Source organism: Cheilinus undulatus, linkage group 14, assembly GCF_018320785.1.
Source record: "Cheilinus undulatus linkage group 14, ASM1832078v1, whole genome shotgun sequence".
NCBI classification, from domain to species: domain Eukaryota; kingdom Metazoa; phylum Chordata; class Actinopteri; order Labriformes; family Labridae; genus Cheilinus; species Cheilinus undulatus.
The window spans coordinates 20,508,790-20,652,968 of record NC_054878.1 but is presented as its reverse complement, the minus strand read 5'-3'; the positions used below and the strand labels follow the sequence as shown (position 1 = coordinate 20,652,968).

At 39.0% G+C, this 144,179-nt stretch overlaps 1 protein-coding gene and 1 long non-coding RNA gene across 2 annotated transcripts; one reads left to right on the top strand and one right to left on the bottom strand.

Moving 5' to 3' along the window:
- Positions 1-66,093: 66,093 nt before the first annotated feature.
- On the top strand, positions 66,094-135,617 carry syndig1l (synapse differentiation inducing 1-like). Its single transcript, XM_041805729.1, has 3 exons — positions 66,094-66,600; positions 115,597-115,734; positions 135,459-135,617. Exons 1-3 carry the CDS (start codon positions 66,094-66,096, stop codon positions 135,615-135,617), a joined length of 804 nt encoding a protein of 267 aa, XP_041661663.1.
- Positions 83,058-84,647, bottom strand: LOC121521615. The gene is made up of 3 exons (XR_005992865.1): positions 84,590-84,647; positions 83,743-83,812; positions 83,058-83,176 (listed from the first exon to the last, which is right to left on the bottom strand). It is a non-coding gene; the product is annotated as an uncharacterized LOC121521615 (long non-coding RNA).
- Positions 135,618-144,179: the final 8,562 nt, after the last annotated feature.

Here is a 144,179-nt window from a genome sequence, read left to right as displayed (position 1 = left end):
AATTTTATATATATAGTTTTACAGTTTTCTTTGGTTTGAAACGTTAGTATTTCTTTTTTACTGGATTCTTTTCAAACTGTTCACTTCTTTAGTTTCTCTTTTCATTTTACAGGTAAACGAGTGGGGCTTATTAGCCTAAAACAGTCAAGGTCATAAAATGTCAATAACTTGATCAAAAACACTCAAATCTACCTTAGAAAAATATTTGAAATGTAACAGGAAATCTACCAAAATATTCAAGGGTGAATATGGAAAAATTCAGTTATTTCCTGAGAAGTTTGACATGAATAAAGATGCTCAGACAAATGCTTCCATTCAGACAGCTTCAGTGAGAATGAGGCATTATGGATGAGCGCTAGTCCTTCCAATGCAGGCGTGGCTAAGCAATCACAGGCATAATTTCTTAGAAAGGCTTGACAGGTTGATCACAGATAAATGAGCCTCTCTTGATGCTCCATGGAGTCTTGTGCCCTAAACTTTGCCTGGAAGTCAGCAGCTGCCTGCAAGGCACATCCTGCTCTCCAGCCGCCAAACAGGTGACACAATGAGCTTAACCTCTCATCCAATCAACAGTTACTATCATATCAAGGGAGAAGCATGCCATTTCCTCGGCCAACTAAACGGAAATTATATCTGCTAGCTTGTATATTAGTTGGAGTCTAACGATTTTTTTGATTCGTCCCAAATCAAAGTATGTTGATACAAATGACATTTGATTTCTTTCAGCTGTCTCACATACCAATCACCATCTACCTGGAATATGAGCTTATATCTGAGAGAATTCTGACTGGTGTTGGTCTAATTTATGGCTCACAATAATAATAGTATGGGTGTATGATGCATTTCCTGAATCCTTGGATCCATGTGAGTATTTCAGTCCCTAACCTTTGTGTCCCTGATGTTCCTAGTTGTCACAGACCTAAAAGTTACAAAAACATTTAGACAAAAATTGTGAAAAATGTATGTCAATGACTGTTTGAAAAGCAGCAGGTACCGCATTATACATCAAAAAGGATTGAAATTGCTCTTAAATGAAAGCTTAGATGATCCCCTTTAAATTATACCAAACCACCATATCAAAAAACATGGAAAAATGTCCTTGCAATGAGCCTAAAGCAGGATATACACCAATGTCTAAATGGCAGTTTTCAAATGGGGGTGGTCCACTTCATCAGCTGATAACTATGACTCAGCTATCACTTACGAAAATTTATTGGGGCTTTTTCACTTTGGCTTTTGGCCGTGCTGAGCCAAACCAAGCCGTGCTGATTTGCTTTTCCATCCCCAGTTTAGCTTAGCTGCGTTCAAAAGCAGGGCCAAAGCGAGCCAGCCCTACCTCCAAGTGCGCCGCGCTGATGTCGAAACGGTTCACACTACGTCATCAGCTCTAGACGCGCCCTCAAACGGGTACCTCTGTTGTGGTGGAAAAGCAAATCCCCTGCCACGCTGGGCTGCCGTGCCAAGTCAACCCATGAGCCTAGCCGCGCCATGTAATGGAAAAGCCCCATATCAGGCCAATATATTAAAGGTACAATGTGTAGAATTTGGCATTTTAGCGACATCTAGCATTCAGCTTTTAGAATGAGCCAATCTGTTACCAAAACGCCACATCACTAAGCGACGAGAGCCTGTGAAGACCAAAAAAGATCGTGAGCTGGACATCATTTACAGCAGTGTTGTAGTCATTAATTTTTGTAACTATTATTTTTATAGATTATAGATCAGTCTTCTTCTCCCCCTGCCTTCCAGGTAGCTTTCAGGACCGGCGGGCAGGTTTGGATTTAAAAATCGCGTTTTGCTCTTTCTGTCCCCAAAACGTTGCCGTAGACAACATGGCGGTTCGTTATGTCAGCCTCCGTGAGGGCGACCCGCAGTAATGTAAATTTAAAAAGCTTTTTTCTAATTTTGTAAAAAGAAAACGAAAGTTTAAAGGGGATGATTGTGCACTTATTTTAACATACTTTACATGGATATATAAACATTATATCCCATGTACACTGTTTCTGTTCAGCAAAATGCAGCCAAATTCTACACATTGTACCTTTAACTATAGACATGGACCTTTTCAAAATGATTGAAAACCTTTGCCACTTTGAGTGGTCCTGATATCTGAAATTTTGGGGTCTGTCCCATGTACTGTAAGTCTGCAGCAACAACAGTGTAAAAACTCAATATTACCTCCCAGGATTTTTTTAAGGCTAGCCTCATAAATGTGAAAAAAAACTTCCCATTTCCCTTCCTGCTCATCATGCAGACACAGAAGTCACCACACAGAAAAGGAAGTCTATCACTAACAAAATGCATCAATAATCTGTGAGGGTTTTCCATTAGATTTTGAAAAACAAAAACAAAAAAAGACCATACTATAAAGTAACACTGACTTTGCTTTGCTTATACCCATACCCTCCATGATATTGATTCAGAGATTTTAAAAAGAATACAGAATGGTAAAAAAAAAAAAAAAGTACATTAAACAAGAGTAAATTTGATATTTTTGTCAGAGATGAACCCTTATAAAGGTCACTAGAAGAGAGAAGTTCTGGGTGAATGATTGAGTAGATAAAGTGCTTCTTTAAGTGAGTCTAAAAACCAAGCCTACTTACATAAAGTAACCCCTTTAACACACGTCTGATAGATTTTTCTCTCTAAAATATCAAACATGAAAAATAGCCTACCATAGAGCCCTGAAGCTGCTGATAATGTACTGGTACTTAACAGTTTTATACTGGGGAGCATGTCTATCCAAACCTATTAGTGGCACATTCAGTTGAGAGAGAGTTCACATCCCTCACCTGAGAGGCTTAGGAGTGGCTGGCCAGTCTGTGTGCAACTATAAAAAGATTTCAGTGAAGCTACGCTTGTTTGGCTGAGATAGTAAGAAGAGGGGGGGAGTCTCACCCAAGAGCCCTGACTCTGCATGCTCTACCACAGGGGTCAGCGGGCCGAAGCAGCCGCAGAGTCCATTAGCACATTACACGGCCCTCTCAGCCAGGAAACGAGAAAAAGCCATTGAACATCCCTTTCCACCCTGCAAACACAGATTAGAGTGGTCCTAATGCAGCTGCAGGAAGGTAGAGGAGGAAGGAACAAGAGGGGTGAGAGGGAACGGAAAGAGAGCGAGCGAGAGGGCGGCAAAGAGAATATAAGGAAGAGAAATGAGGAAGTAAATGAAGTGTGCACCCCTGATGATCATTCTCTTTGATGGTGAATCGGTGCAGCTTCCAATAGAGCCAACGCTCATTAGGGGATGAGAACAGTGTGCCACATCTCTGCAAACGTCTGGTGTAAGCAGACCAACAGTACAGATAGCAAAAACCATCGCACAACACAGTTCATCCTGTTTTATCAGTATCAATAGTGCAATTCCAAAAGTGTCGATCTTGTCTTTTTTATGTATTGTCCTTCCAATACCAAGTTTGTTAAACAAAAACAAAGTGCTAACTTTCCTTTTTGGAGAAACAGTATTTAGAAACCTTCACTGAGTGTAAGATTTAAACTGACCAATGAACTATAAACACAAAAATGAAATAATATATACAGATACATTTAGCTACCACAGCCTTGAATTTCTCAGGTATTAATGAATATAGTGCATCGTGGAGAGCGAACATGCACAGTAGGGGACAGGAGTGTTTGTCAAACTGAAGTTTCAACAGGAAAAGTTTATTTTAAAAAGATAGAGGTAAGCATTTCCTAAATTATTATAATGTCCTCTGACAAAATATTCATTTGTTAGAGGTTCATAGCAGGGGTCAAACTGTGGGTCATAATGTGCTCCACGGTTTATTTTTGATTGGCCTGTAGCAAATTTTTAAGATAAAATATGGCCTACCTAAGAACATGAAGCTTGTACTTGACTGTATTGTACTTCTCAGTTTCAGCACAAGGCCATGCTACCATGCAAATTCTGTAAACAAACATTTTGACTGGGAGAATTCTATGATTTAATCTATTTATAGGTTAAAAAAATTTGGGCAACACTCGAATGGTAAAATATTGGCAACTAAGATACTTCAAAAAATCCTGATTTATCACACCCTAATGCAGTACAACAACAAATAGTCATATCTTGGGCTGACCAGCCCCCCCTGAAATCTGATTGGCCTCACAAAAATGTAAAATTACTGGCTATTTGCCTGGTCAGTCATTAGCTAGCAATTTAAGCATACTGAATCACTAAGCATATCTTAACCTACATTAGATTGGTTTTACTAACTTTAATATCGTCCACGTGAGTTACAGTTGAAACCACAAGTTTACATACTGTCTAAAGACCCTGGAAGTGAAACCCAAAATGTTTGTCTTAATACACTAGATATGTTGGATTATGGTTGCTGTAAACATGTGAAAACACTAAGATCTACATGTGACTGAATTTTGGATTTAGACCATTAAAAGTTTTTTACCTCTCCACTCAGATTGTAGCATTTTTTTAATCTGAGAGGATCATATAGAGAAGTAAGGAATGAGTTCTACAATGCTAAAGTGAGTTAGCAATTCACACTTTCGGTTCCCTTGTCTGAAAGTTTATTGGATTTTCGACTGAGTTTTTGGTGAAAAGCCTGAAATAAGGTCTGTCTTAAAGAAAGTGCAAGTCAAGTCTCCAGTCTCTGAGGGTAGGCCCAAGTCAGGTCTCAAGTCTTAAAAAGAAGCTGCAAATCCAAGTCATATCTCTTATATATCGTATACTGAATGTGTCATATATCCACGATTTGAGGTAGCGCTCCTCTAGAGTATACCACCCCACATAATTGCTTGTATTGTGTGTGCCTGCAGGTGACATCCTTGTCATGGTGTCATCTGTGAAGTGAAGCAGCTGCACTTCAGACAGGGAGAGTTAAGGGAATAAAATTCAACTCCAAATGAGAATGCACCAGTAATAAAAAAAATAAAGGGGTTGGGCATGAGAGTCAGACCTCGAGTCTGAGCCAAATCTCAGTCATTGAGAGGCAAGTCCAAGTCTGCAATTTGAGTCCAAGTCTCAATTTCAAATCTCTACCTCTGCTCCATGTCAGTGGACACCACCAACCAGACAGTTATAGGCGGAGGTGTACATTTTTGTAGAGTGGTGCAGGCAGAACTGCCTTGACCTTAACATTTCCAAGACTATAAGGAACTGGTTATTGACTTCTGAAAAGAACTTCTCAGCTCACTTTCTCAGACAACAACGAGCCTATGGAGAGGGTTGACTCATACAGATACCTTAGGGCAATAATTGATTACAAGCTCACCTTCCAACCTAACAGTGAATCCATCTTCTCCATCTGCCAAGACCTCAGAAAACTTTTAACCTGACAGCATTATACAAATGTTTTATTGAATCAGTTTTAGCTCTCAATGGACACCTAATTTGGGTCTCTGCCTAATATTCATGTCAACCCATTAAACTAAACCTTAACAATGAGCAGAAAAATAAGAGCAAAGTAATGTAAATTAAACAAAAAAAAAATGTAATTCAGAATTATGTGACTGCAAGAATATTCACCTCCTTCAAGTCAGTTTTCAGTAGATGCACCTTTGGCTGAAATCACAGCACTGAGTCTGAGTAGATGGGTTTCAATCAGGCTTTCACATTTGACACTGCAATCAAGTTCAGCCACAAATTCTCTATTAGACTGAGGTCTGGGCTTTGACTCAGCCACTCAAGAACATTCACCTTGTTGTCTTTAAACCATTCCTGTGTAGCTTTCACCATATGCTTCAGGTCATTGTCTTGCTGAAAAATAAATCTTCCCCTAAGCCGTAGTTTTGCATGACATTGTCCTCCAGGATTTTCCTATATTTTGCCACAGTCATTTTACCCTTTAGCTTTACAAGGGTCCCATGGCCAGCCACTGAGAAGCATCCCCATCATGATACTGCCATCACTGTGCTTCACAGTGGGGATGGTGTGTTTGTGGTGATGGGCAGTGTTTAGTGTCTGCCAAACATAGCGTCTTGTCTGATGGCAAAAAAGCACCATTTTGATCTCATCAAACCAAATACCTCTATATGGAGTAAACTCCATATAGAACTACATAATGCAAACCATGGCGAATGTAGAAATGTCAGTACACGACTTTTGTCGTTTTTGAAAAGAAAACAACTCACTGCTGTTCTTTGTTCTTCTTTTAATGAAGAAATGTTGTCAAGTTCTGATAAAACTGGCGCCTTCGCAGCATCCGCGCTAATGTCTTCTGCCATAACAGCACCGGCCTATTGTTGCTGATGGCTTATGTCATGACTCCCCTGTGCCCAAAAGTACTGCCTCTCATCGCTGATTGGTCCTGTCACTTTCTAACCGGGCCAAAACAGTTCAGACGAGAGCTTTGAAAGATGGCTTCACCAGTGAGAAACAAGGAAACAGGCATATCCATTTGCTTTGCAAAGTTACTAAAAGTTACATTCAGAGCTAACATTATGTTACCTTAGACATAAATAAGAGCTTTTATTAGTTAGGCATAGTCAGAGCTAACATTATGTTACCTTAGACATAAATAAGAGCTTTTATTAGTTAGGCATAGTCAGAGCTAACATTATGTTACCTTAGACATAAATAAGAGCTTTTATTAGTTAGGCATAGTCAGAGCTAACATTATGTAACCTTAGACTTAAATTCAGTTGGTCAGTTATTCTTATTAGTTTGGCTAAGAGTTAAATTTAGAACTTATATTACTTTACTTTACTTTACTGTACATTGTTAGCATTGGGTAAAAATTTCCTCAACAACAGCTATGACCACAGAAGTCTAATATTTTGAAAGCATTTGAGCTCCGACCAGCCTGAGCAAGACACCAGAGGGAGATGGACATTTATGAATGCTGTAATGATAAATTGTCCTTGCACTACTTGGGTTTGTGTAAGGACTAGGATCTAAAAAAGCCCACCAAATGACTTTACAGACTTGAACCACATAGGAGTATCACTACTGCAATCTCTCAGTTACACCCCTTTTGGTCTTTCATTGCCTCTTTTTAGTTTGTTCTTTGATTTGTTTTCCTCTGTAATGAACTTTTGTAAGATGGATTAAAGAGCAGTTGCCAACTCTCTTGCAAGGGAGTCTTATATCAGGCTGAGGCCTGGTGTTATCATAACAACAATGCAGCCTGCCTCAGAGGCAAATGAAAGCAATCCATTTAATACTTTTTTTTCTCGAGTTTCAGAGATTTCACTGTGTGCTGCCTTTATAACTAAAGAAATCATTTAAGAAAAATACACTTGTTCTTCCTGCTTGACTTTAGCCTTTAACATCAAAAGGCATTAAAGGAGGGGTGGATTTAAGTACCTGAGTAACGGAAGGTTATAGACAACTGAGATCAGTTGCATTCATTGCTATAAATCACGGTAGGAGGCGGGTATGAAAAAATGAAAGCTGTAGATGACAGAATTGCATAGCTATTCATGAAGATGATTTGTAAGCTTGGTCGAATTTCTTGCTATCTGCCCCTGCAGACATTAAACGCCTCTGGGTATATTAAAGACACAGTGGGAGGATGTCCTGTCCAATTGATCCAGCGATGGACAAACAGATAGGAGGGAAGAGCCAATAATCTCTTATCACTTTAAATAAACCCCTGCCTGTCTGTGATATGGAACCGTGGAGAACATGCAAAGAGGAATTCAGGAAAATGTCAAGTCTTTCGATTTTTTTATTCATATAGCCAACAAATCCCATTACTTTTTACTCTACACCTCATAAAAAATGTCATTTCTTAACTTTTTTCTTTTTTAATAATACATGTGTTTAAAATGTAGGAAACTTCACTATTAAGTTATTGAATGAAAATATATTTTGCCAGTCATGGCAGTACTTTTTTCAGGGATATCTCTAATTTGAAAAAGATCTTAGAAGATCTATTTTACTAGATATTGCAATTTTTAAATCAAAACCTTCTAGATAAACTACCACACTCTGTCCAGTTTGCAAGACAATTTCACTACTACTTTGATGAATGTCTTGTGCAGAAAATATTGCCAATTTATGTTTTGTTTCCAAAGTAAGAGGGAGTTTATCTTGACGTTTTTATTCCGAGGACGATTCTATCACAAGCGTTTAGGTGCATTTAGAGAAAATAACTCCTGTCATAACTTCTTGCTTTGACGCTGGATCAGACTACATGAATTTAGCTGGATGTTTTGCCTCATCACTACCTATCCTCATACGTCTGGCCCTCTGGCGTCACTTCCTGCATGCAACACACTCCCTAAATGTGATGGCATGGCAAGGAGAAAAAAAGACACAGCTGTCTTTGATCTGGGAATGTGCAAATATCTGTTTGTATGAAGGATATTTGGACTTGACAGAAATACATACTGTTTACTAAAGACACTGTGGACTGTGGGCCTTGATATGTCGTCAGATAGAACTCTTCCTGACATTTATATGGACTTGATGGCAGGTGGCCCACACAAAGCAGAGCCTGAAGGCTAACATCAGCCTGGGTCAACCAGAGACTGACATAAAACAGAATAAACTTTGAAGTTTTGGGTCACTATGACGTTTTCGGAGAGGCACAGAAGCCACGTTGCTTGAAGTCCAGTGTGAAGTTTCCACAGTCAGTGATGATTTAGACTGCCATGGCATCTACTGGTGTTGGTCCACTGTGTTTTCTGAAGTCCGCAGGCAACGCAGCCATCTACCAGGACATTTTAGAGCACTTCATGATTCCTTCTGCTGACAAGTTTTATGGAGATGCTGATTTCATTTTCCAGCAGGACTTGGCACCTGCCCACACTGCCAAAGGTACCAAAAGCTGGTTCAATGACCATGATGTTAGTGTGATTGATTGGCCAGCAAACTGGCCTGACCTGGACCCCATAGAGAATCTATGGGGTATTGTCAAGAGGAAGATGAGAGACACCAGACCCAACAATGCAGATGACCTGAAGGCCACTATCAAAGCAACCTGGGCTTCCATTACACCTGAGCAGTGCCACAGGCTGATCGCCTCCATGCCATGCCACATCGATGCAGTAATTCATGCAAAAGGAGGCCCAACCAAGTATTGAAGGCAAGAAATCAACATACTTTTCAGAAGCTGACATTTCCTGATTAAAATACCCTGTTTTCATTGATCTTATGTAATATTCTAATTTTCTGAGACATTGAATTTTGGGTTTTCTTATCTGTAAGCCATAATCATCAACATTTCAAGAAATAAAGGCTTGAAATATTTCACTCTATGTGTAACAAGTCTACATAATATATGGTTTTCACTTTCAGAAAAGAGTGACAAAAAATATTGGACTTTTTCCATGATATTCTAATTTTTTGAGATGCACCTATATATGAATAATGACAATGATAAACTCTAGAACAATTATGCCTCTTAGACACCCCACACACTAATTCAACAAGAATGACATGTCAGCATCCTGATGCCAATGTGTTGTCATGCAAATCTTTAAAATAACTAACTAAATTACTGATCTGGGAGAATGCTTTTGTACCTTAAGTTTTGTTTTTATTGCCTGTCCATACTGATTGCTTCTTCATATATAAGGTATGAGTCTATAATTGTTCCTTCTATTTTTTTCTTCATTTCAGGGCACAAGACTTCACCTTCACCTCATTAGATCCTGCATATATACGAGGACAATAAATTTTGACTTTCTACAACATAGTAATAATTTATGCTGCAAGAATTTTCTAGATAGTTGTCCAGTATGGCCATTAAAGATGGAGTATTTTACTTGAAATGTTGGGAGAATTTTCTGTGAAATGTTTCACTAATCTGAATTAAAATTTAATGAATATATTTGGATATTTTTTGGTATTTGCTTGGAAATTTTCAAGTATTTTCATGGAAATTTTGGCGATATGTTTTTTATATTCTAGAGTTTGTTGGAAGACTTGGGGGAAATTTGCTTTAAATTCTTTTCATGGGAATTTGGGAAATTTATTTGGGTGTTTGAGGGAATATATTTGAATATTTGGGGAAATTTATTAGGATATCATCTGGCTCTCTCATGAAAATTAGGAAGTGTATTCTTTGAAAATTTTCTTTGAAACTATCAGGTATTTTAATGGAAATTTAGGAAATTAATTTGTAATTTTTGGAGAAATTGACCACATTTGTACCTCAAGTTCTGTTTAAAAGAAATTGGGGCCATGTGTAAAATGCCAATACAAACAATGCAATGACTGTCAAAACTCATAAACCAATATTTTTTTCTCAGTGGGACACATGAAATATATCAGATGTTGAAGCTGAGACATTTTACCATTTCATGAAAAATATTAGCTCAATTTGAACTTAATGGCAGCAATACATCTCAAAAAAGTAGGGACAGAGCCATGTTTATCAGTGTGTAGCATCACCTCTTCTGTTAACAACAGTCTGTTAACATCTGGGAAGTGAAGAGACCAGATGGTCGAGTTTTGGGAAAGGAATGTTGTCCCATTCTTCCCTGGTGTAGAATTCTAGCTCCTCAACAGTCCTGGGTCTTCTGTGCCAGATGTTTTGTTTTATGATGTGGATTGTTTTCTGATGGTTAAATGTCTGGACTGCTGGCAGCTCAGTTCAGCACCTGGATTCTTCCACTGTGAAGCCATGCCGTTGTGATAGATGTATGCGGTTTATCATTAACTTGAGGAAATGCTGAAGGCCTTCCCTGAAAGACACTTTGTCTGGATGATCCCTCTCTTCTTTAGTATGCAAGAGACAGCATCTGTGGTTTCTGGAAATAATTTCAATTTTTCATTTGTCTGACCCCAGAACGGTTTTCGTTGTTGCCTCAGTCCACGGGGAAGATGGCGGCGCTTCTGGATTGTGTACACATTGAACTTTGAAAGGCACAGCCAACTGTGTTGACAGACAATGATTTTTGTAAGTGTTCCTGAGCCCATGCAGTGATTTCCAGTACGGAATCAGGCCTGCTTTAAATGCAGTGCTGCCTCAGAGCCCCAAGACAACCAGCATCAAATACTGACTTTCAGCCCTGTTCCTTGCATACAAAGATTAAAACAATAAATGAAGCCTGTTTCTACATCATGCTGTAAATTGTTTTATCTGATACCTACCCATGGCAGTGTTTACAGACATCACATTAAAATCCAATAAAGAGAAAGTTGATATTAATGCTAACAGTCTGTTGTGTTTGTGGCTCAAACAAAGTCATGAATTGATTTCATTCTGTTTATAACCAGTGAGAAACCCATTTCAGAAGTTTTAAATGTAATTTCTTTTCCTTCTGTGCCTTAACACTGAATCTCATACTTAGCTACTCTCATACTTAACTATCTCATATTTAGCAAATAAATGGCCAGCTAAACTTTGTTTTTCATCTTTGAATGTGATTTAAAGTCCAAATGCACAATTGAAGGCAGATGTCTTTAACTGCACCTCATCAAAACTGCAATTTAAGCAATTAGCTGTAAAAATGTGCTCATCATTTTATAATTCCCTTTAAACGATTATAACAACGGTTCATTTAAAAGCTTAAGTTTTTCTTGCCAAACACTTAAGAGAAATGTGTTGGTATTTGGAAAGTCTCTGTGTTTGTGTGAGAGATGTAGAGGTGGGAGGGGTGCGTATGCTTATGATCCAGCCTCACCTTCATATCTCTGGTGCATTTCAAATCTAGCACACAACAGAAGTTGACATTTCTCTCTAATTTTATCTCTCTGCTCAGAGACTTGTGCCTCTTGTTCCAGACACAAAACACTGGAGGCTCATTCTTTCTGCAGAAGTCTGTCAGTTCACATAAAACGCCCCCTATGGTTTAGTTAAAATGCCAAGCACTTACAAAGGAACTGCAGACACACCACCCTTGTTTAAACATAGATGTGTCAAATGGAAATTAAAATATAACCACAAGGATGTCTTAGTTATCTCACATCTAGCTGCCGAATAATTACGCCTCCACGCCATAGACAGCCGAGGTCAGAGGTGTTATGATTTCAGGTTAATTATCTGTCTGTTCTTACAAACATACAATATATTATTACAGCTGCATGTTGTCCATCCATCCAGGCCACTCGTGTGAACTCAACATTTTCTCCAAAATGGACGCAAATAATCCAAGACAGTCTGGCTGCAGACCATTCATCTCTGATGGCCACTGCACAGACCCATCATTTTTCAGAATGGAAATACCATAACATCACTCTATCTACGTTATCCAGATAGCTAAGTTAGCTTTAGTTAAGTTTGCTAAAGCTCACATAGCTTAGCAATAGTTAACAAGGCTACATAATGAGCAAAGCTACGTAGCTAACACAATTAAAGCTAATCTCACAACACAGCCATATAAACTACATAGATACAACATCTACATAGCTACATTAGCTTTAGGTATGTTTGCTAAAATTCACATTGCAAAAGCTAATTTAGCAACATTGGCTTATGCAGTAAACTATACTACTATACATAATTTAATCGCAGATTAGACCTCTGATCTTTTCTGTTTTATTCATGAAATGTTCCTTAGTCTGTAATGTTTGCAATGTAGTCATTTCATGAATGTAACTGCCAGACTTTGCTTATGATTTAAGTTAAAATTAAAAAAAAAAAAAAATCTAAGCTGTAAATATGTTGTACCGACAAATTACAGCACTTCATTTCTGACAAACACAGTGTCTTAGATAAACTGAGTGGTTGTCAGAGATAGTCTGCAGCCAAAACCCTCTCAGATATTCTTCACAAATGTCCCCTCTGACTCAGGGATGAACTGATTGGATGTTGGTGGTCAAAGGTCAATGTCACTGGGGCTCATGTTCCTCCCTTGATTTTGAATTGAATATCTCAAGGACAAAGTGAGGGATTTTCTTGAAACTTGACACAAAGGTCTACTCTGTTTCAATAACAAATTCAGTTTGGAGGTCAGTGGTCAAAAGTCTAGGTTACATTTTCATTCCTTCCTTCAAAATATAAACATCTCCATAACTTTTTAAGGGAAGTTCTTAAAACTTTGCAGAATGGTCAACTCTAATGCAAGGCTGAAATAGTACGATTTTGGAGTTTAAAGTATAGGCCATCACGGTTCAAGGTCATCAAGGTCAAAAGTCAAACTGACTGAGTCTACTCATCCCTTACTTATGAATGTTATATCTGAAGAAAAACTTGAAGCCATTTTCTCCAAGGCTGATACAAATGTCCACTCTGACCCAAGAAGGAACTGATTAGTTTCTGGACTCATTAAAAGTCAAGGTTATTGATCATCATATTCTTCCCTTTCTTGTGATGACATTATACAGTACTGTGCAGAAGTTTTAGGCATGTAGAGCACTAACGGTTCTTCACAGAACCTGATGTTCCACAATCCCGGGCTGAAGAGAGGAGGGAGGGCGGCCAGAGTCAGTGTCAACACATTTGACATGTACGTGTGTCACTCAGCAGCCAGGGTCTAGCTAAACAGTATTTCTTTTGTCCGGGTCTTTGCACCCCTGGTAATACGCCCAGCAACCACCAACAGTTTTCAGGAGCTTAGAACATACACACAACAACCAGGGGGTTGTGGCAACCCTCCTACCCACCCTAACAGTACCCCAGGCTATGTTCAAGCACCACTTCTACTCATAACTCCGCCTTAAAGATGTGGTTTTTGTATTGTTTTCATCAGATTATTTTCCCATGCCCTTAGTAATGTACAAAGACATCCAGAGCATGACCTGGGTTGTGTCAATCCCAATGGGGCCCTCAGGTGGGCGTACTCACCATTACACGCCTTACTTCAGCCTCAAATTTTGGCCCAAACATGCCTAAAACTTCTGCACAGTACTGTATCTGAGAGCTTTAGGGGTCTTGATACTTTTTACAATGTCAGACCCTACACAAATTACGCCACCCTTTCTTGATTCACCACTGTACTTTCTCTGCATATGTTTGCTTTGAAGGGGCTTATAATCCCAATGCAAAAGTTCTGGTTTATTTTTAAGAGAGAGAGAAAAAAACTAAAGGTTATTATGAACTCTATAAATAAGCCTAAAATGTTTACCTGTGAAACACAGATTTCCTGAATAATCCTGACTAGTTTGTATTCAGCTGAACACTCACTCCTTGTCAACAAGTCTGTAATACTCAATTATTTAATGTGCTCCATTATTGTTGAACTAAGCTTAATTGGGTAGGAACAAAAAGAGTGGAAAAGGTTCAACAATTAACCCAATAAAAGTCATTGACTTCATTTTTCATTTTTCATCTACAAGCGCTGCATTATGAAAATGTCACCCAGAATATTTTGCTGGGAGACAAAGAAGACATGTGACATCACTGTCAGGTGAATGACTGCTCAAATAGCATGCATCTGTAGCAATTCCTTGGAGAAATGTCTGTTTTTAAAGAGAAGGCGTCTCTTACAGAATGGCAGCCTCTGCAAGACACAAAGACCCAGACAGGAGGGAAAACAAAACACATCAAACCCTGATGCCAAAAATGTTGCCTCTCAACATCCTGTTCTAAGCAGATCCTAACAGACGCTGTCAATCTCTATCTGTCACTGGAAAGGCAGGAATTTATGGGATTTTTACTGCCTATTGTGATTATTTGGGCCACAGAGGGTAAAAACACAGCACACAGAAGCTCATGCACATTTATAGCCTATATAAATACTGGTGAAAAACAGAGTGAGGAAACAAAAAGCTCGTTTAAAAAGCCAATTTGGTTCACAGTGTTGTGCGGTTTCAAAAATAGCCCCACATGTGAAGCCCTTTAAATGGCTTGGCTGGTTCTGAGCTTGTTCATTTAGCCTGTTCAGCTTTTCACTGAATAATGGAGAAAAAATTGCCTCTGCTTGCTCAGGGAAGAGAATGTTGGAGGCAGGAGCAGAGGAGGACGTTGTTGTGTACTGAAACAAACAACACCGTGCTATTTTGGGCTGGATTGCTCATATCAATTTGTGCTGATTTGAGAAAATGCTATATATAGAGCTGTGGTGTGTGAAAACAACAACAAACTCACTATAACCCATCTAATCCTTCACAGGCATGTGGCATTTACACTGCACAGTGTGGTATCTGGGCTGTTCAGGATATGCAGCTCTATATTTACACTGAAAGGTTTGCTTCGTATAGTTAAACGCACTGGAATATTACATACTGTGGATAAAGAGAGTGTCTGATGAGCATATAGAAACTGCCATTTTCAGTCCTTGATGGTAAAAGCAAGCCAAAACATAATATTTGTAGCCAAAAAAAGTTTTCTCCTATGGTTTGATAAATGTCAGTGAAATATTGCAGCTTCACACTGGTCCTGTGCTTCAAAATATGTTGATTTAGGCACATGCCTTTGTTCTAAGTTGGGAAGAATACAATGCAGTCATTCAAAACAGAGATTGTGTAACCAGAAACATCTGTCTATTGGTTGTCAGCACTGCTTATCCTGGTAGGGTCCCTAGGGAAATGAAGAGGCGTGGTACAACACGCCTCTTACCAAACACAACTGGTCATCAGTCAATCACAAGGCTGACTTAAAGAGACAAACAAGCAGTTTTAAACCACGGTCCAAAACCTTGAATTTTCGTTTGGGGTCAGGAAGTAGGGGAGAGCCATTAGGAATGAATGGAAATGGAGCAGAGTCAGTACTTCAAAGCTGTACTACAGCAGTACCTCAAAATTTTCTGCACACTATCATAAATTCTCAGTCTTGTAGACCTCCTATTGTCTGGTGTCATCCAGTGTTAATTTCATCAACTAAAACTATGATTTAAAATGTTCGTCAGCAGCCTTTTTTTCCATGACAAAACTATGACTAATAAAAATAGATCTGTGATGACTAATACTGACAAAAAGTATGTTTAATTTTCGTCAAGATGACTAAAATTAGACTAAAATGTAATGTAGTTTTTGTTGGACAAATCTGTGATATTTCTCCACTGTGGGTAAATCTCTCAAAAACAATGCAGCTGTAGCTATTCTGCCTCTCAGCTTTAGAAAGCAGAAACCCCAGGTTCAGCAGGGTGCATAGAGCACACTATCATGATTTGGTACCAGATGTTGTCAAGAAAATAAATTCTTGGACTAAAAGTAAAGATTAAAATGTAAGGACCTTTAATGGACTAAAACTAGACTAAATGTTTTAAGTTTTCGTCAACTAAACTAGACTAAAACTAAAAAGGGTAGAAATGACTAAAATGTGACTACAACATAAAGATATTCATCTAAAGACTAAGAACAAAGTTTAAAAAATGCCAAAAATTAACACTAGTGTCATCTAGTCTGATAAAGGGAGACAAGTCTAGAAAGGCTAGCTCAGTCCCTTTAACATTAAAAAAACCAAATTTTGCTACAAACATTGTGGCAATCGGCACCTTTATTTGCGTGCCTGAAGAAGTGGGGCAGTGTTGTAGGATCTGAGCATTTGATGTGTACAGCTGATGATTACATGAAAAAAGAGTGAGTATGCATGGAGAAACACCTGATACACAGAGTAAGAATTAACATTAGATAAGAATTAAGTTCTCCAGTCTTAACGTTTGTTAGAGCTTCATTTACGAAATGAACATACATATATTATACCCTGCAAATTAACTACCTCATTAAAGGGGACATAATTTTACCCTTTTAAGACAAGTTTATATTGTTCTCAGAGGTCCCCAAAACATGTCCATGAAGTTTGTTGCTGAAAAAACAATCCAGTATAGGAGTTTTGCATGTCTAAGCCCTTCTGTGTCTGTGGCTTTAAATGTTAATAAGCTCTCTGACTCCGCCCCTGACCACACCCCTCTCAGGAAATGGATGTAGCACTCCTGACGTTATAATGTTACAGACACTTTAATCCAAAGTTTAAGAAATGAGTGGTATTCGAACCATTGATCTCCCAACAAAAGTCAGCAGGGTAACCCACTGAGCTATCCAGCATCTCAGCTGGCAGTTGAGAGGAAGATCAGGAGCGGATGGTGGAACTTTCTTCCAAGTGGGAAGGGCCAACCAAACCTGGGGGCGGGTGCTTACTCCCCATGTGACATCATGAGGGTAAAATCTGAGAACGGCTTGTTTTAGCACACATTTTCTGAAAGGTGGAGAGGAAGGGGGTGGAAGGGAATGGATTTTTCCTGGTATTTAAGGGGATTGTGGACAGGCCAGGGGCACATATTTTTGTTAGAAAAGCCTGAAAGAGTTGTTTTTGCAGAATAGGTCCTCTGTAAAAGAGGTCAGCTTCTCAAAGAACTCTAATTATCTGGATCCCAAACCTATCCAGTGTCCAAAACAGTTTGGTCTGCCCAAGCAAACTTTTTGGCTTTTCATACACCTCCACCTGACCACAGAAAACAGGTTGATTACATCTTCATTCAGATATGCTACTAGAGAAATACCTTAGGCATCATATTTGGATGTTTCCTGTCACAGTAAAACTATTAATATTTGATAAGCTGAGAACTTCTATCTATGGTCAGCTTTGAACTGCAAATACAGTAGCTCCTTTTTTGCAACCAATCCACTAATGCATTTGCAATTATAGTTTGCAGGTGCAAACCCACCCACCTCCAAGTGCATTTAGCACCTGTTCTGCCACAAGCCTAGTGGCACATCACTGGCTTTGCACTTAGATCACCAACATTGTGATGATAAAGTGGACCAGAGATTTAAAAAAAAAAAAAAGAAAAATACAATTTTCAGAGTGCTAACCCATTTGTGTGGTGACGTGCGGCGAAACGCGCTCATGTGGGCTCTTTAGAGTGTGACTCAGATATTTGACTCAAAGGAAAAATGCACTGACTATACACTGGTACCACTGCTGATTTCATAATATCACATTAAAGACATTATCACCAGACATCAGCCATTGTTGAGTTATATCTGACAAAGGGATGAGTACTGAAATCCAGTACCAACGTGGCACGTCTGATACCCAACCAAATCAAAACAAAGATCTTGATGCTGCACCACTTCAAAGCCCCCCACCAGTCCAAGTGAAAGGCACAAAATGACCTTGATTTAATGTAATTCACATGGGACTACCCTTAGTTCAGCAGTGCATGAATGTCTTATATTCATTTTGCTGTAGAGTTATGTCTCTGCTCTGTTCTGCTCGTGTGCATCCTTATTTGCTGAATTATCTCTGATGCAGTGTGAGTGGATGAATATTGGGAGAGTCTTTGATTCAAGAAGCTGTTCATCTTAATTATTTAAGTCAATGGAACTGAGTTGGCTTTTAATCATGCACCTTCTTCTGTGTTTTATTTAATTTATGTGAGTGTGCTACAGCATATCGGAACTTTAGTGCAAAAATTGTATTTATGATGCAGAATTTTGAATCTGTTTCAGAGAAATCTGTCTTCTTGATTATTATTATTTGTTTATATTCACATGGGGGAAGGGAGAGGTCATCTATGAGCGATGGCCATAAATGGAGAGTGAGCTTGTCTTGTTAAGAACACATACATTTACACATATAAATGGGACAGGGGGCAGTTTTCTCAGCTGAGCAGTTTGTTCCATTTTGCATGCAGTTTGCAATGATTTCCCCTTTGCATGTGCTTTGTGGATAAGATTAAATCTTTTTGCCATTTTCACAGCAAATACAAGTGCAAATACCCACACTACTCTGTAGTGGATCTGCCCCACAGTGTCTTTGTACTGTCATTTACCAGAATTATATTTTAAAACTCCCTAAACCCAATCTACTTTTCCTCCAGAGGACCTTCTTTTTACATACAGCGATGCCAGCATTTCTAGCTCACTAGGTTAAATTTCTTGACATGTGAACACATTCACACCTTGAGTTCTAACTGAAGCACAGCCAGTCTGTATTGCTCTCTTCCTGATACACAGGAATGACCTCAAGATCACTAGCACCACAGAGGACTTCAGTTGAAGCCATGATTGACACTCCTTGACCTGCCTACCCATTGACCTGTGAACACACTCACAGCCACAAAGACAGCCATGACAGCATACCATGATTGGTCAGGATCCTACTTGTAATGTTGCCAATCTGTTGGCCAAGTCAACATTTTGGCCCTTTTCTAATGGTGCCATTTTACCTAACAAAGAAAAAAATAGTCTGATCAACTTTGTCAACCAAATTTTGCACTGTGCACATGTAGCTTATTCACGCTGATGATGGGGATTATAAGCTATTTCAAAGGTTAAGCTTCATATTCTGGGAAAGCACTTTTATCAGACTTGCCAACACCTAATTTGCCATACAAAACACCTTTATACAGAGGTTTAAAAAAGCACACAGAGGCTCCTCTGGAGCTCCAACTCGGACTTGTTTGTATGTATATCCTGCTCTCTGAGTCATAATATGCATGTGTTGTCAGGAATAATGTTGGATTATTACAGTGATTATCTATGACACACCTGGAGTCGAGTGCATCTGGAATACTTACAACATCTGACTGTTATCAGACTGGGAAAAAAAAACAACACAGATGAATAAATCTCCAGCATGACAGGTCTAATGGTTTGGCAGCTGTATTAATCAATGCACGTCTGTACGATCTGGCAGACTTATAATATTCACAGAGAGATGTGCTTTGTCTCTGTCTGTCTACTGAACTGAAGATGAAATGTGAGACAATGAAATTGATTTTGTTTGCAAGAACAAGAATATTTCTTAATTATTGATGAGTTTTCTTGTATTCACTTTCTTGATGTTTTCTATTTAATTATGATACTGACCTTCAAAGAGGCAATGTGGGATGAATAAGGCAGTTCATGATGTAGCCTGTCTCAAGTGAGTAATAACGGTCTATTAGTCTGCTTTTATTTTTCATAAGTCTTTTAAATTGGTGTTAAAGGTTAGAAAAGAAATCCACCCCTCCATAATCTACACCGCTTGTCCTTTTCGGGGTCATGGAGGGCTGATCCGAGCTGTTACTGGCAGAGAGGCAGGATACACCCTGCAAGGCTGAAATACAGAAACAAACCAGTAGACACACTCACACCTATTGGCAATTACAAGTAATCAATCAGAGCATGTCTTTGGACTGTGGGAAGCTGGAGTACCAGGAGTGAACCCATGCATGAAGAGAACATGCAAACTCCACACAGAAAGGCACAGGGATCTGAACCAGGAACCTTCTTGCTGTACTGCACTGAAACACCGTGCAGTCCTGGGATGTGTTCAGTTAGACGGAGCTACAGCTAGCTTCCACAAGTTATACAATGTAAAACAGTAAATGTACAGTGGTGGGGAAGGAAGATAGGCAGGGGTGGCGAACAAAAGTTGACCATTGGCCTACAAAATCAGATTACTTCATCCATTCATCCATTGAGTGAGAGCGGATATTGTAGAGCTTAACAAAAATCCCTTAAAGTTTTTTTTAAGCATAAAACTCACAGGCAACAGATGAACATTAGGCCTTATGACACTGGCCATTTAGCAGATGCTTTAATCCAAAAATACGTACATCCAAGAGTAAGTAGAACACAAGCAAAGAACCAAACAGACAACAAAATCAGGAAGTGCCACTAAGTGCTTCTAAGGCTAATCAGATACAGCACCAACACCAACAAATCAGACTGACCCTTGAGGCACCCCTGTTGTGGTTTCTCCAAAATGACCTTTATCTTTAAACTTCAAAATCTAATCAGTTCATCCTTGAGTCAGACTGGACATTTGTGTAAAGTTTGAATATCCCTCAAAATTCCTTGAGAAATTGCATCCACAAGCAAGAGACTAACTGGAGGCATAATGAGCCTGACCTTTGACCACCATGATCAGCTCATCCTTGAGTCAGCAGCTCTTCAAAGTTTCACGTAAGTTCCTCAAAGTGATCTTGAGACAAGAATGGCCTGGATAGATGGATGGTTGGACATCCTGAAAACATTATGCCTCCAGCTTTGGCTTTCCTCAGTGCTAAAGCCTAGTAGCTTTAGTGAGACAAATGCACTCGAAAATACCTTACATACTGATGAATAGATCCTCATGCTGAATACTTTTTTAATCCTTTGAACAGTTTAGTGTTTTAGAACATGTAAATTAAAATCAATGCAGGCCTCCTTCAGAAAATGCTGTAGTTTCAAAAAAACTTTACTGTAAGTTCAACACAATGCAAGAAGTCAACCAAACTTCCATTAAACTCGCTGGCTTCTGTTCCTTATTTCTGAGGACTTTGTTGCAAGCTGCTTTGTGGGAAAAGTAATTTACTTACAGGGCAACCACTCGAAACTCAATCCTTCTCCTACTGCTCGCCTCACCCCTCTGACTGAGAGAATATAAAATACAGCCTGGTGTTATGCATGGGCCAACACAGAGTCTGACATTTTAATTGAATTTACAGAAAAGGCCCTGACAGCCAGATTCCATCGCACACAAAACTAACTCCAAGTTAAGTTTTATAACTAATACCCACCTACGGCTGAGTCACTCAGTCATAATCTTAGGAGCTGGAGGGTGTCATCACTTTCTGGGATGTGAGAGAAGAAAGTCATTACTCCACATATAGCCTCCTTTTAGCCGTCTGTATCTCTCACTAAGAGATTAGACAATATGAGGCATGATAAATGAAGCTTTAATTGAATTGGGGCTTTAACAGGAAGCACATGTCCGCAATCACATTCACTCCTATCAACCCTATATTTGATATCATTCACTCGTGAGGACGTGCTGTTTTAACGCTGCTGGCTTTGTGGACCACAAAATCCCAGTGCAGTGAAGAGATAAATGCACTGTTTTATGACTGAATGGGTCGTGAAATTTGAATAGAAATGAGGGTGATAACTCTGTAATATTTAACAAATTGGTTTTCAGCTGAGTAATAAATTATTAACAAATCATTTTATATAAAGACAAACTCTGTAAAATGATGAAAATAGGGACTTTAAAGTGCTTTCACTTGCTTTTTGTCAGCTTAGCTTATGTAGTCAAAAAAGTGATTATTGGGGACATGACTTTAAAGCCTCAGTTATGACTTTTTGAATGGTTCTGAAACAGACTGAAATTAATTGTCATGTCTCTGTTGAAGCTAAAAATGCTAACAAGATCAGCTTAGAGGCTGGGTATTTCTAAAGCCTGAAACTGCTGCTGTGGGGTAGGAGTCAGACTAAATTTACAGCAGGCTAAAGAAGGATCCATTTTGGAAGTTTTCAGAGGAAGAAGAGAGAATATGTGCTCTATTATTCTCTCAAATGGAAAGTCAATTTTTACACGTTGTTGTTGAACATGCTACACAGACACATGCTAAAATTCATGCACATGCTCAAACAGGATCCTAATGAGGACATGTTAAGGTGAGGGCTTTTATTCCTATCATTATTATTATTATTACTATTATAATTATTATTATTATATTCTCATATATGTACTTTAATATAGATTGTCCTCCCTTTTGTTGCCTCAACTCTTCTTGGAAGGCTTTACACTAGATTTTTTGAGTGTTTTTCATTCTGTAGGGCACTTATGAGGTCAGGCACTAATGTTGGACGCAATCTTTGTTCCCGTTCATCCCCAAGGTGCTTGATGGGGTTGAGGTCAGGGCTCTGTGCCCTCCACTAAACTTCACAGCTGGCAAGATTCAGTCAGGCAGGTAATGTTCTTTGAGCAGAGAAGCATGATCTGTCAAAGTTTTTGTGTTTACATTAATGCCAGTGGAAATTCAGAACTCATCTTTAACTTGACAATGTTAATGCACCATGCGCCCCAGCAGTCATTGGACCTGCTCTATGATTTTCTGTGGTTTTCCATTTCTCAGCTGAGTTGATGTTGTTCCTAAATGCTTCCACTTTCTAATAATATCACTTCAGTTGACTGTTGAATATCCAGCAAGGATTAAATTTCAGGAACCATCTCATGCCAAAGTGACATCCATCAGAGTTCTGCACTTGAAGTCAGTGAGCTCTCCAGAACGAACCATTTTTTATCACAAATGTTTATGAATGGAGACTGCATGGCTAGGTGTTTGATTTTATACACCTGTTGCAACGGGTGTGATTGAAACACCTGAATTCAATCATTAACAGGTGTGGCCAAATACTTTTGTCCATATTGTGTATATTATCAATAACTTTTTCAAACATGTAGATTAAGATGCAGCAGATTATGGTATCATTAGGTTGTGAGAGCTGAGGTCTAACATCCTTAAATTTTGCTTAATTAAGTGAATTTTCAAGGTTCAAGAAATCTCCAGAAGCTGAAGACCAAATAAAATTCTGTGCTCTGTTTTGCAGTGATTTTTTTCCTCTTCAGGATTGTGTTTGTGAGTACAGTATGTGTGTTTCAGAACTCTACCTTGGCCTGTGATTAAACTCTCAAGCACTCATCTTTGAATTTCCTCCTCCTACAGTGCTTCATTTCACATTCTGACTCATCTGGATATTTTATCTCATGTCTGCCCACAATGAAGGCAAGTTCAATTAAGGACCTCTGGCAGGGGTGACCTAGTAAGGCATTCACTTTGCCTATTGGTGAGCTACTTTTATTTGTTATGAGAATATTTTGATCCTTTAAAATCCCACTGTTTAGTTAACCTTTCTAAAGTATCAAGTCTATGTGCATCAAGATTAACCTTGCAAAGCAGATGGATACGCCCGTTTCCTTGTTTCTCACTGATGAAAAACCATTTTGCAAAGCTCCCGTCTGAACTGTTTGGGCCCGTTTAGAAAGCGACAGGACCATGTGACAGGGTCATGACGTACGCAAGCAGCAACAAGAGGCCAGTGAGTGAGTTGTTTTCTTTTCAAAAACAAATAAGTGTTGTACTGACATGTCTACAGTTGCCATTGTTCACGTTAAGCAGTTCTCTATGGAGCTTACTCCTCGATAGGGGCACACCTCGCTAGCAGCTACATCACATGTTTTGTTGCTCTGATTGGCCTATAAAGATGTGAAAGACAGAACATTCATCCAATCACACTCAGAGTTTTTTTTCAAAGGCTCTGCCCTTTCCCAAACGCTGTGTATTAGAGGTTTCCCAGATGGATGTGTGAAACACATCCATCTGGCCTGTCAGGAGTACATCAAGATCCTTTTAGATATATAAAACACACGATGAATCATCACTTAGGATTAAGAAATAAAGCAACAAATGGAATATGAAGATATTGTAATTTCTTTATGAATGATGACTTAAGTATTTATTAATGCTTCATAGTTTGTCAGGTCAGCTCATGTAAGGGAGCATATGCCAGTTCACTGTGTCAACCTTGGTCCTGAACTGCTCTGGTCTCCTGATGGCCATCCTCCAGGACTGCACTAGGCACTCCACACTGATCCCTCCACGACACGTACCCAATGTCTGGTCTATCCAACCAGGTCTGTAAAAGCGCAGATGCCACTCTTGTATCCAGCAGCTGACCCTTCCCATCTCTGCTTTGCTTAACACGTCAGTATTAGACACACCTGGTACAAAAGTGTGCAAAAAAGAAGATGTCACAATGGATCCAGTTGGTGCCTCTGGCCACCACCCAGCGTCCAGGTCTTAGAAGAGTATAGTAAGACCAGGAGGACCAAGGACCAAAACTCCAATTGTTGTCCACATGCTCCGCTCTAGAGAGTGCCACTCCACCAACCCTGGTATGCCTGTTACTTTACCAGCCTTCAGCTTGTTCACTGCCTGTCAAGTCCCCTCTACTGTTGGTGGATCACAGTTTACAGGTGGGTCCAGACCTTGCATCTGCAGCAGTATTGTGTAGTTATTATAACATGTTTCCAATCTATCAATGAACAGACTCAACCTGTGAGTGAAGTCTGCTTGCCCAAATGATATAACTTTTTTTGTAAAACTGGTGAGTAATGAAAGATCGCTCAGAGTGTTTGTTCCTACAGACATTGACCATTGATTCCAATTTTGTTTTTCTGCCAGGCTGTTAACACATTTATTTCTGCTGTAAAATGGGCATTCTAATATGGGTGTTAACGGAACTTCAAGGGTGTTGTTGCACCAGGCCGTACACCAGAGGACTTTGCTAAAACTCTTAAAAGACACTAAAAAGATTAACCACTGAGACCCTCTCACATCTAAAGACAATTTGTCAGCAAGCCATTGAAGTTTTAGTCTTAGACTGAGATTTTGCAAAGAATGATGGTCACTAACTACAAGACTAGAATACGATTCAAATTTTTTGAGCAGAGAACAAGATGTAGGTAGAGATGGAGTTCACATCTAAGTTTATATCTCTTATAAACAGATGTTTTAAAATAATTTACATTGAGTAGAAATGAAAAGAAAGTTAAACACTGAAGCAACATTGCATGTTACTGCAACAATCGAAGAACTATCCCGTAGTTCAGAATAAGAGTACCGTAGGAAAATGTGAGTCATCTAACCATGAAAACAAACTGATCAAGCTTTTACTTTTAAAATCCCAGTTGTGGTTTATTGTACCTGTCATGTCAGCCTGGAATGAATTGACAGACAAGGCACACAAACACACAGGTGCAGAGATCTGACTGCAGCTCTGAGCAGAAAAGTTTTTCAATCTCTTGAGTTCTGAGTGGACATTCAGCGGCTCTAGACCGATCTACGCCCATGTTCATATTTTGAAGCATGAAGTGAATGAATGTGCTCATGCTTAACACTGGCTGCGTCCTTGACGGTTGGGTCCCTGAGAAACACAGTTTGCATACAACCACACTTAAGACTTACGACAATATTAAACACGTTTGATATTATTGTAAGGCCAAGACTGAAGAAAGACTGCCTTAAAAGTGCTAAAATTGAGTCTTATGACCGCCTTACACCTAACAACTGAGACAACGGGAGCGAGCTGCAACTTTAGCAAGAGCCCCATGATTCTGCTCCGATTTTGGAATTTTGTCTGCGACTTTGAAAATTGGAGGAAAAGTCGGTAGGTGTCAGGCTGCCTTAAGCCATAGTTCTCTCGCAGACTGAATAAGACTGTCCCCCAGGATTTTCTTATATTTGCAGCGTTCATTTTACCTTCTATCTTTACAAGCCTTCCAAGGCCGGCTGCCGAGAAGCATCCCCACAGCATGATGCTGCCACCTGTGCTTCGCAGTGGGGATGGTATGTTTGTGGTGGGGTGTTCTTTTGTCTGTATGGTGCAATGGCAGCCAGGATTACTGATTGACCAGTGACTGGACTGTCCAGATACAGTTTTCATTATACTACAATCACTTGCTGCTCTCAGGTGATCTCCATTTCACTTATTGTGAGATTACTAGTACAGTTGGCAGGACTTCTGTTAAATTAGGTCAGTCACTTTAAAAGTGCTGAATAGTTATGCAGTCTTATTTTATATTAAATTTGAATACATTGACATTACTTTGTATAAATCTCTTTTCACTTAGACATTAATGAGTGTTTTTGTAACTTTTTTGTCAGAAACGCCAAATAATATTGACCATGATTGATTTATAAAATCAATAAAAAGATCAAACATCCAAGGGGTTGAATACTTTTTATAGACGCTGTATGTGGACTGTTGAGGGAAACTGTTGTCTAATAACATTGTAGACATGAAAGCACTCTCAAAATTACTCCATCCATAAGGCCAACCTGTCCAGACTTCTAAGACCACAGCCACTCAGACAACTAACTCTTCATTTGGAAAATCTGCCAGAACTGCAGCCCTTCTGTTTTCTCCAGTGCATGCTAAAAATAAAAGCCTGTATGTCACTGCTGATCAAAGATAAGGAAAGAAAAGACAAGACAGGTACAGAAAAAGAAAAAAGAAGAGACACAGTCAGCAAGGTTGTCGAAGTGATTCATGGGTTGCGGGCATCAATAAAAGCGATAACACCATCACAGCATATGTTCCAGCTATTAAAACAGAGCAGATGGCATCATACTGGAAAAAATAATAGCTCAAAGTTTGGACTGATGATGGGAATTTTCCGCAGGGAGCTGCATGAAATGTCTACGGTGCCCTTTGACTGGCATTTGGACATGCTGCTGTACTGATTATCCGCGGTAGCCAGGACTGTATTCTCTGCTAATAGGGCAAAACTGACATGCTGTTCATTAGTGGGAACTATAATCAAAGGTACACAGGTCCTCATTAAATAACTGCCAATCACATTTCTAGGATCAAGTCAGAGACAGCCACAAGAGGCTTGGCTGATTACTAAAGGATGGTGGAATTAGGCCTGGTTTTCACAAGGATACTCTTTAATGATACCATGTTAGATGAGAGAGACAGAAGAATGAGTTTGATTCTGAATCACAGAAGAAGAAGCTTTTTCTTCCTTCAAAAGAAACTGAAAGTTATCTCAACTGGATGAAAGAGACTGTGCCAAATTAAAAAATGGATGACTCTAAAATATAATAATAAGAGTGGCACAGTCTACCCAGCTGTGCCACTGTCTATGCAATATATTTTCATTATGATAATGAAATTTACAGTTTAATTAATTGCTAAGGGGACTGAGCCGCTACAGTTGAGCATATGTTGGAGAGATTCATTTTCAAACACCAATGGCTCTGTTTGTTGTTGGGGCTGGGCGTGTGTGATTGTGGAGCAGTCTTTAGGGGTTATCCATGGACCCACAAAGAGGGAGGCTGGTTGGTGGGTGGCTGGAACAGTCGTGGTCGAGCGCAGCACAACGAGTGCAGGCAGGTGGTGGAACCAAAGAACCAGGGAGGGATGCTTAATAGGACACCCAAAGGCTGGCAGTGATGCAATAGAGATGGAGAGGGTGCTGATCAAAGGGGTAGGATGAGCTGAGAGCAGTCATCAGTGGGATTTAGTCCCAAAGAACTGCCACAGTGTTTTTCACTGTAAATACTGGGGCATGTTATTACTGAAATACAAGCCAGATAGCATTCAGACTAATACTCAGAGCACACTGGCATTTTAACTCTCATATGCAGGCCAGCTTTGCCTTATGTTTTCTCTCTTTTCCAAGCAAATGAAGCTAATGGACTGAAGTGTAGCAAAAAAGTGCAGTTCCTTTAGAGTCCACTTGTTGCTAGAAGCAAAATCCCCAAAAGTCACATTAACTTCAATTTCAAAATGGCTACTTTACAGCAGAAATCGACATATTTAAAGTCACTTCAGGAATTGTTTTCTTTTATAACTCAAGTTCTGCAGAATACTGTCCCTTCACCACCTCTTTGCCTGTTTGCAACTAAAGATATGAATCACTACAGGGAAAAAGCTGATCTAAAGCTTTGTATTAAGAGAATGTCAACATTAATTCAGTTTCACATCCATCACTGATGAAACTGGCTGATGTTTGCCTTCAGGCTCTGCTTTGAGTACAGAAAGTCAGGTCCACATAAATGTCAGGGGACCTGATCTGTGGCCACACATCAATGTCCATGGTCCAGGAAACAGTATGGATATCTGTCGAGTCTACATCTCCCTAATCTAAGTGGATGGCAGTCGTTTTTTCTTCTGTTTTCATTCATTACCCATTCAACTGTGTTTCAGAGAGTTTTGCCACCCAACTGGTTGAGCAGTCATATCATTCGCTTAAAGTGACATCAGTGCATACCATCTAAACTTCCCCATGTGCATGTTACTGGAAGACACCACTAGAGGGCACATGAGAGAGCTCAGGTTGTATACAACTAATTGATGTGTGGGATGTAAACTATAAACATGGAGACACTCAGGAGGTTATAAGGGGGTAACTACTAATTTAGTATTAACATCAATAATCTCAACATCGTTTCAATAACCTTTCCCTCCGAGCATAGACAGTCCCAGTAATCAGTTTAATTAGTGATTAGTGATAACTGGTTCCATTCATGTTCAGAGATGTGGTCAATTCAGCAGCTGATTAAAACAAAGATTCCTTGTCAATGACTTGTTTAGCTCTTTGTTATCATGTCATCAAATATGTATTCAATGAAAAATTTGGGCACATTCAACTAAAAGTCACCCCATTCCATGATCACATTTTAAACCGAAGTGGCGATTCATACAACTGGCTTTTTCTGTCCCAGCTAGTTAGACCCAGTGCTTGGTGAATTCTGCTTCACAGTTATAGCAAGAGCTGACACTGAAGGACCAGAAAGTGACTTGCTATTAATGCTTAGAAGTCACAGCCAGTTATTCCAACTTTTCGGACACCTCCTCCTTAAAATCCCAAAAGTCAGAGTCTCTCTTTAAAGAGAATCAGGGGAGCAAGTGGCAACATTTAACATGCTTTATTGTCTTCTTTATCCAGATCAATAACCAATTCCAGTAAACCATCACCACAAGAAAAATCTAAGGCTAACTTTTTCAGGCAGTCTGGTTTGGTTCAGTACTGTACATTTACTTGCATTTATGGGAAAGTCTTAATTAGGTTAAAACCCCTTGAGTTTCAGAGGAGATCCTTTGGACAGAAATGTACATTACAAACATTGATGGACAAACCACTAAACGGAGCACAAGCTAATCCAAAGTAAAAATGGACATCACAATACCAGACAATACAGAATAAAGCAAAACAGAACAATAACTATCAAGTAGTAACAGGTCTATAAAATCAGAAGATCCTGCTTGTGGCAGATTTGGGTTAGAGTGGCTAATCCACTTATTGCAAATAATCAGTCTGTAATAGACATTCTGGACATTGTTAACAGCATACTAAACATGATTAAACTTGAAATGTTTTAATATCAGATTGAAGGACTGATTCAATCTGTTGTAAGTCTGTTTTAGATGTATAAATTACAGTATCATCTGCATAAAGCTGAAAACAACACTTGGAGCAAATTGAAGGGAAGATAGAAATGAGAAGAGGATCAATTATGAATCTTGGGGCACGTCTTGCTGTTGAATTGAAGTCTCTGATTTGTGTCCTTAGAAAACACATGTCTTCTACTGTGTAGGTAGGAGTTGAACCAGAGTGTTGCGTAATGTGATAGGGAAACAGAATACAGTTTGTCTAAAAGCAGGTAGTGGTCAACCTGATCAAGAGTTTTTGTCAAGTCAATGAATATTAATAAGATATTGTTGGGATCAAGAACATCTCCCGCTCTTATGCACAACGATGGGTGATTCGTGAACATTTCCAGATAGCCGGTATTTGGCATTCTGAACCTCCACAGGTATCAAAGTCTTATGGAAAAAATGATTTTTGTTGGTTCATTGCTTGTAAAATTACCTGTTGTTGAACTGTAGTAGAGCAATAAATGATTCATACTGTCCTAGTTTTTCTGCTACTGTTGTGTTTGGGTACCAAGAGTACTTTTCTGACCCAAAAGAGCTGAGCTAGACTCACTTCAATCTGTTGATTGGTTAAAAGACATGTCACTTCCCTTGCAACTACAGGAATAATACACAATCACATTTTAGCAAATAATCCTTGATTAGATTGAAATGACAATCTAAGATGACAAGTTACAAACCAAAGTGATGTGTCATTTCTAAACCAGCTGGCCCTTTTATGGCAACAGGTGTTGGCTTAATTTTCCATTTTTGTTGTTGTTTAACAAACATAATAAAGCCAAAATTGTTCCATATTAAGAGATGTGTGGAAGCTAAACAAGTGGCTGAGCTAAGCCAAATATCCTGATTAAAAGACTTCCCATCTCTGTAAGTGAAGCAGCAAAAATATTGGCTGTAAAATCACAACAGGAGTCAGGGTTTGCTGTGCAGAACTGTACTGAACCAAACCAAACTGCCAGGTGAAATCAAGTAATTCTGAAAGAATCATGACGGTAGATTGTCTTAGCTATTAATTTAACCATAGACATAGACTATTTTGCTCTGATGACTTCCTCTTTCTCATCTTCTCTTTCTCCAAATAGGGCTCTTTTACTCCAAAAAATTGAGTCTTAAACTCAAAGTGGAGAAACCAGTGGGTCATGGTGGCTTTATCCATTATTTGTCCTGTCCAAGGCTCTTTTTCTTCCTGAGCAGCATAATTTTTGCCTCACAGCTTATCGCCTTATCACCATGAACTCCTCTTTCAGGTTACGCTGGAACGGTTTATCTATTTTTTTTCTTCAGCTAAGAATAAACTACCCCTGATTTGATAATTCTCTCATTCTGATTGGTATTCATTAAAACAACCGACAGTGAGGAATTACTATGCACAGTAGAACTGACTGAAACCATGTTCACTCTGCTCTGACAAGCGGCTCTGTGCTGGAGGATTAATCTCAGTCTGAGTAGGTCTACATGGCTGATTTAACTGTGCTCCTTATTTTTCTCACTATATCTACTTCCACTTTAGCAATACACCAGAAATATTTCATCAGAGCAGATTTAGAAAAAAAAAAAAAAGAAAAAAAGGCTTCAGCTCCAAAAAAAAAACAAAAACAAAACAATCCTATACTTTATGTGGGTATCAGAGAATGATAATTCCATCATGCTAAGCCAAAGATTTCAAAGTGAAAAAAATTACATCACAATGACAGTGGTAAACCTTAGCGCTAAATGCACAGTTGCCCTATTTCAATGGCCCACTGCCTGAGTTCACTTGGACAGTCATCAAGCTGTCCAGGTTAATGGTTTGCATTTAGGAGAGCTGAAACATTTTTTCAAGTGCTGTGATTGGTAGATCTGGGGAAAAAAGATAAAATGTGATACTAGGCACATTTTAATGTTAAAATTGTTAACTTGTTAAAAGAGAAGCTCTGGTGTAATGAACTTTTAATGAAATCATTTTGTCCAAACCAAAAAGAAGGACATACACCATATCGACAGAAGTATTTGTCTGCCTGATCCTTACACCAACAGGAATTGTAATGACATTGTATTCAAATACGTGCACTTTAACATGGAGTTGCCCCTCCTTTTGCAACTATAATAGCTTCTTCTCTTATTGGAAAGCGTTCAACAGGAGTTTGGAGTGTTATTGTGGGGAATTTATTTCCATTCATTCCATGGAGCACATATGAGGTCAGGCAATGATGTTGGACAGGAAGGTCCTGGCTCTCAATATCTGTTCCAGTTCAAAGGTGCTCAGTGGGGTTGAGGTCAGGGTTCTGTGTGGGCCAGTCAAGTTCTTCTATACCAGACTCATGAACCATAGGGGCAGATTCACAAAGATTCTTTGCTCCGTGCTCGTTGCCCAGACTTTAGCGCAAGAATTGCACACATAAATAACTCCTCTTTTGCAACTAATCCACCAAAGAATAAGCACTGATTGCATGCAGATGCACATTTAGCCAGCCCAGCACAACTAGAGTGTGTTTTTCCACAGGCTAAGTGGCACATCAGTGGTTGTCACCAACAAGACAAAGACAGAGTGAGACAGAAAAAAAACAGAAAAAAAAACAGACCTTGTTCCTTTAATGACAATGCACACCTGTTGGCATATTGGATGATTATAAGATATGTGTGATTCAGAGCCAGGAAAAAAAAAGAAAAATACAGCACACACACATCTATATTTCTGGTCAGTTAGGGCTGAGATAAGTCGTTCTGTATGGCATTCAACTCTACAGAACATGTTTCCACTGCTTCACAGTCCAGTATCAGTGTGTTTTACACCACTCCATCCAACGCTTGGTATTGGACTTGGTGATGAGGGGCTTGCACGCATCTGTTTGATCATGGAAAGACATTCTGTGAAGCTCCTGCTGCAGTTTTTGTGCTTACCTTAATGCCAGTGGAAGTTGCTTTGGAATCAGCAATGTTGGTGACTTTAACACACCTGGCACCTTAGCAGTCATTGACCCCATTCTGTGATTTTAAGTGGTTTGCTGCGTCATGGCTGAGTTGCTGTTGTTCCTAAATGCTTCCACTTTCTAATATCACTTACAGTTTACTGTAGAATTTCCAGCAGGGATGAAATTTAAAGAACCGTCTTATTGCAAAGGTGGCATCCATCACAGTACCAAGCCTGAAGTTGCTGAGCTCAGAATGGCCTACTGTGTATCACAAATGTCTCCAATGTCTTTTGCACTGTACAAATCGACCGATGAAAGTTATTGTTTCATGAAATTTCTTATCCAAACCAACTACTTCAGTGGCCTGATGAGCAAAAACTGTAATGGCTGACACATTCACTTATCATACCTTATTCTATATAGGATGGGTTTACAAACTTTAACACAATCAATATGAGGTGCATCTAAGTGACCCAGTCATCCTTATATTTTTCTTGAGGTGGCCCTCAGTGAAGGAGGATTGGACTGCTGTAATACATGAGGAAAACATGGATTTCTTGGAGGAAACTTTTTACTGTATGATTTCTAGAGTCAGTGAGTGGGTCAAATGCCAATCTCAACAAAAAGCCAAGGAAATATTCAAATGAGAGGCCTGATTGATTCCCAAAGAGGCTAATTAGTAAAATACTAGTACATGTGAGCAGAGTGCTTAGGAGTGTATATGAGCAGTCGATGCTTGACAAGGGGGTGGGCAAAAAAGAGGCATAATTGAGGCCACTACATCAAACCGTGGCCATGTTTTTACAGCCACAACAAAGCTCTAGAGGAAAGATATGACTCGGTTTTGACAGTCTCTTTGCTTTTGTCCACTAGTCCGCTCTTCTCTTTATGTTCAAACAAGAAAACACATCACAAAAAACCTTCAATGTGCTTTTAAAGCAGTCTGTGTTCAGAACAAAGAACGGTCCCACTACCAGCTTGATTATTTTCTGCCTTTTTTTATATTCCATTTTATTTGATGAGACACTAAACAGCGTTTGAAAAGCGCCTGTGATCGACTCTCATTCTGAGTGTAAAAACCAATGAATGTGTGAGAGGGGTTACAGAAACCTCCAAAACTGAATGGTGTTTCATTATTATCACTGAGGATGTGTTTTTCTTTTATTCAGATTCAAGCCAGAGGATGAAAAAACAATTAAGAAATGTGTTTCTTTGTGTGTGACTTCAGAAGGATGTGTGTAGGCAGCAAGGGGCTGTTACTGTTTCACGTCTTCATATTCTCTAAGAAGCAGCAGCAGCGTTGTGTAGGCTCCATGCTTTCCAGTACTGATGTTCTCACCGACTGATCTTACCTTCAGCTGAAGGCTTAAAGGTATGGCCAGCCCATGAAAACATTATGTCTTTGTTTACCATGTGCTGTTTGTGTTTAGTATGCTGCATGCAAACCATCAGCTCCTCTATGATAGCCACATTAAACACACGTAGCAAAGGTTTGGCTCTGCACACCTTCCAGCTGATATCATGAGACACCGCTTTAGCCTGAGGGTCAGGAATAAATTCTAGTGGAATTCAACATGGCTGCAGCAGACCCAGGGTAACACCGGGCATGTACACAGATTATTATTCACATAATTTATTTAATATAGCACAAAGTTACTTTTCCCAATTTACTGCTGTGGTGTTCCTGCTGTTATTTTCTGTGTTGTGTGTGTGGTTTCTTGATGGGATAAAGAAAGGAAAAGTCATTTTAATCCTACACCTTTTGCCTGTGTAGTTTTGACAGGCCAAGGAATGTGGATTAAAATGGACAGCAGCTCTCAGTCCACTTAAGCTGTACTGAAGTGAAGCCAAATATAAAAATAAAACTTGTTCAGTGTTTATGATCAGGACTCATGTTGTGTGGGGGGACACCAAAGACAGCTGAGCAGGCACAAGTGAGATTGTTACATCGACTATAAGCATTGTAAGTTATGCAGGCTCACATAAATTAAGATAACTTTACTTGATAATCAAGGAAATGTACACGTTACAAGGTTTTTATCTTGTGATGTTTAATTACAAGGTGAAGAAGACCATTTAACACTTTTATCAAGTTAAGTTGACTTAACCCCAAATACAAACTGTTTAAGCTCCTAACTTACAGGGCACTGCATACAGAAAAAGCAGACTGACCAAAACTCAACTGTCACAAAGTCCCTCTTAATGACCACTCAACAGTCACAGATTCACTCTGATGACCATTTAACAATCACAGAGTCACTCTGAAGATCACTCAACAGTCACAGAGCCACTCTGAAGACCACTCAACACCCACAGAGTCACTCTGATGCCCACTCAACAGTCACAGAGTCACTCTGATGCCCATTCAACTGTTACAGATTCACTCTGACACCCACTCAACAGTCACAGAGTCACTCTGATGCCCACTCAACTGTCACTGAGTCACTCTGATGCCCACTCAACTGTTACAGATTCACTCTGACACCCACTCAACAGTCACAGAGTCACTCTGATGCCCACTCAACAGTCACAGAGTCACTCTGATGACCACTCAACAGTCACAGAGTCACTCTGATGACCACTCAACACCCACAGAGTCACTCTGATGACCACTCAACAGTCACACAGAGTCAGAAAATAGAAGTTTCATTGAACAAGCCTCTTAGCTCTGCTTAATGTAAAATATTTCTCTCTGCTTTTCTATAATTTAGATACTGTAAGAAAGCTCACTGTGGTAAAATGCTTCACCTCAAATGTATATTTGCACTAATTAATCTTCTTTATATACAAATGAGTGATTTAGACTATGTACCATAAAAAATTCCTCACCTTATATGTACATCGCACTAATCAGTTATCTTAAATTATCTTACCAACCTTATGAAAATTTGGCCACATCCTTGCATGTTTTACAACCTTTGCACATCTTGCTACCATACCACCAATGCATACGGTTTTATATATACTAGAAAATTACCTAAAAAGAGCTTGAGCATATTTAAATCTTGTACTGTTTTCAGGTTTATTTATTTTGGTTTTTAATGTTTAATGCCTCTATAATGAGAGTAAAGCTAAATTCCTTGCTGTCATACTTGGCCAATAAAGCTGATTCTGTTTCTGTAATGAAATATGTATCACAATGTCAGACTTGCCTTGCTTTTACTGTGTTGTAAAATAACTTGAATCTTCCTTCCCACGTCATTTGTTAATCATCATTGTAAGCACTACATACTGCATGTGGGACCACCTGGGACCATCCAGGACCTGCAGTGATTTCTTTGACCTGACTGCTCCCTCCCGCAGCAACAGTAAACCACACACTCCTGTGAGATTTGCATTCCCACAAGATTCCCAATGCAGCCCTCTAGTAGATTCATCAAATATTTAAGTCACAGTCAAGAAGTAGTCCAGTACAAACCCCTACCTAAAATATTCAAACTAACCAGGTAGGTATATCATATTAATGGAGTAAAGAGATCCTGGCAGACAAACAGCACATCTCTTGTGACCAAGTTTGCATGCAGTCCTTATCTCAGGTTATGACAACAAGCATCTGGAACATGAAAATAAGGTCACGTGAGATGTAGAACACCAACGCCTGTGATGTTGTGCACACATGGATTGATTAATTTGATATGTCATGTTGCAACCGTTATACTATAAACTCTTCTTGAATTGTCTGGAGATGTCAGTGATATCCTTGCATCTGTCAAGTGACGTAGTTCCTACATTGCATCTCATCTTAATAAGTGTCATGTTTTCTTCTGTAGCCCCAATTTATGGCAATGTCTCTTTAAAGTTTGGATACTTATGATATTGTAAAAATTCTCGACTAAAATAGCATTTCCTTATTGCTCAGAGGCTGTCCTGTTCCTGCTGCTCAGACCAGTCACGTCATCAGTGGCCTGTCACAGAAAACCTCTGTTAGTTCAACACATTTCACAAATTTCTTTTGTCAAATTTTGTTTTCTTTTTTAATGGGTAGCTTTTCAATCAGATATCAGTAAAATCAGAATCAGTCCAAATTGGGTGGAGTCACTTGTACCCCCCCAACACTGAAAGTATTTGGCCGTGTCCTAGGCAGTGTTCTGCTCTGAGTGGCTTGTTTTAGCCAGGCTAGACCAGCTGACTACCAACCATGAAACAACCACTGACATCAGAGAGTGAAAAATAAAAACTCTGCTACCACTTATTTGATTAGACTATCAGCTGCAGGCAGTATACAAGGAAAACAGCATCATCTGCTTTGCTTTTCCTGTAAGTAGTACTCTATTTCTGACTTCAAAATCTCAGAGAATATCTGAGTTTTGTTACCACATACGTACATTCTTGACTATATTTTGGAATAGCCCTAAAATGCATTCTTAGAAGGTTAGAAATGCTGTGTCATCAATCTTTACACAGCCAGTGCTTGATACACTTCAAGCTATGCTGGGCTAATTAGCTTCTTGCTCCAGCTTTAAATTTACTCTTAAGTGTGCCATCAGTCTTCTCATATAAATCTTGATTTTGTATTTTTCTACTGGCTTAAACTTAGGGTAATTAAGTTCTTGTTTGGGCACAGACCTGCTTCTATAGGTAAATTGAAAATTATATGATGAACTCAGTCATGGAAAAAGGAACTTGTCATGGATTCAAAAAGAAATTAGAAGGGGATTAAAAAGGTAAATGTTTGATAACACAAGGTGCAGATGACTTCTGAAACATTCATCACTTACTTTACCTCATTTTTAAACCAGTGAAAATTGTATTATAACAAGATACAGTCAAGTGTATCAGTGTTAGGCACGATATATTTACATGGGGCCCAAGGTCAAGCTCAATGGCATCTCTTTTTTTCTGGGACTTTCACCTCTGGCGTGTTCACCATCTTGGGACATCCACAGCACGATGAGGGGCTCATGGCAACCCTACTTCCCACCCATGTAGCACCCTAGGTCGTGCTTACTCGCCACATCCATCCTTTACTCTGCTTTAGTGTTATGTTTTCAACAGATTATTTCCTCATGCAAGAACATCAAGAGCTCCACTTAGGGTTTGTCAGTCCTCCTTCCCACCAGACAGTGTCCTCAGGTGGCTTATTCGCCAAATCTCTGCCTTACTTCAGCCTCATTAGAGTGGTGCAGGAATGAGTCCTAAAACACAGAAGTGAGCTATCATTTTACCACTTCCAGTTCCCTTGTCTGGATGTCAATGGGATTTTTGACTGAGGTTTTGGTAAAGCTTGCCACATCTATTTTGGGGCAGTTTATCCCAATCTTCTCAAACTCCATCAGGTTGGATGGGGATTTTCCTGCACAGCCATTTTCAGATCTCTCCAGAGATGGGTTCAAGTCAGGGCTCCAGCTGGGCCACTCAAGGACATTCACAGTTGTCCCAAAGCCACTCCATTGTTATCTTAGTTGTGTGCTTAGGGTCGTTGTCCTGTTGGAAGATGAACCTTCGCCCCAGTCCAAGGTCCAGAGTGCTCTGGAGCAGGTTATCATCAAGGATGTCTCTGTACATTGCCGTATTCATCTTTCCTTTGACCCTGACTAGTCTCTCAGTTCCTGCTGCTGAAAAAACCTCCCCACAGCATGATGCTGCACCCACCATGATCCACTTTAGGAATAGTATTGGCCAAGTGATGAGCAGTGACTGGTTTACTCCAGACATGACACTTGGTATTCAGGCCAAAGAGTTCCATCTTTGTTTCATCAGACCAGAGAATTTTGTTTCTCATGGTCTGAGAGTCCTTCAGGTGCCTTTTGGCAAACTCCAGGCGGACTGTCATGTGCCTTTTACTGAGGAGAGGCTTCTGTTGGACCACTCTACCATGCAGGCCTGAATGGTGGTGTGCTGCAGAAATAGATGCCCTTCTGGAGGGTTCTACTCTCACCACAGAGCAATGTGGGAGCTTTGTCAGAGTGACCACTGGGTTCTTGATCACCTCCCTGACTAAGACCCTTCTACCCCGATCGTTCAGATTGTCCGGGTGAACAGCCCTAGGAATGGTCCAGGTGGTTCCAAACTTCTTCCATTTAGGATTACGGAGGCCACTGAAATGTTTCTGTACTCTTCCCCAGATCTGTGCCTCGATACGATCCTGTCTTAGAGGTCTATAGACAATTCCTTTGACTTCATGGCTTGGTTTGTGCTCTGACATACACTGTCAACTGTGGGACAGTATATAGACAGGTGTGTGCCTTTCTAAACCATGTCCAATCGACTGAAATTACCACAGGTGGACTCCAAGCAAGTTGTAGAAATATCTGAAGGACGATCAGTGGAAACAGGATGCACCTGAGCTCAATTTTGAGTGTAACGGCAAGGGCTGTGAATACTTATGTAAATGAAATTGTTCTGTTTTTTATTTTCACTTTGTTATTATGGAGTATTGTATTTAGAGTTTTGAGGTCAAAATCAAATTGGTCCATTTTGGAATAAACCTGTATCAACAGAATGTGGAAAATGTGAAGCACGGTGTGAATACGTTCTGGATGCACTGTACTTTATAACACCCAACGTGGCAAATGAGCATGCCTCTCACTCGTATCCTAGACATGCGGGTGATGACGATGGTTGACATAGATCTTATTTTCAATTATCAAAAAAAAAAAAAAGTTGAAAAATCCCATAGGCTTGGTGCCGCTGGAACCCATGCAATACTAACTTCCGGGTTTTGCCTACAAAATTACATCATCACTGCACCACTCTATTTTTGGCCCAAACATGCCTATAAATTCTGCAATAAATCAATGAAAACATTGGGTTACTGTTCAGTAAATACACTGTATGAGTGCAGTTTTTATTGAGCACAGTCCTCAATTCAAAACAAGATGTAAGCAGCAGAGATGAGCAGCCTATACTTGTCATATATTGATATTGTTTGGATTGAGACCCCCTGGCATTGAAATTTACATACTGTGCATTTTAGTACCCTTCCTATTATGCATTTTTGTAGATACTTTTACCCCGCAGAGCTACATCCATGCAGCACTCTTTGTATTAATTGCATGCATGTTATGTAAAGAAGTATAAGCATTGCCATTAAAACAGATGGCAGTCCTCAGCAGTATTACAAGCCGCACATTTGTCCTGCTGTGAATTGACTAAATTATGGCATATTTAATTTATGTATATTTTAATAATCCTTAAGGAACAAATGGTAAAATCAACACATCACTTGCAGAAATACTGAATGCTCAAAAAAAAACACAGAATAATTCATGATTATAAAGCCATAACCAGTGATGGCCATCAGATATCAGTTACAATCACCATCATCTGATTCAGCCAGAAGTCTGAGCTCCTGCTAACTTTTTCCTCACATTACTGCACATTTGTATTCCCATCTGATCGCCCCTGTGAACGTCTGCCGAGAGGTGACTGAGGAGCGACGGCAGATGTTGTTACTCCAAGCACGGCACCGTAGATGAGCCCTCTACCATCTTATCTCAATTGGGAGAAGGTCTCCTAAGGTGAAAAGACGAAACCACAAGGGAAAGATGAGGGGGAAGAAAAGGTGGGAGAGCAGAGACAAAAGACTTTAAAAGACAAGGTACCTCAGGGTCTTAAAGCATTCTCTCCTTGTGTCTGCCGTTTCTCCCAGTGCGCCTGTCTCCTGTCTCCAAACAGAGCTGTGAGCTGCTGAGCCCAGGGATATTAATTTGCAGCCTTAATGTTCTGTGGCAAAGGAATTGGAGTCATCTCAGCACAAACAAATTGGATCTCGCTGCTCATCAGTGATGCAAGGCAGACTTGCCGTGCTGAATGACCTCCTCAGGAAAGCAGAGGGGAGGATCTGGCTAAGTTTGGTGGCTGAACACAACAGAAGAAAGTAGCTGCGTCCAAAGTCTATGATTGATGGGTTTCTGATGAGGTCCAAAGTGCAGCCGGCCAGTGGATCGGAATCTATTTGTCAGATATGATTGCAGTGATATTGAGTTAGGGGAAGAAAGAAGACAGTACATGACAATATAGAAGAAAGGGACTATTAAGAAGGAGAGGCAGCACTACAGACAGCATTTGGGAAAAATGTTGAAATGGTGGGCTATTATACAGCCTGTCAGAGCCAACTCCCTTTCAGCTCACATTGTTTTCCCTGGTCACCCTCCAGGACTATTTCTGATCCTCTCACTTTCTGCCTATTTGTTGACCTTTTCTCCAACGTGCAGCATGTAGTGCACAAGTTCAATCGCTAAAAGCACTACATGTTGAATTTATGAGGAAGGGGATGTTGCACTACTGTGGATCTCTTGCTGCAAACATAGAAGCTTTTCCATGAAAGATCAAAATGGCAAGGTTGTGGTCAGGACACCACTTATGTGCCATTAAAGGAGATTCAGATCCCAGATAATGATAGGGGATTTTAGGCCTGGGTATTGGCTACCTTTGAAGTTCATTCACTTGAATGAGGTACTTGAACTACACGTTAACCCTGTCAAGGCTGCCTTAGCCTTTAAAAAAAAAAAAAATTACCTTTGTTTAATAGCAGGAGCATAAACCAGACCTATTTCAGAGCCACAGCCTTGAATGGTGTTTTAAAATTCATTGATTATTAGCATGTAGCATGATGAGAGAATACAGTCTCTCAGTGTGTTTTCTTCCACTTTAAATCACAGCTCTGCAGTGACGTCAGGCACAGCTTATTATAATCACATCACATTTCTAAATATATAAATGCCAATGAAATTACCGCAGTGAAAATGACACTACATTTATGGAGCAGAGTCCTTCAACATAGCAGCAGGAAACTGCTGCACTCCTCCATTTTCATTTCCACACAACGTTAATAGAATTCCCTATCAGTCTAAATTCCTCTGGAGATATCTGAAGAATATTTGCTCCCTTGTGCAGTAATGATTTACCTTGTTTGAACTCTGAAACCAGGCAAAAATATCTAAAAGAGCTAAATATATGCAAAAAGAACATTTAGTGTTTAAGAATATAGGTTTTTCAGATTCATAATATCTCTTTTTTGTCACATCCTATGCGTTCTTTTTAGTCAACATCTCCTTGAGTCTACAAAGCCTAAATCTTTAAAAAGTTGGGACATTTTTTTTACATTCCACAACTTTGCCAGTCTACTCTGGCTCCTGTCCCAACTTTTTGGAGCGTTTTTCAGGCATCAAATTTAGAATGAGTGAATGTTTCTACAAAACAAAGTATTATTAGTTTGAATATTAAATATCTTGTATTTGTGCTGTATTCCACTAAATATAGGTTGAAAAGAATTTGCAAATCACTGCATTCAGTTTTTACTCGCATTAATGTCCCAGTTGTTTTGTAACAGGTGTTTGTGTGTTTACATATCAGTAATCTGATTTTCTATAACATAAATGGCTGTTTGTTGTACTTTTTACAATGACTGTCCCTATAAAAAGACGGTCAACGTTGGATCATGCCGGGCACAGTAGTCATACACCCAGCCATGATCAGCTCACGGCCAGCTAAACCCTGTTATCACCTCCTAGCTCCAACAGCCAGTCACACCTCTTTCTCTCAACACAGTGGTGTATTTAAATATAATAGACTTCTCACTCATCCTTGCTTGCATTAATCCGGATGCACCACGCTGCAGCCTCCTCCTTTATAGCATAAAGTATGTTGCACCCTCATATTCAGATTCGTGCTACTATGTATTAATTGCTTTCAGTTGTATTCAGTACACATTGTCATAAATTTATCTATCCGTATGGGGGTTTCTAGCTTTGTGCTCCTGGGAAATCAAAGCATGCTGCTTGACTAACCCAGGGAGCATTGTTTTAACAGAGCTTTCTCCACCAAGGAAAACTGTATATCCATTTTGTAATCAAATGGTTACATGTATGACGACAGGAAGATGTTCAACCTAATGCCAGCGTTTTCCATAAATTGAAAATGTTATTACTTAAAATCCAAAGCAATGATTCTCAGTTTTTTTTCTAGGAGGTTAGCAGTTGATCACATAGCAAACATTGATGTGGTTTCAATGATATCACCCATTGCTTTCTTTGAAGGAGTTCTGAAGCACAACAATGGTGGTCACCATGATGGAATCACTTCTTGAAATTAACTTCAGGTCAATCAAATAACAGGTAAAGTTAAAGTGAGACTTTAGCCTCTGGGAGGACAGCTACAATCCATCTGCCCATTAGCCAGATCGCCTACACCTCTCATTATGAACTGGTGGACACTAGATATGTAACTACTGACCTTTTTTTTTTTTTTTTTTAAGAAAGTTTAACCCAAGAAAGAGGGTTCCCAGTCAAACTTGACTTGTTAAAAATGTGTGGGGAAGGGTAGGACTTCTCAATTCTCAGAAGGTGATTGGACAACGATTCTGTCTGTCACATTCATGAAAGGCCAATCAGAGCTACAAGACAGAATGAGGTAGTACACATGGGTAGTTCCAATGCTTACATGACCTTTACAGGCTGTTGCTACAGTAGTGAACGGGGAAGCATGTTGGTGGCTAAAATTCATGCCAACGACTACTGGAAGGTGTGCAGAAACATCTTCTTTGTTTAGAGGAGCTTTCTGTGTCACTCTTTGCTCTCACTTTAATAAAGATATATGGTGAAGGTCTGATTAAACTGTGGCTTTTCTACTGCTATATCTTGCGAAAGCCATTGTATACACGGGTTCACAGTACAACTCAACCCCAGCATAACAATGGCAAACTCAAGCCGAATATGTTGATAGAAGAGCAAAAACATCTTTTTATTCTTGAAAAGTTTTCAGCGTGGCTCTTTGGTCTTGTTTTAATAAAGAAACATTATCCAGTTCTGATAAAACTGCAGCTGAGGCTTCATCAGAACTGATCACTCCACCAGCAGCCATTTTACGTACCAACTTACACTACTTTTCAACTCTATATTTCAAAATAATTGATATATAATATATATTTTAAAATGCCATAATATCATAAAATGCCTCATCTCTAGTTCTTGCCAACATTGACCTCTCAGACTAATTATAATGAGTTGTTTTGATTATAGTCTGTCCACAGGGCGGGGTCTTTTCTGTAGGAGGCATTTATAGTTGCGAGGTGATTAAGGTCATGTCTATTTACTGCAGTTTAAAAAAATACCTTCATTAATGAGACACTGCAGTTTTACTAATAAAGGAGAGAGTGGTTCAGTGTCACAGTTGACATCTGAGTTGATTAAGTGATTTATATATTAACCGCAGATCTTAGTGATTGGATATGAAGGAGAACTTTACTTTAAAACTTCAGTTATTTTGTTTAATTTGAAATATTCAATCAGTGCCTTCAAAATAAAACCACCTTTGTAGTATTACTTGCAAATGCTAAGACTCCACTCATCTGAGTCATCAGGGTGTTGATAGTATGGTTTGATCAGTGGCGTGACAGTAATGTAGAAATCATAATGTTCTATTCACTACGTTAATGATTCATCCTATATTTAGTGGTAAGCATCACCTTGGTGCAGTTTGAAGTTATTTTTCTCTGTCAAGCTGTGGTAAGTCAGATGAAGAAGGTCATTGGGTTTGAATAATGCAGACTGTAATCATTTTTAAGTTTTCTTTTCTTTTGGTTTATTTATTTTGGTTTTATGTTAAATAAAATGTTAAAATATCAATAAGTGTCTTTAATGAAACTTAGAAGCCAGCTTCATAACTGCCAAAAAAATAATTTTTAAACATGGTTAATGGACGATTGTCAGAAAGGGATGAGATATCACCATTACCCAACTAAAGATGGAAGTGAATAATTTGCCTGTACAGTGTGTTTCCCATTTGAGAATTTTTTAAAAACTTCATTCATAAATAAAGTCTGGCAGACACATTTGTGAAATAACCACATTACAAGCATCGCAGACTAAGAAACATTTCATAAATAAAACAGAAGAAAAGGCCAGATGTCTAATTAGGTACCAAATTATGTAGAGCCCTGTTTTAGCAGTAGAATCAATTTAGCTAAGCTAACAAAGTTATGCAAGCTACGTAGTTCTTATTAAAGTATATAGCTAAGTTAGCTTTAGCTTGACCAAATAAGCTTCAAACATAGCTAGTGCTAATGTAGCTACATTATTAACGTTTCTATGTAGGTAATGCAGTTAAGTTAGCTTTAGCAAATGTAGCATAAGCTAACATAGCTAACAAAGCTCCTTTAGCTTTAGCTACATTCGCTACATAGCTATTGTACTTGAACGACATATGAGTTTATGAGAGTTGCAAAACTGTCAAAGGTAGTGTAGCTGTGCTGTATTCAGCTACATTGCCTACTTAGCTTATGCAGCTAACATGGCTAATACAGCTTTGTTAGCTTTAACTATGTTCTCTACACAGCTATTTTACCTGAAATAAAAATGGGTTTATGAGATTTGAAAAACTGTCAAAGGTGTACAGTCTACAGCTATGTTACCTATGTCACTTATGGAGCTAATTTAGCTATTGTAGCCAATGTAGATACCAAAGTGTTGTTAGCTTTATCCTTAGCTACATTAGTTGTGTTAGAGTGTTTTCTTATCAGCAGACTGTTTAGTCTGTAATTAGGTAACCTTTTTGACCTTTAACTTTTGGTATCATAAGCCTTATCTTAACTCTTACCCTAACCAGAAGTATAACCGGGTATTTTTTTTAAGTTCAGTATGTTTTTCTGTCCTGAAAGATGCAGCAACTCATAGTAGTGGTCTGCAAGAGGGGGTGTCTGAGAGCTGTCCTGGTGAGAGCAGCAACTGCAAAGCAAAAAGGGCAGAAACCCCCCAAAACAGGACTGTCAGCCTGAGTGCATTAATTGCAGGTGATATTGGTCCATAATTAGTGCATTAATGTTTTTAATCACAACCATTAGCATAATGTCGTTCCTTTAGTTAAGCCACAGCTATGTTTCCCTGCAGCCACAGTGATGTAGAAAAAGGCCAGCACGACTTTCTCAATTCAATTAAAAAAAAAAAAAAAAAACTCACAGACAGCTAAGTGAACAATCAAAGGTTGTCTTGCCCTTTTGATACCAAAAATTTATCATTTATTCCCTAATTTCTTGCTTATGTTAATGTCATAATCTTAAATTAAGTTCCTTATCTTCTTTCAAAATAAAAACAGGTCTGTATCCAAATAATTTAGGTCAATAACCCTTAGTTTAAGACAGTACAAATTATACAAAAAAGTTTAAAATGCAAATAATTAAAAAGTGAAAAATGTATGAATGTATCATTGTAATGAAATAAAGCAATCTGACATAAATCTCAGTTAAAAATTGGAATTATTTCACAGCCCAAGTAAGAAAGCAAACTATTCTATAAAGTTGGCAAAGATTATGAGGTCATATTTTCATAATAAGACTCCTAGTATGAGGCTGATTAAGAAAATGGGATTTGAGGTCCTTAAATGTAATAGCTTTTGCTATTTCTCCCCCAGGGTCCTTAATAAAGTTTAAGTGACTCATCTTACTGCCACAAAACATTCAGCAAGTGCTTTCTCTGACATCATTGTTGGTTGGTCATTTAATCAAATGAGTGGATTCAAATTAATGGCCTAACACAGTGTTACTTTTAAGGCTTTGAAGGAAAAGCTTTACTTTTAAAGCTGTTTCTACAGAAGTCCTGAGCAGACATACATCTATACACTTTATTTTACTGAGTTTTGTTTTGAATATCAACACTGACTTTCTGTAAGAACCAGTTCCCTTCGAGAAAAACAACTGAGGTTAACTTGTTGCCACATTACAAACTGCTAACCTTGCAAAGCCGATGGATTGGCCAGATTCCATTTCTGTCATCAGGCAGATTCATCCTGCTCCACTATTCACAAACTATGACAGCGCCTGCCTGCCGAGCTCTTGTCACTACTTAAGCTGCACATGCCTTGTCGTTGTCTTGCTGCTCTGATTGTCTTAAAAGTCCTGCCCTTCCCAAACGCTTTGTAATGGAGAGATAAATGTGAAAACTATCACATATAATGCATTTATACAAGTCAGGTTACACAGAGCAATTATCCTAAATAAACAAGTTTAATTAGTCAAGGTTACCAGGACAGAATTAGTTTTTATCACAGGAAAATGATGTAAAGTCAAATATGTGAAAATTAAGACTGAGTCGATTGAGATTGCAGGAGTGCTATTTTGACCTTTCAGATGCACAATGCTAGCAGGAATAGCCGGAAATATGGTAAAACCCTATTCTGGGGTATTAAAAAATAGCCACGGTATTTCTTTAATTACTATCATGAAGACGGTACAGCTTAAAAACAGCACGTTTATAAAAAATGCCTTGAGAGTGTGTCCATTCCCACCAGCAGCACCACTGTGTGTGTGTGAAGATGACAGAATTTCTGCTGATGATGTCAGGCCAATTTGTCAAACAACAACACATGCATACATAGCGGTGCACAGAAACTCTTGTGCCATGGCATGGCACAAGTGCTGGCACAGCGCTGTGTGGCACTGGTATGGTTTTCTTTAAAGGCAAACTGTTAGACGTGCGCTGCACGGTAGCACAGGGGTCAGCGCTGTTGCCTCACAGCAAGAAGGTTCCTGGTTCGCCTTTCTGTGTGGAGTTTGCATGTTCTCCCCGTGCAAGCATGGGTTCTCTCTGGCTTCCTCCCACTACCACCAAAAACATGCTCATTAGGTTAACTGATGACTTTAAATTGGCCTCTAACTGGTGAATGTGAGAGTGCCTGGTTGTCTGTCTCTATATGTCAGCCCTGTGATTGACTGGCAACCAGTCCCGGGTGTACCCCGCCTCTCATCCAATGACAGCTGGGATAGGCTCCAGCCCCCTCCCCACCCCCGAACAGGATAAGTTGTATAGAGAATGGATGGATGGATGGATGTTCAACATGCACCGCTGGCTGTTCTGTGGTTCATGACAACCTGAGTTTAAAGTACTTTAATTCTTCTTTCTGGGTGTAGATCAGTGACATAACTTGTGAAGTTTCTTAATAACCACACACACTACATCCTGCACTAGCAGCAGAATCAGGCACAACTAAAAAAAAGCTCAGTGGGTGCCGTGGCTTTTGGCGTCTGAGCAAAAGCACTGGTCATTTTGTAGGTGAACTTGGCACTTTTTGAAGCAGCTACAGCTGGTTTTCTGGAACATTTCCTCACCCAAAATTAATGTTTGGTCCATCACTTACACCAAACAACAGTCCACGCAGCGGAAATATCCATTTTCTCCCCCTTCAAAGATGGCCAAGGTGATGTCATTGGCAGGAAAAGTGATTGCCTCCGTCTTCTGGGATGCAAAGGGCCTTGTGTTCATCGACTACCTTAAGAAAGGCCAAACTATGAATTGAGAACATTATGCCAACTAAAACGGACAAAGGGGGTGTTGTTGTGCCCCCCTTGTAGAGATCCCTGGCATTTCTACTGTTTAATAAATAAATGAAGGTTTTGGAGTGGTCGAGTCAAAGTCCTGACTTTGACTTGAAATGCTGTTGCATGACCATAAACAGGCTGGTCATGCTCAACAACCCTCCAGTGTGAATTCTACAAAAAAAGTGGGCCAAAATTCCTCCACAGCGATGTAAAAGACTCACTGACAGATTTCACAAATGCTTGTTTGTAGTTGTTGCTGCAGGTGGGACAACCTGGTTAAGAGGGGTAACTACTTTTCACATTTGGATGGCTTTCTTTCCCTTAATAAATGAAATCATCATTGAAAATGGCGTTTTTTTTAATTCACTTGGGTGGTCTTTGTCTAATATTAAAATTAGTTTGATGATCTGAAACATTTAAATAAGAAAAAAAAGGAAATCAGGAAGTGTGCTAATACTTTTTATTTTACAACACTGTATGTCCTCATAGGGCTTCCATAGATGTCTCCACACAATAACAATGTTTTCCCTTTGATTACAAGTTTCTTTCTCTATGTCTTGAGGAAAGAACTACTTACCAGAGAAATAAAATAAATTAAGATGTATGGACACGTCCCTTTGGGCTTCTATGTTAGGCTATTAAAATGATTCCTAACCTCTAACCCTTTAAGTGTAATGATGGAGAAGGGCATTTGAAAACATTTTAATTTTTATGACTCTAGAATAAAATTCCAGGCTTCTATCTACTTCAAAGTTGCGGCTCTTCTTCTGTTTTAATAATTGATGTGTTGTGGTGTAATTGACCTGTTCTACGCGATGGGGCTTTAGATACTGCTGTTTGGGGATGATTCAAGGGACAGAAGAAAAATCCACTGTAAGATTAACCTCCCCTAAACAGTGGAAGTATTCAGAGAGAGTAAACGCATGCATGCAGGGAGGGTGGACGCTGTTTTCTCCTTTTTACGCGCGTCGTGAAGCGTATCGGACTGCACTCCTCCTCTCTCCATCCGCGCCTCTCTCAATGAACCTCCCCGCACCAGGACGCATCACACTCTCTCTTTCTCTCCCACTGAGGCTGTTTTAACTTTCCGAAGGCGACTACATTTCAGTCAAGGTAAACGGTTTATAGGAAAGAGGAGAGCTTCGTGTTTATCGAGAAAAGAGATTAAGAGGTGTAACCACAGTGGGTTGCTTTATATCTGTCGAGCGGAGACCTGTTCGCCACCAGAAATGATTGGCAATTTCATGAAAATGAGAAAGTCGGAGAAATGTCTTTTTCCCCGGGCGATACCTTCAGCAGCCGAGCCATAATGTTCAGGCGGAAACAGGCGAGTGTTTGCATCTTCCAAACAATCTCTGGATCGTCAGGAACTAAAAGGTAGGAAGGAAATTCATCCTTGAAAGCTCTTTTTTTGCGCGTAAAATCGTACTAAAGCTGACAAATGTATCATCAAAATCCTCTTAGTGATAAATATTCTCCCTGAAAAATATGTGGAATTACTGAGGCACAAAATGTTCAGTGTTTAGCTGAGTTTAGCGTCGCGATGCAATGCGCTGATGTTGATGAAGAACTCAGTTTCCACCTGCGTCCGCTGGAGCAGTAATCCATCTCCTTCTCTTTGTGTGTTTTGACTGGAGGTATTCTGCTGGCATTAAGTCATCAAGTCACTCTGTGGGCTCTGCTTTTGTCGAGTGCCTTTATGTCTGGGTACAGAAATGTGTGAACACGCTCCATGTGTGCCTGGAAAGTGCACGAATAGGAGTTGGAAATGGCACGATATGCACGATACTATCACACTACAGCAATTCTGCGATGATTGATTCATTACAGAAGTCATATTAAGATGCTTCAAGGTTTAACTGGAAAAATATGAAAGTTTAAGGGCAGGAATAATGGACTTATTCACTGGAATTTGCTGGTAGTGCGCTTCTTTTTCATATTTGGCCAATTAACTTCAATTAACCCTCATTTAGGTCACAAACAGTGATGTTGTGAGTGTAATTTGTAAAGAAATCTGTTTGAATTGACCTTTTTTAAAGATTAAATATTATTACTATGAAACAGTATTGTAAGAATTGTATAATCACGTCAGGATGCTAATATATAACCCTATAGGTATTTTTTTCCATGCCTTGTTAGGAATTTCTCCCCCTGTAAACAAAGAAATACAAGCAAAAACAGCACAAGATCAGTGTAAGGAGGGGTTGCTTGATTTTCTAAGTATAAGCTTCATTACTGTGTGAAATAGATGGTTTTTTTAAGGTGGTAATGTAAGACGTGTGTGCAAAAAGCGTCTTAAATCCTCCCAAATGCACACAGAGTCACACAGCTATCAATCTCCAGCTTCTCCCTCTGATCTACCCCTGCTGCCTGCCACAATTGGGTTGGCACAAGTGATGTCAGGTCTCATCGCTGCTTGAACTGCAGTCCTAATTGAGTGAACAAGCCTCATCCAGGGAGAGGCTGCTTTAACTGAATATTTTGGGAAAATATGAATCTGGACTTTATCCCAGACAAAATATTTGATTGTATTTTGTCTTTCTTTATGTGCTCGGTCTCCTGTTGCACGAAATATTTATCTATTTATGGAATAACAAGCAATTTCATATGTAACAATAAATAAATAATAAAGGCAACTTTCCCTGCTCCTTCCTGTCTAACAACAAACCACAACAGCAACAACTACATGGCTGCTATTGACAGCAAAGTCCCATTGAATTATTCAAACACATGTGGCTGAGATTTTCAATGGAGGATTTACACATCAATGAACACTTTGAATCATCTGACGGAGGTGTGGAAACACTAAGCAGAGTGATAAGAGTGTGGTGCTACACCAGAGGAGACAAGGAGGTGAGGAGACGAGGGTCTAGAGGAGACGGAGGCTTCCTTTGCTCAGGGTTTTATGTTTTATCAGCTCAACAGATAGACATGCAGACAGAGCGGGGACAGAGTATCAGTGGCAACTGCTGACACAGGAGCAGGATTCAGATTAATTTCAAGAGGATTATGACATTTTTACACAGTGTCCTTTGATGATAATAGTCCATAAAAGGATCAGTCAATACGGTTTTAAACCCATTACTTACTTTATCCTTGTCCCTGGACTTTCATATGAGGAGCTCACAGACAAATGTGCATTGGGACTTTTACTGCAATGCATGCATAATTAGGATCATCAATAACTACCTGACGTTCCCTTATTATGCACATTATACGCAAGCAACTGCTTCCAAAATCAAATTACAGGAAGATGAAGTTGTTGTTGTCGAGCACAGAGAGCTGAAGATGTCTAAGAGAAAGAGGCAGGATGGAATGGGTGGGTAAACATGGCCGACAGATAAGATACATTGGTATTCGTCTCTGGTCGGCCTCAAGGCCTGGCTGATAATACCCACTCTCTGTGCCAGGGTCAGAGGTCCGAGGTTGATTGGCAAGAGGCTGACACAGGGAAATAAAGTGTGCTGACTGGAGTCTAATGGGGTTGAAGCACAGAGACGTATCAGCATGGCTGGCATGTTAGCAAATGTCTCATTCTTACCCCTGCGCACCTGTATGCTTACAGGTTGTTCACTAATCTATTAGGCCCCCCTGTCAGCCACCTCCGGGCTCTCCCTCACTGCGACATGCAGGCCTTGTGCTCACACCGCCTCTGTCATACTGAATTGTTCTCTTCGCAACGGCGTTTGCTCTGCCTCATTTGCTTTCAGCGGTACCTCCCAGCTCTTCATACCTCCCGGCCGCCGCTGTCTACCAGCGAGACTTAAACGCACTCAACCAGAGAATCGCATATAAGCATGATCTCTTTTCTCTCCTTGTCTCTCCCAAACACTCTCGTCCTCCCCCACCCACTCGTACACATGTATATTTACTCGAAGCCGCACACGCACGGAGCATAGGCGCCCACAAACAAATGTTGCACATGCATAAACACTCACACCGGAGTGGAGATCTCAATGACATTCATCCTCACTGGTTTTGAAGTATCCTACATTGCTCAGTTTGCATTAAAACGGCTTATTCACTATAACATTCCTATTAACTATGAAAACCTACTCTGCCTTCACCATCATGCAGCAGCAGCAACTTATTTGAAAGCATGACAACACCAAAAAGATTTCTCCAAGCCTCCCTAGCAGTGACATCAGAAGTAATCTGCTGTCAGCTTTGTGCTCAGCTTGTGTGATACAGGATTTGAAAGAACACTGACAAAGAAAACATCAACATTTAACATTGTTGATGGAAAAACAATTTAATATGTTTTTATTTAAAACATTTTATAAGTTGGTACCTGTCAGCTTGAGCACAAAGTTGCTTGGTCTTTCTTATTTATTCCTCCGTGTGCCAAAGTGGGTGCCTCAGGGTACCATAGTATGACCTCTGCTCTTTATCATAAATGTCAAAGCTTTTCTGTTATTTTCTGAAAAAGAACATATTATCCAAATTGTAAAGTCTTAAATCAGGAATTAATCCTCACCTCAGTAGTAGGGGTGTAATGATTCATCGATCTAGATCAATATATCGATTGCTTGAGCAATGATTCAGTCAAATCGATTGAAAGTATAAACATCGATATTGATCGCCATTTTTACCTTACGCTTTTATTTTGAAAGTTCCCCCATGTGCTTGGTTATGACAGTTTCCGCCCATCCACTAGTCACAACACCGCTAGGCACGGATAGCAGGTAATGGCTAGCAGCCAAGATAGTATCAATATTGTGTGTTTTTCCTTTATGTGAAAAGTAACAGATTGTGGTAAATGGGTTCACGATATCGTCTGATATCGATCGCAGGTTTCTAAATCAAATCAAAATCAAATCGTGGCAGACTTTGTGATATTGGCAAATATCGAACCATTGTTCTGAGAATTGATAATGTATCATGATAAAGCTGGTGATTTACATGCCTACTCATTAGATACAGTATGTTGGAATAAAGTTGCTGTGAACGTGAAAAAACTGAGAGCCATGACAGAATTTGAGATTTAAAACATTTCACAACTTTTTGGCCTAGGCTCTCTTTGGGCAGGGCTACTTAGTGCCCAGATAAATTATCCCGCACCTCTTACAAAACTATAATAGCACTAAGTACTTTCTTTCATCCGTCTGTTGGCTAACAGAAGCATGGAAATGAAGCCACCAGCCAATTACCATGCTTCTGTTCAGTACCAGTTCAATTTAACCAACTAACTAACCACAGTGGCAGACTGGTTATTAGATTTAATGTCACAGACTGATTTTGACAGAAAACAATAGAAACTTAATCCCAGACTTCAGCCACCTCCACTTTGAAACAGAGACAGGAAGTGTACAGTTAACCAAAATGTTTGGGGGAAGGCTAAGTGCTGGAGTGTTTGTCTCAGTGTCATGTAAAATTAGCACAGCAGGAATAAACATCTTTACCTTCTGAAAGTTTGTTTTAAATATCTCATTTGTCGTAAGTCCTGGTTGATTAAAAGAAGCGGGCTGTGGCTGTGTCTCTCTCAAAGCAGTGTCCGTTACGCCCTGCTCTCTACTAGCATCGCTGCTATGCACAATGTAAAACTAAAGGCCTGTGAACTACATGAATTGTGGCTCATTTTGACATAAGTCTAAGACTGATGTAACCTGGCATGCCAGATGGATTTGTTTCATACATCCATCTGGAAAACCACTCATACACAGTGATTGGGAGAGAGCAGAGCCTTTGGAAAAAAACTCGGAGGGTGACTGGATGAACATTCTGTCTCTCACATCTGTACGGGCCAATCAGAGCAACAAAACACGTGACGTAGCTGCTCCTGACCAACGCTGCTACTGAAGGAGTAAACTCCAGATAGAACAGAATAACACGAACCATAGACTGAAGACATGTCAGTACATGACTTTTGTTATTTTTGCAAAGAAAACAACTCAATGCTGTTCTTTGTTCTTTTAACGCAGAAATGTCATCAAGTTCTGATAAAACTGGTACTATAGCAGCATCCATGCTATTGTCTTCTGCCATAGTTACACCGGCCTCTATGTGCTGCTTGCTTACATCACGACTCTGCCGCGCCCAAAAGTACTGCCCCTCATCGCTGATTGGTCCTGTCACTTTCTAACTGGGCCCAAACGGTTCAGACGGGAGCTTTGCAAGATGGATTTGCCATATCCATCTGCTTTGCAAGGTTAAGACTGATGTCCATATATCCATGAATATACAGCTGATGCCTCCCAGCGTCCAACACAATGAAGTGGACTTTTATACAGAAAGCTAGAAAGCTGATCAACTACCTGTAGCCATTGGGGAGGGGATCATTTTGTTATTTTGTCACTGCTCTGTGAAAATACTAAGACTACAGCAAAACTAATATTGCATTTCAAGAAATGAATGAAGAAGCTGGCCTGCCATGAACATAGTAAATTAAGAGAAATATCTTATTACAGAGACGTATGAATGGCTAAATGAGCTAAGCAAAGCTAACTAGTTTAGACATTAAAATGTTTGTTATATAACCAACATTATAACCACATTTCACCTAAATGTATAAATATTTTTCAATCCAGAATCGGCCAGCATTTCTCCTCTGGGGATCAATTAGGCATTACCTTATTTTCTTTACTTTTCAAGACAACCTGACAGCACTTTATATCGACTGATAAATCATGTTATATTTCCAATCTAAGTGGTTGATCAGACATTTCATACAGGGCTGGGCAATAAATCAAAATTTAGATTAAATCCCTCAATGTGAGAAGGTGTTATATTTCTTCAACCTGAAATGTGTTTCAAAATACCAGTTTATTTATTTATTTATTTAACCTTTATTTAACCAGGTTGGTCCCATTGAGATTAAAAACCTCTTTTTCAAGGGAGACCTGGCCAAGACAGGCAGAAGATGTAATGCTTTATATATCATGCAATTATTTGAGTGTCAGTTTATTCTAGAAAAGTTTACCAAAAAAGTTCTTTTCAGGTTTTTGTATATGTTTGATTTATTAGAAATGAGAAAGATATGGGTGAAGTGGACTGGAGTGGAGAGGCTCCACTGAATGAGTGGACTTCTGCCTTACTAGCCTCAGTAACAATGCATATGGGGAAACAAGGTGCCAGTGGTACAAAATTGCAAGTAATTTGGAGGTGAATTTGGATGGATGAAAGTATTGGCACCACTGGAATTTTTCCCAAAAATACACCATTTCTCCCAGAAATTGTTGCAATTACAAATGTTTTTGGTATACATGTGTTTATTGCCTTTATGTGCATTGGAACAACACAAAAATTCTGAAGAAAAAGACAAAATTGATATAATTTTTCAAAATTGTTGGCACCCTTTTAAAACTGTGGGTAAATCATTTTATTTCAAGCATGTGATGCTCATTTAAACTCACCTGTGGCAGTAACAGGTGCTGGCAATATAAAAGTCACACCTGAAGCCAGTTAGAATGTATAAAAGTTGACCCAGCCTTTGTGTTGTGTGCCTGTGTGTGTCACATCAAGCATGGAAAAGAGAAAGAAGAGCTGAGAATTGTCTGAGGACTTAAGAGGCAAAATTGTGGAAAAATATGAACAATCTCAAGGTTACAAGACCATCTCCAGAGATCCTGAAATTCCTTTGTCCACTGTGCGTAATATAATCAAGAAGTTTATAACCCATGGAACTGTGGCTAATCTCCCTGGACGGAAGAGAAAAATTGACAAAAGAATGCAACATAGGATAGTTGGAATGGTGGATAAACATCCTCAGTCAACTTCCACACCAATTCAGGCTGTCCTGCAGACTCAGGGTGCAAAAGTGTCAGCTCGGACCATACGTCGTCATCTGAATGAGATGAAGCGCTATGGCAGGAGACCAAGGAGAACCCCACTGCTGACAAAGAGACATAAAAAAACCAGACTGGAGTTTACAAAAATGTACCTGAATAAGCCTCAATCCTTCTGGGAGAAGATTTTGTGGACAGATGAGACTAAGGTAGAGCTTTTTGGAAAAGCACGTCACTCCACTGTTTACAGAAAACAGAATGAGGCCTACAAATAAAAGAACACAGTACCTACAGTCAAACATGGTGGAGGTTCAAGGATGTTTTGGGGTCATTTTGCTGCCACTGGCACTGGGTGCCTTGACTGTGTGCAAGGAATTATGAAATCTGGAGACTATCAAAAAATTTTGGGCCACAATGTAGTGCCTAGTGTCAGAAAGCTGGGTCTGTGTCAGAGGTCATGGGTGTTCCAGCAGGACAATTACCTCAAACATACCTAACAAAACACCAAGAAATGGTTGGAGACAAAGCGCTGGAAAGTTCTGAAGTGGCCAACAATGAGTCCGGATCTAAATCCCATTGAACACCTATGAAGAGATCTCAAAACTGCTTTTGCAAGAAGCACCCTTCAAATCTGAGAGACCTGGAGCAGTTTGCAAAAGAAGAGTGGTCCAAAATTCCAGTTGAGAGGTGTAAGAAGCTTGTTGATGGTTATAGGAAGTGATTGGCTTCAGTTATTTTTCCCCCAAGGGTGTGCAACTAAATGTTAACTAATAATAAAAACTAAAATAACTAATATTAAAAACTAAAATATTAAATTAAGGGTGCCAACAATTTTGTCCGGCCCATGTTTTGAGTTTTGTGTAAAATTATATCAATTTGGCCTTTTTCTTCAAATTTTTGTGTTGTTCCAATGCACATAAAGGCAATAAACACATGTATACCAAAAACATTTGTAATTGCAACAATTTCTGGGAGAAATGGTGTATTTTCTGGAAAAATTCCAGGGGTGCCATTACTTTCATCCATGACTGTATTCTTTTTTTTTTTTTTTTTTTTTAAGCTTTCACATGTAAATCTCAGTCTGAAAACTCTGCCGTCTCCTCCATCAGCTGTGCATTTAAGCCTGATGTGCAGTCGTTCGAGGAGACAGGAGTTTGGCAGGCCGAAGTTTCTGTGTTAAATCATTAAAAAGATCGATGTAAGCCTTATTATTTCCAAGTAGCAGATAAATGTAGAAAATGGAAACAGAAACGTTGTTTTGAAAAGGTTCTCCTTTACTTTATTTGGCTGCGATCATAAGTAGGAAGCGCTGTGCTTTACGAATAATACATGAGAAATTCAATGCTGAAGGAACTAAATTTGTCAGTGGAAAATAAATTATTCTCAGCGGATGTCGTTGTTATAACAAGACTGCTCTAGCAAAGCATTTTTGTGTTTATATGAACCGTGAAATTTCGCTGAAGTGCTGCAATGGTGATGACAAGTGATTATCAGGAGGATCGATGAGAAAAGAGATATGATTTCTCAAATTGATAGCATGACTGACGGAATTGGGGTTAGACTTTCAAAATGAGATTTATATTTCCCGTTTTACGTTTATCTGCTTGAAGCATTCTTAAACCTGCTGTCTTCCACTTGACAGGTTGAATCACTGGTGACTACATCAGACAGCTTCATTCAAGCTGCAACGGCTCGGTTCAGACTGCTGCAACTCTCGCCAGAGACGTTCTATAACCGTCGCGTCGTAAATCTTTGGTCTGAACTGGGCTTTAAAGATGCAGTGTGTTGAATTAAGAATATTTTTGGCATCAGATTCTAGATAGTGATGCTCAGTTCTCATGGAAGCAGTGGCAACTAGCAGAATTTTAACAAACACAATTCTGTTAGTTGGTCCCTTCTGTGGTACTTCAGAAACAGGCAAGATACAAAAATACAAGCTGGCAGAGTCCAAGGAAGGGAACATCGCTATGTAGCTATGAATAAAAGTCGTATTGCAGTTTAAAAAAATAAAACATTAAACACTAATTTAGATAGACCTACTTACAATTATTTTGTTTCATTTCTGCCACACTTGTTTTACTAAATGCTACTAGGGTAGACATTACACTCTGCACCTTTAATACCAACATTTTGACCAAATTTATATTCCTGAGTCCTTGCATTGTGAAATAGCTTGAAATTGGCCAGATGTGCTTTGTGCTTGTGTTGATCTGCTCTGCTCTACTGAGAAAAGAGAAGTTGTAGAGCAGAGAGGAGCAGCGCCCGTGGCTTAAGTTTGAGATGGGTGCAGTGCTGTGGAAATTAGGCCTGTATACAGAAATTAATAGGGCAATAACCGTCATGTGTTCATTGCTAACACGTGTACTGATACCATGTTGATGTGGCTGCAAATGCTGTGATGGCATTTTTAAAACACACATCCCCTATGGTGCAGTTACCAAAAAAGGCCAACACATGGCAGCATATGGTAAACTGCATGATGCAGCACAGGTCTCAGATCAAAACAAAACTACAGATAGTTACAAATTCTATCAACTACCAGCAAGACTGAAAGCAAAATTCTGACTTACTTCAGGTTTCTTCAGACACCAGAAAGTCAGCGGCTGTGCAAAAACAAGGTAAAACACTGCAGCAACAGCAAGCTTCATTTACAGTACATGATACCAGACTAATAAGCAGTTAGCATCAACAGTTAGGTTAGCTTTATTTGTAAAGGCTTGAGCCTTTACAGTGAGTGTAGCACAGTGTGCTGTGGTGTAGCTAATAAAGGTTTCATGCAGCTGCTTATTGAGTGTGACTAACGTGGTTTAACCCCACTCGTCTGTTCACAACATATACTGCACTACATTTTATTCAGATGTAAATCAAAAAGAAATTCTTGCAAATACAGGCGTGCAAAATAACTGCAAGCAAGACAAAATAAGGGGTGATTTCAAGTTAAAATTGCTTAATATTATTGTAAATGCATTTAATAATAGGTCACAGTATAAAAATATTTTTATTGACTTCTTGGATCTGAGGGTCTGATTTTAAGTGTTTTATATTGTAGAATCCCTAAAACTACACGTTTGCTGGTACAACAGAGAACAGCTGCTGTAGTGAATTCTTTACTGGCCTCTGTATTATATCGTGTTGTATCCTATTATGTTGTATTGTATTGGAAATTGCAGGTTGGCCTTGCCCCCTCATAAAGGAAGCGAAGCGGCCCCACCTGCTCAGGGATGCTATGTTAGGATAGAATGACAAAATTGCCAAAAAGTACAACTGAAGAACCAGCAGACGCTCTAAACTGGAGAACATTTTGTTCTGGCCTTAAAAGAACAGAAAAAAACCAAATCAACTTTATATGCGTACGTCACTTGAAACTGATGTCAGACTCTTGTTTCCAGATCTTTATCAACAAGAAATTCTCTGTCTCACAGACACTAGCTCATGAAACAGGAGGGGAGGCGAGGGGAAAGCTGAAGGATGAGGGATGAAGGAGTTGTGTCTGAAGACAAATTTGATTTGGTCTGAGAATCTGCTCTTGAAGTTGTGTAGTCTGAATGTAAACCATGTCAGGGAGAGTTCATTGGATTCACATCTGTTTCTTCCAAGGCTCCACTGTAGGAAACTTCAGCTCTGTTTGGAAGAGCAACATGCTGTTTTCTCTTTGACTTCCAAGCAGTATTTCCTCTCTCAAATTTTTAATCCGAGTGCGCCTTAAGAAAGAGCTTTCCCTCCCCCATCCATCCCATGTGATTATGCTAATGACATTTGAGCTTCAGTATTAATGAAGTAGTGATTTATTGATGTTAAAATGCTATTTGTAGCCCCTTTAACTTAAGTAGATTTCCTTTGATTTGAAAAAAATGCTTTCTGACATTTCAAAAAACTCTGGGACTCTGGGGAGAGTTATGTAAGAGTCGTCTTTGCATCCAGTAAATAGAAAGCAGTAGAGATTCATTAAAACCGTGGGTTGAGTTCATGTCCTTGAAATCAGTTCAGATTATTTATCAACCCTACCCAGGAGGTCACAATTAATTTTCACCATCAAATGATCGCTTGGAGTGGATTTCAGGCTTTTAAGGCCACTTTAAATACCTGTGAGAAAGACACCAAAGGCAATCCTTCCTTAGAAAAGCAGTGGCGTACGCAGCATCCTAACTAGACAGCAACCTCAGCACCTGCTCAATGAGAATTTCTAAGCACTCACAATTTTAGTCAACTAATACAAAAACTGCATGTTTGTGCGATCCCTGGAGCTACGTGTGGACCAAAGGGCGCTCTACCATGAAACAACAGTGTCAGCAGATTCAGATGCATGAAGTCCATCAGGGGAGGAACCGAGAAAAGTTTGTAGACTGTCCGCTGCTTTCTGCGCTGGAGGAAGCCTGGGAGCGTGGGGGTCGTATTTTATTCATGATGGGGCAGAAAATATGAAAAGTGTAGCAAACATGAACCCTGAGCAAGAGAAAGAACGATTTAGAGAGAAAGGGAGAAGTGAATCTTTTTTGTATGAATACAACCTATGATTTAAAGACCTACCAATATCAAATGTTAACCTGATACAAATACCAGATACAAAAAGAGGATACAAATAATTCTGTGTAACAACAAAACTATCATCCATATCCCAATTTAATATGATATTCTTTATTAATCTTGTCTGCCATTGGCATCTCCATCTTCTTATTAAGGCAGTAGAGCAGTCAGAGCAGATACATGATTGGGGTCAGGACCCAGTGAAATAATCTGATTTGGCATCGCTTTTTTAATACACAGATTAATCAGACTGAGGTTAGGGGTGGCAATTGAGACAGAGTTTTTTTTTTTTTTCAATATTGTGCAAATAGCCAGGAGGTTAAGTTAATTTGATTTTAAAATGTATTTTTAGTTAAATATGGAGTAGATCATTATTTTAGAGCTAATTCAAGGTCATTAGTAATCTGCTCTACATGTAAGCATCCCCCAGAGCAAATATTAGCCTTTCACTGCAGAGTATTAAAGTCTTCATAGATGATTGCTTACTAATCTCACTTAAAAGGCTGTGTCTTTTTATGTTGTTACAGTTTTAATTCAACCTTTAATCACACCTCTTTGATATACAGAGGTTTAACCATAATCCATACCAGCATTGTTGATCTTAGTATTTTAACACTCATCAGATAACTATTGTTCTCTTTCTGGAAGCATTGTTTTGTTTTATGTGTTGATATTTTAATATTACGCTGATCAAAACATTTATTTTGGTTTATCTGTTCAGTTTATTAACTAATCAGCCAATCGCATGGCAGTAATCACTGCGGACCTACAGACCACTCACCTCTGATTGTCACTCTCACAGACCATCTGAGATGCTGTACTAGTATATCTCAGAAAAGAAATATGCACTAAAACTTTCTAAATCAAAACTTGATTTTTCCTTCATTTAGGGTAAGAGGCTAAGGTAACAGTTAGAGTACCAAAAGTTAAAAACCTGACCTAAAAAAACCTGATCACAAAATGTTTAAAAAGCAGTGTAAACAGTGTGCTGACAGAAAAAAACCCTCTTTCTTCATGAAAACATTATAGTTGACATAGCTCAGCTGCTTAAGCTATGTAGCTAATGAAGCTTGCATAGCTTAAGTAAAGCTCACAAAGCAGCTAAGTAGACTACCCATATACATTTTCTGTGTAGCCAAGTTAGCTTTAGCAATGTGTGCTTTAGCAAATGTAGCTAAAGCTACCTTAGCTACATTGACATATGTAGTGACGTTAGTTACATAGAAAGCCTAGCTATGCTAGCTTTAACTAAATCTAACTTAAAGCGAGGCGCTGTTTATCGACTTCTAAAATGGGTCTACACATGATTTAATCCCAGATTAGACCTCTGACCTTTTCTCTGTTTTATTATAAAACATTTCTTAGTCTGTAATGTTTGCATTGTGGTCATTTTATGAATGTATCTCCCAGACTCTGTTTATAAATAAAGTTTAATTTAAGAAACAAGACTAGGTTAAAACCTAGTATATGGCTGACCGCAACTATCTGGGATGCCTGTTGTAATTCCTGACTGGCAGAGTGATTTTGTCATTATTGTTATTTTTTGTGAGCCAAATTTGTTGTGGAAACTTAAATGTGTTCTACATGCTGTCCGCTCTCTCTGTCTCTCCTCTTAATAAACCTCTTGTCTGTGTACATATGAAACACTACAGAGACATGTATCATACTTCACTGATAGAGACAGACACTGAGACACTGGAGATTAAATGTTTTTTTTTTTTTTTGGCGGATATAAGTCTTTAATGGTAGAAAGTTACAAACAATAAAACACTTGACTGTTAATGAATGGTTTATTCTAAAATAAAATAAAACCTGCAGCAGGTTTCATGAACATTTGTAATTCTCCTCATGCAGGTGCATAAGGGTCTTTATATGTGTAAAATTAAGATGAATTTCTGCTTTAGTATTCCTATCATTTTTTTTTTTTATCTGTTAATGATCAATAAACATCATATTTATCATATTCCCTGCAAATAAAGACAAACTTTTATGTAGTGTTCTCTTAACAACGCAAATGCAGAGATTTTAACATATATTTGTTCATATAGTATGAAGGGAATATTTACCAGATATTTTTTTAACATAGCGCACACCCCTGGCTCACTGAGAGGAAAAGTTTAGGAGCCATTGATGACTGACTGAATGGGCTATATTTGAGCCAGACGGGCTGCTCTGAGTTTTTCAGAAACCGCTGATCTGCTGAATTTTTCAAGCACAACCATCTCTGGGGTTTTACTCAAAGTGGTCCCCCCCCAAAAAAAAAAAATCCAGTGAGTGGCAGGTCTAAGGGCCAAAGTGTCTTGTTGATGGCAGAGGTCAGAAGACCACAATGGCTCTAGCAGTTGTAACTAAAATAACCACCATTTACAACAAAAGATTACAGAAGAGGATCTCTGAATGCACCGCATGTTGAACCTTTAAGCAGAAGGACTACAGCAGCAGAAGACCACACCAGGTGCCACTCCTGTCAGGATCACACAGGCTTACCATATCAAACAATGGATGGCTGAAAAAATGTACCTGGTTTGAAAGATTTTGAAGTCTGCTGTGGCATTTGAGTAGTCAGAATTTAACAGTGTTAGAGTCTGTCAGACCATCTACAACCATGGCACATTCAAAGTTGCTTGAATCACCTTTCATCCTTTTTCTGATGCTCAGTTTGGGCTTCAGCAGATCATCTTTCTACATGCATAAATGCATATGTGTCATGTGACTGGCTGATTACATATTTACAACACTGAACAGGTATACCTAAAGAAATGGCCAGTTAGTGTGTATTGCTATTCATCAGCCTGCAAATAGTACCTTTTAGTTTTATTGCATGTATGTTTTTATGCTACATTCATCTAATTTGTCTGTAAATTAAGAGTATTCTTAATTAGTTAAATTTAATTTAAATTTGATTTTTAGTTTGTCCAAGAAAACAGGTCCTAGTTTGGGTTCTGATTCCTAAGTGAAATGTCAGCAATTAACGCTCAGTAACTGGCAGCTTTTTGCAAAGAGCCTAGTTTTTACAAGATAATTTCTGGGGCTTTATTTGGACAGGACAGCTGAAAGGAAATATAAAGACAGAAAGTTTGATTGCTTGAATGATTGAAATGTGGGGGGAAGAGAGTAAACAATACCATACCCAAACAGGGTAAACCCTGTGTTTTGAGCCGCTGGACTACCAACCCAAAACCAATGCTCTAGTGTTATGTTTTTTACAATCTAATCCAGAGGACTCATTTTCTGGTTATTAAGCAGGCTGAAACATATATTTCTGCCTATCTATGACCCACAATAGCAACAGATATTATCAAAGAGTAAACTGATTGTTTCCAAACATTCATGCTATTTGTTAGATATACTCCTGTCGGGGTGTGAGCATCAAAAAAGGGAAATTTGAAACATGCTGCAGGAACTGATTCCTTACTTAAATTCCCAGACAAGAATGTCATGGCATATTGCATGTAAGACATTGGATATGAAGCAGGATAAGACTTTTGGTCTGGAAGACTTCATGAACATCTTGCCTCAGGGTAGATATCAGACGAGGAGAAAAACCATAGTCTACAGAAAATGGTTTTAGTCGAGCACACACTGAAACAGATTATAAATCCTAACAAGCTTAGAAAATGTGAGAGATCGAAACATGAGGACTAATATTGGTGGGTTTAATCATTTTTTTCTTACTGTGTAGTGTGGTGGGCTGTAAAATGAGCACCAAATATCACACAACAGATTCATTCACTAATGACCAATAGGGTGGGGTATTTTTTGGGTTTTTTTTCTGATACCAACGCTAAATTGGTTCATTTTATATGATGCCAGTGCCTAAACGTGCCCGAGATACTTTTGAGAGAAAAAAAAGTGTGTTGAAAGTTGGCGGGAGAATTAAAGTTTCATAAATGATTTGCAGAAATACAGTAGCTTGAAGAGATGCCAATAGAAATGGGGTAGCAGGGAGTCACATCGGGGTGGCAGGGTATCGAAATTGGGTATCAAAATCGGTGTTAGAATTTAGTCCAGTATTGGATGCATTTGTACAGGTACCACGTTGGTACCAAATTTCAATACTCATCCCTAATGACCCAAGATCTCACCTGTCAAAACTTTAAACCTCGTGCAAACCTGACTTTAGCGTAAACACCCTGAATGTGGCTACCTGCTAGCTACCTTTTACCTCCACTATGGCAGCTATTTCAGTCTTCTCCTCTCTAAACCCCAGTCTTTTCAGATACAGTTTCAAAATGAGGGCTGCATGGCGGCACAGAGGTTAGCGCTGTTGCCCCCAAGCAAGCATGCTTGTCGCGTTAATTGATCACTCTAAGGCCTCATCCACGCGGAGACGAATTCAGGAGTATACGCAAAAGTTTTTTGTCTTATTGGCATTTCATCCACATGGAAATGGCGTTTTGGGTGACTGTAAACGATACTTTTCAAAAACAGATCCCAGAGTGCATAAATCCGTAAACGACTACCGTTTCGCCTCTGTGTGGACGGCTATCTGCATCTTTCTTGAAAGATTACGTCACACACAGCGTAGCTCCCTTAAGGTGCCTGCGCCGGTCCAACCAAAACAAACATTACGGACTATGGGGATGTGTTCGTGCTGCAGAAGCGACTAAGCTTATTATGGCTTTTACAGCAAAGTCTGATGCTCCTTTACCACCACTGCAAAACCCATACACCATATGTTTTTAAATCCAACATCGAGAGCAACCAGGAAGGCAACTAGAGCAAAGTTTGGGGCAGTTTTCTCTGTTCTTCTTCTCTCTTTTAATGCATTTCCGTGGCAGCGTTACAGCGCCACGTACAGGCTTGGCATATGCACTACAGCGTTTTCAGTCGTTTTCAGTGGTTCTGTGGTTACGCGGATATTTCCTGAAACAATCCCGTCTTTACAGAAAACTTTTTCAAAACGAAACGGCAATATATCGTTTTCATGTGGACAGGGCCTAAGTTGGCCGTGTGTGTGGGCATGCCTGTTTGTTTGACAACCAGTCCAGGGTGTACCCCGCCTCTTGCTCCAGCACCCCATTGTTGCCAAAAATCAAAAAGCTGGTCCTCCATTTTTGACGTCCATCTGACTTCAGGTTTTATGTTAACTATTGTTGCCATAACTTTGTTGGTTGTGCTTTGTTCTCCTGATTAGTTATTACATATTACACATCAATCCACAGAGTCCTTAGTGTTCATCCCACACAACAGGATTTCTAATTACCTCCACCAAGGAGGTTATGTGATTGGCAGAGTTTGTTAGTTAGTTTGTTAGTTAGTTTGTTTGTTAGCAACATAACTCAAAAAATTCTGGACAGATTTTGATGAAATTTTCAGGAAATGGCATAAGGAAGAACTGTTTAGATTTTGGGAGTGATCTGAGTCACCGTCTGGATCCAGGAATGTTTTAAAGGATTCTTCACTATTGGCTAATGGCTAATGGGTTTAAATATGAAACATGCTTGATATGTATATATTGTCAAGTTGTGGCTGCCTCAAGTGTGTTCCAAGCAAGTTGTGGATGTTAAAATCCCACCTAGCATACCTCACAACTCAGTAAAATCTGGTAATGGGATTTTTTAAACAATTAGAGGTACAAGATTAAAGGCACACATCTATAAAATTTCTTCTGGAAGGAAAAAATAACACATCAGAATATATGCCAGCCTTTCATTCATACAGATAGAAAACATGGCAGCCCTGTGAGCTGTATAGGTGAAGGATAACTACTGATTCATAGCAGACAGTCAAGCTAATGTGGCTAATATATCCTAAAAAATGGAGCCATACCAAACAGATGATACTAATGCAGATGACAGTGCTTTGAAGTATAGCTCCAATAACTCTGGTATGTAAGGTTGTGTGCATTGGTGTGTGTGTGTATGTGGTACTCTAGGTATCGAGAGTGAAAAAGCAATTTAAACTTAATTAAATCATCAGCAGGGAGCAGCTCTTGACAGGCGAGATGCTGTAAAAATTGTAGCTGCCGTGGGAATGACAGCTAAACTTTGATCTTATGTGAGGAAGTGATGGGTAAACTGTAACCTTCTGGTGTAAATTAAATGACATTTTTCCTCAAGTTCTTATATTGATTCTGAAACTCTTTTGCTGTTCTTCTTATTTCCTCTCCAGGTCTGAGGGTGCCGTCTGCTGAATGCCATTAATACGTCTACTGGCATCTGTGCACACCACTAAGAAGCAAAGCCTGTCTTATTCCACCTGCAACTTTTCTAACTAATAAGGAAACATCACTGAGAAGCTACACCTACTTACCTTTTGACCTCCTTTATTATGGAGAATCTCAGTGAGCTCCAGAATCCATTGTTGGACAAAAACAGTAAGCACATGGTCAACGGTTATGGAGGCGACTTCTCAAATAACCAGTACCAAGAGAACATTATTAATTATTTTGCTGGAGGAGGAGGTGTTGGAGAGGGAGGCGGAGGAAAACTGAGTAACGGTAACGTAGTTAGCGGAGGTAGCTGTAACGCCAACGGTAAGATAAAATCCCAGCAGCTTTTGGATGCCACCTCTCTGCATCTGGCGGTGGAGGCGTTCTACAGGCCAAATTTCATCCTGTACAAAGAGGACAGCAGCAGCATCAAGGCGAAGGAATATAAAAGTGAGTGCTGCGAGACCACCTTCACAGAGAAGAAGGCGAAGGAGGCATCCAACACAGCGGGAGCCGACACGCCTGCCCCGGAGGATCCCCAGACGAAGCTGCTGGAAGACGGGGAACACGTTAAGATCCAAACGGTTTCCTATGAGGTGGAGGAGGAGGAGTATGTGGAGTATGAGGTAAGAAGGAAAGTGCTTCAAAGAGAAAGCTTTCATTAGGGGCTGATTAGATCAGATGTGGCTAGTCTGTTATGCAGTTGTAACCTCGAGTTTTATGCTTTCACTACCATCTGAAACATTGCATGGGCCATCAAGGATGCTCAAACTCTTTACAGAAACCCATACAGATGAGTCTCTTTGAAGGGAAGGTTAGTTAAGTTTCTCTATGGTCATGAAGAAAACTCTGTGATAGTGTTTTGCTACAGAGCCCCTGAGGGCTCAAAAATGTGAAGATGTTATCTTGTGCTTCTGATACAATTCTGTTAAGTGCATGGGTTGTTATCTTTTGCTCATGACATCGTAACTTGTGCACAATGAAATTATGAGACAGGATACAACACTGTATCATAATAATCTTGTGTGCACAAAATCATCATAATGTGCTGTGACAATAAGTTAATGGATAGTCATTGTGTGCCCAAGACACAGTCAAATCTGATAGATAAGACACACTTTAAGACCTTTAATATGTTATGATGGCTGCACACATGGATGAAGACAGACTTTATGAGAAATTTTCCCCTCATTCATTGCTGCTTGGATACATAAAGACACAAACTAGGCTAATACGCCGGTTTTTGACAGCTTTCAGCCCTGTAGCCAGTTTTGTGGAAGTTTATGCAACAGTTTTCTGCTCCTTTTTTAAATTTATTTTGAGCTTCAAATCCATTTGACATGCTTTTACACCAAATACAGCGGTGGACAGTAACAAGGTTAATTTACTTGAGCACTAGTGGTGTTGAAAATAATCTTTCCACGATGCATAGTAATGTGGGCGATTCTGTGTTGATGCATTACATAATCAATGCAGGTGTTGCTTGTATTTCCCTCTCTTGTAGCAGGACCTACCATGAATACTCAAATAATGTTTCATATTCAAATAACTTTCACACATTTGAACCAGTCTTTTAAATTGTGTGTTTTTCTTGTCTTCATGGTAGCATGAATCACATGTGACGCTACTCAACCAGTCAGTTCCTTTGTTGAGACTAGGCTGACGCCTGAACACGGAAATGCTCAGGAGTCTGCTTAGTGCAGTCTGATAACAGAAACACAGAGATATGGAGCAAGTCAGGAAAGTTTGGAAAAGAAGACAGCGAAAGACTCTTAATGTCCCCACTGACAGTTAAAACCAGCATTTCTTGGATCTTTTATTATACAAATCTTACTACAAGACAAAACACATCTGTGGAGTGAAGGCACCGTACTGTGTAAAGTGTACATGTAAAATAAATAATCTAAGAGGCCAGTATGATTGATTTAGTAGAATTCTGACACAGTCAAACAAGGGGCCAACAAGTTCCGTTTGTTTTGAAAACATATTTTAAAAAATAATGCCACTGGAGGCTACTTGACACATTTCCAACTCAGATTTAATATCCCAAAGGATCAATCTGAAGCTCAGTTCTCTCAGAAAATAAGAGATGTGTGTGAGTGAGGAAGGAAAAGAGAGAAGATGATAAAGCTGTTTTACTTCAATATGCAACATGTGTGTACCAAGCTAACCTATGAATTATCTATCCATCCATTATCCCATAAAAATAGTATAGATAGAAATTGAGTCTGTCCCAGCTGTCATTGGGTTCAGAGGCGGGGTACACCCTTGATTGGTCACCAATCAATCGATACAAACAACCATTGACCCTGACACGCACACCTACAGCCAATTTAGTGTCAGCAATTAATCTAACGAGTGTGTATTTGGTGGTGGGAGGAAGACGGAGTACCTGGAGAGAACCCACATATGTGCAGGGAGATTATGCAACCTACTTGCTTCTTCCTTTCCTGCGCCGCCATGCAGCTCCCTTTGATTTATGAAAAAGAAAAACCGAACCAAACCTCTAATTATACCTTCAAATTTTAAGCCTATTTTAGTATATCTATACCAAGAGCTGTAATTTTTAATACAACTCATATACTCAAAAAGTATGAATTTCAAGTATATATGAATGTCAAAATGGGGTGATTGGGACACAAGTGAAGACAAAGAGGGGGTTCTTACTGCTACCCTGGAAGGACAGCCGCTAAAATCGTGAATGAGAGGGGAAAAGTCAAAAGATAAAGTCAATCTGAAAAAACCCCAAAAGCACACATTCTAAATGCCACTTAGACACAAAACCACTGCTGCTGTGTGGTAGATTAAAAACTGAACATTCATGGAAGACCGAGAAAACTCCTAAAATAAAATGCAACAGCAATTAGAGGATGGACTGATAATTCTCCAGATGTTCACACAAAAGAGTTTTGGAAAGCCCAAGCAGACACCAATTCATAAAACACAACGATTGCTCTCCTTATATTAGGTAGTGAGACAATGAGTCAGCAAAGTGTGCGGCAAACTGAGAGTATATATAAGCTTGCCACACCTGGCCCCAATCAGGGGCAATCAGCCACACACACCTGGCACTGCTCTGATTGATCGTACTCAGTGAGTCCCCATCTCCCTCGCAACTAAGCAGTGCTGGAAAAATAGATTCACATCAGAGTCACAAATTTGAATTTGAATCCCAGGTGAGAGGAAGTCTAACCTGATGTGTATGCCTTGTGTGCTTAAATATAATAATGTTGCCTTTTTTTAGGAACACTTCATATGCCCCCTTCACATGTACATACACACTGGAGTAAAAAAAAAAAAAAAATGCAGAACATCAGCCAACAATGTCTGACTGACTCAGACAATAAAAATAACAGGATCTTTCAAGAGGGTGAGGAGCTGATGATTTTGCAAAGAAGGGCGGTGATGGAGAGGTGGAGAGGGACTCATGAAACAGCAGCATGAGAGAAAAAGGGGAGGAGAGGGAATCATACTTAAGAAAGAACAATGATAGGCAAACAATAGGGTGAGACCCCATGCTGTTGGTTTGAAGGGGCCACCTGATGAGACAGCTGAGAAAGATAACGCAAGAAAAATAACTGAACAACAAAATAAAAATCTAAATCATACCCTCTTATTAAAAGCATCACTCTTGTGATTCTCCGTCCCTTCATGATTGTGTTAAGAGCCTACTTGTGTGACACAGTGTGTGGCCAGTGGGGGATAAGTACTAGTCAAATATTACTCCAATACAATGAAGCTCTAGCATAGGTAATATTCTACTTAAGAATTATAGCCCCTTGTTATTTTAAAAGAGAACACATTCATTTGTTGGGAAAAAAAAAAAATTCTTAATAGTGGACTTTTGCCTGTGAACCCTCTAAACCCCTCCTCTGGCTATGACCTTGGCTTTTGTCCTAAATTAAATCACAATCATACATGCAACAAAAACAGTGGCTCTCTGCCAAGAAAATTAACCTTGTGAAGTGCCTTGTGAAAAAGGCTCCTCAGTTAGGGACAACAAGTGACCAGTGGAGGGAGCGTCGTGATTCATGAGCTGTGGGACAGTGCTTCACAAGTTTCACTCTTGGCTCAGAGTTAAACTACTGTAATGGTAGCTGGCAGGATTATGAGCTCCATATGTTGAAAACAGATGGTACCAGACAGAGAGAAACTGAATGTTGTGGATTTTGCTGAATGTAAGGGAGACAGTTTTAACCATTTTCCCTCTGTGAGGCAAAAAAATGAGACTGGGGCTACTTATATCACAGATTTTACTGCCATGAATATCTTGTATGTTGAAGACTTTCTCTTGTATGCACAAGATGCTGTCTAACTTATACACAAGTTAATAAACACCTCCCAAAAGGTAGTTAGATTGTAAAGGCAAGACCATGAATTTGTGTACATTGTTTTAATTTCTTTCATAAGGACTAAAGTGACTCTTTAGTTTTCATTTAAATCAGGCAGATACATCCATCTGGTCTGGAGTCTTGTGTTGTGTCTGAAAACGCATGTATCCCTGCTGTGTTTATTTTGCACACATGTACCGTCACATGTTTGGACTCCCCGCCTGGATCAGTCTGACATTTTACTGACCACAAATCCCATTCAATCCACCGACCTTGGCCTCAATTCCTGACCCTAAAAATTCATTCGTTAGATAATAATAAACCACCCATGCCTGCTGCCTCAGCCGGGGATATTAGGTGCTACAGTGCTACGGCATTAGCCACAGTACTTTCACTCTCAACTGGCACGGCCAATAGCACAAAGCACTCCAGAGGATTTAGGGGGATTGGGCGGGCGGAATAGGGTGTTGAATTCGACCAGTGTCCTGCAAGACCTAATGGACTGACTGCCACACACCCGGGAGTCCGGTGGAATTAACCTGGATAGATGTGATAAACATGTAGCTGCTGAAAATGCAACGTGACATGGGTGCATATAGCTGTGGGTTCACAGAGAGAGCGCATCTTCACATAATGAATAAAAAAAAAGGAGAGACACATGGTTCTACCGCTGGTTCAGACAGAGAAAGAGATGTTGATATGGTAATACTAAAGAGCAAAAACCTGCACATATTCTGCAAAACAACATAATTTCCCCTCCCGAACATAAGGTCTGATGAGTTAGAAACAATGTAATGCACCGACTGTGTGCTCCTGCGAGCTGTTCAAAGGTTAAGTGTGCACATTACCATATAGTTCATATATTTCCACACGCTTCCTGTTCACAAATGAACAAGCACATAAAAAGCATCATCAGACCTCTCACCCAGTTTTAAGATGTAAAGATGAAAATACACAGTGGGGCTCATTATGGAGCCTCCCAGCAGCAGACCATTGACACCACAAAGTGCAGCACATCTCCACCGCTGTGCCCACAGTGAGACACAACACAACGACCCCAGACAAGAACGCTCCTCCACTACAGACAGCCCAGGGCTTACAAAGAAGGCACTGCAAAGATGAGTTTATTATGTAACCTGAGCTCCAGCAAACATAATATGAAATCTTTTTAGTGTTCACTCTTTGGTTTGCAAATTCCTTCCCAAAGGCATTATACATAACCAGTGCATGGCAAAATAGAGTTTTTTCTATTTGTTTGGTTTTAAACAATAATTAACTGAAAGCTGAAAACAAAGAAAAGGAATATTTTTAAATGTAATGTGTTTACTTGAGTTTGTAAAATAAGAAATATTTGCTACATACCTCCTGCAAGGAATTGTTATTTTGTCATGAAATAGATTAAAATTAAAACTATTTTGTCATTTTGACCAACAGAAGAAGAGCATCAGTGTGAAGATTCATTAGACCTGTGTAGTTGTTTTAACGCCCTGCTGTGGGTAGGAGTTAGACCATGGGTGTCAAACTAAATCACAGCAGGGGCAAGATTCTGAATATAGGTCTAACCTGAGGGCCCAGCAGGGTCAACATTTAACCGTAAACTGTCAACCTCATTTTCACCAGTAATAATTATGGGTGGAAAAACTGAGCACTGATGATCAATTATTTTTAGATTTAAAAAAACCAAAATGACAAGTTTAAAAGCTCAAAATCTCAGGAAAAAAGTCTAACATTTTAGTTCAGAAGGTCAGAACACAAATTAACAAAATCCAAATAATGTTTTTAAAAAGCAAATATATGAGAAAGAAAGTAGAATCAGGAGTTTTAAAGGTCATAGTAGGAGAAAATTTGAAATCATGAGTTTAAAGGTCAAAGTATGAGTTAAGATTTTAAACTATGAGTCTAAAGGTCAAAATATGGGATTAAAAAGTCAAAATTAGGAGTTAAAAAGGGCCAAATATGAAATAAAAAGTCAAAAGAATAAGTTTAAGTTACAACTGTGACATTCAAAATTAAAAATATAAAACGAAAACACAGATTAATTTATTTTCCCACATTCCTGACTTTTTATCTAATTATTTTGACTTTACTTTTTCAGAATTTTAGGACTTGTCAAGGGTGTTTTAAATCATCAAGGTTAAGTTTAGTTTTTATACTGGAGAAAAATCTGCAAATCTCTCATACTGGTGGGCCAGTCATAATTAAACTTGATATGACCTTGGAGGTCGGGTAGAACTGTACCACAGGCCGGATTTGGCCCCCAGGCTTTAATTCAACATCCTGAATTAGGAGATACGAGGTTTTGTCCCAACGCCAGCAATATGCAGGAATGTAATGTTTACACTCCTGTATTACAGCTTGCTCTCACTCTGAGACAGAGCTTGTACCCCAGTAGCATCTATCATATATTTATGTAATGAGCTTTTGATATTATTATAAATTGTGGCATTTCTATTTGCCATTCATTTCGAAGTCCCTCTTGATTTTTGGTTTGATTATTCATATTTAAATGTAATAGGACTGTAACTTCATTTTAAAAGGGTTGCGAAGAGGAATGGGGCTATACTTGTTTTACTTCGTCAGATGTCAGTGTTAAGTTTATTTTAGTCTTTGGTCTGATGAAACCAAACGGAGCTTTCTGGCCATCAGACAAGTCTCAATGTTTGGGGGCCACCAAACACTGTCATCAGCACAGTCACACGTTCCCCACTGTGATGCACGGTGGTGGCAGCATCATGCTGTAGGGATGCTTCCTGGCAGCTCGTCCTGAAAAGCTTGTAAAGGTAAAGGGTAAAATGAATAAAACAAAATTAAAGGAAAATCTTATTCAGTCTGCAAGAGAACTAAGCCTTGGGAGAAGATTTATTTTCTAGTAAGACGATGCCCCAAAGCAGCAACCGCTACACAGAAATGGTTTAAAGATTAAAGGTTAATGTTCTGGAGTGGCCGAATCAAAGCCCAGAGCTCAATTCAACAGAGAACTTGTGGCTGGACTTGAAAAGGACTGTTCAGCACAGATCCCCATGCAACCTGATTGAGACCTATCCGCACAGACTCAGTGCTGTGGTTGCAGCCAAAGCTGTATCTACTAAATACTGACCTAAAGGGGGTGAATATTTATGCAGCCACTTCTTTGACATTACATATTTTTGTTTAATTGACATCATATTTCAGAAATCTGTTTTCATCTTGACATTAAAGAGGTTTTATGTTTCTTTCTTGTCAAAAAAGACAAATGCTATTGACCATGATTGTTTTTTAAAAATTAATAAAAGAGTAAAACATCTTAAGGTTGAATACTTTTTATAGGCACTGCATACATTTTAAGTTTACTCAGTATAATTCACAACAAATATAAAGAGACAAATACAGAAGGGGTCTTTGACTCCATGTAGGTTACAGTGACCTACATGGAGTTAGGTTGCAGTGACCTTGTACAGTTTTGTCTGCAGTGACCTTGCACCATATTGAGAGGTTTTAGTGAACTTATACTTTATTTAGCTTGACCTAAATAAAGTAGACCTACCTGTAACTACCGGGCTTTAGTCCCAGTTTTCCCTTGTCCCAGTGGTAGTGCTCATAGGATTTAAAATTCCCACTTATGCTGTCAGTACAATAACACAAATCAAGGTCTCTTGTTATTTCATTTAAATTCAAGGTAAAAAACAAAAACATTGTGTTCCTAAAAACCTCCAGGAAAAAAATGTGTCTCAAAGTGTGTTTTAGAATGAACATATCTGGTTGCTGAGCTTTGAACATTGATACAAAGGCTGTCAACAATGTTTTCAAACACCTGTGTGGCTTCTTAATGGACACATGAAAATATTACTCCTTAAGTTGTGCCGTGAGAGCGTCATGCTTCACTATAGACTAAGAAAATTGTTTCAGCAAAAGAGCAAAAGGAAGAAAGACCTGTAGGTCAAATTCATGGATTGCATGAAAAATAAATTGGCATAACCTATTTGTTTGTCTACCGCCTGGGCTTGTGCCACGTTGCTTTTCTTGAACCAGAAATGAGCAGAGTTGCCCGGATGAAAGGAGCTAATAAGAAGTTGTGGAACATAACAAAATCATTGCTTTCTTACCCACACTGAAAAAAGGAACATGTTGGATTAACTTAATTCAATAGTGGACATTGGTTGCACACAGAAGTTTTGCTTTGGTAGCAACTTAAACAATTGAGTTAAATTAACACAAGTTATTCATGTTCAATAAACCTGTGTATTTTGTGTTGATACGATGTGATTGATACATGTTTTGATAAAGTAATTTGAGCTCTTGGAACATTTTAATCCTTTACAATTTTATCACTTTATTTCAACACTATTCAATAACTTACTCCTATACTATTTGGTCACTTAAATACTACACGTCATTTTCATATTACGTGTTAGTATTATATTCTAGTGTCAATTACACAATTTTACAATGGAGGCCTGTAACCACTAGTAACCTTTAAAAATGAAATGTCTAATTTCACTGCAGTGACAGTAGATAAGTAGTTGAACTGACATTATTGTTCTACTGTAATACAAATCAACAGTGAACAAGTAATGCCAGTTTTTCAGTGTTTTATCGACTCAGTCACAGATTAGAAATTAGACCTTTTCTTTTGAAATTGGTTACAGGCAACCATCTTTGAAGAGAAAAATACAGACATTATGTTCAAGGCCTCTATTGTCAAGATTAAATTAGACAACATTAGTAAACTAAATAATGACGTAACTATAGAACTGATTTGAAATGCAAAAACGTTAGTTACCATTGCCATTCCAGCAATCATTTATTTTAATGTCTTATACATTTCTATTAACTCTCTTAATCATTAACATTACCCATTTTTACCCCAATTAAAAATAAAAATGAACAGTTGCATATCAAAACCTTTATTCAAGGGTCAAAAATTCCAACACTGACCTCAATGTAACATCTTGGTTCAAAACAGAATTCTTAGAAGTATTTAAAATTCTTTACTCCAACTGAAATATCCCATTTCACACCGCCCTGATGGGAATATTTAGACTGTGTACAATTCTCTCTCTTCACTTGTAAAGAAAAATAGAAACTAAAATTGAAGAATGCTGCTATTTAGAGAACTTTTAGCAGAGAGGAAGAGGGGGAAAAATGGCCCTGTCTACATGGCAGTTAAGGTTTTATGAATAAAATGTCCTATAACTCCAGCTATGAAATATACAGCCAGTGTAAAGAAAATACACATTCACTTTGAGAAAACTGCCTTCAAATTATGTAACTGAAATCTGCAGACCCAAATACACAAAGTGCAATAAAATAAATACCAGAGTTTTGTCTCCAATAATCTGAAAGATGCCATTTGGAAAAGAATAAGAAAAAACACTGGTCATCAACTAAGATTCAAGGTTTAAGTGTCACTTATACAAGTAACAGGTAAGTATTTCAAAACTGTGACACTGCCTTCAGTCCAGCCATGAATTCACCCTGTACATAAGATTATGAAACTGTGTCAATATCTAATGCAATACTGTTGTAGGAATTGGAACAGCAGATGAACTTGAAATAATCTACACAAGGTCAATGTTTCATAACTTACACACCAGTCTAAAACTAACCTGAACACCTCTCTGGTCCCACAGGTAAGGCCTGTACACAAAGAAAAACAATCCCTACAAGAGCCATGTCTGAGTAGTATTCTTAGAAGTAGTATTCTTCTAAGTACCGAAAATTCTTTCCTTGCACTGAATTAAACTAAAAATCCTGTTTCACATGGCCCTGATGGTGCTATTTAGACTTTGTACAGTTCTTCATCTCTTCACCTACAAAGACAAATAGAAACTAAAATTGAAGAATGCTGTCAATAAGAGAACTTGTAGAGGAGAGGGAAAAAAACTGGCCCTGTCCACATGGCAGTTAAGAAATAAACAGTGAAGGACAAATATAAACCAACTGACACTTTCTTTTTTGTTGGTGGACTTAACAATGGATGCTGTGATTTGTTGTGGGTTGCTGACTGTTCACCTGGAAATTCAACCACCAAAATGCAGGAGATCAAGTGTGAGCTTTAAATGTCCTCCTACCTGGAGCTAACCGCCTCACGTGCACAACAATGAGCTCTCCTTACTGGAGCAGTTTTGTCTTTAAGCTTTGAGCTTTCCTCGAGAGTTGAGTCACATCCAACTCCATTACCACCTTTTGAATTACTTCGAAAGTGTAGCGGAGCTGTGACGGATACCTCATGTTCAGAGAGTAAAAAAGTCCAAACAGCAAGGCTGTTGCAAGGGCCACATTGTCCAGATCTTGAAGAACCACCACACCCTCGATGATGATGCCAACATCAGGAAAGTCACTGCCTGGTGTCTCTCTGGTGATGTAGATTCCCACTGTTGTTTTCTCGATGGCACACAGTGCAGTGGTCTCAGTCATGTCCTGGTTAAAGATAAAACATTTCTTGAAGCTTACAAAAAAAAAGATCGCTTTTGGATACAGCAATTCTAATGCTATAGTTTATTTAAACCCACGTAAGCAGCATAGCAGATTACTACAGCCAAAGACTGCCCTTCTATGCTGCCATTCATGGCAAATTTCAGAGAGAGGAAAAAAAAAACGGACACAACTTCCAGATCAAATGACGAGGAGCCTTCAAGCTTTACAAACTCATGTAAAGACTGAATTCTCATCCTAATTTTTTTCTGAAAGTTATTTTCATGTTCCTGGATGATTTTTATCATTAACCTGGACTTGTTATACCCCAGGGCTCTATCCCAGTCCCAATTTCCACCCTTGTCAGATGAGGGTCAGTGCAGTGTAGGAAGATGGTGGAATTTTTCTTCTTTCACTAGATTCACAAATTTAAAGTGTTTTCACACTGGTGTAATCCCTAGTTTATGAGAAACAATTTTTTTTTTTTTCGCTCTGTGGCAGAGGGGTCAAAATTTTTCACTTTCATAATGGGGGGCTATAGAGAATAAGTGGACAGTTTGGACCATTCATTTTAATCTCAGCACTGGAATCACTTTGCCAAGGTGATAAAGAGGGCAAATGGACCTAAACAGTCCAAGTAGGATCACAGGGTTAATTAAATACGTTTTGAAATGTAGCAAAGCCACAATCTACTCACAAAACACTCACCATGTACTCCTGCAGCAAGACGTTGGGATTCTCGTTCAGATAGATGCAGAGTCCTTTAATGAGGGACTCCCTTCTGGCATCAATGTCATCCTTAAGAATTATAACAAAAAAAATAGAGATATTTGAACTCAAATTTTCAGTAGCACAGAAGAAAGTGACCAAAGACAAAAACTCTGGCTTTTTTTTAAACAGTCAGCATGTGACACCAGTATCTACAAAACATTAAAACAACCTGTTTGGTCCTGAACTTTATGGACTGGATTTTATATCATCTCCAGAGATTATATAAAAAAAAGATACATTTATCACAGTGGGAAAGTGAATGCATGATAAATATGACTGGGTCTTTTCAGTGGAATCAGCACTCACAGGTAAAGGGAGATGAGCTTTGCAATAGATGCATATAAATCTTTTACTGACCTAATGCAATGCATATACATTTGAAGTTTAACAATTTAAAAGTTCTTACTGTCATCATGGCAACTATGTCTTTCAGCTTTTTGCCCTGCTCCCCCAATCGCTTTGCAAACACTCTCAGCAGACTTTCAGAGAGAAGGTCAAGCTGCGACAGAAACCTTGATTGTAGAGGCATGGTTGTGATGCGCTTAAACTCCGCATTAATCTGAAACAACATGAAATTAATTTAAATAGCAGCACAGCCCACAGATTTTAGAAGACATTTCTAACATCAAAACCACACCTGCCCGCCATATCATGGTGTGCACTGTGCATGGTTAATCATCTGGGTTCTACTATGGAATATTTGGAAACACATTCTAATGAAGTCGAGCATTACTTTTACAAATAAACTCATTATCTATGACACAACTAGTCAGGGCATCATTTTTTAAACTACCTCCATTGCATCAAAAAGAGCTGGCCATCTATCTTGTACATTGCTGATCATGGGAGCATCACAAATGACTTCTTGTCTTCTTAATGCAAATGTTCTGTCCATTTTAGCCCTAATTGCGTCTCTGTTGTTGCGCTTCTTGACATCTGAAAGGAGTTCAACCCTCATCTTCTCCAGGGACTGGGCACATTCTCCAGGTGGAAAAGAGGGGCAGTATTCAACTTCACCCCTCTTTGGTTTCTTAACATCAAAAGCAGGAGAACGTTTCTCAGCTGGTTTATATTTCAAAGAATTCACACATACTTCAGGACATCCTACTTTCCGGAGATGAGTGCGATAGTTTGACAACTTGTATTTGAGGCTCATCTTCCATCCGTCATAGCCAGTGGGTGAGCCTTTTTCTTTTAAACATGGATGCTTCAGGATGAGTGCCTCTGCGACTTCGTCAAACTTACTGTCTGTGAGATAGACTGTGTACTTGACTACCTCCTGGATCAACCCCTCTAATATGTCGGACTTCAGCCTTGGATCAGGGATCAGCCGCACCCCATTTTCTTTGTAAGCTACATGGGCCTTCTGAAGCTTAATTTCCGCATCGTATGTGAAACGGGGAACACAGAACAAATCTGGCCATGAAGCCCGTGATGACGTAGACTCTGGAGATGAAAGAATCACGGTGCTGTCACCTGAACAGGATGAGGTGTCACCAGGAGCACTGGTTGATGAAAAGGAGAAACTGTGTTCACCTTGGTCTTCAGGTTGGCAGGATGTGTATACAACTTTGAGCGTCGCTTTGTCTTGTATTTCTTCCATTGAAGTTAAGTTCATAAACTCGTTGCCAAAAAGCGTGTCCATGAACTGCAGTCGGAAGGGTTCGATAATTTTACACTGAGTCTTTATGTTAGTCTCTAGTTCAGCCACAGTTGAAGGCAGACCAGCAGAAAACATGACCCTCTGACTACTGTCTGGTCCAAGGATAACTCTGAGAATAGCCTGAGTTGTCATGGTCTCACTTCACTGTCTGTTAGGAGAGAATAAGAAAATATAATTAGAATCAGTTTTATAACAAGACGTATTGTTAATCACCAAACCAAATCTCATCTTTTAATGTTAAAACCCTAATACTTTTAAGAATCTGACAACTTAATTCTGGAAAAAAACAGACATGCCAACATCAATTTGTCAAAAGTGTACAAGAAATGGAGTAAAAAAACAAAAACAAAAAAACACCAGTGTGTCCAGGGTTTGCCATGCACATTAGCACGTGGCAGCAGAGAAGACAATGTTTTTTTTTACACTGTCTTCTAGTGTTGCCCAACACAGTCCTACCATTCCTTTCATAGCAGTCATGAGTGCATGATGTTGCCAATCCCATCACCATTTCCCACACAAACAAGGTTAAACATGCAGTACAACAAACATATCCCTGTGATAACATTGAGAGGCTCAGGAGAGCACAGGACAAGACCAGAGGAGTGATGAAGTGTGCTACAGAGTCAAACAGAATTGAAAAAGAGTGCTCTCCAGGGTTTCCACACATTAATTTTTATAAAATTTTCCATTATATTCCCTTAATATTTATTGAATTTCCTTGGTTTATTTTGAATGCAAAATAATAATAATAATAATAATTTTTATTATTATTATTATTATTATTATTATTATACAATTAATTAATAAAAAAATGATCTTTTTAGTGATCATAGGGAACAAAACGGAGGTTCTTATTGGAGCAGAAGGAGAGGAAGAGGATAGAGATGAGAGGAAGGGAGTAGAAATAAGAGATGACCAGAGAGAAGACATAATAAGGATGAGGATTAAAGAGATGAAGAGGGGAAGAGAAGAGCAGATAGAATTGAGACAGAGAGAAGACAACAGGATGCTGAGGAGGAAAGAGATGGAGGGAAGGAGAGAAAGGATAAGCAGAAAGAAAGAGGGAAGATTACAAGGAAAGAGATGAGGAGAGGAGAGGAGAAGGAAGCAGCAGTACAGGAGGAGAAAAAGAGAAGTGGCAAAAGGAGAGGACAAAGAGCCCACAGCCATGTGTATTAAAATAAAAAATAATAATGTATATGTATATGTATGTACAGATATATTAAAAATGTAAATATTAATATCTTTTGCTGGAATTGTGTGTCCATGAGAACCCTGGGCCTCCTTTTAAAGACTGTATGCAACTATAGGCACAATGATTTTCACATCATCTTACCAGAACACACAGATTGATCTCTTCAATGTCACCATCCGCACACCCCCAACTACATAGGCAGCCAGTGGATACTCATCAACCAGTTCGGAGATTTCCACAAGAGCAAGTTCTCGTGCAGGAGATGGAGTCAGCTGATAGGCTCCATAATGCTCACAATACCATCCACACAGTAGTTTCAACACAAAAAATAGTCTCTGCTGCAAAATGCATATTTGATGGATTTCCCCAAATTCAGGCAAACCACCCTCAGAACCATATGCCACCATCATACCTGGTCTGTAGTTTATTCCCTTGCTCCAAACGTTTTTTGCTAGGTTTATTTCAGATACATCAGGATCTCTCTGTTTAAAAGCTTGAGCTAGCTCTTCCTTCAAAACATCTAGTGGGACAGTGGATACATCTGATACATCCAGCACTGGTTTATCAATATTTGGAGATGACAAGTGATAACCAATCATAATCTGATGTTTCACAGCCAGAGACAGAGGCACATTTTTGAAGCAACTGGTGTGTTTCACAACTTTTTTAAAGAAACTGTGCTTTGCCTCAAACCTGATGGTCCAAAGTCCCACGAGAGGCCCCAAAAGCTGTATCAGTTGTGGGTAATGTTCTATGTAGTGGTGTTTGGGCAGCAATTTTTGTTAGGAAACACCTCTTGATACCTTTGTCGGTGATCTGAAATTTTGCTCTCAAGGTAAGCGATAGACTCTTCACTGTGAACTGGGGCAACCACTAGCTCAACAATCTGTTTTAGATCCAACAAGACCTGCCATACTGGCTCATGTTCAGGAATCTTGGATCCAATTAGAAATGGGAGCAATCTTAACAAGCTCCAATTTTCATGGGCATTGCCCCCTATGGTTTTCCTGCTTGAAAGATTTTGTGGCAAAGAATGAGGCTTATTGGTTTTGTCTGTCCACTTGTATGGGAAATGCAGAATGGAACCATTTATATCATCCAAGGTGATATACTTCTTTGATATTAGTAATGTGAGGCAATGTGCTATTTCAACAGGCACAATGCCTTCAAAAGATCATGAGCAATGTCAGGGGGGTAGCCACTGATGACATGAAAATGAGAAAGTGCTCCAGTAAAAGGACAGGCTCTTTTAACACCAAAAAAGCTACTGCCACTATCTAGCGCTGCTCTGACATGGGTTTCATGTGTTTCTTTTATTCTGAGGCTGAAAGTTCCTGACCTAACCTCATGCGATTGAATATCTGAAGCTGGTGCGGTACAAAACGACAAAAGTAGGGGCCTGTAAAGTTCTCCACAAAACCTGCTATTCCATGTGCTCCTAAATTGTCAGCAGCAATACTCTGCACTGTACCCTTCAGTGATTTGTTCAGTTGTGGGACAAAAATACCATCAACTTCCAAAGACCTCAGGTCCCGTATTAGGGGCTCTAAAACCTTGTCATAACCAAATGACTTTATATTGTCCGTTTTACACAAAATGGCCAGGAAAATTGAGGATAAACTAGAATGAGACCCTGGGGGAAGGTTACTCAGTACCCAATACACAGCACAAAGTTTGTGGGTTTTGCGTGAGGTGCCCAAAGGGTTACAGACCTCGAAGTCATCAGCATACAAAGTTATGGATAAACTTAGGTCTTCCCCTGACAACAAACTATTTTCCTTAAAATGCAGACCATCCTTATAAGACCTGTACACATTTTTTTTCCAGTCTCTGTCCCCCTGTGTGTTTTGTGATTACAAACTATCTTGTCCACAATATCTTTCCTACTCAGCAGCACTTTCAGGGATTCTAGGATGGGGATGTATTGGAATGTTTTGTTCTCTTTCGCATCCAAAGTATATTCAATTGGTTCGACAACATTAAATTTTGCATTGTAATATTGCTTACGTTGATATGCAGAACTCAAGGGTCCATCCTTCCCTATGGCCTTATTTAGAGGATTTGCTGAGCACAGAGAAGAGACTGTTTCATCTATGACAGCTCTGTCAACTTGGAGCTTGTGTTTTTGAAAAATGTCCACTAGAACACCTTCAGCATGAGATTTTGAGAGACAGCCAGTTAAGTGGTGAAGTTCTACCAAAAAATCATTGATTGCTCTGCTTGGTACATGGGAAAAATGTTCTAATTTTAATAAAGCTGCTGCCAAACTGTGCTCGATCACATCTGGGAGGTCATTTAGAGAACCAGTACTGCTACCAGGTTGAGCATCCTCACCAATGTCATCATCAGACGATTTGAAGCAGATTCTGGGGAAGCAAGGGTGGCTGATACTACAATTCCTGGTTTAAAATCTTTTGGTGAATAAGACCTGTGTTTTCTGCTCTTGTGGGATTTCAAAGATCCTAAGACGTTTGTTTGAAATTTGCAATCTAAGAACATACACGTTACAACCTCATTTTTCTTCAAATGTGCATTGACATGAGTCCAGTAATCCCTCTCAGTCACAAGATCTTTACAAGAACACAAATGGCAACTAAATGTACATTTCTCTGACTGATGACGACTAGTTTTATTAACATGACATCTATTCAAATGAATTAACAGTGCATTCCACGTTCTAAAAGTGCATGGGCAGCTTGCATACACACATGGAATACGATTGTTATTCCCGTAATGTCTATGTCTGACTCGATAGTGCTTCAGAATATCAGACCTACTTGGAAAAACTGAAGGGCAGGTCTTGCATTGCCACATTCACTCTGTCACTGGAACACTTCTAGCACCATTCACTATGAAAAAGGAAACAAAGAAGGATTAAAGGTATGGTTAGAGATCCTGGAAAAACAGAACAGGGCAAATTTTAAAAATAAACAAACAAAAGTCTAGGCTGCTTTCCTCAGCCTTCTCTCTGAAGCCATACTTCCAGAGCGCAGGGACACACACTGCTTGTTCAGTGTTGGATTCATATCAACTGATTGCGAAAGGTTAGATAAATGATAGCTATACTTAGAATTAATAATAATGCTAGTGTGACGGAGTGTACTGTACTGAACATCTTTCTAATATTTTGTCCAATCTTTTCCCATACATGACTGGGGCAAAATATCCAAAACGCTCAGAAACACAAAATAGTCCACTCAAATAGACCACACCAGCTAAACTAATTACATTAATCACCTACCTGACAATATATACAGCTTAAAGTTGAACCTATGACAGAGTTGTTGTATTAGATTGCACAGATGTATTAATGAAGTGGTCAGTGTGTGTATGCATGTGCTGAGCTATTCACTAAAATCTGTAATTCATTATAATTACAGTAACTATAAAAGCAAATACAACATCCGGTTCTCACCACAAAAACTTGAGCCAAAGATCCATCAGCTGACTCCAGGTGATATGCAGACTTGAGTTTGTCTGTCACTCTGCAGCAAAACAGGAAAAAAAAATTTAGGCATTACAAAACTGTATTTCAATAAACAAACATTAGATGTACACTCACCAGCAACTTTATTTAGGTACACTGCATAAACTAACAAACCACTGTAAAATATCAAATGATTAATGTGATTATTACCTTCTCTGATGAGAACAGAAAACCCCTTCTCATTACTGTGGCCTTGCATGAGTAACCATATTCCCTGTTTAAACACTGGGGTGACACTGCAAAGCCACCAGCTTGTATCCCAAAAAAAGATAAGAGATAAGTGTTCCCTAGTTAAGCAGCGACAGGCCATCGCTCCGTGATTATTGCTCCCACTGCTTCAGACATAGCAGACTCACACCAGTTAATGTGTCCTTTTTTGTTCGAATTTCCTCTCCTCCTGCTCATGGTCTCATTACACGGTGTTTGAGGAGCGGAGGTGCGGGGGTTCGCTAACTTAATGCTAGTGACATTAGCAGAGGCTGCTCAATGGCAAAATCTCACTAACGGTACGGCCACAGTGCAGTTAACACACATGTAACTGAACAGTCAGCTAGCAAACCACTTCAAACAAATGACTAAGGAGCGCCGCAAAGTTAAGTTGAATGTAACATGAACGGCTCCCGCTCAAAAAACAAATTCAAATGAAACATGGTGAAAAAGTAGCGCGAGCATAAAAGCTCACGGCACTTATTTAACGTCACATAGTGATTCTCAAGACATTAAACTACATTTGGCTGAGATTTCGACAACATTTAATCAGAAAATCCAGACTTACCGAGCGAGTAGTGGCGTAGCGTTCCGTACCGCGAGCCCTTGGATGTGAGACGGTTACCTTCGTCTACCCAAAATGCAAAGCGCGCAAGACAAGATCGCGCGCGGTATCACGATAATTAACATCGCAACTTTATTGACTCACTTCATTCCAACATGATCTGAACAAATTCATGTACTCTGTCTGCATATCATGTAGTTTCTACACCATATATTTACGTTTAACTTTAAAACATCAGGCAATTGGGTTAAATACACCCAAGATGCTTACATTAATCCAAGAGCTGTCCAGTCTCCTTTTTTTCAGTGCAGTTCTTCAGTGAGAAAGCAGCACATACCAGACACCTCAGCCACTACTGCTCAATACAGCCTGTCTGTCTTAATGATAGAGGATGGTAAACCTATCGGTCAGATCCTTTAGGAATGCATCAACATGGACTTTATGCACATTGTGTAACTTCCTCTTTAATATGTAGGAAGTTTGCTTCTTCTTATATAGAGGCATTTGGTACATTCAGCACATTGGGCCTTCAGCAGTGCTGTAGATATTGAATGTAGTACTACACCCAGTTGTTCTTTAATCTTTTCTTTATTGTAAGAGAACAAAGCTGAAAGACAAGGTTGAAATAGTGGAGGTTTCCTCACAGGAGGATGAGATTTAGAAGCTGGAACATGACAGGATATTTTCAGTTTTAATCTAAACTCTTCTGTTCTTCATCGTTACAGTTATTCCCACTGTTTTTGTTGGTGTGTGAGTTGTTAGAGAGAGAAATTTTAGAAAATACCTCTAGGAAAAGAGAGTCTTTCTTTTTGTCTAGAACAGAGAAAAAATAACTCTCTGTTCTTTGGCATGAAGTCTTGTGTTTTATTTTGATTGTGGGTACAGAGTGAGCAGTAGGTGGATGGTTTTATAAAGAACTGAGACAGAAGAGGACTACATTTGTAGCATGAAGAATGACAAAATGTGCTGTAGATCACATCCTTAAAGCTGGTGCTAACTGCTCTGCCTTTTAAAAGTCACAGTGTGTTTACTTATGCCATCAGATTTTCTTATTATAACTTTGTGAATTTTATGTGATGTGTGCTGATTTTGGGGAATAGGGAGTTTTATATATAAATACATAATTTTGTGTTGCTTATCTTATTTCATTGAATTAAATATGACATACTGCTGCACAACTGACAGTGAGCAGTAAAATAGAAATGGAAATACCTCCTTTTTGATGAATACATTTTCCCTAGGCATTCATTTACTTACAGCTCATCTTCCTAAAAGTTGGGATGCTTTGTAAATTTCAAATTAAAAGAAGATTTGGTTATGTTATAAACATTGACACCCTGTAGGCCTAAGCAAAAAGACAACATAAGAAACATTGAAACTGAGAATCTTTATTATGATTGGTTTTAAGGTGTTGATATCTTAGTGTATGTGGTTACTTGGTATCAAACACTACTTTGAATTTTCTTACTGTGTCTTAAATTATGATTTAGTTATCAGCTGGTGGCTGTGTGTAACATTAGTAAGCATCAACAACTAACACAACTTTGGTAACTTTAAAGAAGTAGAAAAGTTAAAGTGGATGCTATGCTCTGACATTTCTACGTTAAGTCTTTGTGCCGAAGTTGTAAAATTGCGACAAGCAACATTGCTGAATTAAACAGGCTATAGCTGCAAATATGGTGCCTAATGTTGTTACCACTTTACACCAGTAGATGGCGGACATGAGTAACTTCAATCCGAGCAGCATTTGTGGGCGTGCATCTATTCAAAGTTTTGGTTAGTTACTCCAAAAAAGAAATTATTACTAGTTACTTTCTCAAAAAAGTAATATGATAAATTACTTAGTTACTCATCACCTGAGATCTTAATTGCCATTGTAAATTAATTCCCAATGAAAAATACAATGCTAAACCTTACATATCCCTACATTAGTGTAACATCATATAATGGCACTATTTAATACAGTAAAAGGTGTAAGGATACGTGAGTGATGTCAACACATGAAGAGAAGTTACAACATGGGACTTAGTGTGTGTGCTCCCAAAGAAGTTAATCTGCAGTTAAGTAGTCTGCCATGTGCTATGGTCAGTCAAGTTGTGTTAAAAAAGTCAACAAAAGATAGCCACTTCCTCCTGATAATTCTACACATCGCAACAATTAGCACAAACCCTTCTTCTAATTAGGAGGACACACACGATACCTCTCAGTTCTACTCTTTAACACAAAAAAAGGAGACATTGTGAAAATCACACCAAAACAGCACCTAACAGAAAAATATGTCAAAAACAAGTTCATATAGTTAACATCTCTTCCAATACGCTGCCACAAGCCTGTTTATCTCAGCTTCTGTTCTTACCTGTTGCTGTTGTTGGAAATCGAGCTTTGACTCCCTGGTAGAAGTCGGCATCACGCAGTTATCTTGAGCCTCACTTTGGCCTTGGGGGTCTCTGGCTTCTAGCTTTGTGTGAAGTTTACATTTCACCGTCACATTCTTGAGCTTTTGTGCAACAAATTTGAAGTAGGTTGCATAACTTCTTGCATTTGAAGCTGTCCTTATTTGAACTGTTTTGGCCTTTCCCACTTCCTCCTGCATGGACTCGATCTAATGTGTCAGCCGTTTGAACCAGCAAGTGTCACATAGGCACACATTAAAAGGGACCCTTGATTTGTTTTATCCATGCTCCTGTTTTACACCTAGATGAAGGATTTACATCAACTGTAATGTGATTACTAAGATAGCAGCAGTAACACGTTTCCCTTCTGCATTACAGACAAATGTGATGTGATTACAGTAACATGTTACTTTCCCAACACTGCTTGTGATGGACTATGATTAGAATCCACTATCCTATCTAAATAAAAGAAAACATCCCAAAATTAATCTTAAAAAAACAGCTTTATTTGAAAATGAACATTGTGTTAAATCACCCCTCCAGCTGACTGTTAGCGTCACATTTTTTAGTCTCCCCAGGCCTGCAGGGACATCTTTCAGCTCCTTTCTCACACTTCACATCTCTGTGTTTGTAATGTTTTTAAATCACTCTTTATCCTCTCTGTTCCTCTTTGGATGCAGCGTCTCCCTAATGAGTTGTATTGATTTAATAAAGGAATCAGAAAGGTGTAATGCTTTTTGTCTGATTCAGCAGAAAACTCCCAAACAAGAAAAGAATTTGTGTCCCTAATAATTATGTTTCTCACTGATCCAGTGGCTTAATTCAATCTTATTTGATGGCTAATCCATAATCATCAAAAACCTGCATTGTGGAATGAAACAGCCATTAAAAATGCATGTTACACTATTTGTCAGGGAAGTTTTCATCAGCACTTTCTAACTAGATGGGAACATAAACAGCAACAGTTTGAAAAAGCTGATGACAGGCTAAGCTTTTGAAGAGAGGTGGATATTACAGTACACCAAAACATGACTCATTAAGGTTAATAGAGCAGGGAACTTGTCAGTATGGTACAATACAAAATCTGCTTCTGGTTTATAAGGATGATCAGAATTATTATTTGTTTACTTGGCCAGCTTCATAAAAAGACAGGCGGATTTTTAGAGGTGCAGCCTGTCATGGAAGAATGCCACTGCTCACCAGCTGCTGTGAACAATATTGGTATTTAATAATAAGCTTTAAATCCTCACTTACTCATAAAAGGTCATCAAGTCATGGCAGTCATTTTGCTTTGCCGTTACACGTATTATATGTTAGAAGCCAGGGTTTGCAGAACTTGTTCTGCTTGAATTTAAAAGGATAAAAATGATCTATTTTTAATGAATTTGTTCAGAGATTCTTTAATTATCAAAGTGAATGAGTTGATTAATAGACTTATCATTAGGAGCACTAAAAAGAGGGATTTCACAGAGCAGTTTTAGATGTTTTCATGCCTTAAAGTTAAGTCATAAAACAGACTAAAAGGAGTTTTATTCAAGCATCAGACACATCCAATTATAAATTGTGGTTTTGAGTTGATGAAAGAGTTTCAGCAAATTGAATTATTTCAGTAATGGGGATTTTCATGCCTTAAATCTCCTTGTACAAGTTTCCTGTGTTAGTTGTTTTATTTCTTTTAAATCATTAATTTATTTACAAATGTCTCACTTTTAGTCTTTACCTTTTATTGCCTCCATGCCTGTAATTATAGCCGAGGCTGAAGGTGTTACAGTTGCGAACAAAGTTATTCAACCCCATTGCAAATCAGGTTCAATGCGACAATTTACAGACATTTGGTTGTTTGGAATGAACAAATCAAACATGAGGAACTGAAATAGCTCAACACAACTATTGCTTCAATAAGTGATCCCCTAAATCCAACTAAAAATGGCTCTTATAATGACATCTCCAGTCTCAAAATTATTCAACCCCTTCATGGCAAGCATCTTTGGTACTTGGTAGAGCACCCTTTTGCTTCTATGACCTGCAAATGAGATGCACACCCAGACACCAGCTCCTGGCAGCGTTCCTGAGGAGTCTTATCCCATTCCTCATGTGCAATGGCCTCCAGTTCAGTAATATTCTTAGGTCTGCCTGTGCAACTGCCGTCTTCAAATCCCGCCAGAGATTTTTCTATGGGGTTCAAGTCAGGTGACTGGGATGGCCATTGTAGAAATTTCCAGGACTTCTTCTGCAACTAAGCCTTGGTGGAATTTTGGGGCAGCACACGCTGCAGGTTACCAGTGCCAGAGGATGCAAAGCAGCCCCAGAACATCACTGAGCCACCACTATGCTTAACTGTGAGCACAGTGTTCTTTTCAGGGTATGCTTCATTTGTCTTCCTCCACATGTACCACTGAAACCTCTTTGGCTTATTCATATGATTTTTAGCATGTTGTAGCCAACTTTTCTTGTGCTTTTGGGTCAGTAATGGTGTACATTTTGGAGTTCTGGAAATGGAAAATGTGTATGTCCAGTACCTGCCTTACTGTGCTCACTGAATCCTCAGTCCCGGTTTCCACCAAGTTTGGCTGGAGGTCTACAGTCACTCAAGGGTTTTTCACAGCCTGCCTTCTGAGACATCTGGTGGCAGTCATTGATAGCTTTCTTTTTCTGCCCCATCCAGGTAGTGTAACCACTGTTCCTGAAACTTTGTACTTGTGAACTTTGCTTCCAATGGTGTCTCTAGAAACATTAAGTTCCTTTGCTGTATTTTTGTATCCTGTTCCTTGTTTGTGAAGGCCAATGACCTCTTCTCCTTACTTTTTGGACCATTCTTTTGACTTTGCCATATCTCTAACATGCAGTCAAACGTGACACTCAACAAACCCCTCACTGTTCAGGTATTTCATGTGTTCCAGCTCAAGCAAACCTGGTACAACTAATGAAGTCTTTAATTAGTTGCATCAGGTGTGCTTGAAACACAGCTGATTTCACATTTTTGAGCTGTGTGGGATTGTGATCAGGGGTTGAATCATTTGAGTTTTGTTTTCACTTGAATTTGGGGAAACCACGTGGAGCATTCGTTCTGTTGAGCTATTTCAATTCTTTTTGTTTGATTGTTCATTGCAAAGCTGAAGGTCTGTAAATTGTCATGATAAAGCTGATTTGTAATCGGGTCTGAAAAATTTTGATTACAACTGTATGTCTTCAGGTTTTCTTTCAGTACATCAGGCAGTACATACATCCGTCTGGACCTTATTGTGAACATTTTCCTTTAGCTTTCTACCAGTGTCTGCACTGACATCAGGATGAACAGTTAAGATTTTCAAGATCAAAGATTAATAGATGCATTAATTCATTAAACAAAATCATACCATGGTCTGAGTGAATACTGAAATCTGATTCACACCAAGGTAGAAATGAGGCAGCAATCACACAACCACAAAAACTACTCCAAACCTTCTTTTCAACCCTTCTCTGCTTTCAGTCCTGCAATTTTTAACTTTGAGGAGGGACATATGTGCCAGGTTTTTATGTAAGTTTTTATGCAAAACATTAGAAAACAGAATATATTGGAAAAAGAGGGAATGATGACATACCCTGCCCAAAAGCAAGGCAGTGGCTCCCTTTTAGTTACATGATCACACTGGTGCCCCCTGCACTGCCAAAGAAGATTAGATCAAACATTTTTGTGTTTTAGAGGCGGACTAGCTGAACACAGAGCTGAATGCTTGTAACATTTGAGGCCTCTGTGCTGGACAAACCAGAAAACCTGGTCTCTTTTTATCAGCTGGAGTTTTATCAAGCGTACAGTCTTCAGTACTAGAGGTCTGCCAAGTGGACCCCCCTCTGTCTGTGCCCCCCTCTGAGTCTCTCTGCTCACCAGCAGGTGAGATCCAGCCCACATTTACAAAGCAACATCTGAGAACAGCTCCTCTGTTCTGGCTTTTTATCCACACCCCATAAACCACGGGGTATGGATGGCATACTGTTGCCAGCTCTAATCACTAATTTAGACCGTTGATAGAGCAGATCAGTCAAGGGAAGGACGTTGTGTTCAAACTGAAGCTTTCTGAGAGAAGCATGAAGAAGTGATCTGATTAGTGTTGTCAGTGAATGATCAAGTTATGTATGAGCCTACTTTACTTAAAAGTCATTCACTTTATCTAAACTAACTACAATTACTGTTTGTGAACCAGTGCAGCACTAAAATCTTCCACACTCTCTGTTTGTTGTGTACATGAAACTATGGCAACCAAAACTAAGCATATTATGCTGGAGTTGATAATTACTGAGCAGCAGGTGGCTATAGTGTAATAACTTCAAAGAAGATGAGATGCACAGCTGATGAATCCGTTGTGGCAGAGGCTACTGAGAGACATGGATGAGGAAACACGTTTGATATTTTCACATGTTCACAAGCAGATTTGACAAAATGATCTGCCACCCACTGCTGTTTATCTCACACTAGAATACACACAGCCAGACTAGAGTATGGCTGTAAACACTACTCTGACACTGGAAGTCACCCAGTGCTAAGTAACAGACCACTCACAGGGTTTCCACACTACGTGGAGCTACCTTATTTACTGTGGTGTTGATTAGGGATGAACAATATATCATATTTCTACTGGTTAGTGATGTCTCATCACAAAGATCAGCTATAGTCAGGTGCCCATCACTCTGCCGCCTTTGTGCTTTTGAATTTTAGCTAAAATCACGTTTTCTCATTTCCATGACAGACGTGCAGTATACCTCCTATTTCCCAACATCCTTTTATCAGGGCATTGCATTTTGAGTTCTCTGTACTCTTATTTTTGCTTAACTTAAGTCTTCGCCGACCTGCTTCAACGACTACTGAGCGGTAGCACTAACTCCCATCATCATGAAGTGCTTCGAACGGCTAGTCATGCAGCACATCAAATCCATCCTCCCTCCTTCCCTGGACCCCTTCCAGTTTGTGTATCGGACTAACTGGTCCACTGATGATGCAATCTCCACTGCCCTCCACTCAGCCCTCACTCACCTAGACACCAAAGACTCATATATGAGGATGTTGTTCATAGACTTTAATTCAGCATTCAACACAATAATTCCTCAGCAGCTGGTCCAGAAACTAGCTGGACTTGGGTCAACACCTCACTGTGTAACTGGCTGTTGGACTTTCTGACAGGGAGATCACAGGCAGTTCGGATGGGCAGCAACACATCTGGAACCATTTCACTGAATACAAGGGCCCCCAAGGAAGTGTGCTCAGCCCCCTGCTCTTCACCTTACTGACCCACGACTGCACACCAATACACAGCACCAACCTCTTCATCAAGTTTGCAGATGATACCACATTGGTGGGTCTCATCAACAACAACAATGAGACAAATTACAAGGACGCTCCACTGAGTGAGCAGCACCAAGCTCCTGGTGTACATATCACAGAGGACCTCTGTGCTGAGGAGTCTCCATGTGAGGACCAGCAGACTGAGAGACAGTTTCATCCATCAGGTTTTTTTTGTTGTTGATGTTTTCTCCACCCCCCACCCACGCCGCTCAAGAGAAACGCAATTTCAGTTCTCTGTATGTCCTGTACATATAGCAGAATTGACAATAAAGACTTTGAACTTTGAACTTTAGAGGCCGCGGTGGCTTCAGTTAAAGCACAATATTAATCTGCAAAGAGGAACGAAGGTGGGCGGCACTAGTTTTTAATGCTAGCCACGCTGTAAAGAGTATGTCAGTCTAACATCACACCCACTGACACAATGAAGGTTTTTTTTTTTTTCCTCTTTAGACTAATCTGTTAAACGAAATGTAAATGAGCATTCAGCCGAATGGAGAAATAGATGCTTAGGAACATCCTTAATGATGAGGAAATATAGCTTTTGCAGATTTTAGCAAGAAATCAAAAGTTTACAAGTAAAAGTCAGTTATTTTTAAGGGTTTATATATTCTTTATCTGGGTTATCTGTTAGCAGCTGCTGCTAGCTTGTTGGGGATGTGTTGGGGGTGATCTTGTCAACAAACATACAGGAGGAATTACAAAACAAAAATGCTGCTTTCAGGAGACCATGTGCATTGATGTTTTAACTTTTTATTGTTCTGATTGGATAATTAATCAACCAATCGATGTATCGATAGACATTGTTGGAACATACCACTCCTTCCAACAGGTCAAATTTTCCAGCCAAAATAAATCTCTTCACTGAATCAGCTGTTTTACATGCTAGCAACACCACACAAGAAAATTAGATATCTGCTACTGACATTGGTTCATGCCTACATGCTGATGGTTGATGTTTGTCAAGAATCTGATCGGCTGACACTGATGTCAACTGATGCGTCACAAGGTAAACCAGCTTGTGAATAATTCAGAAGACAGATGTAAAACATAAATAACAAAACCAACATGATACAACATTTCAAATGGCACCATGCTATGATACCTGCCCCCTTAATGAGTGCATTAGCCACTGAGATTACAATGTAGATTGCTGTTTTCAGGATGATTTACATGTAAGAGTCGGCTGTATTCATCAAAAGTTTCAAACATGTGAGTAAAAACTTAAATTAGGTGAGACGAAGTCGATTATTGAAGATTTCAGTGCCTCTTAAAAGCTCTCTGTGCTTCAGTGCCAAGAGAACAGGCTGTTCCTCTGGTCTTTTTAAAGAGATTTTTCCAATTTGTCTGAACATGTAATTTGTTTTAAAATCTCCATATCAAAAGTTTAGAAAGGATCTTTTTGTTACACATTATCAGAGCATTTTAGTTGTACAAGTGTAAGTCAAATAATAAAACATGTTGGAAAGTCATTTATTTCAAAAGTGAATCGTTATATTCATATTCTGGATTCATTACACATACATTCAAATATTTATTTTATTAATATATATTTTATTATATATTTATATTTCTAGTATTGCAGTGTATATGGTGAGGGTAAACATCCCTACAAACCAGCTGAAGGTGATACTGTTGCTGTGTGTTTGGATTTGATGTACAGTGTCACCTACAGAGACACAGCATAGGTGAAGAGGAGACAGTATTCTGCTGTTGCTCCCTGCTTGGCTCTTTGAACCTGACGGTCTGAGAGTGACAGGTGGTGTCAGGTTCTTCTGTTTTTGTAGCGTCACCTGACAAACTGGTACATCAGCAACAGAGGAGAGTGCCTGGAAGAATAGGAGGCTTTAAAAAAGGATGAACCATGCTTGGCCATTTTTTAACATTTCATTGCTGTGGAGACTTATTGGAGCCTTGGGTTAAGAAATTATACATGAAGAAACTGAACCAGCTGGAATTGATTCACCTTGATTTTAAGCAGATTACATTCCTGCAACTTTCCTTCAGCCATTTATGAGTCTCCAGACTTCTTTTTTTATTTTAACACTTTTCTTTGGCCACCCAACTTGAAACTGAAAACTCTAAGATTTTGGTTGTAGTCTCTCTGGTAACTAGTGGCAACAATAATATCATAAAGCACATTTTCCATCTTTTATCACATTCCTAGACCTTTCTGTTGACCTTGCTAACAATGTAGCCAACAGCTAACCAGCACTACGCTGTATTTGATTAACACTCTCGACTTGTGGTACTAGTTGGATGCATTCATCCATAGAGCTTATAGTTGTATCTGAAGGCAAATGACAGCATGACTTCACATAAATATTTGCATTTTATTCATACTATTAACGACAGGCTTTGGTGTCACTAAGGATCATAGCTTGTTCAGATTGTGTCAGGCATTGATGCAGACCTACTTCTGCTGCAGGCATATTGGTTCACACAGATGCACAAATCAGTGTAGAGTCCTGGTGTCAGCAGCTACACTGTGGCTGTCACCTCAATCCAAAAAAAAAAAAAGATAGAGAGGTTCCTCCACTTGAGAGAGGATGTAAAATAATACATATGCTTCAAAAGTAGAACAAATACTAACTTCCTTGTTCATACAGACACCCAGAGCAGTGTCCTTTCATTAAACCACGGTATACCTCATTAGAGTCTTAATTTCATTGGCTGCAAAGACTGTCAGTCAAAAAAAGTAGCCCCTTTTTTATGGCTCACTGTGTTCAATGTGTAAGCCTGCCCCTGCTGCCAGCAGCCAATGAATGCTTGGTTGCTGTACGTAGCCAATATAGGCTGCAGGATCATATGGGTGAGCTTGTTTTGTTGCCTCGAGCCTGCCATACACAGAGAAGGTGAGCTTTTCTGTACCAAGCACCAGCCATGCAGTCTCTGCTTGCAACACATTTGTGATACTAAATGGGTCATTCTGAAGAGTTCAGTGACTTCAAGCGTGGTACTGTGATGGATGCCACGTATGCATTAAGACAGTTTGTGAAATTTTATCCCTGCTAGATATTCCATAGTCAGCTGTAAGTCATATTACTAGAAAGTGGAAGCATTAAGGAACAACGCGACTCAGCCACAAAGTGGAAGACCACATAAAATCACAGAGCGGGGTCAACAGTTGTGTTTCCATTACAGTTTTTTGCAAAATAAAAGCAATATTTCTTTAATTTTGACAAAGTACAATGGCACTTTGAATGTGTTTCCATTGAAGGGAATTTTGGGCATGAGCCTTGTAATTCTGTTAAAATCTAATCTCATTTGACTCCACTGCAACAAAGCTGGATACTCAAAACCTGTTACATTGGTACAGTTATTATGACATCTACAGCAGTTGCCTCGACAATTTTGAACAAAAGACGAATGCAACGGATGATAATTCAGAGGCAAAGTCCGTATGTATGGCAAAGCCGCGTATAAGGGTATAAGTATGATGTTAAGAAAAGTCTCGTCTCCTCATCTGTCCACATGTACCGCGCCATGTTTTCTCAGAGGTAACTGGTCACGTGACACCATACGTTACATCCTGTGACTAGTAAATACAAAAAGAGTGTTTCCATTGCACTTTTGCGATACATTTCTATATCAAGGCGTCTGAAAATCTCCTCAAGAGAGCATAAAAACTTTATAGCAATATTTGAGAGTATTTTTTTTTCAAAATTCAGGTGTTTCCATTACCAGTTGATTATTGCGCAGTTTTTCTTGCATTTCTAATGGAAACGCAGCAGGGGCCTGGCCATACCGCGGTAAAATTTGGGGAGGGTATGACTGTATTAAGAAATGGATACCGCCCAATCCTATGTGTGACTTCATAAATGCTCTACAGAATGAATGGGCACAAATTCCCATAGAAACACTTGAAAATCTTGTGAAAAGCCTTCCAAGAACAATGGAGGCTGTTATAACTGATAAAGGGGTGCAGCTCCATGTTAAAATACATGTATTTCACTAGTCAATGTTGGTGTCATGGTGGCAGCACGATACTTCTGTTCAGTTTTGTGTTTGATGTTTTGGTAGTTTGAAGGGTTTTAACTTTAAGATCAGAGCTCTCTCGCTGATATGACTGCGTTTGAGTCAGTTATGCATTCAGCCGTTGAAAAGTTTCACCTGCATAATAAAAGCACTTGAGCTTGGGATGAAACCCGCCAATTCTATTTGTTTGCCATCTGTTACATCGTCTCCAGTGCATGATATTTGCATTTATCAGAGCAATTCTCATTCAGATAATAACTTGAACATGTGGCAGTCCTGCCCCTGTGCACATTTCAATAAAAATAGCCTCTTCCTTGCAGCTCTGATTGAACCCTTTCATTGGTTTGTTTAAGTCATTAGCAAGGGGGATGAAATCAATAAAGAGATCATTTTTAAAAGAATATATTCATGCCTGCCCTCTGCCCTCGCTCTGCAGCATTCAGATCTTGCCAGGTTTATAGGAGGGGTTATCTTTTCTCACTGAATCTGAGGGGATGTGAGCGCTCATGTCTTCATTAAATGTAAAAATGTAGTCACACTGCAGTTCACTGCGCATGTATCGCTCCTTTCTGAAGGGTCCAGCACCCAGATATGAGCCTGTGTCATATATTCTAGTGAAATCTTCCAGAGGTATCCCATTTCTCATTAAGCAGTAAATGACAAAGCACTCTCCTGGATCACCTCGATTCAGCAGTAAGCGGCTCTGTCCAATGGATTTAAAGCTTGCTCTTCTCTGCTAACTGGGGATATTTTTTCAACGGTTTGGTGCATCCATCTGAGTTATGGAAATCGTAAGCTGCACTCACTGGAAATTGTGGCATGTTCAAGCATATAACCATAAATTGTTGAATAAATTCTGCTAACCAAGGAGAAATTCTCTGAGTGTTATCCACATATCCTGATCTCATAAAACACAGAATGGATAAAAGGTGATTAAAGCAAATGTAAAAATAAAAATCCCTGCTAGAAAGAAAGAAATTTCTACCAACCATATTCCATCGTCTCCCTCATACATTTGTTACATCATACTTTTTGTCACCCACAGCACAGTTAGCCCAAATATTAAAAATCGAATCAGGCATCTTCATCTTTTAAAGTTTTGTTTTCATCTTTTTCTGTCAAAGCAGCTCTGACGGTTCAATAATGCTTGAAGTGTTAATGAGCCGCCTTGGCAAAGATTCCAGACAAAATTACACATTTATCATTCATCCTTTTTGGTGCAGTGTTGACGATGACAATTTAATTTTTTTCAGATTGCTGAAAAAGCGATGTCTCTCATTTTTCTCTGCCTGCGACTGTTTTAACTCCTTACTTGCAAATTTGAAGAAGATATAAAAAAGAGGTTCAAACCCTGCAGACTCTCACCTGGAGTGTTCTAATTAATGAGAAATATTTGCCGTGGTCAGACTTGCTCAGAAAGGAAAATGAATAATTGATATTTCTAATAGGTTACTTAGAAAAACTACACCTTTTGTTTCCTTCTGTTTTTTTTCTCAGAACCAGACAACCATTGTCTTACAACATCTGGGAGCAATTGCTAACTTTGTAGTATAACTAACTGTACCTAAAGACATCTGGAGAGATATACACTATATGGACAAAAGTATTCGTCCACCTGACACCAACAGTTACTGTAATAATAACATTGTATTCAAATGCATGTAGTGTAAGTTGGATTGTATGCAGCTGCTCGACCATGGAAACCCATTCCTAGAAGCTCCCACCCCAAATTTTCCACACTTAGAGTAATGCCAGTGGAAATTCCAAACTCTTCAGCTATGGAATTAGCAGAAAGCTGGCGACTTTAATGCATCATGTGCCTTAGCAGTTCTTGATTTTTCGTGGTCTCCGGCTTCATTGCTGTTGTTCTTAAATGCTTCCAATCTTTGATTATATCATTCACAGTTGACTGCGGAATATCCAGCAGGGATGTAATTTTGCAAAAGGTCATATTGCAAATAGGGCTGGGTGATATGGTTAAAAAATGTGATCTCTGATTTTTTCACACCAAACTCGATTTACTATTTTAATCTATTTTATTTATTTATTTTTTGTTTTCAAATGAAAAAGAAAAACACTCGAACTGGTTTCTTTCACTTTCATCAACAACAACAACAACAATGACAATAAAAATAATGATAATAATAATGTTTTAATAATGTTTTTTGTAACAAATTTGAACTGAATGTTCCTTTAAAGGTCAAAGTGTGAGCTGTAAACTTGTCTTTAAAAGTGCACCATGGAGGGTTATTTTCATGAACATTCAGATTCTGAAAGTTTTTATCTGCTTAAGAAGCAGACAGAAAGTAATGCTAAAGTCTCTCCATGATGTATGTAAGTAAACAAGAGCATCAGAGGACTACTGATTATTTCTGTATTTGATTTCTTGTCATCTCTGCTACGGAACCAGTGTCAAAAAAAGAAAAAAATATGTTGGTAAGCAGACCAAGACTACTTTTAATTTCAATTTCTACTGAAAGTTTTCAGAATGAATGTGAGTATTAAAACTGGGCAGGATGTTTTTCTTTATTTGAGAACACTGTGGTTACACATTAGCAATATGCAAGACAAAAAATTGATCATTTTGTTTACAGGGTTGCCAACACTAACATAAAATTGAAGCTTCTTACAGTAGCTTTTACTTTGGTATAACAGCAGTAAAGTTTAACAGAAAACCTCGATGTTCAATTTTCAAAATCTTGATTTTCCAAAAACCCGATTTATCGGTTTTATCAATTTATTGCCCAGCCCTCATTGCAAAGGTGGCATCCATCACAGTACCACGCTTGAAGTCACTGAGCTTTTCAGAACGACCTATTTTGTTTCACACATGTTTGCACATATAGACTGCATGGCTTGGTGATTGCTTTTGTACACCTGTTGCAACTGGTTTGAATGCCAACCTGAATTTTGTTTAACAGGTGTGGCCAAATACTTTTGTCCTTTTGTGTACTTTCTAAACTTTTTGCACTAGAAACTTAAAAAGTAAGAATGGAATTGAAGTGGAGATAAGAGAACCCTGATCTGATGGTGCAAAGTGTGCTGTTGAAAGCCCATGGCAAGAAATAATGACTGTATCCATGTGGATACAATGCATGAGAGCATGTGAGTGTGAGCTTTCAAAACAACTTATAATGTTAGGATTAAGCATGATAGATAGAGTCTCTTTTCCTTTCCTTTCTACTTTGTAAATTGTTTTGGACTGGTTTTCAGGTGGGAAAAAAACATTGGGTTAAGCTGTGTTGGAATGTCCGACAGTCTTGAATGCACCATGACAGCAGTGCGCACGAAGCTGTGACTGTGTCACCTTTAAATGACGTCACAAGACTCAAGTGGAGGGGAACACTGCCACTGAGACAAGAAGACGCATACTCAGACTCTACAGCAAACCCACATCCCACGGACTTGAATGAAACTTGTCATTGTTTTTGAGTTGTTACCCAACTAAACTATAACTGAACTGAAAGAAAGCTTGGGCTCGCCGAACCACGCAACGCTTCAACAGCAAACTAGGACAGAGGCCTTGACGACAGCGGCGTGCAGTTGAGCTTACCCAGCTTGTGTTTCCAACACTGAAAACCAGTCCTGTTTTCGTTCATCTTTTCCTTTAATACACTAGATGTTAGGGCTTTAGTTTCTGGCATTATCTATTTACCCGGGTTTAGCCCGTAACAATAGCAAGAAGTTGATGATCCACAGAAGATGATAGGAAATTGGTTCCAAGATTTTGCAGAGGTAAATGATAAAAGCCCTGACTCCATAATTTTTATTTTGATAATCACTATCTATAATGGTTTTATTTAGACATTTAACCCCAAACTCCATTAAAAAATCACAGCTTGGATTTGATCCTTGATGAAAATGCGTTTGAAAGTTCAATTCCAGATTGACAGTCATCACAGTCAGACAGCTTATCACTCTTTGTACTGTGGATATGCAACAGAGTAGGGAAAACTCATCCGCCCACCACTGCAGAGACTTTGGTATAAACAGCAGCAGCAGCTCTTCAGCTGCTCACCGTAGTTGGCAACGCTCCCGAGGAAACTGGTGAGGGATTTCTGTCACAATTATAGAGATTGATACGGGTTTGATTGGTTGTCTCCACTCTCCTTCTGTCTGCCTACTGAGAGTGGGAGGCAGCATTTGCAGCAGGTATTTGGATTTTTAGTAAATGAGTGTTTGTAACACATTTAAATGCTTATTATGTAAATCCTAGACTCTCAATCAAATCAAAAACAAAAGATGATGCATGGAGACACAGTTCTCAGCTCTGCCCACCTCTGCAGCCTACTTCCAGTATTGAATTGAGGACTCTTGGATTAAAGGGGCATAGTTTATATTGAACAGAGTCCTCAAAATTCAAAGTGAGGTAGGCTTTTTTACTTGGCCTATTGACATTCACCAAAAACTGAAAGAAAGATTAAAGATCATGCTTTCCACACAAAGTGATTGCAATTCAAAATGTGGCTTTGTTTTCATGCTGTCATGTGACAAAAGTAGCGCGTGATGAAATCATGCCGGCGCGATCATGGACCCCTAAGGGGTCTACTAAGATTGCTTTCCCCAGACCCGTGTAGTAGCTTACATCAACCGGTAAGATTAAGAGTGATTATGTGTTTGTTTTATTGATTTTGTGAACAAAGCACTTCAACCTTTTCTGTAGAGAATTGGTCTGTAAGAAATGTTGTAGGGGTGTAACAATATTAAGATTTCACTTCACAATAAGCACGACCTAGAATATCAAGGTGAGCAGTATTATCACAGTTTAGTTGTGATTTGGTGAAAAAAACAACTATCTGTTTTTAGCAGAGGTGATATAAGATGTGTAGATTTTGAGTTAAAAAGTTATAAATAAAGGCATGACTCCATCTCTTATATCTAATTTATACTGCAGAAAAAGGGAACACATTTCCTCCAGAATGCATTCAGTTTTCTTGTCAAAAAACTTAATTTACATTTTCATGATGTCACGTGATCCCACTGTCCTTGAACACATCATATAAGAACCATTGTTGGCTCATTCAGTGAGCTTGTTAACTGTATTCGTATTTTTAACTAACAGGAGCTGCTGCACAGTTTGGAAGTGTTTTTTTATGGAGCACAAAAGGAGCAGCTAAAGCCAGTGACTGACTTCTACTCCAGTCAGAGTTTGTTTGCCTTTTTTCTTTTGTCAGACCTTTCATCGGCCGACTTGTCTGTCTGTGTCTCTGAAGTCTGTCAGACAGTCTCAGTGAGGGATGCAAGTGAGAGAGAGGAGATGCAGGAATGCCTCCTCCTTTTTGACGTGTTTGACATATCATCAGTCGACCCATGGATGTTTTTCTCTATTAGTAAATGAATGTAGCACGCTGTTTAGACATTAATTACCCTAATTTATTATCATTACCAGTCACCGGTTCCTCTCTAAAATGCATAAAACAAAGACATTTCAACACTTTATAGGCTGTGGCCCAAACATGGTAAAACTTTAGAGAAACAAAGGAAAAAAAAGAATTTAAAATGGTTTAAAATTAGATTTTTCTCACCCTACCACGCGTTTAATTTTTCCCTCCTTTTTTGTAAGCTGCTGTAACAAGTGACTATCCCATAATTGTTCCCAATAACAACGTATCAGCACTGATATGATATTATCTGATTTTTTGATTAATGTTGTGATTTTTAAGTTGTTGATCTTTAATTATTGAACACATTGAAGTTCTTGTAATATGAGATAAAAGAAAATGAGTAATCTCAGTAACTGACACTGATTAATGATGATGATAAGTGAGATGTGTGTTAAGATGAAATAAAAGAGAGGATGCTTATTGTTGATTCTGAATGAACCTCCTAAAAAAGGAGTGAAATAGTAGTCAAGCAGAAGATTAGGCTGAACTGGTACCTCCTTCATCCTTTTCTGAATGGAAATGTGGATAATGTGAGAGATGCACTACATCTTTAGGAGTATGAGCCCCTTCAGGGATGATTACATGCTTCAAACCTGAGCTGGTGTGGTGGGCAGATAGATTTAACAGCAGTCGGTTGGATCAGGATGGATTTAGATGTTGTGTTTGAAAACAATCTAAAGGAGATAAATCCCCTTTGGCTGTGAATGTACACTCAGTGGGCAGTCATACCGTGGAGCTCCTCAGCCTCTTATCCACTCTGTAGCTGCAGGTCACCTTCTCATAGGTGTGAATATGTAATGCAGACTCCTAATGCTGTATTAAATGTCTATAGGCACAGACTAATCGAGGGCCTGCTAAATTATAGATGTTAGCAGCTTGAGACTAATGCAGGAGCAGTTTCAGTCAGAGTGGCACTTTATCAGCATGAAGGAAGTTGTCTGTTTGTTAGACTCTGGCTGAATATTTAGAGCTGGGATACAGTTTTTTCTAAAATGGAAGGAGAAATGCAGGGGAAGAAATATGAGAAGGTTTGTTTTTTGCTGTTTTTGAATCCTGTTCGCTGAAACATTATGATACATATCTTAATTTATTTAACCACTGCTGTTGATCAGATTATCAGTGATCTCTACTAAGATGTAGAACTGGTGATCTAACTCGCTGTATTTTGTGGGGTTGAATGGAGAGCTGAACTTTCAGTAGAAAGTCAGAAAACTGACATCCAAGAAATAACAAAGAAAGGACAGGAAGTAAACAGCAAATTATTAACATTATTTTTTAGTGAGACAAGCTTGCTATCAGACCAAGCAAAGTGCTGCACTGTCCCTCCTCAATTATCTTTCCCTCCCTCTGCTATCAGTATAAATTATAAATAATCCATCCAGATAATCAAAAAAGATAATTTTATGAAACAGACTCAGAATGATCACCATCAGTACTATTTATACGAGGGGCCAACTAGTGATCAGTGTGGCTGATCATCTGTGCCAATATTTGGCATTTTGTCAATAATCAGTAACAGCGTGTTATCCCTCAGGTCACTGATATGATTCATTAATTAAAAATCCTGCCACTATGGCTCTGCTGCATGTGTGTATTCCCCTCTAGCTTAGCTCTCCCTCACAGCATCTCGCCTAATATCCATCCCACAACACTTTCTGATTGGCTAAGATGTCGCACGAGTCGGTCATTACAGCAGCCCAGTTTAATCCGAGCCGGCTGGACAGCTGAGTGGAGTCTCTGTAGTGAGACTCTGACAAGTTTGTCCAGTTTCACACTTATACCACAGAAGATGCAAGACTAGTGAAGTTTGTTTTATCACTAACGTTAGCCTCCTGTGTAAATCAGGCACAGCTCCTCGCAGAGTTTATGCAAATGTTACTTAGTAACGAAGCTAAGCCCTTATACTTATTATGGGGATGTTCATTAGGCCTTTTTTAAACCTTACTAATACTGTAGAAATACTTCAGTGAAATATGTGTGTTAAATCCTCCAACAGAATCTTAAGAAAATGTCCTGTGAGTGTTTTGTGTTTTCAGTAGCACAATGAAAGGTGACAAATTCATGGAATTTCACGGAAACACCCCAGATCACTTTGCATAATGCCCTTCAGGACATCAGATTAGGACCCATGTCTGTAGATTGATGCAGCTTTACCTTTTGGAAATTTTAGAAACTAAATTTTAAATCTCTCAATCTTTTCTTCCCACAGTCAAGGCTGTCCATAAAGGGGGGAGCTTTCTGGGGTCCAGCCAAATGAGGGGCCCATGGAGATCAGCAATATCACAGTCCATTGTAAAGTCAAGCTGGGATAACCATATTTTATTTTTAACCTGAACAATAACCACTTTTATCAAAGAAAAAAAACAAAAAAAATGAAAGTAATGATTCTGCTGCAGTACAATATAGCCTTTTTTTTTTTAAAGATGTAAACCCATTTTCTTCAAACAGAATTACCTTTTATTGGTACTGATAAATGGAAATATGATAAATAAAAAATTAGGATGTGGCTGAGCCTACTAAACTAAACCATTAGTATAGTGCAGGCTTTATAGCTTAGCAATGATTTGCACAAATGTCAGGATACTAGAAAATAATGTAGGTTTAAAAAAGAACAACTTTATGGGAAAAAATAATTAAATAAATGCAAAAAATGGCAATAATGGGTTAAAATTGCAAAGGATTGGCAGAAAGTGGTTAAAAGTGGCAAAAGTGTGTCAAAAAATGCAAAAATGTGTGGAAAATGAAAAGCAATTATTATTAAATGGTAAAAAACTGTAAGAGCAACAAAAATGGTTTAAAAGCGGCAAAGAAAAGTTGCAGAAATGTGTGGAAAATGATTAAAAGGAATTGAAAAGTGGCAAAAAATCTATTTAAAAGTGGAAAGAATGATATAAACAGGGAAAGAATGAGCAGACAGATATAAAAATGGGATGAAAGTTGCAAAATAGTTGCCAGATAAAATACTAAAAAGGGGTTTTAAAATGGAATGAAGAAAGGGTGGCAAATGTTGAAAAGCAACTAAAAACAGGTGAAAAAATTATTCAACAGCAGCAAAAATGGTCTAAACATGGCAAAAATGTTGTAAAAATGGCCAGATAAGGTGGTAAGTAGTGGTTAAAATAAGAACAAAATGGCTTGAAGTGGAAGAAATAAACAAAAGACAGTTGTGAAAAATGGTTAAAAAGTGGCACGAATAAACATCAGAACCCAATAGTAGATTGACACAGCTTTTAATCAAGGGAACTGAGGAGGGCCCATTCACTGGGTTTTTCTGGGGCCCGGCCAAATCTGTGGGCAGGCCTGCTCACAGTTATACGTAATTATTTTTGTTAATCACTGAGCTAATTTGATTATTCACCAATATTTAGGCTTTGTTCTAAACTCCTATGTAAACAATTCTTGACTGTAAGAAAACTGAGCCAAATTGTCGATTTGTATGGTCTTCTTTTTCCATCCGTCTCCAGGTACTTTTCTATTTCGTTGTCTGTCTTTTATTGCCTGTGTAAATGAATTGCTATTGTAAATGGGTGTTACTCCTCATTGAGCTCTCATGAATAAACAGCATAACCTAATCTCTGAGAGCACATATATATCCCCTATGTGTGCGTGGCATTGGGCCATGTTGTCATCTTTGACAAACAATAACTGAGGTTAAAAAAAAAGTGAGAATGATTTTCTAAATTGAGGTTTTATAATCAAAATCATTAAGAAATACAGAATACAAGAGGTGGTCTGGTTCCTTTTGAGAAGAGTGTTTCTCTTTTGTTTTCATAGTCATGCTTGTGCATTTCCATCTGCTTGCAGAGCTCCATGTGAATACTAAACATGATGCTTATGCTTTCGTTGTCGTAGTCTCATTACACTCTGCTAAACTGCACAAGTGTCAACATGAGGCCATTGGGGTAAGGGGGAGAAACATAACAAATGTTTTGCTCATTAATTCCCCTCTGGTACTACACCTCCCCCATAATGCCTGTGATGCATGTTGGAGAGGACTGCATCTTGATAAGACTCTTATCATTGTGATCACACAGTCTCTGTGTCTGAGGGGCCCCCAGAGGTCCCTGAGTGTAGTGGAGCTCTCAGGGTTGCTAACCCCTTTGCTCTTTGTAAACTACATGGTCTTATTAACCAGTCTTAGTAAAAAAAAAAAAATTTAAAAAAAAAAAAAAATCTCACTTCTTTCCAGTTGCTGCAGCACTTCATGGTGCTGCCTGTTGAATTACAAACTCTGAAGACAACACTGAAGCAACATCTGGGGCCACGGACTCCTAAAACACTACACAATCATCTGGAGGATGGATACACGTTCAGTGTACGTCGCACTGATGCTGCATTAGGATGCAGAGGGCGTGACTGAATATTGTGTTGAATAGAAGAGCCGGCGACAGACAGGAAGGCCAGATGACCCGCTGATGACTCCTATGCAAAACGAACATGCTCTGTCTTTTGTAGAAATCTAATTAAATGAGAGGAGACTATTATGACGCGTCCTAATGACTTCTGCCCGCTCCAGTCTCCATGTTTTCTCATGGACAGAGGACGCTGTAACAAAAGCAATCATAACGGCACATATAGTTTTGGTTTGCTATTCCTCTGCATCAGGCAGGGCTGTAAATGTGCTGAAAATGTCTTTTTTTTTGTGGTGCATCTTTTATGGCGTTTGCTCATTAACTTTGCTTATGCATTCAGCCAAGTAATTGAATTCCCTTTGGTTGTGGAGGTCTGTCTGTCTGCAGCCAGACCTCTCTGTGTACTTCACCTTTGTGTCGCTGCAATGCAAAGCAATTAATTAATGTAATGGTGACTTCTGGGTCTGGCTCTATGGAACGGATGGAATAACAGTCATTTCAGCCGGGGCTTTTATTTGATTGAGAACGCTCAGTGCCCTTTAATTTATGTTTTGTTGTTGTTTTATTGGTGTTCTCTGTGTCTTACTTTTAAATCAATTTAAACTAAAGCAGCACGTGTCGCTCAGATCGAAAATAAGTCGTGTTTTTTAAGAATGCATCCTCTGATTTTATGTGAAGAATCACTGACTGTTGTTTTTGTTTGTGTAGCAGATCAAGAAAAATACACCTCTTTTTCTTCAATGGATGCTTTTGGCATCATTTTGAAGAAGATAGAAATCATAAAAGAAGAGCTCTGCATTCATTAGCAAATCAAAGCAAATTCAACTGATGGTTTGAATTTGATTCCCCTCAGAACAATGAGCTTCAAACACTCTTTAAATGCTTAATTCAAAGAAAAACAAAGAAAGAGCTGAATGACAGAAGCAGAGAGGTTTTTCTTTTTTACTTCCCTACATATTGACCAAAATTTCTTTCTGCATTTATAGTATTGCTATGATCAACCCCTGACCGTATACCATTGATGTACAGGAGCAGATCTAGAGGTTGGCCAGCGTGGCCTGGGCCCCTTTGAGGCCTTATTGGCCAGCCCAGGGTAAACCCTATTATCTTGAACTTAAATGAACTATAATGGCAGGATTAGAGTGGAAAAAGCCTGTGGGTTGCTGCATCAAAGCTCAGAGTTCAAGTATCTTAATAAATACTTAACCTCTGAAGACCCTGTTTACACATATGAGGACATTACATTCTGGTTTTCCCACAACATAACACTACTAATACTAGAATTTTTTTAGATAATTGTCCAGAATTTCCAAAGAAGTTTAAGTAATTCACTTCAAAAACTGGTGTCATTGTTAAGACTTTTTCAGGAATTTTCATAGATATTTTTGAAAATATATCTTATTTAGGTATTCTCTTTTTTTACATTTTTACAAATTTAAATTGAATTTTTGGGGGAAAGTTTGATCAATATTGATCAAATATTGACTGAAATATTTGAGGAATATATGAAGACATTTTTGGTGCATTTTTATTGGAAAATTAAAAAAAAAAAAGATGTTAATATTTTTTCATTTTAATTTTAGGTAGTTTCTGTAAAAATTTAAGAAATTTGTGTTGATATCAGAAATAATTTTTGGTTGAAATAAATTCCTGTTCAAAGACAAGGCCAAGTCTTTAAACTTATCAGGTCCTCAGAATTAGCCCAAGTTAATAGGAGGAACTAAAAGTGCATTCCAATCGCAAATGCAATCCCACGTCTCAGGAGGTTAAAAAGGATGTATTTAACTGACACATTAGGTTCTTATCATTTCCATGAGGAACATTTCCTTTTATCAAAGTTTCAGTGAGGTAATTTTATATTTTGCCTAGGTCACTCTAGGTCTAGAGACAACGCCTGACTATCAATCAGGGATTGTTTTTTTTCTCTCAGAAACATTAAATATTATTCTAAATTTCTGTGCTAATGATCGCCTCATCTGAAGGGGTGGGGGGTTTGATTGGCCACCCCACAACATGTGCGCTGTGGTTGGCTTTTCTGTCAGAGCCGTGACTCATGTTCAAATCAACTCTTGTAGTTGGGCTACAACAAGCTGCTCGAAACGTTCTTAAAATTTCAGTGTGGCTCAACCGTTTGTATCCTACAGATCAAAGCTGAAAAGCTTTCAAAGTTGATGCTTGGTCATGTTATTTTTCAAATTCAGAAGTGTATAGTATTAAATACTGTGGCATATTTTTCCCCCTTCAAGTGGGGAATCTGATAGAAAACATTTAAGAGCCAATGCTTGAATGTAAGCAGCTGAAGTAAACATGATTAGTGGAAACCAATCAGGTTAAGACGTACACTATGTGGGCAAAAGTTTTTTGGCCACCTGACTAGTATGCCAACTAATGACATTGTATTTAAATACATGTACTTTAATATGGAGTTGGCCCTGTTTTGAAGCTATAATGGCCTCCACTCTCATGGAAGGATTTCCACAAGATCTTGTAGTTTTTATAGGATTTTGTTCCGGTTCATTCTCTAGAGTGTTTAGTCCCTGCTCTGTTCACAGGTGCACAGTCATGTTGGAATAGAAAAGAGCCTTCCCCAAACAGCATTAACCAGGAGATCGGGTTGGAGACATCAAGCATTATAACCAGTACTACACATTATGTAATCGTTAAAATATCAGCAAATCATGATCAGTTTCTGGTCAATGGGGTTACCCTTATATACTACACATGCTTATGTGCCCACTGTGTAAGTCAGTGCTCCAGTTAGACCATGCCAGTCAACATGGTATGGATAACATCTGTCTCTAGCTTATTTCAAAGTAAAGAAAGACAAAATTAGAGACATTTTACACAGAAAACACTTTGAAAAAGTACAAACAAACCTCTTTAAAGACCCTGTAAAGTGAAATCCAACATTTTTGTCTTAACACACTAGATATGTTGGAATATGGTTGCTGTAAACATGTGAAAACACCGAGATCTATATGTGACTGAATTTTGGATTTATACTGTTAGAAAGTTTTTCACCTCTTTCCTGCCTTGGTTCAACTTGGGCGGGGCAAATATGTGGGCTGGTGATGCCACGCCCTAAGTGAACGTGAGCTCATTCAACAGACATGCCCACACTATCCTGGAGCAGAATTTATAAACTTGGAGATGTTTTATTTGACTAAAATTTGAACTAGGGGTTCATAACACAGTGACTTGTAATAGAACAGACCTAAATACAGATTTATTTTCACTCTACAGGGTCTTTAAGGTCAAAGTGAAAACAGACTTCTATATAGTAATGTTGATTAAACATATGTTACTTATAAATATGTAAGGTAAAGTGACTGACCTAATTCAACAGGGGTCTGACTAATTGGTACTAGCAGTCTCACAGTAGGTGAAATCAGGATCACCTGAGTGCAGTGAATGTGTCTCCAGTGATTTAAAACACTTGGGTCTGGAAGGCTTAGTCATTGGTTAATCAGTATTCCTGGCCACTATTGCACCATGAAGACAAAAAAACACTTAAAGCAACTCAGAGAAAAGGTTATTCAAAGTATGAGTCGGGGGATGGATATAAAAATATCTCAAGGAACTGAACATCTGAACGAGGTGAATGTTCTGTAGTGGCAGAGTCAAGGCCCAGCCCTCAATCCAACAAATAATTTGTGGCTGGACTTGAAAAGGGTTGTTCACACCTGATCCCCGTACAACCTGACTGAAACCTATCCACACAGACTTGGTACTGTGATTGCAGCCAAAGGAGCAGCTACTGAATACTGACTTGAAGGGGTTGAATATTAATGCAGTCACTTATTTTACATTACATATTTTTATTTATTTTGCATTACTTTGAAGAAATCTTGCTTCAGTTTCTCATTAAAGAAGGTTTTTTCTTCTTTTTCTGTCAAAAAAGTTCATTTATATTGACCATGATTGATTTATAAACTCCTTTTTTTTCAGGAACTGTAGATAAAAAATAAATAAAAGTGCAAACATATCTCCTCAGGGGATGGATAGCAGGGGTTAAAACAAGTGGACAGGGGCACATTTCCTGCATGTTACAAAGCCAATTTGGCAACAAATAAATTACACAAGCCCTCCTCTTGGTTCTGCTGTCACGGCAGAGTGCGAAAACCATCCATTAGCTCTTCATTACCTGTCAGACTGTTGCCTCATGTTGACAGAATTTACGCCCTGCAAGACATATCTGTGCTCTCCTAGCAGCACTGGCATGCATAGTCATTAGGTATTTCTAGTAAAGGAGAGGGGGTTGAACAAATGACAACGCAGCACACACTCAAACACACAAAAGTGCTCCAGCTCATTAAAAGTCTGAAAGAAAGATGTTTAACAAACCTGTTTACTTTCAGTCAAATACACCTCTTCAGCATATCAGTGAGGGAGAAATTTTGTGCATGTTCTGTCACAATTCTTGTGATCCGTGAGATCACAAGAATTGTGACATGAGACAGCTTTGCAGAGGTATCAGTGGCCTGTTTTCATCAGTTTTCTCCCTCATGTGGCCATTTGAAAGATTTTGATTAATGGCTGTCCAGTGGATATGCCTGTACCAAAGGTTTCACACAGGTCTGTGCCGACTCAAGCCAACATATTTGTTCGCTTGCTTGACTGACTTCTTCTATTCCCTTATAACTCCTCTCCTCTCTTGGTAAACCTAAGCCAACCAAAGAGCCAGGATCCCTGGACGATTATGTGTGTTTTCATTCCCCAAACAGCCAGGAGGCTGAGCAGATATTGTCAGTGAGCTCGGAGGCACTGAGCACAGCGGAGCAGGCCTGGCTCTGCAGAGATTGCACCATAGCGCTCGCTGCAGGCCATGAAGGCAGAATGACATTATGCAGACTGTAGCATGCATTATGCTCATGTCTTGTGACCTTTTTTCCTTCAGTGATGCATTATGAAGAGAATGAGGATGTATCGATCATCATGACAGCGCTGTGTGCTCACAGCTTTTAACACATTCATTAAACAGCTTGACAGCTGAGGGTTGTGTTGTCTTTTGTTGCAGAAATCATTTAGTAAGGTTTTGCTTGCTCCAACACTTTTGGATTTTAATAAACTTGTTTCGCCTTGCAGAGGTCTATTTTTGGATCAAATGAATCCAGTGTTGCCCTTATCATTAGTGGGCAGGGGCCCCACACATTTCCACCACCCACCCACCCACTAATCCCCACAATCACTCAGCAGTATGACTGAAAGGGCTGCATGTTATTAAAACTAAATGAAAACCGCCTCAGTCTACAAAGCAAATGCATCCCCATCACCCTTTCAACTTTTAATGGAAGCACCGCTGTTTTTTTTTTCCTTAAAAAAGGAAACATAAAAGAGCAGTGCTGAAAAAGTAGTCTTTTTGCCTTTGTTTATTCTAATTCTGTCTTCATGGTAACCCTTACATCTCCAAAGAACTTGTCCATGAGTGTCTCTGAGAAACTTGTATTGATATTGATTGTGGTGAATTCTGTGGAGCCAATTATTCATTTCATCTCTTTGTTGATCAGTCTTGTGCATGTGCAGTATTATTGCAGCCAAGATTCATCACTCATCAAGAATCTTTAAAGGGTAAAATGTAAAAACAAAACAAAAATAAAAGTGGCCAGGCAGTTTCTGTTGATCACATTGTCTAAGCTAACCTGCAGCAGATGTTAGATGTTATTGGAAATATCCACAATTTCAGCCAATAATCTCATTGTTTGTTTAAACATATGCAACATAACATGTTTGGCATCAGGCTCCAACTTAATCACTCCTCACAGATTTTTACATACAGAATTTAAGGAGTGATAAGAAAATAGCTTAACCCCCCCCCCCAGTCGGAGCCAAAAGGTGGATGCTGGGGTGGAGGTGGGTTGAAAGGGGGAGCACAGTGCTTTTCAGGTAGCAGGTGACTGCAGCAGAGGAGGAGACCGGAAATCTTAAACCTTAAATAGGCAACTAATTTAAGAGGATGTGAGTCATGTGATTTAATTAAGATGTGTGTCAGGTGTGAATCAGTGTGCTCAAGATTATCACCAGCAATAACTCGCTAGCTTTGTTTCATAATAGAAATGAGCAGAACCAGCAGAATCAGTCATTTCACCTCCAGAATGGAATAAAGCATTCAGGAGATACTGATACATGACATCACAATTCACACCTTGAAAATCTTAAGCTGCACATCTGTTCCATGAGCAACTGGAATTTTTGGGGAATTTTTGGATTGTGTTTATTTTTAGAGTAGCCCTTAGCTATAGATAATGAAGCTACATAGCTAATATAGCTATGCAGCTAACCTAGCTCAAACACACAAAGCAGCTATGTAATCTATGTAGATAGGTTATCTACATAGCTTTATGTTTGCTATAGCTCATAATGCTAAAGCTTATGGCTTATGTAGTAACATTAATTACGTAGCTATGTAGCATAGCTATGCTAGCATTAGCTACAGCTAACAAGGATAAAGCAAGCCACCATTTGTGTAACTACTTCCTAAATGGGTTTATGCATGATTTAATCCCAGATTAGAACTCTAAACTTTTTCACTATTCCATCCATTCTCTTTCTGAAATATACGATGTCTCAGATGAACGGTCTGTAAAAGTGGCCATCAATACAGTCTGCAGCCAGACTCCTTTCATTCAGTCTATTTCAAAAATCCTCACAGCAACTTTAAATGGGTATTTTTGAAGTTGGGTTTTATAAGATACTTGACAAAGGTAGTGGTATTATCCTGCAGTGACTTCAAGGGTTGATTTTTTAAGAAGACTTGCTGGACTTGCTGCTGCGTTTTATTGTTCAACCAGAAAGCCTCTGTGTTTGTGTTTTTAAAGGGGCAAGGCTCACTGGAGTCACTGGAGGATAATGCCACTACTACTGCCAAGGGCCTCATATGGCCCAACTTTAAAAATACTGAAATATCCCTTTAAACTGAATTTTTCAGAAAACCTTAAATATCATGGGAGGTCAATTTGAGAAGTGTTTGGTCCACTCCGTACTTAAACTGAATCCTGCCCTTTTAATGCTGTGAGAGTAAGCATGATTAACCTAGAGGAGTCTCTAAAGTCCAGACATAAAATGAGCCATGATCCTGATGAAAGTCAGACAAAAACATCTTGATTTTTAAGAGCAACCGACCTCAGAAAAACTATAAACTGCATCTTACAAAGACATGGGTACTCCCACGTCAGGCCTGAGGCCAGCACAGTGCACATCAGGTCATGCTACATTCATGCTCAAAGACTCACAATACTAAAAAGAGTAGCTCTTTATTTTCCTCTCTAAGACATCAAACAGTGGAAGAGAGGGAAATGTTTTAATCCTTGAAAGAACAGTCAAAAATGGTTGGGTTCAGAAGAACCATGGGAAGGTTTTATAGTTTTAAATCCTTTAAAAATGCTTATAAAATAAAGACAAGATGCCTTAATGCTGACTGGAAATGTAGGAAAAGCATTTTCCTTGTCAGATTATCACCTGAAACGTGATTATTTGATGTTTCAGAGCCATATTTCCTAACATTTTGAATGATTTCACCCGTTTCTGACCGCAGTATTAAGCTTAATATTACACTCAATTTCTTTGACATAACAGTATATTGTTGGCCTTGATTCCTTTCATTTATTTTCTGTGTTCCTCCCTCATGCTGGATCATCCTTCAAACAGGATGATGTGTGAAGGATGCAGCTTAATGGCTCGTATAGAAAGCGTGGCCTCAATCTGCGATTTCTTTTCATTACAGGCTCAGAGGAGAACAGATCTCTCCTCTTTGTCTTTCTTTTGTGGTGAGGGAAGATGTACATATGTTGAAGGTTGCTGGGCAAAGTATGGCGATAAAAACTAACTAAGAATTGATCATTGCAGCCTAGGATCAGGCCTGAGAGTCTTTAAACCTCTAAACAGTATGCAGATGTATGGACGTCTATTCTCTTTACTGTGGGGCGTTTCAGCTCCATGTGACGAATGTTGTGTGGAGCGTGAAATAGTTTCATAAAGCTTGAGGGAAGAGGTGTGTTAGATTCATAGCAGTTTCATATCTGAAATGAAGAGTACTCTCAAGCGTAGCTTTTTTTTAATGCCATCTGTTGTTTAGATGCCAAAATGTAGAAATCTGCATATCTCAGAACTAATGAGAAAGTAATGGGCCATCACCAAAAGTTCATGAATACGAGCTGTGACATTACCAGGACGCACCGACTCGTCTGTGTTTTGTTTCCCATTACACAAATGTCTTTTTCTCTCTCACTGACTGCAGATTCCTTCTCCTCCCAGTCGACTTAGAAATCACCTCTACCTGCACACAGATTGTTGCACAGTGCATAGGAAAATTTCCTTTTCATCTGAATCTCCCTCAGTTCACCTTTCTGTTTACAGATTTATTTAAATCTTTAAGAGTAAAAAGACTGAGCTATCTAGTAATTCTGATTGTGTAGACATATTCTTAAGTTTCAATTAGATATATTTCTTTACAGTAATGAGGTGACAGAGTGCTCAGTCTTTCTAATAAAGAGAAATAATCAAGCCTGGCTGTTAGAAGCAAACAAAATAAACCTGCCTTTAAGTCTGACATCTGCACTTGATGTGAAATTACATTTTTCCCTCCTTATTGATATCATGCAGCTTTACAGTGGAGACGAGCTCTAGCCTTAGGCATTAGAGGACACACAAAAAGGCTGCAACTACCTGTTGAGTGGTATCAAACTGCTAACATGGAGACGGTGAATATGCTGATAAGTTAAACATCAATAATCAGTAGTAACATCATCTGCCCTCTTTAGTATCCAACATTTTCCTCCATGCACTTCAATGCACTTAATGCTCCTGGTGTATTGTTTTATTTAGTGACAATGTTAACTGGTGACCTTGAGCCGACTGCATTTGTGGATATCCTCACAGTCGTACAGCTTCTGATTAAAAGCGGGTCCTTGTAAATACCTCTTTGGATTTTTTTGTAAATCATGACAAAATTTAAGGTATGATTTTGCTGAAAAACTAAACAAACAACCACAGCCATCTGGTGCACAACATTTATTATATGAATTTTAGAAATAAAAATTTTAAAAAATTAAATTCTGCAGCCATGCAGCACCTTCTTGCTTCCCTTCAGAAATGTTTGTAAATTTGAGTACGTTAAAGACATTAATCAATGCACCTTTATCAAATTATCAGAGCCCCACAGGTAATGCTAGTCCTGTGCCAACAGTACCAAAGACAGTGCTTGCCACTGTTTCACAATGTGATTTATAAATCAGGGCATGTGATTATACGAATGACTGTTTGGCTATGAATGTATTTGCTCATTCTGTATTTTTCTGTTCTTTCATTGTATTGCTGCAGGGCACCCCTGGAAAAGAGACCTGGGTCTCAGTGTGTCCTCCCTGCTAAAATAAAGGATGAATAAATACTTTTTTTCTTACATGTGTACAACACAATACAGTTTGCTATCATTTAATATCTTTGACCTAATTTTATGAATGAATGTCATGTTTAGTTTGGCCTGTCGTCTTTCCTGCATCTGCTACGTGACTGCTTACTGCATAAATAATAACATTTACTCACACAAAGCACAATAAGCCATGTGTTTTGACCTGAGTTTCTTTCCTCCCTGCAGACAGACTGCTCCAGCGATAGTGAGAGCGAGGACAACTTCATCGTCGTCCCTCCTCGAGACCACCTGGGCCTGGCCATCTTCTCCATGCTCTGCTGTTTCTGGCCTCTGGGGATCGCAGCGTTCTACTTCTCACAGGGGGTGAGAACACAAAAATATTCGTATTTACACACATCTAAACAAATGTATTCTGTCCGTCTGCATGCTTAAAAATGATGAAGCACCTCTTTGTCGAGGTCTAACTAAAACAGGTGCGTCCTCCCTCCTGCACAAACAAATGATTTCCTATGAATTTGTTGGCATGCAAACACACCAATACACTCTCACACTGCCATCTCTGTGTATGAGTCATCAGCAGAAGATTAAGGGCTATCGCACATAGAGAAAGAACTGACAGCTGACTCTCCTACTGCCAATGCAAGGCCACTTTTTACTGAGCTAGCCATCAATAACTCAAGGCTGAACTGTAATGGCTGCTTGATGCTTGGCAAACAGGCTGAGAGGCACCTTTAAGAAGACTTTATAAATCACTCTCAAGGAAATCCAACGTCGGAAGTGTTCGAAATACTAAGATGAGAGGAAGCCTTTGAACTGGTGGTGTTTTTAGGAGGATTTAAGATGAACCCAATTACAGGTGGGCTGACGTGTTAGAGGTGATGAGTTCTCAGACACTTTAAACAGGCTTGTTAAGGCTGCAGCCTAGGAAAGCCTGAGAGTGAAATTACTGATGATTTTTGCATAGTTTTTCTGACTAAATATCAAAAAAGGAGCTGTTTTTCTAGCTTGATTCATGCCTTTGCATGCCCTTCTATCCACAAGCACTGCTTTGAGCATTCACTTTCTAATCAACACAGGTGTGTCTGGTTAACATATCTGATCTGCATGTTTACAACTTTATAGGTGATAGATTGGCATTCAATTTTACAAATTTTCAAAATCAAAGCTGTTAAAAATAATATCACCTTGCCAGAGATGTTCACTCTGATGTGATGATTTAAAAATCAAATTACTGTTATGTGAAGAAGGAGTAGTGGCACAGTTTTAGCAACAGGACAAAAGCAACACTGTTAGTTTGAAGCTTTTCCAATTTGTTCGTAGCTGGAGGAATGGGCAAACAGCACTTTATTGGCTGTCTAATTGATTTCAGCTGGACTTTCTCCCTCTTTTCAATACTGTTAGGAAACATCTCTGCTGATGGGGTGCCAGTCAAACAAAGAGCAAAGAGATCACTACTTGTCCTGCTGCTAATCAATTTAGTCTCTCTAAGAGGCCATCAGCAGCACACACATACAAGCAGTGTATAAGTACACACACATGAGCTTTTCACTGAATGGTCCTGTCTTTGACTATAAATTCTTATCAAAAGCTCAAGCATTTAGCCGTCTTATCTGTTGGCGCTAGTGGTCCGACGCAGATTAAGGCAGTTGGTGAATTATCTTGTCAGAACGCTAATTTGATTCTTCCTGGGTAATTATGGGGAAGTGATGGCTGTGTTTAGGGATGGATGGCTTTCCTGCCAATCTCTCTGTCCTTTTAAGGTGCCGTCCAGAAGAGCTGTCAAGAAAAGATATGGTGGGAGTCTGGGATGGCTTCATTTTATGGCTCAATAACCCACTTCACTGGTCTTCGTTTCAGTCAGCTGTACAGGGAGCTCTCTGACTAAATGAATTAATTCTGTAGGAGTTAGCATGAGGATAATGTACATTTTTATTAGAACACAGTCTGGAATTGAATTAGCTGTGTTAACTTATCTACTTTTGCACTGTGTGTAGTCAGAGAAGAGAGTGAGTATGTGTGCTAAACCCAAGCTTTAAATGATTTTAACACCATTAGGATGTCATATATGAAAAAGAAGTGACATTTTTAAGAAATCATGGCTAAAGCAAGAGAGTTTTGTGACGCTAAAGCTAGCAGGTGAGGTGACAGTAAATACAGTAGCTATAAAAAGTATTTGATATTTGGCTTTTTGACCAAAAAAATTGCTCTCAAATGGCAAAGGGAAATATATCTACAAAGTAGTGTCAGATAAAAAATCTGATGTTGAATAAGTGATTGAATAAATATTCACCCTCTTAGAGTCAGTATTTGGTAGATGGACCTTTGACCCGGCCACTTCAGAAGATTCACCTTGTTGTCTTTAAACCATTTCTGTGTAGCTTTCGCTTTGTAAAATAAATCTACTGTCAAGTCGTAGTTCTCTTGCAGACTGAATAAGGTTGTCCTCCAGGATTTTTCTATATTTCCCTGCATTCATTTTACCTTTATGAGCCTTTCAGGGCCAGCTGCCGAGAAGCATCCCCACAGCATGATGCTGCCACCACCGTGCTTCACAGTGGGGATGGTGTGTTTGTGGTGATGTGCTGTTGGGTGTCTGCCATACATAGTATCTTGTCTGGTGACCGAAAAGCACCATTTTGGTCTCATCAGACCAAATAACTTTTTTTCCACTTGGCATGGAGTCTCCCACATGCCTTTTTGCAAGCTCTAGTCTAGATTTAATCTGAGTTTCTTGCAACAGTGGCTTTATTTTTGCCACTCTCCAATAAAGCTTTGACTGGTGAAGAACTCTGACAACAGTTGCTGTATACAGAGTCTCTCCCATCTCAGCTGCTGAAGCTTGTAACTCCTTCAGAGTAGTCATAGGTGTCCTGGTGGCCTCTCTCACTAGTCTGATTTTTCACGGTCACTCAGTTGGTGAGGACGGCCTAATCCGGGCAGATTTACACATGTGCCATGTTCCTTCCTTAACTGAAGTCTGGGGGATGCTCAGTGCTTTGGGATTTTTTTGTATCCATCCTCTGACTTAAACTTTTCAAGAACCTCTTCTTTGAGTTTCTTGAAGTGTTCTTTTGTATTCATGGTGTAATGGTAGGCATGAATACTGATTAACCAGTGACTGGACCTTCCAGACACAGGTGTCTCTATTCTACTACTCACTTTGGACACATTCACTGTACTCAGGTGAAATCTATTTCCTTAATAGTGAGACTACTAGCATCAGTTGACTGGAACTCTGTTAAATAAACTCAGCCACACATTTTTATATAATTGACATTACTCTATTTAAAATTGACATTTTTTTACATTACTTATTTTACCATTGATATCTATGCTAAGGATAGCCAAAATTTAAACCAGCAAACCAGGACTCTTAGTGTGCTACATGAAGCTGCATGTGCGTATCTATAGGCTAACACTAGCACCACAGGTAGCCTGTGGGTATGAATGAAGCTCTGTTTATTTGTTGAAGTGTACTTCCCTAAATAGAATGAAGAAAGGAGCAGGTACCCTTTTACTATTTGGAAAAGACTGATTTTGTCTTATAATAAAGGCTGGAAAGTCATGCCTAGCAGGCTTTGTAAGAAAATGCTGCATGCATTATATTGCCTGTAATGATAACCTATGCTTGTAGGCTATCGAGTGCAACAAAAAATTGAATAAGTCTTGGCATGCATTTACTTCAACTTTGAGATTCTTTTTGGTGTAAGACTACAGTTGTGTTTATGGTTGGCAGCAGTGAAAGTAGGCTATTTATGATCCAGCTGGTGATGCTACCCCGTCTGCTTGCTCTCATTGGTTGTTGTGGGTGCTCCATCGGAGGCTCTATGAACAAGAATTGTAAATGTCAAACATGTTTGATATTTATGATTTGGGATCTGGGAGGTTACGACGTGATTTGGAGAAGTAAAAAAAGAGTGCTGGCACCACACAGGAGGGTTATTCAGACAAACAGTCATTTGCAGCGAGGCTCCACTCAGGATACGCTCCCACAATCATCGGGGGAGGCAAATCTTGCCTCAAATCAGGCTTGAAATCCTGTAGTGTGTGGCCGGCCTTAACGCAGCTTAGTTTTGCCCTCATTTGATCAAATCAACTGCCCTCAAATATATATTTATTTTTGTATACTTACATTTTTTGACTATGGCTGTTACGAACTGCTGCCCCCCGTACAGTGATTTCTGCAGGAACATGTCAGGGAAATTCTACTTAAAAGAAATGCAAGCCACCAGAGTAGTATTATACAAGAAACCAAAGTGGCTGAGTAGACCATAGCATATACAATCAACTTTCATAGAGAGAACTGTAAAACTTAGGAATTTCTCAGAAAGAGAAATACAAAATGCTTAAGAGACCTGAAAAACTACAAAGAACAGGAAAGGCAGAGAGATGCTTTCATGGTCTCTGCAGGTGAGACGATGAATCAGCACAGAGTGCTGCAGCCCAAGAGTATTTTTAAGTTTGCCACACCTGGACCCAATCAGTGGCAATCAGCCTTACACACCTGGAACTGCACTGATTAACTCACACTTAGTGAGTTACCAGGCTGATCCTCCACACAAGATTCATGCTTAAAAAAGCACTAGATTTAAGAATGGGTCTGTACTATTGTGACATGAATATAAGACAACTCCTACCAATAAATACATGCAGCAAGGAGCGGCAGGATATGTCACTACATTCAGCACATGCTCTGCTAACATACGCCACACTAAAAATTATGTACCCACAGACAAATCTAATTATATGGTACTTTATTTAACGACTACTCACATACTACTTAATTTGAATTTAAATTTCTGTTTCCTGAGAACATTCATCCAGGGGCGTCCCTACAAGGAACTAACAGAGCATATGTTTGTGATTTGCCCGCACGAAGAGTGCATTATTGCCATTTAAGGTCAGTGAATAGTGAAAAGTTTTTTTTCTAGTAAAGATCTTTGTAGAAAGACAGTGTCTAAGTATGAATTTTTATCTTAAGCTTCGAAGCCTCCTTGCTTTAACCCTTTTAACTCATCTCTATCGTGTTTGTTAGTCCTCTGCTTTTGTCCTCACATGCTTTATGGGATTAGACAAGGGCAGCCGGCTGAGCCAAGGAGGAAAGTTACGAAATGATCGCACATCAGCTTCGTCACCTTCTGCGAGGACATTTACAAACAAACAGGTTAGCGACTGTAATGGAGTCTGAGGACGGCGGATCAATAGTGTTTTTGTTTAGTCCCACTGGAAGGTCAGGTCTAGTCAAACAGAGAGAGAAGCTTAATAGCTTCCCAAGGAGAGAAGAAGATGAGTGCAGGTATCAACAAAAACACACAAGCAAGCAGACATGCAATTATCCTATGCTCTTAATTCTCTTGTATCCTGTTTTCTGAAGTCTGCATCTTTAATTCTGTGAAATGTCTTCATGGTAAATTGTGCTTTACAGTTTTAGGATTCAGCGTTTACCACCCACACAGAGAGAGAAACTGATAATGACTAAAATAACATGAGTATCTAGGGAAAATGAGCTTGGAGCATTTGATTGGGAAACCGAATTGAGTTTCAATTATTGCCACTAATAGGTTGAGTGTTTTGTTTTGGAGATGCTGATAAATGTTTCTTTCTGCTCGGAGACATCTGCGCCACAGAGTGAAGAGTTAAGAAGCGGCTGCGATCCTTTTACACGAGTATGCAAATAAGGCTCCCCTGAAGTTATCTCCCGGCATACAAGTCATCATAATGGATGGAAATGAATGAGCTAATTATTGTGGAATGGTTTATATATATTTGCATGTATATGTCTGTTTGAGGGAGGTCGACAGATAGAGGGACAGAGAGGCAGAGATTTGGAGCTGAAGGTGTTGTTTATTTGGAAGGAAAACCTGCTTAGGGTACTAAAACTCTCCATGCAGCTAAGTCTAAGATGTTATCTATTTCTCCATGACACCACATTTCAATCATTTTGTCAAGGTTGTGCAGATAAAGCCTTAATGCTCCTAAACGTTTCCCTCTCAAGGGGATTCAAGGAAAAAATCCTTTCATTGACATATACTGTACATTATACACAAAGACCAAACAGGCTCTGATTCATCTCTTTAGTCCACATTATAGTCTTATTATATTTCAGTTTCCTGTTCCTCAGGGATCGCCCTAGCACACCTTTAATTTAATTACTTGCGTGAAAAGGAGAAAAGACGGATAAATCAATTATGAATGCTTGGGCAGGAGAAATGAAAGAACAGGTGTGTGTCCTTCAGCGCTTTTCCTGCAGTGATTGAAAGAGCCAAACTGTCTGCTGTCAAATTATAACTATTTTCAGGATTTTCTCTGCAGAAAGACATTGCTATGGGGAGTAATACATCCTCCAAAAGAGAATGTGTTCTGTCACGTTTGGAAAGCAAACCAGATTTCCCATAAGGCCTCCATAACGATGCTTTTGTTTCAATAATTACTCTATTGACACGGAGGCTTCTTGATTACACGCCCTTTGTCTTGATTTGCCTCCTGACCTTTCAAAGCATTTGTCTAAAGACTCTTTCTCTCACTGGCTTTGATGCCTTTGTCCCATGCTGTTAAGTGTTTTCTTCTTAATGCTTTTTGGTGCTGTACTGGACCTGAATTTATGCATTCTTATGCAAAACCATCACAGGTGCTGTGATGGTGTTTGATACTGCTGTTTGTCCATCATATAATTAAATTTTCCCTGTTGGATAGAAGGAAAGACATGACCAAAAAAGGACGCTGCAGTCATAATGTTCACAACTTATCCAGAATGGTGGTTGAAGCAGGGTCCAAGCTAAATGTAATGACAGTTTTGCTTCATACCAGTGCTACATATGAATCTGAGTATCAACATATAAAAGGACAAGGGCATAGAGGCAAACAGTAAAGAGTATGAAGCAGCTTCATTAAGTCCATGAAGGTTGCACCGGTCACTCACTGGTCTCATGATAAATGTTGTCACCCCCTCCCACTAGCTCTAGGGCTGTGTTTGAAACTGCATCGTTTTTAAAGATATATTTATGGTCGTTTTATAACCTGATACTCCAGATAGAGTCAAGTCCAAATATTTTTAATAAAGCACATTTAAGAAAAACATTCAGTGCCCATAAAAATATTCACCTCCTTGGATTTTTTACCCTTTTATTGATTTTATAAATGAAACATGGTCAATATAATTTCACTTTTTTGACACTTTTTTTTTTTAGAAAACAGAGTTCCACAAAGCTAGTTAATTACAACTAAAAGAACAGGTAAAATAAGTGACTGCATAGATATTCACCACCTTTAAAGTGATTGACCTAATTGAGTGTGGCATGTCGTCGTGGTTACATAGATGCAGAGCAAGGTATTGACATGTATTTTAGCGTATTAAATGACATAAATATATGAATTGTTACGCTTTATGCCACCCTCTACCTTTGGTTCACAAGTTGGTCTGCTTAGCTTTCACACCTCAAACAAACCGGATTTTCTGAGAAGACAGACCAGAATCTGTTTTAAAGTGGACCAAACAGCTCTGGTGTGAATGTGGTGTCCAATTTACAATGTAGAATGCTCAGAATTTCTAGTGTTTACTTTTTTACATAAAAGAAACATGAATCAGGAGCCCACTTGTCTCAGTGATCCACCTCCCCACAGTGAACTAAAATTCTTCAGTCTATCCATTGGTGTTTAAGTCATCACGTAACTCTCTGAGTACATGTATATGTGTATAGGTTATGTATTGTAGTGAAATGTTCATCAGTGCCAGTAGACTCAGACGTTTGTCTGTCATCATACTCCTTCAGTACATTTTTCATCAGCCCAAGGAACTCAGTACTGAAAGCAGGCACCATTGAAAGAACCTGTAGCATTGTGTTTCTGAATCAAATCTCAAAACCCGGCAGGTGACACTATCGGCAGTTGTATGTGTAGGCTATTCTGCTGTTTCCAAAGATCAACATCCACATTTACCATGTCAAAATTGGGCATCAAAGCCTCATACACAGAGTGGACTAAATCTTCTCATTTCAAAAATCCTCCAGAATTTCCATGTGTTTTCTTACAAACAGTCTAGCACCAGAAATGCTTCAGAAAAAAATCTCTAACCTCTGATAAAATCAGGAACAGAAGTTTGGCTTTTTGTGTCAGCTCAAACATAAGATTCTAGACATGTAAAGGATATATATTTTCAAAAAAGAATTGTACAGTGCCATGAAAAAGTATTTCCCCCCTTTCTGATTCCTGAGGTTTTTTTTTTTTTTGCATATTTATCACACTTAAATGTTTCTGATCATCAAACCAATTTAGCACAGCAGGTCCAAACTCGGCAGCACCGATCCAAAAATAGCTTGCACCGACAACTGAAGGTAACAAACCTATTACTAAGATTATAGGAATTATGGCAATGGGCGAATTTGCCAAAATGTTGAAGTATCCCTTTAAAGTAAATTCTTGATTCAACAAATCTGGCAGTAATCAGGGTGTGGCCAGTGAAATTGAACTCAGCTTTCCAAAAACTGTGGTTAATCACAGATAACTCATGATTTAACAAGGGGGTGCAATTAATTTTTTACATAGGGCCAGATAGGTTTGTATTTTTTTTTCCCTTAAAAGAATAAAATCATCATTAAAAACTGCATTTTCTGTTTACTTGGGTTGTCTTTGTGAGATATAAAAAAAGGTTTGATGATCCGAAACATTTAAGTGGGATAAATATGCAAAAAAGTCAGGAATCAGAAAGGGGACAAATACTTTTTCATGGCACTGTATATCACTGCAACAAACACAACCTGTCAAAATAAGTACTTATTATGAACAATGTTTACACACAGAAGAAGTAGTTATCCTGTCTGTTTTTATTGCTTATCACTATTTTCAGCAGTGTATGTGTTGCAGACCGAGCCATGGAAGGAACTTCTAGGCATGCATGGGTTCATAAGATAAGATAAAAATAATCCTTCATTGATCCTTAGAGGGGAAAGTCATTATTTGAAATAAGAATTACAAGAACATTTAAACTCAAAGACGAACAAATTAGCATATCTGGATAAGATGCATGCTGTAAACTGTATAAATATATAAGCATTTTGGAAGCATGAATGAGAACATTATTGATATATTTTTACCATTTGCATACTTGGCTCTACTGAGCGGCTTATTGGAATAAAACTTTAAACAGTAATATTTAATTTGGTAATAACATTTAAGATTGATCTGTCTGTTATCCATTTATGTTACATGTAACATTTCTCACTTTCTCCACTATTTCAAACTAGATATATAGAAACACAGACAATTTAGTGTAGCATGGCCATTTTTAGATATCAAATGTATAGTTATATACGTATATATATAACTGGAAAAAATAGTCAAGAACAAAAGTAAAGGGAAAAAACTTTGCCACACATGAGAGGATTTCCAACCTTTAAATGATTCTAAAAACATGGGAGACCACAGACATGAGGCCAAATTCAGACTGTTTTCATTTTATAATCCTCTGAGCACAAACACAACCAGACTGTGAGACCACTAAGACACACCTGCAACCTGGCATGATCATGTGACTTCAGAGAAATAACAAACATGTATGTCTGTTGATAGTGTCGGCTTGCTGTCCCTTCACATCGGGCTGCCATGGCATGCATCACAGGTGCAGCAAACATTAGAGTATAAACAAGGGAGAGAATCAGGATGAAATCCTGGCTGGCCTAAAGGTACAGTGGTGTTTATGCTTCTGACAGGTGAAAGTACGTATGATCTGCAGTGTTATGCTACGCGGTGCTCGTTATCATTGGTAGTTGTGGGTATTACGTCAGAGACATTGCAACCTAGAATCGTGAATATCAAACATGTTTGATATTTACATTTTGGGGTCTTAGAGGGTAATTTGGAGCAATACAATTGTGGTGACACCACAAACATGAGGCTCCACTTGGGATGCACCCCCACTCCCCCACGATCATGGGAGGAGGCATATCCGGCATCAAATTGGGCTTCAAATCCTGTAGTGTGTGTCCAGCCTTAGGTTGCTCCCAGAGCCCACTGATTTAATGGACTTTCCTGCAAGTCTAGCATTTGATATACCACCGTTGTTCTATTTTTCATTTTTATAGGTGAAAGCCCATGGTGTGTCTCAGGCTCCTATTTGAAGGACTTACTGAAAGTACCAACAGTAAAAACCCCATCTAGACTAATATTTTCCATCATGCTTTGCATTCTGTGTTTTCTTGTTTGGCTGCTCTGGCTCTGTTTACATGATTGTAATGCAAATGTGAAGTTATGAATAATACAGTGGGGTTTTTACGTTATATGGTACTAGGTATAGTGTATAGGTAAATAGGTGAGAGTAAGAATATATCCATAACACAGAAACATGAGCGTAGATGTCAGAACACTGTAACATTCAATAGGCTGATATACAGCCTGTGTTTGGTCTTTTTTTTCTTTTAACCTTATTCTGTTAAAGATTTTATCAGTCAGAGACATAATACTATAAAACTCACTATTTCATATTTGTAGACTTTTTTACTTTCTGAAAAACATGACGTTGCAATCAAACTTCATCTTCCAGTTCTTTTATATTAACCCTAATTTTCCAGCTGCTTTTCTGGTTCATGATCTCAGTGTCAGATGAGGTAATATCCCTCAGCTCCTCCAGTAGATTGTCTGTTTGCTCCAACAGGGACTTGTCTCAGAGTGTTTTACATTTACCCCAGGCCTTCACTTCCGTTAGCAGCACAAAACACACAGTAATAGAAAGCAGCCAGAAGGCTGGGCACCAGAACCAGCTGGCTCCCTTTTTAATGAAGAAAAGCTATGGCTTGACTCCAATGTCATCCTGGATTTCTCAGTGTTTCACTCTGTTTTGATTAGTAAGGGTGGGCATCCTTAAAAGGAAAAAAACCTGCACCACTTTTATCCACAGTTTGAGAAGTCAAAGGTTTAACATGAATTTAAGTCTTGCTTTGGTGTTCAGTTTTCCATTCAGTGCCTTTTTAAAATATTTTTATGCAGATGATGCTTTGATCTACCAGACATAATGTCTCAAAACCACCAATGTGAATTAAAGACTTTCAAGAAGCCCTGCAGCTCATTTCCAAAATGAATGCAAAGTTGACTATGGCCTCAGAGTTGGAGGTACAGAGCTGACCCTGATGAGGCCTCAGCACGTTCACACACACTACACATCAGCTCCATTATTGCTACAGTGAATGCCACAGAATAATGAAGGTCATTTACTCACCAGTACTTCTCTAAATGTGCTGCAATGCATTCACGACATTGTGTAAAAGGTATAATAAATTAAAGTCCTGTCACAGCAGCATAAATTGTTTACATCAGTGAATCTCATTAACTAGAAAATAAAGGATTAATTTGTGGTGGCATTCAGACTAAAATGGAAATTAGTTTTGGAGAAGACAATGGAGATGGAAAATAGAAAAAGTTACACAGCGAACGTCAAAGCCAGTTTAAAACTTTCCACTGCTGTTTAATTTCTGCTTCAGTGCTGATGTCTGTTCAGCTATAAATAAGAACAGCAAATCCAAGTAGACATCTCTCTTCCTAACCTGTTCTTCATAGGCGAGCAGGTTTATTCAACCAGTTAGATAGCCTGAGGAGAGACAGCACTAACGGCTCTGAAAACACATCAACAATGGGCTCTATACAAGAAAGAAACTCTTATTCATCCGCTGTTCACCTTTGTGTTTATAAACCAAGTGATTCACAACCGAATAAGATAAAAAATACCCAAACACATGAAAGCAGCCAAGCCTGGACCACTTACATGCTGATATCACTTATTAGCATATTCATAAAAGTTGGCCAGTAACTTAATTTAACATCATCTCATCCATTAATTCATCTGTTTCTGGTGAGTGTTATTTGTGCTGTAAAAAGTAAGTCTCACAGAGGCTTCAGTCACATGACTGGGGAGTCTTATCAACATCTGCCATAATCAATATCAGATACCCAATGTAAACTGAAAGAGGATAGATGAAATACACTCCCCTCCAAAAGTATTGGAATGGTGAGGCCAATCCCCCTGTTTTTGCTGCAGACTCTGTCAACCCCAAATGTTTTTAGTCTACAGCAAGAATAAACTTTTTGGGGGTACTTGTTTTGGTTTTATGGCATGCAGCTTGTGTAATGTTCACTCTCATTAGTTTTGTTTTAAGCTTGTGTGTTTTTATAAAACTTGGTTTTAGTCTCAGTGACAGAGTTTCTGTCAGAGCATTTTGAAGTTAAAGAATGACATTTGCCATACTGAAAAAATGTACAGCATGCCCCCACACCCACAGATGCCTTCAGTCAAATTACCAACACTCCAAATTATTCAAATGTACACTTTCAGACCACAGACAGTCACAATAAATTGCGTAAAAAATCAACACCAATACAGCTTAAACAGTAAAGAAATTAGCTTGTATGATTCTATAATTGTGTTTAGTTCTGTAAAAAATATTATTTTGACTGTCTTTATGTTCTATGAAAACTTCTTTTTTTTCATTTAAATACAACCCCGATTCCAATAAAGTTAGGACGCTGTATATAAAAACAGAATGCAATGATTGTCAAATCTCATTAACCCATATTTTATTCATAATAAAACATAAACAACAAAGTAGGGACAGTGCCATGTTTGCCATTGTGTAGCATCCTGTCTTCTTATAACAGTCTGTAAATGTCTGGGAAGTTAGGATACCAGTCGCTGTAGTTTTAGGGGAGGAATGTTGTCCCGTCCTTGTCTGATGTAGCATTCTAGTTGCTGAGGCACTGCCTGGGTCTTCTTTGCTGAAATTTTCAATTTATGAAGCAGCAAATGATTGCGATTGGTGAAGATACTAGACTGTAGGAAGGCCAGTTCAGCACTCATACTCTTCTACTGTGAAGCCATGCTGTTGTGATGGATGCAGTATGTGGTTTAGCATTGCCTTCCTGAAACCAAGGCCTTCTCTGAAAGAGACGTTGTCTGAATAGGAGCATATGTTGCTCTTAAACCTCCATCTACTTTTCAGCATCAGTAGTGCCTTTCCAGATGTGTAAGCAGCCCACGCCATAGGCACTAATGTAACCCCATACCATCAGAGATGCAGGCTTTTGAACTGTAGGCTGATAACAAGCTGGATGGTCCCTGTCCTCTGTATTCCACAGGACACGGCATCTGTGGTTTCCAAAACAAATTTCAAATATTGATTAATTTGACCACAGATCATTTTTCCATTTTGCCTTGGTCCATCTTAAATGAGCTTTAGCCTAGAGAAGGCAGGGGTGATTCTGCATTGTGTTCACATATGGCTTCTTCTTTGCATGATGCAGCTTTAAGTTGCATGTGTGGATGGCACAGCAAGGTGTGTTGACAGACAAATGATTTCTGGAAGTGTTCTGCAGTGCCATTTGATAAGCCCAGTGTCCAATATTGACGTTTGGCCTGTACCTTGCCCACAGAGCTTTTACAGATTCTCCGAATCATTTCAAGGATATTTTGTACTGTAGATGGTGGGTTATTCAAAGGCTTCACAATTTTATGTTAAACTTTTTGCCAACTTTTCATTTGAGAGACTCTGCCTGTCTAAAATGCTTCTTTTATACCCAGTCATGTTGCTAACCTGTTGTAAATAAACCTAACAAGTTGCAAGATGCTTCTTGAGCTGTTTTTCATTTGTACCATTTACTTTTCCAGCCTTTTGTTGCCCTGTACCTAGCTTTTTGAGATGTGTGGCTGCCATCAAATTCATAATGTAGGAATTTTTTTTTTAATGAAATGGTAAAATGCCTCAACATCTGATATGTTGTTCATGCTCTATTGTGAATAAAATCCAGGTTTATAAGATTGCAAAACATCGCAATCTGTTCATATTTACATTTTTCACAGCACCCCAGATTTTTTGGAATTGGGGTTTTAAATGAATAATAAGTACAGCCTGTTGCCTGCCCCTCGGTCCTCGTTGTGGGATCATCCATAGTCCGCTGTGTGCAAATTAACAGGTGCAGTACCTCCTGCCACCCAGGTGCACTTGTTGTTGATATTAAAAATGCCGTCTCTCTGCTCCTACATCACCACTCCTCTGTGTCCACTGTAGTGGCACATGTGGGATCAAATGATCTGCACCTTCAGCAGTCAGAGAAGCTAAAAAATGACTTTGTTCAGCTAGTTGACAGTGTTCTCAATGCAGGGAAACGGTGCGTAATTTCTGGATCGTTTCCCTCCCCCTGCTTTGGCGATGTTAAATTCTCCCGTCTAAGGCAACTTCACATCTGGCTAAAGGACTACTGCTGTAACAGAGGGATTCCCTATGTAGACAACTTGACATCCTTTTACACAAGAACTGATCTCTTTAAGCATGATCGACCCCACCCTAATTACACTGGTTCCCGTCTTTTATCATTGAACATTGAACTTACTCTGTGCTTTCTCAGCATGACAGTCCAAGCACAATTCTATAACACACTTTCCCACCGTATTCGACCTTTCCCATCAACTACAAATGCATCTGATTTTCCAAACCAATCACCTATTTCTGTCATCATTACTGCCAGAAAGCACACCACTTATCATTCAAAATCAGCCTCTGGCACCAATCTACATAATCTTAAACCTATAATCTTACACAACCTCCCTGCTGATCCCCCCAAAACCTCACAGATCACACTGAAAATGGCACTCTTAAATGTTAGATCTCTTTTAAACAAGTCTTTTCTTATTAATGACCTTATTTTAGATAAGGCTGATGGACCTGCAACACTGATTGAGGCCTCTCCACCAAATTATGAATTTTCATATTCTTTTAGACAGGGTAAAAGAGGAGGGGGGACAGCCACAATTCTTTTAGCACAGCATAGTTTTAAAAACATTTTATTTGATGAATATTTATCTTTTGAATACCATTCCTTTGTTTTTAGCAGTCCTCCCATACGATGTTTAACTGTATACAGACCACCAAAACATTGCACATATTTTCTTACAGAATTTTCAGAACTGCTCTCGTTTGTCCATTCAAAGTTTGAATCTTATTTTAGGTGGTTTTAATCTGCATGTAGACAATCAATCAGACTCTTTTAGCACAGAATTGTTAAACCTTCTTAACTGTATGAATTTTATCCAACATGTAACACAGCCCACCCACAACAGAGGTCACATTTTAGAGCTAGTCATTACCTATGGCCTGTCAATATTTGTGACCTCTGTTGTGGATGTGGGCTTGTCAGACCATTTCTATGTCTTTTTTAATGTAAATGATTTTAAGCAGCGGGAAATCCCAGTGCGTACTGTCAGGAGGCGCTATCTTACTGCTGAAGTGGCTGCAGATTTTATTGATCTTTTAACTGATATCCCCCCAGATGTTTTACCTTCCTCCTGTGATTTTATTGTAGAAAATTTTAACAGTAAACTTAAGTCAGCACTTGACACTGTGGCACCAATAAAAATCAAAAAAGTTTCAACAAACCCAAAGCCTCCCTGGAAAAACAAAAACATAACTAATCTGAAAAGAAACTGCAGAAAAGCAGAACAGAGGTGGCGAAAGGACAAGCTGCAGGTTAACTACGAACATTTTTCAAAATTAATTCACAACAATCAAAATAACCCCAAAAAACTTTTTTCAACCATAGACCGTTTAATCAACCCTGTTTTTAACCAACCTCAATAGTTTAGACTTATCATGTGATGACCTTGCAGTCCACTTCAGCAGTAGAATACATTTTATCAGATCAAACCTTTTACTTTTTCGACCTTTTTAATTTTTATCCTTCAGAATCTTTGCTTTTAAATGAGGAAACACTGGAGAGTTTTGTCCTGGTTGATGCTGAGATGCTTGAAAATTTTTTTAAACAACTCAAGCCAACTACCTGCCTTTTAGATCCCATCCCAGCATCCTTTTTTTAAAAACTTTTATGACATTTTTAAACATGATATTCTTACCATTTTAAATTACTCTCTTCAGACAGGCATATTCCCCTCTGCTTTTAAAACTTCTGTTATTAAACCTCTTCTGAAGATTAGAAACTTGGATGCATCAATACCTGACAATTACAGACCTGTATCCAATTTGCCATTTTTAAGTAATATTTTAGAAAAGATTATTTTAAACCAGTTAAATGATTTTATTAATTACAGAAATATTAAGGAAATTTATCAATCCGGTTTTAGAAAAAATCACAGTACAGAGACAGCTTTAGTTAAAATTGTTAATGACCTTAGGTCCAACATAGATAATAAAATACCATCTGTTTTAGTTTTATTGGACCTAAGTGTAGCTTTTGATACAGTCGACCACAAAATTCTTCTAAATAGACTCCGTAATTTTATTGGCATCTCTGTTTTTAACTGTTTGAATCCTATCTTAGCGACAGACAATTTTATGTGAACCTTGGGGATCACTCATCTAAATGTTTTGACATGAGGTGTGGTGTTCCCCAAGGTTCAATTGTAGGCCCTATTCTTTTTAATCTTTATATGTTACCTTTAGGGAATGTCATCAGGAGGCACAGCATCAATTTCCACAGCTATGCTGATGACACTCAACTTTATGTTGCCGTGTCTCCTGATGACACAAGGCCACTTGATGCCCTTTTTAACTATATTTTAGATATTAAATCATGGACGGCAGAGAACTTTTTACAGCTCAACCAGGACAAAACTCAGGTTTTAGTCATTGGCACAGGGGACAAGAGAGAGAAACTGGTCAGCAAACTCAAAGCATTATCTTTTAATCCATGTCAACAGGCTAAAAATTTAGGCGTTCTATTTGACCTAGAGCTGAATTTTGGACCACACATACGGGATATCACCAAGAAAGCATTTTATCATTTGAAAAACATAGCCCGAGTGTGACCGTTTCTCTCTCAAGCCAATGCAGAGACATTAATCCATGCTTTTATTACCTGTAGAACTGATTATTGTAACGCTCTTCCTTCTGGTTCCCCCCAAAAAGAATATTTCACATCTCCAGCTACTCCAAAACTCAGCTGCACAGATGCTGACAAAGACCAGAAAGAGAGATCTCATTACACCGATTTTAAAGTCTCTGCATTGGCTACCCGTCTCTTTTAGAATAGATTTTAAGGTTCTTTTACTGGTTTTTAAAGTTCTCAAGGGTCTTACTCCTTCTTATTTATCTGATTTGCTTTTACCTTATGTGCCCAGTAGAGCCCTCCGGTCTTCGGGAAGTTCTCTGTTAACAGTACCCAAAGTTAAAACTAAAACATACAGTGAGACATCTTTTTATTAGCATGGCCCCCGTCTATGGAACAGCTTACCTGAAGACCTGAGGGCTGCATCAAGTGTTAATGTTTTTAAAAGCAAACTCAAGACCTACCTTTTTAGTCTGGCCTTTAACTAAACTTTATATCATTGACTGAATTTTGTTTGAGTGTTTTAGTATTTATCACTCTCTAGATTTAACTGTCAGGATTGTCTTTTAGTATTTTATCCTTGGACCATAATCTACCATATTCTCTTTTATGTTTTATTGAGCCCTTTTGGTGCTCTTATTTTATTATCTTTTTGTTCTGTTTTCATTTTATTTTAATTTACTTTTTCTTAAATTTCATTTTATGTTACTTTGTTTTACGGTTTTAACCTAACCTGCAGTGTTTCCTCGTTTTGAATTTTAAGATGGCGTTTCCTCAGTGCGCACATTCCTGCTTTTACTGAATCCAGTGCTCATCATATAAAATGGACTTGGTAAATGGATTTGAGCTTGTATAGCTCTTTTGTAGTCGTCTGACTACTCAATGCACTTCATAACCTGCCACTGCTGTGTTTGGATTGCGGGGTGGGGAGGAGGGAACAGGGATGGGGTGGAGTAGAGTTGGGTATTCTTCTATCTATTCTATCTATTCTCCGTATTCTTTAGTGTGTAAAGCACTTTGTGCTACATTGTGGTGTATGAAAAGTGTTATACAAATAAAGACTGATTGATTGATTGATTGTAAGGGAAGTAATGAGGATTTCTTAGCTTTTGGCATTAGCCGTAAGTGGACACGTAAAGGTCGGCTCAGACTACAGCACCATAACACACTATGCACCAAAAATCTTGTCCTGTTTTTGCCGACTGACTGACCACACTACAAGAGTGATTCTGACCACTCATCGTATGACACTACTGTCCCAGGGCTGTGTGTGAGTAGCTGTCTTTTGCTTGTAAAAAAAAGAAAACAACAAACAAAAGACTAACACACCCTGCTGATCACATAACCTCCTTGGCGGAGGTAATTATGGATTGGATTATGAATTATGGATAACAATTATGGATGTGTTAAGGGGACAAAAATATGGACTGGCTACCGTTCAGATAGAACTTAAGGCATGCATGTAATGACATAAATAAAACGAAATGTACACATTAGTTCCCCTGCGGTAGAAAAAGGGATTCTTGTAAATGATGATGCAGAGATAAGGAGCAAATGCTCTCCTGTTGTTAGGTGTCAGGATTCATGTCGTTGGCATGAGGTTAGGGTGTCAAACTAGATGACGATGTCAGAACATCTCTGACATGCTAGTCGTGTTGAATCATGGTCATGGGGTGTCTTGGATGCATCGTTAATTATGTCAAGACCATTTGTCAATCTTGACGCTCAAAATTGGGCCAGAGTTTTGATGATGAGCTGCGATGTTGCAGTCGGGCCAAAATCTGGCTGAATTTGTGTAGTCTGAGCCAGCTGGAAATGTAGCATTATATGCCACCCCAATGTGCAATTTTACCCCAGAGGTTGTGGCTTGGTTCGGCTCCAGCAGGATGTTGTTTCAGAAGAATGGGAGTCAAAGCCAAACTAACACTGTGTCCAGTATCAAACAAAAGAGGGAAAGGATTAAGGACAAGCTTCTAAACGTTGTTGAGCATTTTGCTAACATATAGATGGCTATTCCAGAGCCACTTTTTGGCTTATACAACTCCAAATTCATGTTTATTCAAAAATAGTTTTCTGTTTCAAACTGCATACAGATGTTGATTGCTTTCAGCCATATCAGTAACCATATCAGTAACAACCTATCGATGAATTATCGACCAGACTCTGACAGGTTTAAGAGAGTACGAAGTGAGACTGTCCTCTTTTAGTGGGGTTTGTTATTACTCTGCGCTCAGATTGACTCTTGTGTTGTGAAGCTTGTGCAAGTGTGTGTCTGAGCCTCTTTGAAGCACAGACGAGTCTTAGGAGAGCCGTCAGAGGAGGAAAACAGCAGGGCAGAGAGCCACTAACTTCAGGAGCAGAGAGGGAAAACACGGTTCATCTGGTCTCTCTGGCTGATGGGCTCGACACTTTGGATGTTTTGATCTTTGTTTTCTCAGATGGCTCGCATGATTAAAGACAATAGAAAGTGTTTTATGAGTTTTGAGACATATCTATCCTAACATCTGCACGCTCCATGCAGAAAAAGACCTATTAAAGGGCAAAATGAATTATTTATCAGTTCAAGTCTGATGTTTAATTGAGAAAACAACTGCATGTTTAAGTTGTGTAATAAATGGAAAGTAATGCGGCTGTTTTAGGATTTGTAGTTACTCACTGTGTTGGAAACAAGTGTTAGTTAAGCACAGCACCACCGAGGATCTATATGTGCCAGTAGAGGGTTGTTAAAATGCACTATAACCTTAAATACACACTAACTGGGTCAGACTGGGGGGGGGGGGGGTTGTTGTCTGAAGAAAATAAGTAGAAAAACTCACAGCAACAAAAGCAATGAGGATACATGAAAAGGCTGCTTTTAATGAACTACATAGACTTTAAAGTGTTTAACTCTTACCTTTAAGCACAAGTCTTATCATGAACTCTTTTTAAAACATGATTTTATAACACAACTGGTTTACTCTGGCCTTTGTTTAAGAGGAATTATGATAAATCTGCTGTCCTACCATATCATTTATCATTCAGTGCTAGCAGATAAAATGGTAGTCACCTCTGCTCCTTGACATTTTCACACTAATTGTCTTTTTTTCAGTCTTGCCATGCTTGCTGAGATCTCCTGGGTGGCCCATCCTCCAACTGCATTTCCTCTTTCCCTTTAACGCAGTGACAGAAATAACAGACAGCTTCTGTAATTATGATTCTTTTGAAAAATGGGTCACTCTTTCTCTTGAGGTGCCTCTTAACTGTCTTTCTTCTTCTACTCTTCTCCTCACCAGACCACCAAGGCTGTGAACAAAGGTGACTTCCCACTGGCCAACATCGCCTCCCGAAGAGCCTTGTTCCTCGCCGCCCTCTCCATCACTATAGGCACCGGCGTGTATGTGGGAGTGGTGGTAGCTCTCATCGCCTACCTTTCGAAACCGGGACACATATAGCACTCTGCACCTTCCCCCTCGACACGCACCTCCGGGGAGCCCAGGAAGGAGAACAACTTCCTCTCTTGGGAACGGCTTTGCTCCTGCTGACTTCAAGGAAAGTTTTCTTTTTCTTTTCTTTTTTTTTTTTCGGGGATGTACAGTTCTCTCCTCCACCTTCCTTTTCTTTCCAGCTTTCTCTCCCTAAAGGCCTTTCTGTCAGCCAAGATTAGACACAGTGACTGGAGAGGGGTCAAGCTGTAGGGTGAGAAGACGGGGGATTAGGGATAGACAAAGCTCCTGTTGATACGGAAAGAGAGTTTACATAACGGAAGTAGTTGGAGTCCAGTTTGCATCTCATTAACTTTGGCTGGATTTTCATCATGACTCCCATGGAAGCACTGAAGAGAAAAGACTGAGAAAAAAACTCTTTAGTACTTGCTAAAAAGCAGAGGTTGTGGAAGGTTAGAAATCAACACACAATCACTCTCAAACCAACTCTTTGTTGTTGTTTTTTGCGCTCCAGTTGAAATCGTAGCCTCTCTGTGGAGTCCCATCTCCGCCTGTCACAGTTTGCCACACAGGACCGTCTTTAATAGACCGTGAGCTTACTGCATCAACTCCAAACACCGAGACTGCATTTGTCCCTGGGCTGACTGCCTCGCAACTTCTTAAATCATAACAAAGGACTGCTTTTATTTCCTGAGAAGATCCAAAAGAAATCCAGAAACTCCTGAGAGTAATTTAGATCAATGAAGAATAAAACTGCAAAAGAAAGGAACAATCAGATGCTGTTACCTTCTCTCTGAACAATATGCAGTGGCATGAATTTAAAGAAGGAGTCTCGGGCCTCAGCTTTCCCTCTGAGAAGGCGTCCATCCATCAAAGACATGCCCAGGAATCACAAAACCTGCTCATGCCTGATATGGTTTGCCTACGTCCATGCAAATGTGCTTTGTGTTTAATGTTTGTCTTGTTCCTTTCAGCCACCTCCATTTTCAAACATTAAAATGTTCATTTAAAGCCTTTGAAATAAAGCACAGAAGTGAGGAAGACGGATGGACATGAATGCCAGGGATAAAGTGTGCAGCATCCCACCTAAAAGCACTGCTTTTGAAGCGTCAACTGTTCACATACACTAAACAAACTCACATCTTAACAAGGGTATTTGCCTCATTTCTTGTCAGAAAAAATCTCATTACGCTTAAATTAAATTGAATATACAAAGCAAGTCCGGATCAACATCTCTAGAATATAAAGAGCAAATAAAGACGCCGGGATTGCTTCTAGTAAGTAAAAGAAAAAATTGTCAATGTAGCAAAAGAATGAGCAACTTAAGGCCCAGTAAACCTTTAATGTATAAAAGCAGGTACATAGGTTTTAAACCAGTAGTTCTCCACTTATCCATGCAGCCATAGGACCCACCAACACTTCTGAGCTGAGACCCAAATTTCTGAAACATTTTAAATCAATTTAACGAAAACTTTTTCAGTTTGGACTTGGATAGAACAAAGCGAGCAGCTTAACAAAGAGACAGGCCAAAACACTGGGAGCACATGCGTGCAAACATTTTATTTCAATCTGTTTTACTTTTATAATGTAAACTTTGGTTGATTTTTGAAAGGTCTCAAAAAATTAAGACATTATCATAGGAAAACCAACTTTCTTGAGGATATTTCCTTTTAAGATAACAGGATACTTGGGTCAAAATCTCAAGAAAACAGCCAAAATGTACTGCTTGTCCGGCAGTAACAGAGTAACATAACGTATATGGACATCTCACCTTAGGTTCTCTGTATATTTTACATATTTCGCTGTGATTTCCTTTTTCAGGAACCAGTTTGTGACCCACTTTTGGGTCCCAACCCACCAGTTGGTGTGCCTTGAGACAAGTTGAGGTGTGCCATGTGAAGTTGTACAATCATATCTATCTAAAACTATACAAGGACTAAAGATACTTTAACACAAATAAAAGAGGCTATTTTGCATCAATATAAACATGGTATGCCTTGAGATTTTGGCCTAATCTTAGGTTTGTCATTTTCCTCCAAGCAAGCTCCAATTATTCTTGTGCTGGTAGAACAGGCTCATTGTGTCTATAGTTCAGGGTAGCCACAGACAGAGTTGGTACAATTTTTCCTTTAGGAACTGCTCTTTGCGCTGTTCACCACTGATTCATGATTACTGGGAGCACTGCAAAATTTTGTCTGTATCTGTAAGGTTGCAAAAAGATTGAAGAAATGATGTTAGAAATGACTGCAGAGTAGAGAGTCAGAAGGCTCTGACCGTATCTGTATCAGGAATGCAGCATAAGCAAGCTTTGCACAGACTAACATTTAGTTTTGGGCTTTTGGATACCTGTTTGTATACTGTTAAGTGATGTAGATTCACCTCAGTGCACAATGAAGGCCACTTGATATTCGGTAGCTCAGACTGCCTAACCAGGTGATCAGAGATGCCTCCATTTGGATGGGTTTAATATTATGAACGCTACATATACTGGCACACACTGAAGACAGCCCCATCAACAAGAGTATCAGTGATAAGCCAAAACAATGTCTGTATGTCCATCCAACCTTGCTCATACTGATGGGAAATGCAGCTATTTTTAAAGATCTGGATTATTTGGTTAACCCTGTTAAAAGAGTTGGTCTTTCTACTCTGTTTTTTTCCCAGATGCCTCTTCACTTGGTTGCATTTTGGCATTTTTATGGCTATTAATCAACAACAAAATTGGAAAATTGGAAACAGAAGCTGGATTTCATAATTTACAATAAAAGGCTGATTCTTAGAACTTTTAATTTGCGAACATATCAGGCATGTCTTGATCTGAGTTTGGCTTTTTTATGTAACAAGCACCTGTAATGTTTAATTGCTAAATAGTATATCACTATGTCCTTTATTAGCACGGTTATGGCCAAAATAGGGAGAAAAGCTGTTAAAGAGGCCTGGCAGTCAGTTATCTCATGGCTAATTCAACTGCATTCAGTTGTATTGCTAGTGGCTTTGCTGCACATGGTAAGCTGTAACCACCATAAAACACAGTGTATAAGACACTCTTTTAATACCTAGTTTTTCCATCTAAAAAGTTGGCTGTGTCTCATATACTACTACAGCCAACCATACCAGAGGAAAATGCTGCGACATGCCATCGTTACTGCCACTGTCACACACGTCATTAGACCTAACACAACTGAAAATTCAACACAAAAACATTTAACACAACGCTGTGTATTTCATGTGATTGCTGCTGCTCAGAATGTGCTGGAATTATGATAAAGACCAAAGTGGCAACCACTTTTTAACAGCTTTTCTCCCTTGGTAGATCATAATCCTGCATTTAGAGAAAACTGGGAGTATAACATTGAGTAAACAAGCACTTGCTGGACTGAAAAAAAAACCATCAAGGGCCAGATGGAGAGCTTTGAGCCTGTCTCATAACAGCAATCACCAAAGGTTGAGAGCTCAATTACAGTAGTATAGCTGGTAGATGAGCAAACTCAATACTGCCAATGTATATAGCTATTGGTAAAAGTGCAACAAAGCTTGACATAAGCTGCTCATTCTGGAAGGGAATGGAAATTATCAGGCAGGAGGGCCGATTAAACGTTTGGGAGATCCCAAAAAACTTACTGTAGCTTATATAATGGGCACCTTCTGTTCTGGATTTTATAATAAATGCAGTCAACTTGGTCTTCAAAGGCCCAAAGTAAATGGTAATGCAAGGTATATATGATGGGATAGACATTTTCAACACAGTCAACAAGTAAAATCTGCTCGCTGTAAGAGATTTGTTTTTATTTAAGCATCCAGGCCTTATTTTGCTGCTTATATTTAAAATGAAATGTACTTGTCATATGACTATGTCATATGTAGGGCTGAAATGATTCCTCGAATAATTCGGGTGATTTGAATTAAAAGATCCCTCAAGGCAAATTTTCTTCCTCGAGGCTTCGCTTAAATAAGTCCTGTATCCATATACGCTCATGCTGTAAGCCTGGACATCGTGCCGTCTGTTGTACGGTGTACTGTGTTTCGCACGGACGCCAATTTGTGTGGCACAGTGCACTTGTTTTCGCTGCTACTACAACGTAACATGCATGACGCGAAACATGAAAATCACGAGGGAAGAGGAGTTGATGCAGTGATGTTTACAGGCACGCGTCCTGCGTTTTCATGCATCCACTGGCTCCATGGCAGATATGGCACCGTGCCTGCACCGGTGAACCTACGCAGCTCTCTGAGTTACGCGCTGTCTGCATGACTCGCTGGTGTGAGACAGTGCTCAAGTTTGGCATTTCATAAACTTCTCTGATTGACCCAACAGTTTCACAGAAAACCATCAGGAGTCACAGTCCAAGTCCTGTTTTGGTGCTTTCCCTCTCACTCTCTTCCTCTCTTGTGCACATTATACATTGAATTATAAATTATTTAAAATTCAGCGCACTTACATCTTGATCACAGCGTGTTTTTCAAAAAGTTTCAGCATCACGAATAATTTAATAAGACTTATATTGATATTAAATTGACACCAATTAAATAGAAACACGCTATTGCCACAGACAGTGACTGAGACTAAATAGGTCAAAATTCATCATCATATAGTCAGGATTCAACTGGTCATAGAAGCAGTTTTATCCATTAAAATGTGTTCATGTCAGTGGATGGTCTTAAAAGCTCAGATTTTTATGGTGGATGAACTCACAAACAAAAAGGTGCAAAAATTAAAAGTGAACACCCTTTGAAAAAATAGACCATATTCCTGTAATCTAAAGGTTCACCTTTCAGACATATTCAGACCACTGTGTGAATGATGAAACTCTATTCTTGCTATGATGTGAAATATCAAATTAATGCATAAAGTAGAGGATTTTAAAATGATTAAGTGTCTCTTTACTTAAATGACAAACTGGAAAATAAAAATAAACTACAATAGAAGAAATAAAGTGTTGGCAACAAAACAGTCCTGGGAGAGGATCCCTAAAACCCCAAATATTACAAAATCTAATGTAATCTGTTAACTTCCTTTCCTTGTAACTTTAAGAAATGTAAATTGCCATCAGAACTTCATTGCACTTTGTAAAATATATCTTTTTTCGAGAACCTGTAAATACCAATTTTTAATATAGAAGTAGTTCATTTAAGGGGCCCAGCTTCTTTTCTCATTTGTCTAGTACTACTTCTCCTGGAAAAAAAAAAAGCAAAAGTGACAGATTAAAAAAATGTAATATTTCTTAATAGAGCACTCGATTAATGGACATAAGAAACGATTACAAAAACAATCGATTGCTGCTCCCCTAGTCATATGTGAAGTGAATTGAGATAGTTTTGACTTAAAATGAGGTAAATACATTTGCTAAGATGTGAGTTCTGCATTTCCAGAGAGGAAGTTATAAATCAGTTGGATAATGTCATTAAAAGGCAGCTCTTAGACCTGCCTTAGATCCCCTCCAGGGCTGCTCATAAACCAACTGTTGTGCTCTGACAGCCTTGATTTAGCTATGATCAGTTATCCTTTGCATGACCTGAGCTACTCATGGAGTTTATTGCTGCGCATGATTGATCAGATTTATAACCTGTTTTCATTAAATCATAAAAAAGCTTCTCTTAAAATTGATCAGGCGGTGAAGGGGCTCATATTTTTACAGAATTGTTCATCTCACAATTCCCTAATCCGCTATTAAAAAAGAGGACACTTTCAACTAGAAAGGACATAAGATGTTTCCATTTGTTCCCCCATAATTTAAAGAATCTCTGTCACAAAAGACACAGTAGAGAGATTCACTAACTCTCTTTACATGAAGAGCTTTTAAATCACTTAGATTTTACTTTAGTGCCACAGATTATAAATAGTCAGATGCTACTTGAAGCTGAGAAGCTTCTTGAGGTGGCATTATACACTTAGTTTCTCTGCACAGGCCCTACATTAGTCATACCTGACATTTATGGTGCACAATTAGCTCAGTTTAATGGCTTTTTACACAAGGAATGTCTGCTCTCTGGAGCATTGCCCTGAAAACAGCACAACCACGTTCGTTTCACTAACAAGATGCTTTTTGCCGTCACACCTTGCAAGTAAAGAATCCATTTCCACATCCTCAGCTGTGCAAAAAAATAAACACGGCAGTCAGATCTGTTGTGCTAATGAAGATTGAGTGTTGCTTGGTCTTCTCGGACATGAAGTTCTCAGTGCGTTTCAGTTACATTAAACCATAGATTTATCTTCCATTTTATTTTAGGCTGCCTGTAGGAGGGAACACCCCATCGTGTTTTGATTAAAGGCAGCCAGATTATCAATCTCCATTCATTTAGCACAGGGCCTAGCTTTTCAAAAGGTTATTTTTGATAAATATCAGGGTATGCAAATGCGCTCTTGCTTTACGACATCAGGTAATTTGAGGGGGGTCTGGCTGCAGACTGTACATTTCTGATGGCCACTTTCATAGACCATTCATCGGAGACACCATATATATATATATATATATAGTGTAACAAATTTATTAGACCACCACCCAAAGTAAGGTTTATGCCACAGCTGCCCTAAATTAACAGCATTGGTAATGACTGAAATAATTTTTTATGTTTCTGCAATGGTTAATACACCAATATGTAGAAGCTCTTTAACCCAAATGATATGTTTAATGCTAGAATATAATTATTAGTTAACCATGAATTTTTAAATTTACTGATTTACAAAAAAAACTGAAAAAATAGTAAAGCACATTATTATTTCTTGATTAATATGTCAAATTATAGTTATTTACTTGCATTCCTGAACAGAAAAATGAGTTTTAGTGGTTGAATGTTATTCTTGATTCATTTCTGACTTGTCAGAGAAGCCCAGTGAGCCAGCTCAAATTTGGGTATAAAAAATGTGAATTCAGTTTGAAATTCCTCATTCCTGTTCAAAATGATAAAACATGGAGAGCTCAGTGAAAATTAAAGAGTCCGCATTAAAGCACTTCATGATGCTGGATGGTCTCTGAGACAAATATGACAAGTGGTCTAATAAATTTATTAAGCACTGCATATATATATATATATATATATATATATATATATATATATATATATATATATATGCACTTGGCTCAGTTGCTCACTTTAGTCCTGCTATCTTTGTCTAAATCTAACAACGCTATGCTAGCAGCATAATTAATGTTACTAGATATGCAGATAACGTAAATACATAGTTTACATAGCTGCTTTGTGAGCTTAGCTTTATCTCCATTAGCTAAGTAACTTGTAAGATATGTAGCTCCGTTAGCTGCATAGCTCCATAGATGACAAAGCTACACTAGCATTTTGATTAATGTTACTACATAAGCCAGTGTGGCTAAGTTAGCTTTAGCAACATGAGCTTAAGTAAACATAGCTAAAACATACATAGATATGTAGATAACATACCTTAGTAGTTTTCATAGCTTCTTTGTAAGCTTACCTTTAGCTCTGTCACCTACGTAATAAATGTTACTACATTATTCAGCATTATAGCGAACTGAGCTAAAGCTAAGTTTGCAATGCAGATAGCAAGGATACATAGCTTAAGTAGCTACTTTGTGAGCTTAGCTTTAGTTGTGTAAGCTACATAGCTCCATTAGCTACATAGATAACAGACTACATAGCTCCATTTGTTATGTTGATAGCAGGGTGATGGAGCTCTGTTAGCTTTGTAGGTATCTTAGCTACATATGCAGCAGAGCTACGTAGCTCGGTTAGCGATTTACTCCATTAGCCACCTAGATAACAGGGTAATGTAAGCTCCATTCGCTACCATGCAGCTCCATTAGCCACATAGCCAACAGAGCTGCATAGTTCATATATCTAATACATAGCTAATGGAACTACATAGCTCTGTTAGCTATGTAGCTCTGCTAGCTACATAGCATTGTATCTACATAGCAATAGAGCTAACAGAGCTACGTTACTACACTGGCTTAGAATGTTTTCATGAAAGATTTTTTTCCTGTGAGACTGTTTTCTCAGCCAACGTTTTGTTGTCAGGTTTTGAACTTTAACTTTTAGTATCCTAACGATTGCCTTAACCCTTCCCCTAATCCTAAATGGAAGTTAAATCTGATTTAATTTTGGATGTTTTAGTGTGCATTTCTGTTCTTAGATGTACTGTGTCTCGGTGTCCATGAAAGGGGCTGTCAGACATGAACAGTCGTCAGCCAGACTGTCTTGGGCAATTTGTTATTCAGAGAACTGTGTTCGATCAACGTCACAAACTGAAATAATAGGTTTTCAAACAAGATAGCATTCTCTGATCTTTTATTATTTTATCATCCTTTATTTTTCTCCAAATCAAAATTTGCACCCATCTTCATTTTTGAACAGCTGGGCCCTGGTTATATGAAAAGCTGTTACTACACCGATATATTTGGCCTTATAACCTTTGATCTGTCTTCGCAGTATGCTCCTGTAGTAACTAATGAACTACATATCAACGTTCGCACACATCGTGACCATCACTGTAACTATACTGAAAGACTGTCTGCTTTCATCACAGGACGAGAGTTAAATTACTGATAATGATGAACATGCTTTGTGTTATGTAGCTTGTCAATCAAACCATGTGTT

Coding starts and splice junctions, on each gene's coding strand:
- syndig1l (XM_041805729.1), top strand. CDS start 66,094: ATGGAGAATCTCAGTGAGCTCCAGAATCCATTGTTGGACAAAAACAGT. Junction 66,601..115,596: donor AGGAGTATGTGGAGTATGAG/GTAAGAAGGAAA, acceptor TCCTCCCTGCAG/ACAGACTGCTCCAGCGATAG. Junction 115,735..135,458: donor CGTTCTACTTCTCACAGGGG/GTGAGAACACAA, acceptor TCTCCTCACCAG/ACCACCAAGGCTGTGAACAA.